The 143886-nt window shown below is 45.0% G+C and overlaps 1 protein-coding gene and 1 long non-coding RNA gene across 5 annotated transcripts; one reads left to right on the top strand and one right to left on the bottom strand.

The window, feature by feature from the left end:
• Positions 1-21978: 21978 nt before the first annotated feature.
• On the top strand, positions 21979-88864 carry PRKCQ (protein kinase C theta). Of its 3 annotated transcripts, none has more exons than XM_013301354.3 (20): positions 21979-22301; positions 40750-40904; positions 40998-41152; positions 42301-42426; positions 47798-47997; positions 49784-49844; positions 51541-51703; positions 52311-52342; positions 52432-52517; positions 53557-53686; positions 54359-54468; positions 56433-56556; positions 58561-58736; positions 61183-61356; positions 70653-70744; positions 73122-73184; positions 76760-76898; positions 82081-82269; positions 85427-85555; positions 86914-88864. In XM_013301354.3, the coding sequence occupies exons 4-20, from the start codon at positions 42309-42311 to the stop codon at positions 87067-87069; spliced, it is 2142 nt and encodes a 713-aa protein (XP_013156808.1). In that variant the 5' UTR covers positions 21979-22301; positions 40750-40904; positions 40998-41152; positions 42301-42308; the 3' UTR covers positions 87070-88864. The 3 variants fall into 3 exon arrangements, with proteins under 3 accessions (XP_013156808.1, XP_055664530.1, XP_055664531.1); XM_055808555.1 differs by lacking the exon at positions 21979-22301 and adding an exon at positions 24271-24422 and having other exon boundaries at positions 40754-40904; XM_055808556.1 differs by lacking the exon at positions 21979-22301 and adding an exon at positions 24851-24867.
• Positions 88865-117818: 28954 nt separating this feature from the next.
• Positions 117819-136845, bottom strand: LOC129784824 (uncharacterized). Of its 2 annotated transcripts, XR_008747949.1 has the most exons (4): positions 136782-136845; positions 128330-128404; positions 126658-126942; positions 117819-121377 (listed from the first exon to the last, which is right to left on the bottom strand). It is a non-coding gene; the product is annotated as an uncharacterized LOC129784824 (long non-coding RNA). The 2 variants fall into 2 exon arrangements; XR_008747948.1 differs by lacking the exon at positions 117819-121377 and having other exon boundaries at positions 123648-126942.
• Between the last annotated feature and the right edge of the window lie 7041 nt (positions 136846-143886).

Raw genomic sequence — 143886 nt, forward strand, 5'->3', positions numbered from 1 at the left:
AAGAGCCTTCTAGCACTCACATTATGCTGGCTTCACTGGTGTCATGATGTCTCTCTATCGTCTTCCACTCTATCCTCGGTTACCCATCACAGCTGACATATGGACCAGCTCAAACTATTTGCAAAACAAAAGTGGAAAGAAGAGCTAGAATGAGGCCTAAGCACATCCAGAACTGCAAGTCAGGCTTAACTGGTGGACAAAATTTGATTATCTTCTAACAACCTTGTGACACATACGTCTGGCAGTTGGTGGTCCTCAGGAATTCACTCTTGGGATGAGCGTCCGGGCTGGACCAAGGAGCTGGGGACCTGGGGCTGGCCAGCTGCAGCCCTTCCACCTATTTCAGTTCAGATACACTGCATGACACAGGAAATCACTACCCAAGAACACAAACCAAAACATACACAGAGTTTTAGTTTCAGTTCAGTACTCCCAAAAGATGGCTGGTTCTCATTAAAAGTATAATATCCAAAAGGCTGGAAAGAGGAGTCATCTTTACCAGAGATGGAGTTGGCAGGAACCTAATAGATTATCCTCTCCATCCCTCTACCCCAAGGCAAGATCAGCCCTACCCAAGACCCTCTCAATAAATGTTTGTCTAAGTTATTTTGAAAAGAGAAAGAAATACCAGAGTTCCCACCCCTTCCCCATGAAAGCTATTCCAATAATGCATCACTAGTCCTAGCATTAAAAAGCTTTTTTCACATCAAAACTAATAATATGAGATGAAAAGTTCAATATCATTTCTCATTCACAAACTCTACAGATGTTTCTCTGTAAATACTCTGACCAAAATATGATTCCTTTTATTATGACGATGATGATGATGATGATGATGATGATGATGATGTTACTAGGATTATTTTGGTTGCAGTGCAATCTGATCTCAGGGTGAGAACAAAACTGAAGCAAGCCATCAGTTCAAACCATCAGTCAAAGCTGTCATGCAAACCGCAGCCATCAGCCACACTGAACCAATCTGATCTTCTCAGGACACCCTGCACAGCCAAAGGCAAGGTCAGCCCAGGAAGCCACTGGGGATATCTTTCTTTAAAAAAGATGATTCAGAGAGATTAGGAAGTACACCCAAATGCCTAATGCAGCCAGCCCTTCCTGCAATTTCAGGCCAAAATGTCTTGTCCCCAGCAGACACAGAAAAGAGATACACCACTTTCTTTGTCACTGTTAGCTTATTTGAAAGTTGTTGGCATACCCTGCTTTGGTGCTCACTTCTCTTGATCTAAACATCCTCGATGGCTTCCATCCTTTGCCATGGCCATGTTCCCTACACCCTGATCCTTGTTACCATCCTCTGGCCTCCTCTTCAAATAACCTAGGAGCCCACTTGGCACCTATTGCAGTCAAAGAGAAGATGAACTCTAGATGGTCCAGCCTTCAAATACAGGTTTCTCAGGCTGCACTAAAACAGCAGCTTTTCCCTTCACATGGAGACTGTGCTCAGTGGGACTTCATTTCATCCAGTCTGGCTGTATTTTTATTGTCCAAACAACAAAATAAGATTTGGTTGAAAGCATTTCCGTAATAATTTGGTTTCCTCTTCAGTTCCTGTCCCCTTAGTTTGTTTTGCTTGATTTAATATCTCAGGATGATTCAGAAACTCACAGAAACCCAAGAGGATTGCAGCCACTGACATTTATTTGCTTCAGCAGCCCTGGAAGTGGCACAAAGCATCAAGCTGTGTGTTGTGCTGTGTTACAGATCTTGCCCTCTCTTCCTGCCTTTTTCTTTGTTTCCACCAGATATTCCCATCCCTGGAGCAGAGTTGGCATAATGAATGGCAAGACTGATCCTGATCCCGTGAAATCAGCCCTCTGTTCTACTTTAAACTATAGCAGCAATCTCTGTAGTGAAAGCCACTGGTCAGCTGGAGGGGGAGGGTCATAAAACCAGCCAGAATTGTTAACTCCTGAGATGTTCATAATTCAGATCCACAGCCCTAAAGTTTGTCAGCAGAGGACACCACTATGATACTGTTGAAGGTGCAATGCAGAATCAAGAGAGTCAAACCAGTATAAATTTTGAAATGGATGCTTCTATTTTGATGCAAATAATCTTTTCTTGTAGAGTAAGTCTGTGAAAGCACGTTAAAGGCAAACCAAAATGTATCAGCCTGTCAATGAAAGAAATGCATCTTCCCAATAATTTGTATTGACAAGACTGTATTAGGTTGATTAGCTCAGTAGTCAACAGCATTGCACATCTTTTAACCTTTGCATTGAGCTTCTAAGTCATGTTTTTTTATCTCTTCAAAAGAAAAAGCAATGTTGGGGAAAGATGTCAAATTTTGTATGACTCCAGACAGCAGCTGGAGCATAGATAAGTTTCTGCTTACAAAAACCTTTCTCCAAAAGACTTTTAAGCTGGGCTTTTATGTGGACAACATGTCCACAACTTGGTAATGCTTTTTCTTCCCTAAATCTATCCATTGCTCTAATAAAAACATCACTTCTCTCTACAGACCTTGTGTCACTTATATCCCCAGGACATCAGGGCTACAGAAACACTCCTATTAAAAAGTCAAATGAATAATACATTAAGGAAGATTTCTCTGTAAACATGTCTTTCATGTCTTGTGTTTATTTACTTGTAAAACAACATGAAAGAGAGAGTTTTTGCTTTACAGCTCAAGAAAGGTGCAGAGAAGGATGACAAAGATGATAATAAAGTGTGGAACATCAGCCCATAAGGAAAAATTAAATAACCTTGGACTCATTTCCAGGCTGAAGAGGTGGCTGAGGAAGTACGAGGAAGGTCTATCATATTTCTAGCCCTCTCCTAAATGGTTTTCTGTGGTTTGACATCAAACTGACAGACTGTAAGGACCATTCCCACAATGGCTCTCCTGGCTCTGCAGATGCTGTGAAATGAAAGAGGGACAGGGAATAAGCTCAAGGGGTGGACTGCTGCTTGCAGGCTTCACATCCATCAATATATCTTCATTCCACATCCCAAGGTATAAAAAGCATTTGCTGTAAGATTCCTGCTACAAAGCACAACTCTAGCAGGTTCCTCTGCAGCCTTATTGTTGTGACATTGACCCAAAAACAAGATAAAAAAGGTATGGAGATAATACAGACAATGCAGATAACAAACCTGTCTCAGGACCACGGGAACATAAGGCATGTCACAAAGAAGAGCCAAGTGTGATGTAGTGTGAATGTAGCCAAGGACCAGTCGCAGCACAATTGGTGCCTGTTTTGATTTAGAGTCTAGATATAGTCACTGGTGCAAGACCAGGTATTCATAAATATTTTCAGGTGTTTCTCCACACAGCAACAACCTCCATGCAACCCAAGGCCAGAAGGAACTAGGTTCTAGTTAAGAAACAACCTTCATGGAGGCCCAGGTAAGGGCAGTCTACTGCAGAAAACCATCTTTTATTCCTTTGTGTGGTTCAAAGACTCCCTTTAGATGTTGAAGTCGGCTCCAGTTCCTTCTTACAAGTCACCACTGGTTTTTCAAAAGTTATTCTCCTGTGTTTCCAGCCACCTCTGGCTGTGCTAAAACATTTTGGCCATGAAAACACCTTGATGCCTCAAGACAGGCCAATGGGCCTGTGTAGCCAGTTTTTCTCTCAGTCCCAAGCACACTGTGCCCAGTGCCAGAAGGGAACCCGTAATCCTGCAGCAATGGAAAGAATTCATTATTGTAATTAAATCAGTGTTTCATTTCTCAGTATGATCTTATTTTGCCTGGCTGCTGGCCTGCAAGGGCACCTCTGGGATTTCTTGCAGTCACACGTTGCTGAGGGGGGTACCTGTGCTGTCTCCCAGTCTTACAGGGCAACGCTGCCTCTGGGGCACATCCTTGGTGCCACGGCTCAGCCTCACTTCACGTAGCAATAAGGCTTGTGGAGCCATGTCCTTCTTCTGTCCCTTGCTCCATACCTTTGGGACAGCTTGAAGAAGATCAGACTGAGGGCTCTGAGTGTTTCACATTTCACAGAAAGATGCCAACAGTAGAAGATGGAGCCCCATCCCCATCTACAAAGGCTGCAGCTGTGAACACAACCCTTATTAGACCTTGGAGAATCCACATAGGAGAAACTTCTGTGCTGTGGCTTGGGCTTTTCATGTGGATGAAAGAAACTAGTACCCTGCAGTAAATCCACAGTTAATTATGGAATGACTTCTTTCTTCCTTAAACTGTCAGCTTGGAAATAACCCATCCCAGCACTGCATTCTCCTTCTGTGGGAAAGGGGGAAATTGAGGCAGGGAACTTGCTCTGTGCTGTCAAAGGGAAGAAGACCACAGATTCCCTAAGCACTGCTGTGCAATAATTTAAACCCTACAATGGCCAGCTCTGCTTTTGTGGGACAGTGGCTGCAGGGGTCGTTACAGAGAATAAGCCCCCAAAACCCCTTTTGGCAGCTCTCGTGCAGTCTGCCAGCATCTGGACAGCCCCGTTTCCTTGGTCTAAAACAATTCCCCCACCAACACCAGGTATTAATTTCCTTGGGGGGGTGGAAGCTAGTCGATGTTTTGGGGAGAGAAGGAAACCAGTGTACTTGACTAGAATGTGGGAGGTGCCTCATCATGGTAGAAATCATCAGTGACGATGCAAAAGAAGAGAGGATGTTACCTCCACCAGGCATGATGAAGAGCATTGCTTGGATGTCAGAGAACTGGTCAATTGATTTTTTGCCTTCCAGTAGAACTGCACTTCAGGATTTTCATTTATACCTGAGAACCCAATCTTATTTCTAACTGCAGGTATAAGATTGTAAAGTGAGAGTGACATATGAACCCAATCCAGATCCTGCATTTATCAATGAGAAACAGACAGCCTTCAAGTGAGGAGTTTGTATGACTCCCACAGATTTTCACCAACTGAGGATAACAAAGTACAGCAGGCTCGAACGAAAAAGTGTGGGGAAACACCGGGAGATGAACATTTCAATGAAGAACTTGGGTGGTGCTTCAATTGCCTTATTTCTGTATTTCAGTGGAATGCTCCTAAAGCAATCATGAATCATTGAATTCTCATGAGAAAGAGTCAGGGCTTGTTTCACTTATCTAAACATAGATGCCTGAAGCCATCTGAAGTGCCCAGGGTATCTGAGATGTTCAGATAAGCCTGGCTATGTAGGACCTGTGCCTTTCTGGATGCATGGCTAGAAGCTGAGTGTGACAGCATAATGCCCAGGCATTATGCACTAGGCACCTATGACATAGCAACAGTCTGGCACCCTCGAAGTCCAGGCACCCTGCTACAAAATCAGCTCCGTTTTCTGCCGAGAATGTGACATTTAAGTGCAATCCAGCAAGTGATAAGCCTGGAAGTGCTGAGAAAAGTTAAAAAGCAGTCTGGCACTTCACAGCCAACAAGCTAGTCCCTACAGTAAAGTTTTACTAACTTTTATTTTAAGCTTTTCTTTAGCAAACGTAGCACGTCTGAATACAAATTATCACAGAGATCAAGATGTTCAGATCTGAAAATACCTCAAAACAACTGTCTGCTTTAACCTTTGCATATTTTACATATTTTTCCTTATAATCATATTCCACCCACTAAAGGATTTCAGAAGCACTGGAAGGCAATGCTTCCATAGAGGTTATTTGTTAGAATATAATACCTGCTATAAAACGTAGCTGGGAATTATTAGGAAGTGTCCTGAAATAAATGTTCTTCATTAGACCTATGCTAATTCAAAGGATTGTACCATTTTGAAGCAAGAAAGTATATGCAAATAACATCTGTCTCATAACTAGAAAATGGCCCCAAGCCTAAAAGTTTTGAGTCTGGATCTAGATGTTACACCTCATGAGGTGTCAAGAGCTCCAGGCTTGGGATCTTACTGAATAAAACATCAGAAATAAATTAGAAAGAAGACTAACAGCATCACAGAGAGGTCCCAACACCCAGGGTCACTGATGAGCCCAATGGGAAAGTCAGGTGTGGGGGCACAGGTAAATTCAGTGATCAGGAGAAGGAGATCATACATTGAGTCTCTAGCGGCTAAAAGAATTAAATGTAGATGTTCTTTAACTGTCCACTGGTCTTTTAACCATGTAACTGACAGTTCTGTCCCAGCTGGTCAGTATACCAACCACATTTATGAGTGACAGGGTGGTTGCGCTGTATGGTGAGGACAACTAGAGGTGGATAGCTACATCTTCACAGGAATGAATTTACCTGGAAAGTTCACAGGACTTCAAATCCCTCCCTTTCCTTCCCCCATTAGCATGCTGGCAGAACAGATGTTCTTATATTGATTTGCATACCATAGATTTACACCAGCTTGCATCTGTTTGCAGGAGTTATTTTTACCCAAAGGAAACAGCACTTTGGGTTGTCGAAATGACAGCAGAGACCTAAAAAAATAAAATAAAAAAGATGCAGCAAACCTGTTGTATGTAGTGTCAGCTTGGTACCTATGGAGGATGAGGTCCATCCTGCTCTTCAAGAAAGGTGTGGAAAAGAAAAGGATGGCAAGAAAGACCTCAAAGGCTAAGAAAACATCATCTACAAGGAAAAGCAGACTGAATTGGAGCAATTTTCCATTAAGACAAAACAAATTCAGTGAAGGCAAGAGGGTGCCTAGTCTCTGAAAGCTACTAATGGCAAATGACCTAAGGAAAATTAGAACAGACCAGAACACAGTAATACTTTCTTTGATACTTTCAGCCTCCAGAGGGTCTACTGGAATTTAATAACATGGATTTTTATCCATGTATTTGTCTAAGTGCTTTTTGAACCCACTAAACTTTCAGTGGTCACAACACCCTCCAGTGAAGGTTTCATAACTTAAGTACAGGTCTTGCATGCTGTGTGAAGAATGACATCTGCATGTTTGCTTGAACCTACTTTTTTCATATAATTAGATGATAATTTGATGGGTTTGTGCTAGAAAAGATTGTGGGCAATCATGTCTTACATGTTGTCTCAATGGCACTCATGATTTTATAGGTCTGTGTCACATCACAGGATAAATCATCAGAGGCTTCAGTTTATTGTTATGGCTTTGGGTTGAATGCTAATGAAAAATCATCTTCCTAGTGGTGAAGAGAAGGAGATGCTGAAATAGATTGTATGGTAAGAGGATTAAGCTCGATTGCATGTGTCAAGAAAGCAAGACAGTCATTGATGTTCATAGTGCAGTTTATTCCACTCTGACGTAAATGTCCACGTTCAGTCGATTAAATTGCACTGATTATTGACTAGATCTCCAATGACAACCATGGACCCTCAGCATCCTCCTCATGGAAGCAGCTGAAGTTACAAGTGAAGGATACCACCCATCTGAGTGAACCCAGGCAAAGGAGGACTGTCAAACTTCCTGCTTTAGCAAAACTGTAGTAATCATTAGAAGCTACTGAAATGCCATGACAATCATTTCAGATATGGCCTTCAAATTTTCCTAGGTCTTCTTTGATGTCAAGCATACACAACACCAGTTCAACTCCCACATATTCTTCTGACTTTGCAAACTGTGCAGTGAAGCTGCAAACAGTGGATGTGCTCTGCCAGGTCATGGCGTAGAAGTGAAGCCAAGACACTGAACTGAAAGGATAGCGTCACTTGAGTTTCCTTGTGGTCAGCAGAGCCCTGTAACAGATATTTTTCCCATTTACAGTCTAATGCTGTGGCTCTGACCACCAGGATGCTTCATCCTGTCCCAGACCTCCAGGACTTGATGGATTCACAACTAGCCTTCTCCTCTCTCAGTTGTCTTTAGCACCTTTTCTGCCTGAGCTTTGCCCTTCAGGTCTTCCTTAGGCCCCAAGCCAGAAGCCCTCAAAGTCCATGAAGGGGCAGACATTGACTTTGGGAGGGCTTAACTCACCCAAAATTACTTCCATGGTGGAAATGACTAAAAGGGACCTTCACTTGGACAGGCATCACCATCGCAGCCAAGAAACAACCATCCTCAGCACCAAGGACCTACCTGGATTCAACAGCCTGGATCCGCATTCAGGGTCCTAAGTCATAGCTACATTAAAAGCAGCAGAAAGATGAAGCCTCAAGAGTTCCATGTCCAGGGCCCCTCATGGAGCTGATTCCTCCATCAGTGCAACTAATGCAGCTGATTCCTTGTCAGACAGCTAATTCACCACCTCTCCATTCCTTCCAGGTACCTTTCATTATCCCTACGTCTAATTAGCTAGATCTAAAGGAATGCTAAAATAATTTTTTTCATTAATAATGGCCCCTCTTAGATCTATGTACCATAATAACGGCTATTAATTTGAACAGGCCATTTAAAAGCTATTGTATTGAGCACCGCACAAGCCCAATGGACATGCAAAAGCCTGTTACAACCCGGTACTCTCAGTTGTGTCATCAATTATCTTCTAATTAAACAACAAAGTTTACTTGCAATGCTCCAGTTAGACATCATTACTAAACATTTTGCCACCACTTAGTGGATTAATGTGGCTAATTAAACAACTTGCAGCATAGAGTCAAGATCATGGCATGCATGATGCTTGAAATGATGTGTGCAAATCTTTATAAATTGTTTGAAGTCAAAACCTGCTTGGCCTATATTGACAGACAGGATTACTTTAAAAGTCAATAGCTTTGTTCTGTTATTTTATTCCCATCCCAGCGAAGTAAAAACAAACAAGAAAAACCCTGCCCACAAACTCCAGTAATGAATTGCCGTTGGCTAATCCGCTGCTGGGACCAACCAGATTACTAGATCGCATGAATATTTCCAGATCCAGCCTACTTCCAGGAAGCTTGTGGGTTTGCAGCTTCAGCCTCAGCAGCTGCCAGCTCTCCCATTTGTGGTGCAGCTACTGCTTCCCAGCTGTTGTTCAGCTAACATCTGCCTCGCAGGATCTCTGCGCTGAACTGCACGCTTCTGATCAACGGCTACGGAAAGATGCAGAGGTCTGTTTAACCTATAGAGAGAAGATTTTGAGTGGCAAACCCATGCTATATGTGAGGCCACTCGTAGCGCACCTGTCTGCCTCTGCTGACCCTAGGTGATTAGCCAGGGTTAGACATCCAACATGCAAATTTTGGAGTCAGAAATTTCTCCTGACTCACAGCACCAGGCACAATGGGTTCCTAGTTCACAATGAGGAGCACATCACTAATGAAATGCTTACGCTCTTTGAAGGAGAACCCTCACTCAGGACAAAACATTGCATTGCTATTTTCTGTTTACAGCAGCTGAGAGTGTGAAAAAGTGTAGAGGAATGAAGGCAGGTTAATTAACATTGATGATATACAGCTGTGGGCTGGCTTCAGGGGCGGTGGGTTGGCTGATGTAGATAAGGTGCAGCTGTGGGTGGTTCCTGCTAAGTAGTTAAATAGCTTTAAGGGGGTGAGGGTGGAAGGGGAGCTATTGATAAAAAGAGATCTGGAAGAAGCAAAGGGAGGAGAAAGAGTGCATTCTGGATGTGGGAGAGATGAGGAGAGGCTCTGGGAGATGCCAGAGGGCCTGGATGGGGAGAGGCTGGCTGGAAGAGGAGCCTGGAGAAGGAAGGATGGACGGACATACCTGGATGCAGCAGAGGACAGAAGCAGGGTGGGCTGGCCTGAAGAGGTTGGAGAAGCAGCATGGACAGTAGATGAACTTCTGAAACCTTGTAGAGGATTGGTGGCTGTGCCGGGGCAAGGTGTGGGAACTACTTATTCAAGTTAACCTGGGATGGGATGGTAAAAGCCTTGTTACAGCTGGTGAGTTTGGATACTGCTGCAACAAAAAAGCTCTTTTAGGATGTCTGAGATTCCTCCTTAGAGCTATACTGGGGACCGTTCACATGTCCCAGTGACCCTGATGACTATGTTTACACTCAAATCCATAACAGCAAAGGGCAAACCCAAATCACTGTTATTCTACCCTAGGAAGCAGTAAACCAACAATCTGCCAGTGAAAAAATATCTTAGGAAAACATGATTAGGTGATACAGCAATAAATAGCATGCTAGGTATTTTTGTGTCCTAAACTATGTCTGAGGATGGGCGGAGGGTTCAGATTTGTGTTCAGATAAGGTGATCACAGTGAAACTGAAACCTCCTGCATGATAACTAGCTCTTGCTATCGCCAAGGATGTTGCCTGAATTATAAAATCTAAGGCACCTACCAGAACCACGTCCCATATTATGTTGCTGGGTGGCACTCCAAAATTATGTATAAAACAGTTGTCTTGCATAGAATGCCAGAATGGTGGGGGTGGGAAGGGATCCCTGGAGATCGCCCAGCCCAGCCCCTGCTAAAGCAGCTCTCCCAGAGCAGGTTGCACAGAGTTGCGTCCGGGCGGGTTTTGAATGTCTCCAGAGCAGGAGCTATGCTCTCCACTAGGAGGCAGTCACTAAATCACTTTTAATTTGCAGATGAAGATCTTGACTTTTCACTTCATCTGCCCCCCCTGCGTTTAGCTGTAGCTGCTTTGTTCTTTTTGTGTCAAACTGAGCGCAGTAGGATTCAAAGCAAAAGTCACACGTGCACCGTATGAAAACAACCCCTTTGGTTTTTCTGTGGTCTACAGTTTGGTTGCTGAGCTGCCTTGGAAGGCTGACACCTGCCTGCATCTCTGGCAGGTTTGATGGAGATGTCCTAGTTATCCATCTCTATCCTGCTGTGGCCTTCAGTATGCTCACTGCTCTAGGATGCCAGTGCCTAACCCCAGAGTAACGTGGTCATATGTCACATGAATTAGAATAAAACTGACTCATGTACAAACAAGTGCTTCCTGCCTTCCTTTCAGCCTTACATGTATCATCATCCTCTGCTTATTATAGTGCCCGGTCACAAGTGATCGCTTCCCCTTTCTCCCTTTATGCTGCAGAGTATTGCACAAACAGAAAACCAGTCCCTACCCAAACCGAACAAACTGGTCCCAGGGAGGGAAAGAACGTTATTTGAGCAATGGATACAAGGGCTGATGGACTTAGCAGAGCAGCCTGATGAGGAACAGACAAACAGACCTGTGCAATAATAACAGTGATAGCTCAAAGCTTAGGTTGCCGGCTGTGGCTGCTGAGTGGCTTGGCAGTGTAAGTTAGCGGTACAACTTCTCCGGCACATGGGTGATACCCCTCTGCTTGGGCAGCTGCAGAGCTAGTGCCATCTCATCTGCAAGGAACCTGGAGAACAAGATGTGATGTCTGGGGACACTTGGGCAGGTTGGACAGGAGCAGCCACCTCCTCCACAGCCCCACAGTCCTTGGCAGGAATGATGAAAGCACAATTGCGTCAGCTCTGTTCCAGTGGCAAGCAAAAGGCTGTGCAACATCAGCCTGGGATGGTGCTGTAGTTCTGAGTCCTCTCCACCTCCTGCTCCACGTCTGCCAGGTTATCTCTCCACATACAGACACACACCTTCTGAAAGCTCTCCCACATTTGTCTCTAGCTGCACATGCCTGTGCCCATCTCTGCAATTTTCCTCATTTTCCCTTGTGTCCCTAAGTTTTCTCAGCTGAGGTGGTGACTCAGACACAGTACTGAGGCACTGAAGCAAGGATTAAAGGTTCAAGCACAGAAGAGTCTGTCTGTCCACTTTCACATTTATTTCACATTAGAGAGGGATAAAATGTCTGTACAAGTATAACAGCCTGAAACAGCTTCCCTGGCTCAGTTATGCCGTTGGTATTACAAAGTTATGTCCCCTCTCTTCCAATATCTGGACAAGTGCAATAAGAACATTTGCAAAACTGACAGTGAGACTGGTGGTGAATGCAAATATACACATGTATAAATACTCACATAGGCAGATGGGACACAAGACTGTGCTGTTACTGCAGCTTTCCTTTGTCATCTGGGCATCTCTTTTTATATCTCTAAGCTGCTGCCACCTCCTGTTTGTCCTGCTGCTGCAGATGATGAGGTCCTCTTCTTGGGCTCAGAGGCAGACACCTATGGCAATATCCTGGGGTGTCTGGGGCTGTCATACACCTACGCAGGCTCTTTTGATATCCTGTGTAGATGATATTCTTGCTACAGCTCTCCATCTAAACATTTCTGCTGGTTGCATGTGGATATGACTTGGCAGTCTCAGGTTTACAGTTGGACTCGATGATCTTAAAGGTCTTTTCCAACCTAAATAATTCTGTGATTCTATGTACAAATATGGATTTGTATGTCTTTAGATTAATGCAGAATGATTACACTACTCAAAGTTTTTTGGCTATTAAAAAGCATGTGTTCCCTCTTAATCTAAACTCTCAGGTTGCATCTCATGTAAACCCCAAACACAGAGCAGTCCGTGTAACTCTGGGTTCCAGCCATTGCACCACCTTGCTTTCCCCCACAAGCATGTTCCCCTGTCCCCAGAGACTCAGAAGAAATAACCCCTTTCACTGACACTGAACTAAAATCATGCAAGTATTTCTATTGATCCAGACTTCTTAAATGATTGGAGGTGTGCCTACTGTGGTTCAAATGAGCACAAGCCTGCTCAAGCTAATGAACATTTTGCAGATTTACGAGGAGCTGTCTCTTTGACTTTACCATCTTGACAAGTTGGATCTGAATTAGACTGACAGTTCTTCATGGAAGTGAAATTCTAGATGAATTTCAGAAGCCAAAGATATGATTCTTAAAGGGATTACATACTGCCTTCTATTATTTGGCAATCATTTTTCACTAGCATCTTGATATGGGCCATGGTGAAAAGCTATTATGCTAGAATGTGTCCAGACCTGTAGAAGTGACAACTGGTGTTCCAAAGAGCTTGCAGATTCAAATAAAAAAGAGGTGGGGGAAGAGATGAAGACTACTAGAATGAAATTACAAAACCAGATGCATAGTCTTCAGTGTGTACCAGCATTACAAAAAGTCGTGGTCCTGTGTACTGCATGACCTTCCAATATAGAGTGGATTCCCCATTACTGAACATGCAATGGCCTAAGAAATAACATGAATTGAAAGTATGTGCAGTGACATTTTTAAACATGCACTGACTTTTAGGGAAAGCCCACAATGAATATTAAACAAGCCCCTGCATTTCCTAGGGTTGGTGGGTAGGACCCGATTTTCCTTTCTGGGTTATATGCTGTGACCTTTTAAAATGATTCTTGTCACTGCACGATTCCTCTGGTTCTTCAGCATTATTCGGTCCGGGACTCCAAGTCAATTAAGTCTCTTCTGTTGCTAATAAATGGAGCCCTGGATTCCCTCACCTGAAAAAGGACTAGTGACTAATGCTACTGTGCACAGAGGAGTGCTCAGAAATTACAAGAGCATTTGAGTACACACCGGAGGCACAAATGAAAAGAATTGCTGATTTCAATTGTTACTTCTGAGGCATTTAGTGTTATAGTACCTTGATGCCTTACATAACACCCAGATTAAGTTCAAATCCGCAGGGCTGTACTGAAAGATAAAACACAAAGCCTGCTTATTACCGAAGTCCCACTTAAGCTCAAGTACAACTAGAGTGATGCTCTTGCCTCTTGCGTGGGGGGATCTTCTACAATACAGTCATTTAATTTCAGGGTATGTTTGAGCTTTTTTCTTACAAATCCTGAAGAAATCACAGGATAAACCACTTTGGATCAGACAACAGAAAAGCGATTGCAGTTTTGTTTTTCCTGTCCATCTTTTGGTTTTGCTCTCATTAGCAGGCACTACTGAGCAGGCTTCCACCCATGTAATCCTTTCTAAGAGCTCTCTCTAAAAACCAAATGAAGCTGGAGGTAAAAGGAATTATTCTTATACAGTTGCGTTTATCATTGTCTGGAAAGCAAAAGGTTCAAACCAAATGCACCGGAGACAAAATAGCTTGACCTGCTACTGTGATGACCTGCTTTTAATAAGCAAATACTCCAGGACTGGGCAGTTGGGGTTGGGGTAAATGTGTAAGGCCCCAGGAGCATGGCTAGAACATATCCTATGGGAAAGGATGCTCTGGGGTCTTTTCACCCTTCAGATCCTGACCTTCTCTAAACAGAGACGTGACTAGACCATGAAGCAGTACCATGGCTTTCATTTGTTTACCACCCCACAAGCGGAGCTTTTAAGCAGCCCAGGCTTTATTGCATGCCAGGGGTCCAGGAGGCTCACAGCCAGTTGTTAGGTTATCCTAAAGCTGCACTTTCATTGCTGTAATGACAAGGACAATATGCAAAGATGACTGTGATCTAATGCACAGATATTGACTTCTTGATATGATCAATCAGCCCTCCAGCCCCCACACCTGTACTGTCACAGAACAACTCCTTGAAATAGCTACAAGAGCTTGTTTCAAATGAGCTCAGGTATTTTCACACTGTACTGCAAGGCAGGCAGCAGCACTGGCATCCCCAAAACCAAGCCAAGTGAGGCAACATCCTCTGGGTTCACACCTACCCAAAGCAAGTGTCTTCGCTGTGTGCTGCCTCAAATCACCACCATGCTGCATGTGTGCTCTTCCTGTCCCTCTGTCACAGCCCGCTCATCTTCCCACACTTCGTGGCTCGGACAGGGTACTGAAGGTCACCTACAGCACTAATCTGTCCTTGATTTCTTTCTCTTTTTTCTCCTCCAGTCTCCTAACAGGACTGTGGAGTCCTTGGTGCCTCTGTCTACTCTGCCAGACCCCTTGACCACAGTGGACACGAGGATCACACAAAGCAAAGTTATGTTTCTAAGGCATTGGTGGAGTGGTCTTCAGTCATTAGTAGGAAAGTACCAATGAACAGCGAGTGCACAGCTAAGCCACAGCCATGAAATGCCTGGGGAACTCCCTTTTATTTCTTCCCTTGCTGAAATCTCATTTCTACTCCTGGTAGCAATGCTGCTGACATTTGGGTACCCAGGTGGGTTATAACTCATTGACCGTGGCCAGTGAGAGAAAGGGAGGATCATTGCTCACCTTATCTTCAGGTACCTTCCTAATGTTGCAGTTGCTCAGGGCATGGCTCCAAGTACCTCTTCCTGATCCTAGCTGAAAGCTCTGTAGCATCTATCTCTGAGGACCAGCTCCCCTGGCTGCCAGTGCCGGCCTGAGGGCACTTGGTTTTCAGAGGGAAGCTGACACGTTTAACACCATCTGATCTTGTTCTCTTCCATGTTGCTAAAAAGTGAGTCCATTATGACTCTTGCGGGCTGTCCCAAAGCTGAGGTCATTGATGGAAAAAGAATCCTGGACACACAGCATGCTCTGGTGAACAGAGGCTACTGTGGAAGATCATAATTTTGAGAATTTTGTGGCCATAATAGAAAGGGTGTGACAATGGTTCCCTTAACCACAGCCTGACACGTTTCCATCAGCCACCGCTGATGGTAAATGCACTCACATCAGATATTTTCATAGCACTGAGAAGAAAAAGTTTTGACATTTCGCTTTAACCACTAAAAGAAAGCAAGCCAGCAAACCCACTCCTCACCCAAAATATTCACCACAAAGTCCTGTCTGAAATGTTACCGTCAGCAGCCTCTGCTCACTCCAACTTCCATTAACTCTGCAGCAGGGAAGACAGATTTCTGGGAAATTTAGCAGAAGCATGCACACCACAGCACCCAACCAAATAACTCATTATTAGCAAAATTTCACTGGGAAGCAACGCTGTCTGCTGGCATCCTTGTTTCTTGTGAATAGGCCAATTCAAAATAATTAGCAGGCCAGCTCACGTGAGAAACACAGGGAGAATTCAGAGAAACAAAACAAAGACCTTCACAGGTCAACTTTTGTTCACGCCAGCTCATAGATCGGTTACAGAGGAGAGGCAGAAAGTACAGAAAGGGCTGGGGTTTGGCTGGCTGCACCCAGCTAGGAGGTGGCACTGGTGCACACCAAGCACAGGAGGTAGATTGGTGCTCATTTTGCAGCACCAAGAAGGTGACAGCATGGCCTCAGCACACATCAGAGTAGTGAGATGGCAGTGGAGCAAGGGGCTGCTCAGCATCCCTGTGCTGGGTTGGGACAGAGGCAGAGCGGGCTGAGTCAGGGTTTAGCAGGCTTAGCCCACCACACCTTTCCAGCTATGTCTGGGTTTCACAGCCCCGTTTGCTAAACCATGGATGACTTCTCTCAAAGCCTTTCCTGGAAAATGCATTACTGAGACTGTAAAGATCACTAATGAGCATCTGTGTATGCCTTTGGTGGAAGAGTCCACTTGGTGCTTACATGACCACTGGTGGCTGTGTGCACATCTACCAGATACCGCATCTCCTGGACTCTTTCCTGTGCTAAATCGGGTCTTCCTTTGGTGAAGTCTTCTCCACCTGGAGCTGCTTCTGGCATCGATTCATGCCATGCCTCAGGAAAGACTCTCTAATGGGACAAGTCTCTACCTTCTCCCCTGCCAGGCCTGACCTGTCAGTTCTCACCACATGCCTTCCAGACGGCTCCAAGAGCAAAGGACACCTTGAGACGAGATGTCTGGAGACTCACAGTGTGGGGAGGTGTGACTGGTTACCCAAGAGTTAGACATGGCCCTGCGGTGTTCCTGGGCTTCGGCCTCCTCTCTGTGAAAGAGGGAAAGCTGTTCCTTTTTAGGGCACAGTAAGGATAAATGTATGAAAAACTAGGAGGTACTCACATGCTGGATGTGAGAGAACTTGGTCCTGCCTTAGATAGCCTGTTCTGTTGGACTTGCCTCCTCCAAATGGGAGGCTACTTGCTGCTAGGACTTGGTGCCTTTTAGGATTTCATACTGCACCAGCACAAGCGGTTTCTGTGTCGGACGCTCAGCACTTCTGAATACTAGTGACAAACTACTTTGTGTTACTGCAGTGTATAACCCAGAATCAAAGTTACCAGGAAAAACTTCTCAGCACCTCACCATTACATGAGATAGTATTCATTGAAGTTCCAAATTTGTATTAACATCATGGTGTCCTATTGCTCATTCTGACAAACTATTTATTTGAAAAATAGGAATCTGTGTCTGTCTGCTGAAACCACACAGATTAATTAAAAAAAAAATCATAAAATTCTATATTCCTGGGAGGAGGGTTCAATCCCATTATGAATGCATGATCACTAGATCAAATGCAAGAGCCCTCACCATCTGGGGTGCTGGAGCCCATTAGTTTGAAGGAGGCAACTATGTCTCCAAGGAGAATATCTGTGCAACCTCGAAAAGCATCATAAGCATCTTCTAGCCATGACACAGATTTCAGCTATGCTGCAGCTTAAATCCCGGTACAGATATCAGTGATGGGAGCACACCATGATGTGAGTTGTCAGCAGCAAGGCTAAGAACTCAGACATCCAGATCTAAAACTAGAAAAAAGATCTCATGTTCAAAACAAAAAGCCCTGTATTGTCAGCACAGCAGCAGAAGATGACTGATCAGCCTTCCAGTCACCTTGTCTTCAGAGTACTCTCTAGAGGGGTACAAATTTCTGTGCTGAATACCAATGCAAGTTACAAAGACAAATATGAGCCTACCTGGAATCCCGCTGATCTCTTAACCTCTATGATGTCCCTGGCCAATGACTTCTGCTAATTCTAACTGAACTTGAACTAAAGTGCTTTTAACTGGGAAGGCAGTAGATACAGAGGATATATAAATACATTACAAGAAGAGCCTAACGTCATTTGGTTGCCCAAAGAGATTGTGGGGTCTCCATCCTTGGAGACATTCAAAAGCTGCCTGGACATGGTTGTGGGAAACCAGCTCTGTGTGGCCCTGCTTGAGCAAGGAGGCTGGACAAGGTGACCTCCAGAAGTCCCTTCCAACCTCAACCATTCTGTGATGCTGTGATTTCAAAGATGACTACTGTTGATTTTGCTTCAGATTTCCCCATGCAATTAATTAATCTTATCAAAGGAGCTAAGAAAGGCAAGAGTATGTGCATCAGCAGTCCTGCAACCCCCAGACTGGGCCATTTTTCTCCAAGGGTGGTCAACAGCTAATGTCCAGGCATAGGAACAGGCCAAGCTTGCAGCCAGCTTTCCATGATCCCCTTTTCATGGAGACTTACTAGGGATGGTGCAGAAGTCAGTGAAGGGGTATTGCTTGCCCATGAGCAATGAGGGGCTATTCTCCAGGACAGGAGAGGAGCTTCTAATCACAAATGACTTTGTATTTTCCTAGCAGTTTCAAAGCAGCACACCTCTCATGCAGTGCCAACTAGAGCAGTGGTCACACACCATAAGCCTTTTGGCTATGAAGCTGGCTGGGGAGGTTTTCACCTGCTCCTAGTCCTCCACCACCCACTTCACCTCTTCGTCACCACCGCTGTGTTCACTCAGCTCTTCACATGGCCATGCCCTGCAAAAATGATGCCTGTTACAGGCAAGGGCAAATCTTTTTTTTTTTTTTTTTTTTCCCTTTTCAATTTTGCTTTGCTTGTTTTTCTTCAATCCAGACTGTTTTGCTGCTCTGGCTGAGAGCACGGTGAGGCGATCGGTTGAGTCAGCAAAGTGAGGAAGCCGTAACCTGGGGTGGGGAGGCAGGACACAGACAGGGGAGAGGCAGAGTATGAGAACCAGCAGGGAAGGGCAAGCAGCGGCTTTGCCTCCCTCAGCCTTTGCCCTAAAATTTGTTTTATGCATCTGCTTAAGTTGATTATTTGGAATGCTACCAGTTCATGGCTGCTGAAGAACTGTAATATCGAACCCAAAATGACTGAATAGGGACTGAGAAAAAGAAATGTGAACCTTTATAAAATCACAGCTGAGCAGACTTGATTAACTAGGAACATATTTTGCATCGTATGTTCTCTTGGTCCTTGGTAAGAGACTAAAAACTCTTGCAGGGTACTGCAAAAAACACCAGTGGTAAGACCAGCATCACAGTTGACTTATTTCTCTTTATAGCTCGAAAGAGATGATACATTATCTCCAGTCAAGAAGTTCCAAGGAGGTAAAATCAGAGTGGTCCCTGTAGAAAGATTCTCCCATCGTTACTCAACCTTTTCTGGTGAAGTCTGGCAGATATGCACTGTCACACAGTGTTTTGCAAGCGGTTTGATTCTCTCGCTGCATTTCCTGTCCTCTTCTGAGGAGGCCGGGGAGCTCCTGAGCTGGACATGTGTGACAGCCGGGCAGGCAGGCTTCCCTCGGGAACGGGTGCTTTGGGAGCGCCAGACCCACCGTGTTGTAGGAGGGATGAAGTGAACCCTCTGGTCCTTTCCAAACCTTTTTTTTTATGACTGTTAGAAGAGACTGAAATGTGAACCTCGTGTTAACGTGCAGCGCACACTTTGAGCAGAAATGAAAACCTTTGGGGAGGTAAAAAAATAAAAAGCTCTGTTTTAGTGTTATTCTAACATTGAAAATTACCCAGCCTGCTATATTTACTTCTTTATTTTTCAAGTGCATTGACTCATAGAGTTTCAATTAATTCAAAGCAAGAGGAATATTTTACCTTCTTTCGCAGCAGTTATTAAATGTTTTCCCTTGTTATTTTTTCCCCACACCTCCTTTAAATTAACAACAAACTGCAAATAATCATCCTTGAAAACCAAACAACAAAGACCAAATATTTTGAGAATGAAACTCTTCAGAAAGGCCCATTGCCCAGGCAAAGCGCTCAATTAGTTTGATTTTTTTTTTTTCTTACTGAAAAAGTGGGTGGTTTTCAAATACAGGAAAGAAAACACGATGGCTTGTGGTGACATTTTCCACCAGAAAGATGCAGCTTTAAGGGCTTTTGGTTTCCAGATACCTACACCCACAGGAGTGGCCTTGTAGAAGGCAATGCCTGATGAGTTGTACAAGTCAAATGACAATAATAACATACGGCAGTCAATGGGTGTTTCGGTGGAAGCTTTGTGACAGCTGGGTAATTAATATGGCAGCTGCTGCCCAGGCTACAGCACTGTCGGTTTGAAATGTACAAAAAGCTGCTGCGAAAAAGAAGGGGAAAATCTGTTCCCCGTGTCTCTGGGGGGTAGGACCTGGTTGAAGATGCCCCTGTTCTTTGCAGGGGTGTTGGACTAAGTGACTTTGAAAGATCCTTTCCCACCCAAACCATTCTATGAGATTCCGTAGCAAGAAATGGGCTTAAATCGTAGCAAGGGAGGTTTAGGTTACACATGAAGGGAATGTAGCCGGCAGGCCCGAAGATGGCACCTGAGGTCTGGAGGGACAAAATGTGTGAATGCGCCCTTTAGTTTTTCCTTGGCTTGGGGCAAGGGCCGGAAGATGTCAAGATGTCCTACCAAAGCTTGCTCCTGCTCTGGGATCTTGTCATTGTACAGCCAGATGTTTTGCTGGGAGAAGACACAGGTTGAAAACTTTTTTCTGCCCCAGTGTTGGAGCTAAGCAGCCTGATGAGCTGTTCTCTGTGATACACAGAAACTAATCCTGAGCCTGAATATTTGCACGCCTGCAGAATTTCCTATAGGCAAAATGATCCTCATGTAACCGGCTGCTGTGTCGTGCTCTGTCCCCCAGGGTGGGAGCCCGTGGGGCAAGGGGCAATATCAGTGGGGGCAGGGAATGCGGGAGGGACCGTGGGGCTGCATCGCAGCTGGGCATATGCCACCAAGACGCCCAAAGCTTAGGCTCATCCTAAGTGCAGGTGGATACAATGGTCCTCCAACCACCACGTTCCTGTGCAAATTGTAGCAACAGCAAACAGCAGAGCTGAAAACTTAAGGCTGGGGTGGGGATACATGATTTTAATTATATACAGCTCACCTTCACATGGGGTGAAAGAAGCTGTTCTGCACGCTCGCAGTATCAACACTACATCTCCTGCCCCCACCCCACCTCTCACCCCCAGTGTAATGGACTGATGCAGACAGGAAGGATGGATGTGTAAGTTAATGGTGTGTGAGCAATTAAAATGCAAAATCATCTGCTTCGTGAAACTTCTCTCTCCTGCTGGTAACAGGAATAGGTGTTATACTCAGCTCAAATTGTTACAGAAAACAGGACAGAACCACTCTTTGAAAGTAATTAATTTCCCTTGATTTCCAAAATCCCAGCAGACTTTCCCTTTGCCTTGCTTTGCCTACCTTTTCTTTATTTTAACGCATACTTTACACTTTAGGGATCAGCAACAAGGGTGAAATTACTACAATGGCATTCAAAGACCCATCCCAGCCTGTTCAAAGCAGGCACTTACAGGTCCTAAAATTTCTAAACACCTCGTTTGGATGATTTCAAATAAAACACCTCTTTTATGAGCCTGGAGATGGCATGTTCTGCACCTCTAATGGTGTGTTGACCTCTTAGGGAAACACCATCCGAGATTCTTCGCCAGGGCCTTAGGACCCACAGAAGGTACCTGAACATGGCCTCGTGTCTCCTGTGGGAACGTCACGGGTGTGAGGGACATCTGTGGGTGTCCTAGGTACAGCTGTGACTACTTGGTTGACTGCTGAGCAGGGGTGAAGCCCACCAGCCTCACAAGGCTGGTGTGCTTTCGCAGGATGGGGGCATTTCACACTGTCCTCTCCTAAATCCGTTGGCACCCACATTTCTGGGGTCTCCTTTCCTTCTTGTTGCTCCTCTCCCAGGTTCCCAGGCCAGTTTCCCCCTCCAGATCCACCTGTCTCCAGCCGCCAGCATCACAACGAACCCTCCAGCACAGGAGGAAGCCACAGGACCCGCAGAGCTGACCTCCTGGGGGATGTCCCAGGCAAAACCCACCTCTGACACCTTCAAGCCCTGAAGGGGGGCACCGCACAAGTACCACCGGGCTTTTGTTCATACAATAACCTGGTCGGAACTGGGCTTGGCTGGAAGGGAAACATTTCAAACACCCATGGCCGAGAATGTAACGTGATGAATGGGGACAGGCTTCCTCTTTGGCTCCCCTCTGCAACCCCCGCACCCCCCAGCTCTAGCCTGAAAAAAATCGGGTTGTCCGAATTACTTAGTTTTTCGGTGAGCCTTGCCCCGCAGCCGCGGCTTCCCTGCCTGCAGAGGGCAGCGGGCGCGCCCGGCCCCGGAGCGGGGCAGCTCGCAGGGCCGGCACGATGCCCACCGCCCAGCCGGCCCCAGCCCCGGGGACTGCGGGGGTAACCACGGGGGGGGGGGGCCGGCGGGCCCGGGGAGGGGGGGACACGCGGCGCTGGGTGGCGCCGAGGAGGAGGAGGAGGAGGGCGAGGGGGAGGGGGAGGAAGAGGCGGCGAGGGCAGCCCCAGCGGGGGGCCCGGCGGGCGCGGGGCGGGGGCGGCGGGTAGCGCTGCGCTGCGCCCGGCCGGGCCGGGCTGAGCCGGGCGGGGCCTCGGCAGAGCCGGGCTGAGCGGGGCTCACGCCGTGCCAAGGCCGGGCTGCGCCGCGCCGAGCCGCGCCGGGTTTAACTGAACCGGGCTGCGCCGCGCCGCGCCGAACTCAACTGAACTGGGCTGGGCTGCGCCGCGCCGAACTCAACTGAACTGGGCTGCGCCGAGCCGAACGCCGGGCTGCGCCGAGCCGAGTTTAACTGCACCGGGCTGCGCCGAGCCGAGCCGGGTTTGAGTGCACCGGGCTGCGCCGAGCCGTGCGGGCAGCAGGTACCGCCTGCGGAGCGGGGGAGTGCGGGGGCAGCGCGGGGGCGTCCGGGGCGCTGCTGGTGCTGGGAGGTTTCCACGGTACCTGGGCGCTGCTCGGGGCGTTCGGCTTCAGCTATCGATGCTTGCGCTGTTGCCGGTATTAAGGCTGGCAACTTGACATTTAGCCAAAGAGCTCTTGGGTTTTTGCTTCCCACACACCACCACCCCCACCCCCCCCTTAATTAAGAGTTTAAATTTCTCGCAGGACCTACACCTGATGTCTTTTGCAAGTGTTTGTGCTTTCATAATCACATTTTCCTACCTTTAAAAAAGTGTTTTCTCCTATGTGCAATCTCCTTCATGCAATACAAAGGAGAGGGGAAAATAAGAAAAACAATTAAAAACAACTGCAGCCAAAGTGTTATTCAACACAGCAAACAAACTGGGGAAAATAGAAAGGGAAAATACTTTCCCCTGCTAGGTTCAGTGATGTTTTGTAGGTGTTCCTTTGTCACATCAGTATGTAATGCAACAGACAGCGAGGAGTCTAGCTGTAGAGGCAATGTGGTGTGAGTGGCTGGGTATATTGTTTTCAAATCGAGTTTGTAATATTCTACCCACTGGCGCTGTGCTGACTTTGAAAGCAGGTTTGAGCGGTAAGGAGAGAGGGACTGTCCCCATTACCCCTGTGCAGCGGCATGGCACTGCCAAGGAGAGGGCTCGAAACCCAGCCTGGCCGCTCGGCCTCAGACCTGGGGGATTTTATGGAATGCTAATGAAGTTAAACTCTTGGATGTCATGGGATCCTTTGCAATTGTAACTGCGATGCAACTTCACTAACTTCACCGCAGTACTTCTGTGTCATCTCCAGTGGTGTGATAACTTTGCAGGGGCGGAAAGCTTTTTATGGGCTCGCTTTTTCAATTTCCACCCATGAAACAACAGTAGCGAAGAAAATTACTTAAGCAGTTGAAAGCCACTCAACTGAGTGATGCTAATAGCAGATTATTTAGTAGGGTTACTAGGGCAGGAAGAAATAAAGTTTCACTGAACTTGCTATTTAAAAAAAAAAAAAAAGAAAAGGCAAGGTGAGGAGAAAACTATTTGCAGTGAATAGGGCAAGGTTCTGACTTTTCTATTTTTAAACAGCCAAATCCTTCAGGTCCTGGACTTGTGGTTTTTATATTTTTTTACCCTTTTTTTTGATTGAAGAAAGGACTCCACATCCCAGTTGAGGCTACCAGGCATTTTTGAGTTTCTGAGGAATGTGCTTTAGGAGCCAAGGTGAGGGACCAACAAGGAGCACTTGCTCCCAGGAGGCTCCTGTCCCACCTGGTTGTGGTGGAGCAGGGCTGGATTCAGCTGAAGGCATCAAGCAGCTTCCTGAGACAACTGATGTCCTGGACATTAGAGGTGATTTCCTGACATCAGACTTGAATGTGGATCCCAGTGTAGGCTCTGGGTTGTTGCCTCTGTCTCTTTTTTGGTGTCTAGGCTGGACATAAGACTTTGACATCCACCAGCCTTCACTTGCCAAAGCTCCCTAATCCATGCTGAACCCCTCATTTTCCTTGCGTGACTTTTGGGCCAACCTCTACAAGGACACATGATGAATGAAGCAAGTAATGCTCAGAAGTTTTTGACTTGAAAGACTTGCTGCTTTAAGGCGATGCCACAGTTGCAGCGACATAGGCAAAGCAGAGTTTAGTTAGACTTTCTCCCCACTTCTACGTGTCCTTTGGGATTTTTTTCAAAGCCCCATCAAGATTCAGATCCCCCCACCCTGCATCTCAGCAGCGCCCCTGTGCCCAGGCTGTTTTTTGTAATCACACTGCTACGCTGGGTAAAACTTTTCTTTTTTTTTCTTTTTTTTTTTTTTTTCACAGCTAGGAGAGCTATGAGCAGGGGGGGGTTATTACACTGCCAGGGTGGAGCTAACTAATTTTTTTTCCCCTTGCCTCAAGTCTGTTTCCTTTCAAAGAAAGTCACTCAGTTGACTCTCAGAGCTGCTCACGGATGCGGTGTGTGCCTCACCATCACGTCAGAGGTGGAGGGTTTCAAAGGAAAGGCCTAGAAGGAGGGATGAGGAAGGAGGGATGGAAGGAAGGAGAGCCCCAGCAGCTTAGCTTCCCAGCATGGCAAGTTTTTCCTTTTCCTCCTTGGCATCTTTTCCCGGTTAGTCTCTGTATATCCTCCCCCTTTGTTCTGAAGAGGGCGATACGGTGAATATAAATTCTGATAGCAACTTTTTGGTTTCTTTTCTTCCCCTCTGGGTTTAATTGCGGAGAGCTCTGTGGCAGCCTAGGAGGGAGGCAAAGTACTAACTGTTGGGAGAGCTGCCCTGCAGGAGCTGCTCTTGGCTGTTTACATATATGTTTGTCAATCGAAGTTAACACACTTGGCTGCAAATTCTGCTCTTGCTTCCCATTTTGCTGAAGCCAGAATCTGTGTAAGCAGTGTTGTCCTTTGCCTGAGCTTCGAACAAGTGATTCTCAAAACAGAAAAGGAAGAGAAATGCAGTAGTATGAACATCCAAAACCTGTATGTGCACCATCGTCTGTAGGATTAACCAGAGCCTTGATCACAGGTACCTACAGCTTCATCCGCGTCCGCAGTTCCCTCACAGGGTTACTCATATGCTCTCTGCCTGCTCTCACACAGACTTGTCCACCAGCTCACGTTCGTGCTCGATATCAGAAGGCAGTCTGTGTTAGCCCGCGAGCTCGCTGTGACAGTTTGTTTCCATTCCGTGGTGGTGTTCTCTGTTTGCCTGCACTTGCATCCTAACTGGAGCATCTGACTCCTGGTCGTAGGTCTGGCTGGAAGGAAAACATTGGCACAGGCAGCATGAACTATAGACCGTTCCCTGTAGCCAATTGCAAAGTGCTTTTTGTATCGTTACTTGTTTGTGTTAATTTAGTGATTTATCAGGCCTGTTGGAGATTTTTAATTTGTCACTACCAACCAGATCACATCTAGCAGTAGAAACGTTTATTGATGCTGATGATGTGTGTGAAATGAACCCAGACTGCTTTACAAATTACACACAGCTGTTATAGCAACAGATAATTCCTCTGGTTTGTATCATACCTTGTAGCAACACCGTTGCTTTGGAGCAGCTTGCTGGGGCAGAGTTGTGCCATCCTGTTGTGGGATATTTTTACTTCCACCAATGTGTAAGAATACTTGCCTGTGTCTGCTCCTTTGGGGCAGAAATGCTGAATGGAAGAAGCATATGGTTGTGTAGGATGTACCCGGAGCAGGATGAAAAGAAAATGGTGCAGCTTTCACGTAACTGTCTTTCTCACCACGATGCCATGTGTGCAGTGTGGATGTAGGGTTCAGTTATCTCTCAAGTGAATTTCTTGATATTTATCTGAACTGTAAAGAACCCTAAGATTTACAGATGATAGAGCTCTATGCTGTATTTTTCTGGGGTTTGTGAATGGTCATTTCCACATCACATTTGACCTGTTTGGGGCTGGATTGCTTCTCAGTAATCAACTGCCTCTATTATTACATCTTTTAATTTCCTTGGCATTCATTCAGAAGAAGTGTATTCCCTTTTCCTTACCGCTGTCAAGTGCAAGTGTCCCACTTATCTCCAGGAGACACAACAATACAGTCAGAGCAGATGCACAGGAAACACCAACCCTAAAAGACAAAAAAATTTCCAATTGATAAACAAGTGAAACGGGGACGTTACGAATCTTGTGGCCATCTGTGTGTCCTACTCAGCCTGATTCTGCTGCTCCTGTGATTTCTGTTACGTCTGCTGAACTCACCATTTCATGGGGGAAGTGAAGGGAGTCTTAGTGCTGAGACCATTTTAGGGCATCCTCACCCTGCCAGGTCAATGGGGAGAGCGGGGCCGCTGGGTTCAGCTCATCACAGGAGCCCGTTGTGCTGTGTCCTCTGTGATGCTTTTCCTCCGTGGCCAAAAGTTTTAACCTACAGATGTTTGATGCTCTGTCTCTAAGCTGTCAAGGACCTGATCTGCACGTCAGTCTGGGCTTGGCTCTAAAACAGGGGTAAAACCTCTGTGCTTTGCACAAAGATTATGGAGAAAGTAGCTGTGAACTGCCTGCGAGGGGCTTGCAGGCAACAAGAGGCGCCTGGCCAGCAGAACGGTGAACAGCCTCAGGGGATCCAGAAATCAGGCCGTGAACTTTACCCAACAGTGTTACCTTTCCATCAGGAGGTGACATCACTTCTCCAGGAGCAGAAGAGACTCTTCATGGAGAAATTATATCTTTCATGGCATAATTTTTTTATTTGCAACTCACCCTGCATCTTATCCTTGCTGACTACAAACAGGAAAAACAGAAAAAGCAGTTATAAGAAGTGTCTTTTTTCTGAGAAGTATGTATTATTTTATCAAAGTATTGCTGCATTGAAATCATCTCCTAGCATAGACAAGGCACCTACAATGATGAAAAATCCAGTTTTCATCCAGGGTTTCCAGACCATTAGCACTTAAAGGAAATAATTTGTTGTGAGATCAGAGAGAGGTGCCTATAGGAGATGGCTGGAACATCTTCCATGATATGTAAAGGAATTCAAAGCTGGCAATAAAAACCTTTCTGTACTAAGCACGCTATAATTATCAGCAAACATGACAGTAGGAGGATGGTCTCCATAATTCCAACTGCCCTGACCAGGAGCTGAGGATGAGATAGTGCATGAATACATAAAAATAGAAGTTGATCCTAAAGAGTTTGCAATGTACGTAAGAATGAGTTATAGCAAAGGTAGCAAAAGCATGGTACATATGGAAGTAGAAATGGTGAAAGAAGGAGATGGAAGGAAGGAGGAAGTCTTGCAACCTCGTGTGTTGCAAGACAGCAGCTCTTCATGGGCATAGTGACATGCTCCCGTAAGGTGTTAGAAGAGCAGCGTCTAAGCTGGAAGCTTCAGGGTTACAGATTCAGTTGGTTTTAGAGGACAAGAGATATAAAAGTGTTTTCCTTTCGAAAACACAGAAAATATTCAGGTCTTTCTGGTTCTTTAATGGAAATATTTTGGTCCATAACAAAAATGTTCTTATTCTGAATGCTGTTATTCTGTGTTGTAGGAATTTAGTTAGAGATGGTACATGCTTTTCCATTCAGTTGCTTTCCGGAAGCTTCCATGGTGCACCGTGACCTCTTTAGGTGTGACAGAAAGGTGTTGGCTCCGTTCTCAGTGTTACTGGGAGCAGTGTTCATGGAAGATGCGGTGGTCCTGTGGATAAACCTGGTTGACAGAAAGAATGACGATATGAGGGAACCTTATCTGTAGTTTCCATGAGGCATTATGATAGGTTGGCTGAATCAAAACATTTCAGATTTTGCACCTCGTGTTCCTAGAGCAAAAACCATCGCTTTTCTTCAGAAAATATTTAATTCTTTTAAGTTGAAAAAGTGGTTCTGTATCAAATGTGTTTGACAGAATTTTTTATGGCAACAAAACCCACCAGCTCACCACCTACTGCTCATGGAGGGTTTTATAATTTAGAAAGACAGGGAAATCGTGTTTGAAACTGGTTTGAAAAGGTCATTCCAGGCACTGGTGGTAACATAGGAGAAGATGCAGGCGTGCCTGCAGAAGTGGATCATTGAGTGGAGGAGGTAGGGTAAACCTCAGCCTCATCACGACAGCAATCTGGGGCAGGAAAATCCCTGTGTAGACCAACAGCCTAAGAAGGAGGTGCTGGGTACAATGAGGTGGGTAGAAGATGGATAGGTATATAGTGAAAGGTGGGTGTGGGGCTGGGGGCGGCTAGTACATTCCTCCCTACTGCAGAAGCTAGAGATTCACCTGCGCTGAGGTCTGGCACATTGTACAGAAGTGCTCTTCAGTTTAAGATTTGGCTCTTTCCTTGGCTTTGTTAGCGTCATTCCTGGGTATGAGGATTCACGCTTACACACCTTGCCAGAACAGCTAAGGCAAGAGCATCCTCGTTCCGTGTAAGAAAGCAAGATAACCCTGCAGAAGAAGTGCCTGGGACAGAATGAGCTAATTACCTCCTGTTGGGTGGTCTATGAGGCATAAAACCTTTCTGTCTATTGCTTCGTCAAGGAATGGAGGCCGTACAGAACCAGGGTGGACCCACTCAGACTCTGCAATAATGCAAGCTTGCCTGTTCCTCAAACTCTGACCTTGTGAGCAATGGGGAGCCACTGTGTGCTTTCAGGGTGAAAGGTGAAAGTCTCTAGAGATCCAAGTGAACTTGGTGAACCCAAATATTCATCTTATGTAGCACGAATCAAGTCCCAGTCCAAACTAGATAAATGATGTCTAGATCACATTCCCCCAGTGATATTTATTTTCCTTGCTGGACCATCTTTGGTGTTAAGCAAAGGATTGGGACCTGCTGCCCGCTCCTTCCTGTTGGGCAGGATGCACAGCTCTACCTGGTAGCTAGTGTGAGCCACTGAACATGGTCCTGAGAAGAAGCATATCCTGGTCATTACTGTGTGTCTGGAGTTACTGGTTGTGTTAATAAAATAACAGGGCTGAGCACTGTGCTGTAGTCAGCAAGATGGTGTAACTGTCAGCACAGACCCAGGGCTGGCTGTGGCGCATTTGAGCAGGGCCATGGCAGGTGGCTTTGGGTGATAGGATGTGGTAGGGACCATTCCCTGTAGGCAGAACAGACAAGGATCTTTCAAGGAAGAGAGATATACCTAAAAGATGGAGGTACTTTTGCTTTTGGGACCAGAGAAGGTATCTTCTATATCTATATCCACTCAATGTGGGACATGCATGGCCACACACTGATGATCCCAACAGTGCTGGCATCACTTCACAAGGTCAGGCTGCCTCGTTTGGCTTTAGCAGGACCTTCGTAACCATCAGAGGACAGAAAGGAGGTAAGCCCTTGCCCTTAGGAAGGGATGTAGCCAGAAAAGGATAATGAACCTAATGAATTGGCCTTGCACGCTGCATATAGCAAGTTTGGGACTTCAGCAGAGAAGGTGAGGAGAAATGGCTCTCCATGGTCACCCGCTCCTCACCACTATGGCTGGGCCAAGAGTTGTGAGCTAAATCACAGCCCTAAAAAGTCATCTTTGAGGCCATAGACTCCTCTGGACTCCGCTGTGTCATACCTTGATTAAATGTGAGGCATTTGAAAGACCCAGGAACAGTACAACAGACAAGTTAGAACCTGAACAACAGCTCTAATCAAAGGCAGATTCCTCTTCTGTCATCACACCTGGATGTTTCATTGCAGAGCAGCCACCTACCCAGGCCAGGAGGTGCAATTCCTCCCTCCTGTGTCATTGCACCGTGTGTTTTCTGGAAAAGCAAATAAATCCAGTCCATCCCGATAAGCAGAAGGGCTGTGGCACCACTGTAAATGCACACGTTTGCTGAGAGTGTGGATTTCATGTAGCTCATCTCCGGGCCGCAGGGATCAAGGGTGAAAGAGGATGTATTCCCAAAGCAGACTGGCTGTAAGGGCTTTGTCTGACTCATTGTTATGGGAAGTTATTCTAGGGTTTTGTGGGAGAAGAACCCCTCTAACAAATGAACTCCTAATTTTGGACTAACAGTAAGGGGTTTGGGGGGTTTGTTGTATACTTTGTCCCTGCCTGTCCTCATTGATGCAGTAACTCAACACTTCAGACCCAGCTCTGTCCTTGGGACCAAACACACAGCAGCAGTAGCCTCACTGTGAGCTAAATGTCTCTCTCTGAGATGCCAAATTTAACCTGTAACCTAAATAAATTACCCAGGTGTAAGCCCTTAATTTTATATTTTAATTTAAAAAGAAAGAAAGAAAAAAAAAAAAAAAAAGAGAGAAATGCTGGTGGCAGCAGGACTATCTGCAAACACACACATAAGGCTAGAGTAACTTTCCTGGAACGTGTAACCTTGTTGCAGCTTTGCCTTGGCAAAAGTGAAGTCCTAATTCAGCTTGGTCTTTTAATGACCCCGTGATGTTGCAAATAGCAGATAACAATCTACAGAGATGCTCAGGGCCACCACAGCTAGCAACAGAATGGCTGTCACATTAGCAAAGAGGCCTAGCTTTGGGGTCACCTAGCATCAAAAATCCCCATGAACCTTGCTCCAGACTTCTGCAAGTGCACTGGGAGCAGAAACTTACCTTCTATTTTGTTTCACAACTAAACATGCACGTGATTAATTTTTCAGCTGGATCCAAGCCTTTTCTTCTGAGGAGGTTTTTGATGTGGTCATTTGATTTTGCTGAGGAGTTTCTATGAGCTGATGAGCCTGCTCCTCTTCCGATGTAAATCAGCAGTGCAAGTCAGGGATAGCTGCAGTGGGGGAAGAATCTGCCCGATGAAAGAGGAGGCATTTTGGGTCTGATATGTTGAGAACAGAAAGAGCAGCTGAGGCTTATAGAGATTTGTTCTGGCTTGTGGATGGGATTTAGACAAGGTCGTACCCTACTTATCCACGGAAACCAGAGAGACAAATGCTGATGTGGGAGTCACCGTTATTTGTCTTCAAGGGCCGTGCACATGTTAAGAGCTGAATTTACCCAGGTTTTCCCCTCCCACCCCTGCAGTAACACTTGCTATTTATGTTTTGATTTATACCATTGGTGAAATAGTAAAGAATGTGCATCCTCCAGCTTTCATTTTCACCTCCCCTGTCCCCTCCTCCCCCATGTACAAGGGGAGGGTGTTTGTCAGAGCAACTATAGATATTATTATTAAAACATTTGAGCAAATAAGGTAGAGAAGGTCTCCTGAAAACAGTTCTGTTTCCCCCTGCCCCCAGCCATCAAAGCAAGGTGGTTCTCTGCAATGTGTTTTCTAGTGAAAGCGGGAAGAATGGTGCTTTTACCAAATCTCATCATTAGAGAATTCAGTTACACTGCTTATGTCAGTTTTTCTAGTTCCTAGTTATTAGCAGTGCCCTTCTGCCTTATTTATTGACCAGATTCAAACCCCATAGAAAGTAAAATAAAGGTTTCAGTGAGTTTTGGTTCAGAGTGCTTATGCAAAGCTGTAGACCATCCTTGCGTACTCAGCTTATTGGTCTCTCTCTGTAACACATGTGTTGGTTCATTTGGTTCTTGAGGCAGATGAAGACCTGTAAGCTGATCTCTGAATTTGCTTAACTGCTGCCAGGTGAGACAGCACAGCTAGGAGCCGTCCCCTCTTGTCTCAGAAGCCTGAATGCCAAACAACTCCAGCTGAACTAGCTGCTGGGGCTCTGTTGGCGGTGGGGGGAAAGAGGCGTCTGAGGGCACCATTTCTGTCAGCCACACGGAGGGAATGGACATCGAACGCCCAGCAAATCTCCTTCTTTCTGATGTTTATGAAGGGGGCTTGGGGTGAACAGTCCGTATGCAGTTGTATACGGTGTAGGTTGCAGAGTGGATTTCTGAAGTTAGGTGTCAGGAACCTTAGCTGTGTATTGGTTGGTTTGGGCAGAGAGGCGAGGGAAGGGGAACCCCCATGTGTCAGGATCAGTAGATGGGCCCATATCCCTGTGGGAGAAGTTGCCATAGGGCGGTCTCTGGGGACTGTGATCCCTTTTGGGCAGAGGACCCTGGCAGCGGAAGCATCAGGAGCTACAGCCGCATATGCTCATGGACCTCTCTTGTTAATTGTGCTGAGTGAAGCCGCGGTGGTGGGTGAGGGGTGAGCAGGGGGCAGCGGTGTGGTAGACAAGGGGGATGGGGTGTTAGTTGAGCGAGCTTTGGACCACAGTGCTGATGTCAGCCTCTGAACTCAGGCCTTTCAGGGACTGCCCTGTGTGCTTGCTGAAGTCCTGGTAGCCAACAATATGCCTCTTCACGGTACATTTCCACTTGCACAGCCCCTCTGGCTCTGCAGTTCTGCATTAGACAACAGCTATGTCATCACCTCAGGAAGAGATACTTTCTTCCTTTGGGGAGTGGTGAGGAAGGGGTGGTAACTGGATATAACCTTTGCCATCTCTAGAGCAAAGCACTGCCTTGATTTCTATGGTCACCCCTTCCTTTTCTGATCATAGCAAACGGGGCCTCATTTGTCTTAAATAAACAATGATCTGGTGCATCTTCACAGACGCTGCTATGGCTGTGACTCACACTACCATACAGCAGGGACACAGCTTTTGAGCTAGTCCCTGCTTGGGATTTAGTGAGTGCACTGAGACTACCAGCACCATTGCACCTGGATATTGGAGCATGTCACTGAGCTTTTCTCTGGCCGGTGGCGTGTGCAGGAGGGGCAGCACATCTTCCTCGTGCTTGGCATTGCGCAGCCCAGCTGGGAGGGTGATGCTGAGGAGAACCTTGCGTGGTTCCTAGGGACTGTGAGCTACAGTCCTATTGAGATAGCTAGTGTCCGATGGACTGAACATTCATTTGCCTTATGTGAGGCTCTGTGCTACCTCCTGGGCTCAGGGAACAGTGTAAGCCAAGGCTAAATAGTAGGGAAAACACTGAGTATTGAGGAGAAGAGAGCATTGCCTGTAGGATCATGACTTAGCTTTTCATGCAGTGTGAAGACGAACCCATAGAGGTTTTCTGTAGAGGAACGAAGCTGGGTTAATTATCATTGATAATTTACAGCTGTGGGCTGGCTTCAGGGGCGGTGGGCTGGCTGATGTAGATAAGGTGCAGGTGTGGCTGGTTCTGTTAAGTGGTTGGGAGCCAATGAAGAGAGAGCAGCCGAGGAAGAAGAGAGAGAGGAAGAAGCAAGAGAGGAGAGAGCACGTTTCCTGGATGAGGAGCGACTAGGAGAAGGCAGCAGAGGGACTGGCATGAAGAGTATGTTGGTATGAGATAGTAAAAGACCTTGTTGCAGCTGGCTAGTTTGGAGAGTGTTGTGACAGTTTTCTTCAGCAGCCAGAAGGTGATATGAAAGAAGAACACCAAATGAAACCAAAACAACAACAAAAAAAAAATCAAAAAATCTGATTCTCAGCACTTTGGGCTACAGTAAATTTTATTTGTGTTTTGTATTTTATTCTTCCACCCACTGTGTGTCCTATATCTGCCACCCACCGCCCAGTCAGGGAGATAACTAAGGGCAGAAGCACAGAAAGAACTGGTGGACAAATGACCTCTCATAGAGCTGATGGAGGCTACATGGTAAGTGAAGTGGTAAGATACAAAGGGATAGAACTGGAAGGTCTCTCAGGACCCCACCTGAGGCTCTGAGAACAGGACACCAAACTGGGAAGTAAGTGGGAAGGGGGCTTTTGGCCTAACTGGAGCCAGAGCTTCTTTATTTAAATAGAAGTGTAGTTTTAAATTGAGCTCTAGTATGACTGAGGAAGAGGGAATGATAGAGTTTGTTTAAGGAGGTGGCTGGAGTCCAGAGGCACTGGGAGTGGGAAAGACACAGAGGATGGTGTTGTGATGGTGTTGGTGAGAAGGGAGCCCTGAGATTGATGGAAACAAAAGCAAATGAACAAACAAAAATTTAGTGTTGGTGAAGCCACGGCAGCAAAGACTGATGGAGCAGAGAATGAAGGCGGAAGCTGCAGCTCTGCCAGCTTCTGCTGTGCACAAGAAGTATTTCTGCTTTTAAGGTATTTAGCAGAATAAACGTGAAGCTGCAAGGGTGTGGAGAAGGTTGAATTATCTGAAATATCTGTGGTGCTGTTCACTGCAAAGTGTGAGCTGAGCCAGGTGCTCATGGGGGTGGATTCCTGCAGACTTACTGGGAGGACTGCAAGGCAAGGAGAAGGCGGCTGGGGACCAGAGCCGGGCTCCTGCTGTTGGCATGCCTAAAATGCATTTATCCAGCAGTCGGGCATCTCTTTGCAGTTCCTGTCTGCTGAGCCTGATAGGAAACATCCAGTGCTGCAGAGTGGGGAGAAAACACTAATTCTCCTGAAATAGTAGCGTGGGCTCTGGAGAAACACAGGACAAGCCTAGATCAAAATCAGTTTGCTAAAATAGATTTCCAGAGTCTTTTGTGTCACACAGAAGTAAGGTGTGGATATCCAGTGTGGACTTTGGTGACAGTCTGAGGCTCCTCTGTGACAAATTTGGCCTCGTTTTTGAGGAATATGTGGCAACACCGAACACACAAGAAGCTTCATTCCTGACAGATGGCTAGGCAGATACATCAAGGATGATGTAGACATAGTCTGCCAGGAGCAGAGGAATAAGCAAAATGCTCTTTTCCAGCCCAACATTTCCAGGATTCAGGTCCAAATACCTTCAGCAGATTTTGGGATTAAAGCCATTAAATACCTTTACTGCTGAACACTGTTAACCATAAGCATGAAACTGTGCCTGCAGAAGGAAGGATGTTAACATGTCCCATTATGGCCCTGCCCCCCTCCTTGGGAATTTTCCTGGGTTTTTTTAAGGGAAAGAAAATAAAATATAGGTGTGGATGCTGGCACTGGCAGGAGGTTCCGTACATTAACGACCATCCTTATACAAGACAGTGAAGTATTTGAGGCATGCTCCACCTGTGTCATTAAAAAAATAAAATAAAAAGACGACCAAAACCAAACAAAAAGACTATAGCAAGAAGTCTGTGAACCAGTGCCAAAATCTTACAGAAATACAGGAACTGCTGCGCTAACGAACAAGAGGCCAAAGGAAAGGAGATATTGTAGTTACGTCTCACTTCAAGATATTTTTGTTTCCTTCGTTACGTTGAAAAGCTCTTTGAAATAATTTTGTGTGTAGTGCTTGAAAAAACAGGTGCTGTCGCTTTAAGTTTGGCCTTTGTTAGTCAGAAGACAACTAAAACCTGAAAAGAGAAGTTAGTATTAAAAATTGTAAGTGCGTGCAGTGGGGATAATTATTTTGAAAACATTTCTTCTGAGTTTGTGTGGCCCAAGTGTTGCGGAAATGGAGTGATACAGGAAATTAAATTAACCAGAATCTTTCCAGAAAAATAAAAGAAAACTGACAAGTTGCTTTTAATAATCTGGATCCCCAAAAGTGCACAAAAAAAGAATATGTTTACAAGGGAGAGTAAGCTGAATAGTTGTGCATCTTTCCAATGGGACAGGTGAGGGTGCAAGCTTGCTTTGTTTCAAGACCATGCATGACAAAAGTTCATTAAACATGAGCAAACCCCATGTTGTGACCTAGCTTCAGGGACAGGACCTGGAGGGGTTTATTCCAAATAGAGATCTGGTGGGTCTGCTCTGCTTCTCTTTGCAGAAATAACAAGGGTTGTAGCTTTTAAAGTCTTGCTTTTCCAGAGGAACGTAAATTCATGTTGTCTACTGGAAAACAAAGGGCATATCTGAAACAGATTCTCCTTTTGATATAAGACTTTGGCTCCTTCTATATGAGCAAATTAAGAAGGGCTGAGGAGTGTTCCTGGCTGCTTTTTCGATTTCTAGAGTGACTTTTAGAGCAAATGGTTTTGGCTCTGGCCAGGCAGGACCTCTGGGGTCCCCACCCAGCTGTATTTCGCTATCTTTTTGAGCTATCGTAACTGTTAGGCATGAATGCATCTGCTCGTGGATCCCACTCTACAGTCTGGGTCCTTCTCACTGGGCGTCAGAACATCAGTGGTGGGACTGATCTTGGCCATCTTTGGGGTAGATGTAATCCGGGTGGGAAAATAGCAATTCCAGGGTAGGATTGTCTCAACCTGGTTTAAATGTCTTCTTTAGGATGGGAGGATGCACTCCCACAAGTACTTCACTGGATATGATGGGAGCTGGAGTGATAGTCCATATGTGCGCTGCAGTTGTCTGCATATATTCATGTGAATCCACCCTTAATCTCTTTGCCGTCAGCAAGGCTATGATTTCCCAGTCTCGTTATCCCAAGCAAAATGCAGTTGCTGCATACCATCCCCCACACCATCATTCCTGCTTAGTGCAGGACCCTGTATCTGTGCTGGGTCAGTCAGATCAGGGAACGGATGCAACTGTAAACTCACTTGTGAAGTTAAGAAAAGGAGTTCTTTCAAAGAAATCTGCTCCCCAATCCCAGACCCTACACAGTTGCCAGGCTGTGCTGGAAGAGGTTGGGAACCTGCAGTGTGGGATGGGTTGGAAAGCTGAACCGTGTCTTTGGAAGTAGCCTGCATTTAGGTCAGGTTAAAGCAATTGTTATGCGGAGACCTAAGGACAGCAAAGTACAAATCCCCTGTTTTTAAGACCCAGATACACATGTATATGCTTGAATGGTTGTAGATTCCATCCAAGAGTCTGTGAGTGTATGCAATGAGCACTGGCATGCCCAGCAGCAATTTTCTGCAATTCCCCCAGTGGGATGAATACCAGCCCTTTCACAGCTGTAAATCTGTTTGCCTGAGTTAACTCCACTGTAGCTAAATCACATATAAGATCTGAAAATAGAGCTGAGGCTCTGGTCTTGGCTTGTGCACAATAAATGAAACAGGAGGAAACCACATGAACTCAGCAGAGTCCAAACAGCTATGTTTGTGGGCTATATATAGGAGACCAGGTCCTGTTACCGATACATGCAGCTTGCTCTAAACAGCATCACAAGATGCCCCAGAGAAATGCCCATTCCCATGCTTGCCATTGGCCCCAGCAAAGCCTGCAAGCATCATTTCTACGTGGCAGAAGAAATGCTTTGCTTGGGTCCTCTGTGCCTGCAAGCGATGGGGAAGGGTTTGCATGGAAAGCATCACCCTATGTTCTGGAATCAAGCTGTTCCATGAAATTTTGGGAGGCTCTTGAGTTGCACGGGTCTGGTATCGTACCAATCCCATCAGAGGCTGCTAGTCGTGCCTTTCCGCACCCTCTCCCTCCACCACCTTTGTGAGATGCTGCAGATGGGTGGCTGGCTATGAGGGAGGGAAACATAAATGGCTATGCAAATTCATCCCCTTTTCCTCCTCCTCCTCCAATCCGTCTCCTTGTAAAAGCAAAGTGTGAGAAATGTTGGGTGGCACCCCGAGGGGTTCTGAACATTATGGACAGGCTGGTTTGACCTCTATTGAAATAATATGTGATCCTGGGCATCCAAAATGAAAGTCACTCAAGGGAGTTACTTAGATCCCTGTTCCCTACTGCATGGTCTGTGAGATACGAGGAGTCAGGGGGCAGGCACAGGGACTGCAGCCATCACTGCTGGTGTTCAGCGTTGCTCTTGAAATCTGCAGGGAGACCCTGAGGTGTGTTGAGTTATGCTTATGTACAGGTCTCCACCAGCTATATAAACAGATCTTTGCAAGGTCAGGACCTGCCTTTTTGGCTGGGAGATGCCTTTCAGGGAGTGAAGGAAAGTTCATACCCTTCAGCTATAACTCCTGTTTCCTTTCCTTCTTAGTGATGCTGATCCTCAGATTATGAACTCATTTTGCATGCACGGTTTTGCGTCAAAAAGGGGAAAGAGCTGGAAATACTCCCTCTGACCTCCAGAAAATGAGTTTGATGACATTAGGAAAGCAGCATCTCAACTCTAGAAATACTTCCTCTCCCCTCCCAGCTGGCCCTCATTCAGTAAATTGCCATCTTTACTGCATCATACATGCATCCATTTTCAGTCAGCAAAGCACAAAAGCATAACTCCCACTAAAGGCAGCTATCCTCAGCACGGTTCTTCTGCTGACTAAGAGCAGGAGCTCATTTCTTCCCCTCTCCTTAACGACAATTGATTAAGGATATTGAGGAGTTTATTGCTTCCTAATAACATCTGGGAATGATTTCCATATGTTGCATTATTCTCCGGAGTGGGCAAAGCTCCCCTGTGTCAGCGAAGCAGAGTGCAGTATTGGTGAACCCAAATGACACTGTATTTCATGTTTTATTGGAGGAGAAGTTGCAGGTGGTCCTTTAGAGAAAGATGCATTTCATCCTTAGTTTTCAGATACCTTATAGTATCCTTTCCGCTGGGAAATTAAGCAGACATTGTCCATATCCATTGCAGCTGCTCTTAGTGTTAAACTGCTGCAATTACAGTGAGCCAATGCTGGAGCTGAGTTGTGTTGTTCCTTAATTGTTTACGGCTGTGGATGAGAGCCAAGTAGCAGTCCTGTAGTAGCAAATGCTGGAGATATGACCTGGAAAACAGATGTTTGGGCCAAAGCCAAAGTGGTTTCAGGAAAGACAGTGAGAGAGAAGCAGGAAACCAGTTATTTTCCTTGATTTATTGGACAGGGTGAAGAAATTCACTCCAGGGCAGAGTGCTCACATGAGGCTGGTACAGCAGTAAACTCTGATTTTAGCTAGCTTTTACCTAGCCCTTGCAAGGCTTGTACAGGCAGCTGTTGATTTGCTAGTGCTAGCACCAGGTGTGCTAAACCTACATTGCTTTGCAGCTGAGTAGAAAATTCTTGCCTGTTTGCTGGTGGCTGCAGAACATCTCACACAGTAGACTGGTTTACATGAAGTCCCAGTGTAAGTCTTTTAGATCTGCTACAATGCAGGAAATTCTTTTAAATTTAATGGCTTGAGGTATCTGATCAAAACCAGATCACTACAGTGGAGGTGCTGCGGTTGAACAGATCATCTCCAGGCACTCCCCTTGGATCTCCAAGGAGAGAAGCAGGTTCATCACATGCTAACAGAGGGGTCTAAAATGGGTCCAGCTCATGATCTGAGAGGGCCAGTTTCTCTCTGTTCCTCTCTCAGGAGCCCAGGTAACTGCCTCACATGGAGATGCAGATGCTATAGACATCTAGGGTTAGGTGAGACCTGTCCCATCCATGTTTTCACAGAATCACCAGCTGGTTGAGGTTGGAAGTGACTTCTGGAAGTCATCTTGTCAAACTCTCCTGCTCAAGCAGAGCCACCTGGAGCTGGTTGCCCAGGACCATGTCTGGACGGCTTTTGAATATCTCCAAGGATGGCAATTCCACAACCCCTCTGGGAAACAAGTCCGTGAAGTGCTTGATTGCACAGAGCTAAAATGAAGTATTGCACTGGCGGGGAGGGAGGGGTTGTCCAGCATTTAAGGCTAGGAATAAAGTTTTAAATGTCGCTGTTTAGGGTACAGATCCACAGACCTGAAGAGCTGTCTTGTAGCACACCCAGCCACTGATTTTTGGAGCAGTGATGTGAGTATTTAGCAGGACAAGATGCTTTCACAGTTTTGACTGTGTTGTAACAACATTGGTTTCACTGAAATGATAAATGCCAGGCTCAAAGTTTTAACCCTAATTTTGTTTCTTTCATACTTGAGCCAATAGTATTACTACATTTTAGTGCTGAGGAGCCATTAAAAAACCTTTGGTTTCCTTTAGCAACACTCATGTTCTTAGATGTTCAACATGTTGACTAGTAATTCTGGCTAGCACTCTGAGTTTTTAAAGGTAAGTTTTGAAAGTCCTGGTAAGGGAGTGCTTACAGCCCTCCCTGAATTTCCTCCTGCTCCTACCCATGGAAAAATAGCTTCTTAAAGCCAAAGGTGTGGGAATTGGGGATTTGGAAGAGGATACTTAATTTTCTCTTGCCCAGCAGTCACCAGAACTATTAGTGTAGCATGGTAGAGGCGAAGAGAATACATCTCCGTTGACACAGAAGCACGATGCAGGTGTTTTGACTGTTGGTCATAGTCTTTGGCTCTTGTTAGCTTTCCACACTGATGCTCCATTATGCAGACAGAACATGCAACTACTTGGATTTCCCTTCTGCTGCCGGAGACCCTTAGTCTTTCGATAAGGCAAGCTTCTTATTTTTTGAAATAGTTGATCAAACAGTGGGGGAAATACATATACATATATTTCTTCATCTTAAAGAGATTTTTTGCCTACTTAATTTGATCAGCTTTCTCTGCTTCTGTCAGTCCAGCCAGAAATTTTAACCTTTTTTTTCCATGGACCACACATAAACCATTCACTGTACTGTTGTGCAGTGCCACAAATGCCCCTCCTTACAGAGGTACCTATGCTTCAATATCTAAATGCAAGTGGCTTTCCACAGCAAGTTCATCAGGCTTGTGGCTAATGTATTTCTGAAAAATCCTTCAGAGAGATGCTGGTCTCATTCAGAAGAGAACAGGATCATCCTAATCTGCATCCAGCCCCAGGTGGTGCTTTGTTTTCCCCACTAGCTTCTGTAAAACTGCAGACGCCCTGAAGTTTTCCCAGCTGAGGGCAGTGCCACTTGCAGATGTCCTTGGACAGTCTTCAGAGGAGGTCTGATGCTGCTGGTGGCCCAATGATCTGTGCATTCCTAGGGATACACGGTAGACATGTCACAGGATTTTTTTCTCTCTTCCTATCCTATTCTGTCTTCCCCAGAAACTCAATGGTTTTCTTCTAAGTGCAGTATCCAAGAGGGTTTATGATTCTTTGTTGTTTTCCTGACAGCTCATCCCAGCTGTTAGCTAGGCTACCCAGGAGCTCAAATGGGAAGGAGAGTCTTCTTATGCTGTCCATTGTATAGACTGTCCTTATGTAGGGTCACAAATTTAGGAAAACCTCCTGGGAAGCCTCCCCTACTGAAATCTCTCTCAGGGAATAGCTGCAGTTGGCTGCATGGGCCATCTGTTTGCCAAAGTGTCAAGAAAGTGTTGCAGTGTGAGTGCTCAGTACTTGTGAATATTTGGGCCAGAACATTTGCTGTTTCAGTCCCAGTGCTAACTGTAGCTGTTTCTCTTAATTTCATAAAACAGAAAGAAGGAGAAGATCTCACCATATCCAGGACAGAAGCAAAACAACAACTTGCTGTGACCTGGCCACGCGCTAACAGAAAGTTGTCCTGAGTTTTACAGCCGCCCTAGACTTTTGCACAGGGGGCTGATGGAAACTCACCACTCCACACTGCTGGGTAAGAAAGAAGATGCTCAAGCAAAGGGCTGTGTCTTTGTTTCTCAAGTTTTCCTCTCTCCCTGATGGTCTTGCCTCCTGTCTTCTTGAACAGAGAGTCCAAGTTTTAAAATCAGCCCGGCCAGAGGTGCAGTTATCCTCATTCTTTCAGCTGAGAGAACCCTTTCCATGTTGTCCACAACTGTGATGAGAAGAGAAGCCCCTCTTGCCAGAGACTGAACTTGTCTGTCAGGAAAATACCATTTACAGGTAAGAAAACCCCATTCCCAGCAAAGAATCTGGATCTTCTTCTGTGTGAGGCTAGAGAAGCTGCTCTTGGGATAGAGCATTTTATGTGTAAAAAGGAGAAGGGGCTTGGGCTGCATCCCACACCACAAATCATTCAACTTTTTGCTTTTGTAGTTAAACAATATATTGCTGTCAATATATTAGGCAGGTAACAGCTGGTGATAGAGCTCATGCCTTTTAACTGGGGTGGTCCAAGACATAGACATCAGCAGCCAAGTTCAGAGCACCTCTTGCTCCCCTTTGACTAGAAGGGGAGCCAGGAATGACAAGCTTAGAAGTTGACACAAAAGTTGGGGGGTAAATCCCAGTCCTTGGGCCCAGATGGCACAATGATGGGCACCAGTTAATAATTTCTGGTTTCATTAAGCCTTTTCTCTGGAACTCTGAAAGCCTACAGAGAAGACGAACCTAAAGGCTTTGTTCTATTTTCTGGCATCTTGATTTTATATGTTTCTGTTTTCAGCTGCTTAAAATTATCCTGAGATCCCTTTTGTTTTCTCCTTGCTTTACTGTCTACACAGGGTGGTTCATACGAGCTGAATTTTCTCTTTATAGCTTCACTGGTGAATATGGGTCAGCATCCAGGCAGTGGAACACCCAAGATCATTTCCATGCTGTATATAAATAGTACACAGTTATTTCACAGTTTCATGTTCAGCTTGCAGGCTTCCAACAACCTTGTGTTCCCAAAACCCTTTCTATTCTCATCGCATTTGGGATCTTGAACGCGTGACTCAATATAAGTTATGGCAGAGGTTATCCTATCTGAGAAGGTCCCGATTTGACTGCTGTGTATTCTCATTCTTGTTCCTGACAGCTGGTGTCACGTCACCAGTACCCAAAACTGCTGTTGTGGGTCTTTCCAGCCCCACGGTGAGCTCAGCTACATGACGAGTTAAGTGGACAGCTGGGTTACGCTACCTTACGCACGTTAAGTGGCACTGGGTCAGTCTGTCATCTCACTAGGCAGTGGAGGAAGCCGGAGAGTCTCCAGTCGGATGGACAGCTAACGGCCGGCGTGCCCCTGGCCCACGGAGATAAGAGGCTGGTTAAAACCGAGGGAATTTTTAGACTCTTCCCAAGTATCGCCTGTCTTTTGTTTGACGCAGGACTTGTCATGTCTCCCTTTCTGCGTATTGGTTTATCCAACTATGACAGTGGCCCTTACCTGCCATCCCAGGGGGAGGTGATTAACCCGTACTGTGCTGTGATGGTTAAAGAAGCCGTGGAGTCAGGTAAGTGGGGAGCTGTTAAATACATGTGTAAACTTTTATAAGATGTGTGTATGCCTTTACTGTGTCGTTCCTGGTGTGTATCGAGCACACCAATAAACCTTTACAAGGGTTTGCAAAGTGCTTTTTTGTGTCTCAGTGCGGTGCAAGTTTGGGTTTGGCATGACCTGCAAGAAAATTTGCTTTGAAGATGGTGTCAAACAAATCTGTGCCTTCAATTTGAGGTTATTATCAGCTGAATTCCAGGTCCCAGCATGTGGCAGAGCAGATGAGCTGAGCTGTATTCGGTTTCACTTTCCTAAAAGCAGTTGCTGGTTTGTCAGCAGGACTCCAGGCAGATGAAATCTGGGTGTCCTAGAAATATCCTGGGAGGGCTGTCTTTCTTTATCACATTTTTCTGAAGAACTGACAGGTCCAGCAACTTCCATCGTTTAAAAAACATAGCTCTCTAACAGCCCCAGTGTTTGCAGAGAGTTAATTACTCTGCGTAATTGCTGTGCTATGTGAAATGTCTGAAAGTGAAACCTTCTGCTAAGCTGCTTTCTGTGTCTGGGTATATGGATTGTTGCACACTTTTCCTGATAGAACAACGCTGATGATTGCTCATTGGGAAGTAGTTTCTTATATGTCCTGTGCATGAAAATAGTCCCAGTGAGAGGATGACAAGTTCTCCAGTTCTGCTTTTCAACGGTCACGAAGATCAAGAACTTCGGTGTTAGGGAATTCCTCATATTGGCTGTTAGTTATCTTAAATTTTTGATAAATTCCTAACTTGACTGCTGTGATTCTTAAAAAATTAACTCAAAAATCACTTTTTATAGCTTGAGAATCCTCATGACTCTAAATGGAAGATGTTAAAGTAGTTTGAAAAAAGAAATTTTAGAATTTTAAAAGAAGTCTGTATTTCACGGGGGTTTTTTGTTTGTTTGCTTGGTTTTTAAGAGTCAACATTTATCACGTTGAACTTTACCTTGGCTTAAATGATACTTTATTATGGAAGATGCAGTGACTGGTAAATTCAAAAGGAAAGAAAATGCTACATGACAAGATATCCCTAAGATCTCACTTTTTGCTGAAAATATGTCCCATTTCAGCTCTGCACAGGGCTTGGCTTTAATGTGGCCTCTGAAAGCCATAACTCAAATTGAAGTCTCTGTCAGTTCAAAAGTGAATAAAATCAATTTGGTCAGAACAGACCTATATTTATTTATCTTACACAGGGCTGAAAGCATTTTCTGGCTTCTGACTAACACAGAAGTACAAAGGGATATAATTTTTGTGCTCCTGGGAGTCAGTAATAATTATAATACCTTTACAACAAGAAATAAAAAAGTGTGTTTGGGAGAATTTTTCTCCATTACTGAGGACTGAGTATAGGAGAAATGACATACTACTGTTAGAAGGTTTTTGTTTGCGGGGGTGTAATTGCACTTGACTAGCTATTGCTGCGGGCATGGTGGAGCGGCCAGGGGAGCTCCTCGTCCTGTCGATGGAAACAGCAGGAACCTCCTGAGACTGGTTCACCTCAGACACCCCTCTTAGGGTGGGTTGAAACCACCCTTGGGAGATGTTAATCCACTGCCAGTGGAGGGTGTTTAAATGTGTTGATGGCTAACTTTACCTTAAGGTGACTCAGTCAAGGTGAGGCCACGGTGGGATCCATCTCCCCTACAAATCCAGTCTTCTGCAAGGATATTGATATCTGAGCAAGTCAGCTACCCTTGCATTATATCCCAGGAGAACAAACAGGGATTTCCATGGTGGGATTCACCTCGAGGAAGACATCCATAATGGTTCTGATGGATGTATGTGGTGGGATTCATCTCATCTTGAGGAAGACATCCATAATGGGTCTGATGAATTACACCCGAGAAAAGCCCGGTGGTCTCCGTTGACTCCAAGGGCAGTTTAGACAGTCCAGTCAGAGCTACACATCTGATGCTCAGTGAGATGAGCCTGACTCTAAATGCCAGAAATGCTCTCAGCATGACCATCGCAAGGAGCTATCATGCTCAAACAGGCATAGGGAAGACAAAAAGGTCTTAGGACAAATATTAGCTGAATGTATTTGAAATAGCTGCATCCCTGCTTTGTGATTATTTTGATCATAGTTTGCTCCCCAGCTCCCTGGTTTCACAAAGCACTAGCTACTCAATGATAATGGGATTACAAAAATATATATATTGGTACCCTGATATGCAAATTTTGGCTAAAGTGGCATGTCCAAGGAGTAGGAGTGGATCAGCTGCACTGCTGGTAAGAGATGACTCCCTGCCTCATGTGCTGACACATGACCATTCAGATTTCTTCAGGACAAATAGTTGCTGTATAGTGGTGAGCGCAGAATGCAGGGCAGGACATGCCTAAACCCAGAGCTGAATCCAGGATATATCCAGTCCCAAATCCCCACAAGCCCTGTGCTGGAACTGGTTTGGTAGATGACTCTGCTCCGAGTTTTGCAATGTCCTATTATGGACCAGATCTATACCATATTTAGTATTAGCAAAGAGTGAGGGGGTTTTTGTTCTGTTTGGATTTTGGTTGGTTGTTGTGGGGTTTTTTTTGCAAACAGAGCAGTGGTAGATGACAAATGTGTTTGGTGCCCAAAAAAACAAGAGTTTGACTCTGACTTTGGGTTCATGCCAGAGTCTGTCCCTTGTCAACCAGCTGTGATGAATAAGTCATTGGGACAGAGGTCCTCAGGGGTCTGGGAGTAATGCACATCGTCTGGGGACGCAAGGAAGTCGCAAGACCACCCTTGAATTTCAGAATTCTCAGGAAATTTCAGAATTTTAGAAGCTCAGGAAAGATTCTGGGAAGCCTTTTTGCTTTTTCCACTTGGTTATTTTGTAAAAGGGACCCTGGTATTTTATGATACAACCTTTTAAAAAACTAAACAACCCCACAGAACTGTACAGTTCGAAGTGTTGTAGCAATTTATTACTGATGACAAAACATTTCAGAAACCATAGGTGCCTCTGAGGTATAAAAAAATCTGCCCTTTAAAAGTAGCTTCTGCCTTCACAAGCCACCTGGCCCAGTGCCATTTTACCACCTGTCTTGGTGACATTTGCTTCGTGAAATATCCTGCTCCATGTTTGAACTCAGCAAGCCTCCAGGAAAAGTGCTCCCAGCTACAGTGGAAGCTGCTGCCGGAGAAAGACAGATGCTATTTTATTTTTCAGGAACCCAGGGTTAGATTAATCCCTGGCAGAATTCCACGGATGTCAGCGGGGATGCGCCAGGGGTAACTGTCTGATCCCATATATTGGCCAGTTCATTCACATTCCAGGGTTTGTTTATTTAAGCCTCATGTTTTGGAATGCAGTGCAAACAAAAGCACTTGTTTTGCAAGTGCTGTGTTTCACATAAGTAGAGTTTCACTGGTGTAGCAAAGGAATAATGGTCCTTACTGGGGTTTCTGTTTTCAGTGATGCTGGGAGGTTTATGTTTCATTTTTATGTCTGATGTTGACTGCTTTTGTTGAAAGAATACATTGAATATGTATTTGCAGGCTTGATGGGAATGAATGAAGCCTGCAGACAATGGGTTCGGTATATGATTGCCTAAATCTGCATATGTGAAATGTCAGCCGCGCCTAACTGATAGAGATGGGTGCGTCTTAGGTTGAGATGCTCTATCTAAACTTTGAGGAAACTGAATTTGAACCTAAAATCTACCTGCAGAACCACTTGTCATGCCAGGCAGGACAAGGTTGAGAAGTGGTTTTATGCTGCAGGGGTGATGTCCGCTCAGTTTTGCCATGCAGAACAGTGCTGACAGCAAGAGCATCCCACGGCTTAAATCAAGTTTATGTGATTGAACCAAATGCAAAACTTCTTTGCGAGAGCCAGCGGTTGGGTCACGGAGTGAAATTTCAGCAGGTCAGTACTGATTGCAGGATCCTGCATGCCGCTCCTTAGGAAACTACTTTCTCAACCTAAATCTATTCAGTGAGTATAGTTTATATAGTGGCTCTGGCAGTCATTTCTTCAGCGTACAGGCTGGTGGAGGAAGATTTTTCTTATAATCTCACAGCCCTGATATTTGTTCTTTCCCCAGTAAACATCCTCTCATTTCCTGAAGTGGATATTACACAATCAGGAATCACTTTTTTTTTTCTCCTTCTCTCCTGCCTCCAAAATCTTTGGAGCTGCTTTACCAGTTTTAATCCATCCTGAAAGTGTGGTACAAGCCTCAGAAATCCTGGAGTTCCTGCCTATGTAAATCAAAACTCACCTGAGGGAAAAAACCTGAATTAGTCCTTCCATCCCAAGATTTTCTCCAACAAGTGTCATGTTCCAGGCTATCAAGTGCATGTGCTTTTCCAGCTGGGTGGGATGAGGGAAAGGCTGGGATCATTAGAAGTAGGAGCAGAGTCTTTGGGAGACAGGAGCTGCAGGTCTGCTGCTCACATTACTGCTTTTCATTCTCTTATTCCTCCAGCTTTGGTGTTTGATGGGTTGAAAATTTGCAGAGGGTAACTGTGAAATAGAATTTACCTTGAGTGAGAGTCTAAGCCTTTTACAGGGCTCTATGAAATAACGTGGGCTGTATGAAATAAATAAAACTGGCTGAGACTTTTTTTCAGAGAGAACTAACTACAGAAAACTCTCTGCAAGCTAACACTAAGCCTCAGACATGCCCTTTTTTTACCCATCACCATTTTGAGATGTGTCTGCTGTGAAAGAAGAGGAATTAATGCATGAGGAAGAAGAGCAGGAAAGGTTTGCTCTGTTGTTGCTCTGTCACTGTGGATGTGGTTGCAGGTCTGCAAGATAGTTCATGTATTAACATCCCTGAGCTAGCTGAGATGTAGCAACTGACTGGACATGCACTCCAGCGGAACCCTAACCACAAAGTGCACCCAGCTTTTGGGGCACTAAAGCAAACCTGTCCTCATTTGGCATGGGAAAGATGATGACACGTAGCTGGGTATCTGTGATGAAATTCACCTGATTAGAAGTGCGTATCTGTGGTGTCAGAGTCCACATTCAAGGTCTACCTCATAGAGTTAATGGAGTCAAAGACGGAAATTATCTTTTCTAAGGTAGATGTCTGTATTTGGTCAAATGAACGCACCCTAACTCCATTGATTTATACTGATGATACTCTTTTCACTGACTCTGAATGGAGCCAATGTTCAGACAGCTCAGATATGGACATACACATCGCAGACCCCTAAAGTGAAGTGAGGCAAATCCTATCCTAGGTTTCACTTCACATAGCAACCTCCTATGACACTCTAACATGGTCCAAGAGAGAGACATTAAAGTGAGTAAATAACACAGATCTGTCTCGGGGACTGTAGAGTGGTGACCTTAGTGCAGATGAGAAGCAAGTCCCCTTAATCCAGACGCCTTCTTGTTGACAGAAAATGGCCAAGTGTACGTGCAGAAGAAGCCCACCATGTACCCACCCTGGAACAGCACTTTTGATGCCCATATCAACAACGGCAGGGTCATGCACATCATTGTCAAGGACAAGAGTGCTGAAATGGTTTCAGAGACCACAGTGGAACTCAAGGTGCTGGCGGAGAGGTGCAAAAAGAGCAACGGGAAGACGGAGATGTGGGTGAGCATCATTATCTCCTCTTGTCGGGTACGGTGGGGAGCTGCTGTGGGGTGGGAGAATGGCTTGTGTCCATGTCAGGCTGTGATGGTAACTAGCAGGGCAGTAGGAGCTGGCTGCCATCCAAGGAATAATGTTTTGAGTCTACTTGGGTATGACTTAAAGACTTCCACACATGTCAGGAAAAAAAAAAAAAAGTGGCACATTTACATTATCTGCTGCTGTTAAATTGAAACATGCCCTCTGTTAGCAAGGGTTCTGGTTGAGGTGAGCCATGCCCACACACTCATCTTTGATTAGGAAACGCACTGGGGACAAATGAGTGGATAAATGTGAATTATTTTATGTGCTCTAGGGAAACAGCTTTAAAAATTTAATCTAATGTCAAGTAACTGATTTACAGCTGCCTGACATCGGAGTTAAGTTGGAGGAACTCCTTTAAAATCTCTGGAGTTGTAGTGGAGTAAATTTGAAGTAACAGTCTTCATAAGGATGCTAAGTGTAAGGTTGTGTTCCCTGGTAGTCCAAGTAAGAAAGTTCTTGATAATAGTCTTTAACATGTAGTATTCAGCAGCCATGCCATGGATAACCATCAGGTGGAAAAACATTTGGAGAGAAACTGATTTCCTGGATATTTTTTCTGGTTTATATCTCTTGCCAGTTCTCAGGCTAAGCTGCTTGGGTTAAACAGAGAGTAGAGAAGTCAAAAATGCCTTGGTCACAAGACCTAAGAGTGAGATTTAGTAGAGGTTTGCACATTTAACATGTAACTTGGAGGAACGGAGGTGCTTAGAGCTAGAATTGAGAACCAGAAGTCTCTGCTCAGCATGGCTCCATCCTCAGGCTTCAGAGCCATGAGAGGCAGAAGCCTGGTGAGGAGGAAGGGGGGTCGTAGGTGACGAGCAGCAAAGGTAACAGCCCTGAGGTCAAGTGGAGTTGGGAGACCCTGGTCCTGCTGTGTCCCAGCCTGGCAGCAGCTCCTGAGGTCTCTGCACTCACTCCCCCAACACAAGTTACAGCCTGGGGAGGGTGGTCCTGGATAGCACCTCCTGCAAGGGGCGTGAGGAGAGAGAATAGTGTTTTTTTCTCACAGGACACTTTCACCAGGAAGGCAGCGAGGTAACCTTGCTCGGGCTGTGCTGGGGGTGGATGGGAAGGCACTGTTGTAGCTCTCAGGCTGAAGAAATCCTTAAATGTAGGTCCTCTTGTGCCTAAGTATGTGGATCCAGATCTACAAAGGCACCTATGGACAGAGGTTCAGTGAGTTGTGAATTGCCATGTCCAGTGGGAAGGCCCAAAAAATGTCTGAGTAAGCTGGTAGCATCACTCACATTGACTGTAATGGCAGTTAGACTTCCAGGACCAAGTGTCTAAAAGATTTCAGCATCTTTTAAGTACTTGGCTAAAGTTAGCTTTTTTTTTTTTTTTTAAAGTGCTCCTGCTTCCCCCTTTGCAGGATCCACTGGGAACATGTTTTCTGTATAGGTAGTGCTGGTGTCTAAAATCCTACCTACAGCTGCTGTGGTTTAGTCACATTTATTCCTGCTACCATGCCACTCCAAATGTTTGCTAAGAGGTGATCTAACCTCTTCTTTCAGTAGCTGCTCCTGCCCTGCCTTGTTGCCCACACAGGTAGGAGCAACCCAAAAGTTAACATTCATTGGCGTTCATCAGTTCCCACTGGGAAAAGGGGATAGCTTGAGTCATCTGAAACGAACTTTGTTTCTTTGAATGGCTGTTTAATGATGGCATTGGTCTTTTTTTCTTGTTTTTCACTTATCTCAACCAGCTAGAACTGAAACCTCAAGGGCGAATGCTGATGAATGCAAGATACTTCCTGGAAATCAGTGGCAAGTGATTTTGTTTGTTAATTGATAGATGTGATTTCTGGGTATGTGGGGCAGATACGGTGGCTTCACTTCAAGCAGTTACCTGTGCTGTTACTGATTTATTCATAGGAACTATCATAAGGGTTTGGAAGGAACACTCCAGAGAAGCAATTTTTATTATATGGTGGGGGTGAAGATTTACTGTTCCTTTGTGATTTTCAAGGCAGAGTTTTGTCCATTTTACCACTAAAGTGGTAGATTTTCTCATTACATGAGTCAAGACAACAGATATAAGGAGCCAGCTCGCCCTGAAATCATCCTACTTGTATGTACATATGTAAGTGCTGTGGTGTGCATTGTAGTGCTGATGTAAAGGCTGGGGTACAATTTGTGGTTGACAGCACCTAAGTATACTTGTTAGTTAGGCTTTTAAGACCAAGAGAAATCTAAGCAAAACAGGAAAATAGCCTACAGAGTGATCCAGCTGATCAAATGCAGGTTTCTGCTGCAAGGTCAGCTGAGTCATTCCCTGGGCTCCATTGTCTGCCCCAGCTAGACCTCCAGGGAGGTGGCAGCAACTTAGTCACCCTGGTCAGGGGACACACTGTCACTTATGTGTCTCCACTGGAAATTAAATCCCACCTGCAGAGTTTGATGGCTATGTGAAATGCATTTTGCTTTGTTGAAGAAACTGGGTTGCATTCCAAATGCTCAGTCTTATTTTTCAGTCTGATGCTGAAATTCTCGCACCCTCAGGTGCGGGATGAAGCTATAAGGTGCAGTTATCTAGAAGGACCTTCCATTTACAGAAGCATAAAAGTACTGAAAGCAGCTAATAACATGTCCATACTTATATTTTCTCCATCCATTCCTATGTTTACTATAGAATAGTCTATTGTTGCCTCCTTGTATGTTATAAGACATCAGAGAGGCCAAAGCATAGAAAATGCAAGTTGTGTTTTTATTACAAATACCAAGATCAACATCATATCACACAGGGGGCCAGTTTCCACACAATACCCATGTAACTTGTGTAATGCATGAGGAAAGGAAAACAGAGTGAGATATTACGTGCATATCTAGATTTGTAGACACAGGCCCATACGTAAGTGCACATGTGTAGTCAAAATTGGTTTATTTGCTGTTCCAAAAAGTTTGAATGTGAACTGTGAATAATGGCATGGACACAGCAAACAGCAAAGCAATTGTTGGCTTGGAAAAATAAGACCATCCTAGGAACATACATATGTGCTTACTCACATATACATGCACACATAAAGGACTCTGTTAAATACCTACATATATATACACACACACATGTGTGTTTGTGTGCATATATAGATAATTAGTAACTTTTATGTAATTTCATCTTTTTTAGGGCATGGATCTTCAGTGCTATAAAAAGTCAGAATTTTATGTTTAACTGCAGAGTATCTCTCCTTGGGAAATTTCTGGTCTACATTTCAAAGGGAGCATTATGAATATTCAAGGGAGCTCAGAGTCCCAAGTTTAAAGTTTATTGTCCTTGTAGGAATGGTAGATAAAAAAATGTCGAAACAAGTCTTGTGTGGGTTTCAGAAATGGTATTTCTTAAAAATATTAATACAAATGAGTGAATCATTAGCTTCAGTCACTTAGTATTTTGGAAGCTGCATTTTCTCAAGGTGCCTGATCCGGACAGAGTACCCTAATACATCTTCTGTTCCCTTTCCCCCAGATGCAAAGGACCTGGCTGACTGTGAGAATGAAGGCTTCTTCTCCTTGCATCAGCGCAGGGGGGCCATCAAACAGGCCAAAATCCATAATGTCAAGTGTCATGAGTTCACGGCCACGTTCTTTCCACAACCCACCTTCTGCTCTGTCTGTCATGAGTTTGTATGGTAAATGAAAACAGATCTGCTTTTTCCTCCTTTTAACTCTAGGGAGCAGTTCTTCTGTAAACATGGTGCTTAGGGACACAGCTGAGTGGTGGGCTTGGCAGTGTTAGGTTTACAGTGGGACTTGATGGTCTTGAAGGTCTTTCCCCACCTAAAAGTTTCTATGGTTCTATAGATAGATAGGTGAATATCTATGCTACTGCTGTCAGTAAGGCAGCAGGATGAGACCCTTGACGTCTTACATGCCGAGTTATTGCATCACTTCAAGGATGTGAGCCACAGTTTTGATTCCAGCTGTGAAAATTCCCTTAATTTTTTACTTTCTTATAAATATTTTTTGTTTTGGCCAAATGCACAGGCGTTTCTCATCAGCCCAGTTTGCTATTTGGCTATTGTGAAATTCACAATATGAATATGTGCTGGAAAGGCTGTGAAAACCACAGAGGACCACTCTGCAATTAGATTGAATGAAGATATTTAATTTAGAGACGCTCGATAAACACTGATAAAAAAGCAAAGCTGTTTTATTCTGTTTCTTTCATAAATGTTGCTGTCCTTTCTTCTGTCAAGGCTTTCAGACAATGCAGAATTAACCATTTCTGTATTTCAGGGGCCTGAATAAACAAGGCTATCAATGCAGACGTAAGAAACTTTTTTGATTTTGTTACTATCATTATTTACTTTCCCAAGTGGATTTTTTTGTTAACACCATGACACACTTGCTCTTTCAGAATGTAACGCTGCCATTCATAAGAAGTGCATTGATAAAGTAATAGCCAAGTGTACAGGATCGGCAATCAATAGCAGAGAAACAATGGTATGTATTATTATTCAGCTGCTTTTAAAAAAACTTGAGTGTCATCCAGATCTCTTCTGCATCGCTGTAGAACAACTTCTGATGAAGCAGAAGGTGCTACTGAACTAAAGGCTGTGTGATCTGATCTGTGCACTTTGTTTTTTGTGTTCCAAGCGGTTTCATTACCTCCTACTTGTGATTTACTCAAATGCAGCTGCTGAATAAGCGGTTGCTGAATCAGGACTGACATTTTTCTAATGTATGAAGCATGTGTGGACATTAGGTAGAGATTTACTGGAGGAAATTCTTCACTATCTGATGCTAGGCAGGACATCACACAGTTTCCAGAGCGGTGCTTTAACATCCTACTCTGTATTATCTGAGATTTCCAAGCAGTGGAAGATCTAGCATCTCCACTGTTATTTGTTTTCTTTTTCTCACAGCAGTTTATTATAAACCTTCTTTTTTGGTAGGCAAAAGTGGAACTTAAACTCTTGATAGGACTATTCCTTTTTCCTTAATGGTGTCCACAGCTCCTGTTTGCTTCCAGTCCCACCCTGGCTCCTGTTCTTCTTCAGAGATGAGATTCATCTCTTTTGTCTTCTGATATCTCCAGGGTAGATGTATCCAATTTTGTCATCACCTTTGACTCCCCATGTACTAAAAGAAAAATAGGCTTTTCCAAGGAATGATTCATGGCAACAAATGTAGGCATCCCTTTCAGGATGGGATGAATAATTTTTAGAACTACCACTGTTTTTCCATTGAGCATTAAGGGACTCTGGGTGCACAGATGAGATGCAAACAGCTCTCTGGTCAGAAAAATACAGCCCAGGGATGTAGTTTACCTGTTATCCCAGTTCCCGCTGAATTGCGGTTATTATGTCTCAAAATTTGGCTTTGTACATCGGAATGATAGTTATGCATAATTTCTTCTTGATGGTCATAGCCAAGGATCAAAAGGCAGCAAACATCCCATCTTCTGTGATAAGAGTTTTGTTTTCCATGCGGAGCTGAGGTGGGGAGGAGTGAATGACCAACACAGCTTTTTTTTTTGCAGTTCCATAAAGAACGGTTCAAGATCGACATGCCTCACCGCTTCAAAGTCTACAACTACAAGAGCCCGACTTTCTGCGAGCACTGTGGCACCCTCCTCTGGGGCCTTGCACGGCAAGGACTGAAGTGTGATGGTGAGTCCCTGATGTATGTGACACAAGCTGAGCATGGGAGTGGGCCGTTGTCTTTAAAGGGTTGCAATCCCAAAAGCCAAATCTCATTTATCGCACTTCTCTACAAGACCTGTGTGAGATGGCATCTGGGGTGGTGAAGGAGTGGTCAAGAGGACCATCCTCATTCTTAAGGAGGATGACAAGTGTCAGTATACAGAAAGGTGTGTGGTCTACGAGGCTGAAGAGTCACTTCCCAAAGAGGCAAAGAACATCTCAGTGATGCTGTTCATCTTCCAAAATCACTCACATGCTCCGTTTCCACTATCAGACAGACCCATGACACATCACTGTCTTCATAGTCCTATACCAACAGGGAGATCCTGTTCTGTGATTACAGTTTATATCTGAGCTAACAGACTGTAAAGTTTTGGTAGCTTGTAGCTGCAAAGGCTGATGGATGTAGAAATACAACCTTTTGCCCAGAAGAAGATATAAAAAAACTTCATCTCTGTAGAGAACCATAAAATGACCCAAGTGCCATCTCATGAGAAATAAACAGTGCCCAGGCTTTGAGCTGGTGACTGATCTCTGCCCTTGGCCAACAGCAGCACATGTTCCTGCCCAACCTGATGTCAAACCCTTTACAGCCTAGCTATCCTTTGTTGTCCTGACAGCCCTTGTTCTCTCTTTCAGCGTGTGGCATGAACGTCCATCACAAGTGCCAGACAAAAGTAGCAAACCTTTGTGGAGTTAACCAGAAACTAATGGCTGAAGCTCTGGCAATGATAGAGAGCACCCAGCAGGTAAATACTTTAAGCCTTGAGTGACCTAGAGAGAGTAGGATCAATTGTTCAATGTTTGTTTCAGTGCAAGAAATAAGGGCATTGAGTGGAGCACTGTGGGTAGCAATTGAAAGTAAAAAATAGGAATATAAATATAGGTAGTTAAACTCATCTCAGCACTTTGAGGAGGCCAAAAGTTTTCATGGGTTCAAGAGAGTGACACTCTCCAGTGTTCATAGAAGAGAAATCTATTCAGGAATAATAGAATGATTAAGTCTTAATAGAAAAGCACTGCCTTTGAATCAGGAAATCTCTGAGCTGCACATTTCCAGAGATAGGGAGAATATTTTGAGGAGGTGACTTTCCATGCCTGCACTCTTCTTATATCTTTATCTGGTGTCTGCTTGACCACCGTTGTAGACGTGACGTGACCTGGATGGACTCGTGCTGTGATGTGGTGCGGCTGTAGCTACATCAGTTTTGTAACTGAGGTTGTGTAACAGGGTCCAAGGCAGCGTAAGAGAAACTTGATTTAGATCCTTCTGCTGTCACTACCTTGCTCTGCACTTGTGACTTAGCACTTTGTCCTGTGACTCTCTGATCTATTTGGAATGAAACTCCCCAGAGCAGGGACTCTCATGAAGAGACCCGAGTCTTGCTGGGAGGACCTAGATACTACTGTCATATGAACAACACTGTACGAACACAGAAAATTGAATTAAAAGAAGGAAAAATAGCTTGTCCCAAGCCCAAAACCATAAAACAATTTAGAGATCCTTGTTCAAAATCAGGATTGTTAGGATGCCTCTCAGTTCTTGAGTAACTGGAGGCACAAAATCCATAGGTACCTAGTCCACCATGTTTAGGTTACTCAGTATCCCAAGGCAACATCTTCATCCATACAGCAGGTGTTTTTCCATGTATACCTTCCTGAAGTGCTATCTACCAGGTTTAGCTCTGCATGCTCCTCACTTATGTGATAGGTAGTGCTGCCAAACCTCCAAATAAGAGTTTTTTCTGCTCTTGCTTCTCAATTTCCTACCTGCTGTGTCTCTAAAGCTCCTTGCACTGCCACCTTTTAGAGGTGAAGAGGGCAAACAACAGATACTTTCCCCAATATACTCTTCTAGTCTCCAGAAATCTAGGCTTTGGGAACTTCTTGAGCCATAGGTGGAGACTTAATGTTTAGTAGACCTCACAGGATTTATCTTTCATGCTTTTGTCTCATCACCCTTGAATCCAGACAAACTCTTACCTTCTGCAACATCCTGGTGCAAGGAGTTCTTCAGAGTAACATCCAGACACTGAACAGGGATGAGGCTACAGCGACTTCCAAGTTTCTCTTCAAAGAAGACTGTTAGGAAGGAAGTTGTTAATTTAAATTCCCTTTGTGCAGATAGCCAAGGACTCAGACCCCTGTGCAAAACAGTGTGTAGAAGAACAAAGCTGGGTTAATTAACATTGATAATATACAGCTGTGGGCTGGCTTCAGGGGCAGTGGGTTGGCCAGTGTAGATAAGGTGCAGCTGTGGCTGGTTCTGGTAAGGGGTTGGGCAGCCAGTGAAGAGGGGGCAGCTGAGGAAGAAGGAGGGAGAGGAAGAAGCAAAGAGAAGAGAGACAACGCATGCCCTGGAAAAGGAGAGACTATGAGAAGGCAGCAGAGGGACTGGTATGAAGAGTATGTTGGTATGCGATGGTAAAAGACCTTGTTGCAGCCGGCTAGTTTGGAGAGTGCTGCAACAACAAGGGATCTCTATATTGACAGCACAAAGACCTGTTAACACCCACGTGCATTTAACAGAAGGCTGTAAGTTCCTCCAAGTTACCAAACCCCTAAATGCTGGGTACAAAGATGCTCTTCTCATAAGTAAAAACCTCTTCTAGGTCTTGATTTCTGTGACATTCACAGTCAAGAAGCTACAATGTCTATAATCTCAGAACATGACATTTGGCTTAGAAGTCCTTTGCTGTTTTCTGTAATCCAGGCTCGCTGTCAGCGTGACACTGAACAGATCTCCAGGGATGGACCTCTTGAAATTGGTTTCCCAGTTCCTGTGAAGGATGTAACACCACTTCAGGCATTGCCAGCATCTACAGCAGGAAAAAAAGGTAGTTTCCCCTAGTGATATGGGGCAGCAGGCTTTGTTAATTTTTTGTTTCGTGCATGGTTAGGTGGAGGTGACAAGGGTGGGGAATTCATTAGCCAGTAAATTTTTCACGCATCTATCCGGCCTAGAGCAACACATGCCCTTTCTCTTCACCCCTGAGTTGTATCAACAGCTCTTCCCAGCCACATCACTTGGGCATGGCAGATACCCTGGATCCCATCCTGCTTCCTTCTCTATAAACCTGCACTTCCCCCATGCCATCCCAACTTCTGGTGACATGAGACACCAACTACCACTCTTCCAGTTAACCTCTAAATTCTCTTTCTGAGCCAGCAGTTGAACACACCTCATACCTCCACTGGCAATAATGTGTTTTTGCCCTTCTTGGGACTCATAGACTGTAAGATCTGAGAACTTTAAAGAGAAACCAAACTCTAAACAGGAGATTGGGAGTCCTGCTCGCCATTACCAATTCTCTTTCTGATTTCACATTTTTGGGTGGGGTTGACATCCAGTACCTTTGAAAACCATTGACAGATCCCCACTTCATTCACCCAGAAGCTGATCTAGGTGTAAGATGTTGAGGAGGGTGAATAAGAGATCAACTCATGTTTAGGAGGGTGAATGAAAAGCGTTGATTAACAGAGCTTGGACAAAGCTACTGGGGGCTGAGTGGTCTAAACCAAAAACGACAGTCTCCTGGGGAGATCCCTTGTTTGTCTGCTTTGTTCTTGAGTCACAGAACTCTGGATATTAGGAGCAAAAATGTCATCATCTTTCATTAGACTCATGTGGCCCACGTAAAAGGTCATTTCAGGACCCTTCCAGCTTCACAGTTCATGGTGCCCCTCCAAATGCTGTACTGTGACTACACTAGACCTGCAATGGCACTGACACAATGTTTTTCTGCCTGCCACAAGCTTTAAAATACATCTACCAGAAAGGGGAGGGAAAAAGAAGAGTACAAGTGAATCAATATTTTAACCTAGCGAGGACTGGGACAGTGGGTCCTCAGCTCTGACCCTAACCAAAGGTCAAGCTGAGAACTCAAACCCCACCATCATCCACAGCAATTAATACTGCCCTGTGTGGAGATAACATCCTGGAAACTGGACCTAGAGCAAAATGTCAGAAGGCACTGGTTAAAGGACTGCAGAGCATTATACGTGTACTCTGGGTTTGATACTGTGCAGCACCAGGCTACTGAGCCTCAGAGGCTGGTATTGGTACCATCTGAACTAAAGGGGACAGTGCCCTTTGGCCCCCAAGGGGAAATAAATGATGTCCCCATCTGGGCTTATTTTCTTTCTACAAGTAGAACTGGCTGTGCTGATGTGAATCAGTAAAGCCCCAGCTGGTTTCACATCTGGTTTACATGCGGGTCTGTTTGTGTGCTGAGTAGCGTTCTTGCCGTTCAGCAATTTAGAACGGTACAGCAACGTGCACTTGGGTGCAAGGGATAAATCCAGTAAGGGACAGGATCTCTTAGAAGTTCACATACATCCAAGTGAATGGAGTATTGAAGAAACTCTGAGTAATTCTACTCCAAGACAGCTGGAAAAATTGATCAGAGCTTCACATCCAGAGCAAGGACTCAATATGAAGATGCTGTCCCATCTTTTCATCTAGCTTTGCCAAGGGTGTTGAAAAGACCTTGAATAAAATGGGACCACATCATAGCGGCAACCAGCAAGAAGGACTGAAGGACACAGGCAGCTGGAAATGAAGAGTTTGGTCATGTTTTGCTGCCATAAACCAGAAAGACAGATGAAGGACTTTGTAAAGTGGGAGCAATGCCACTGAAGAAGGGGGAGTTACACTGGAGTAAAATTTCCTCCAGAGAGAAAGCAATGTGGAAACAGAGCCGATCTACTTAGTAGATGTGATCACCAGATTTCCATTTATTTGAAATACCTTTTTAAAACTCTAAGCACAATACATGTAAGTGTTCTGGGGGTCTTCTAATTTCCAGGGGTTTATTTGAATGCTTTGATTTGTATTGCAGAGCCACAGGGCATCTCCTGGGAGACTCCAGTGGAGGGCACAGTGAAGGGGGAGTCTCTGATAGAGTCAGACTTGGGAGAACAGCCCCAGGAGCAGCAAGAGCACCAAGTGCAGCTAAAACTAACCATTGAAGATTTTGTCCTGCACAAGATGCTGGGGAAGGGCAGTTTTGGCAAGGTAAGCATTGGGGATGGAGACACACTGCAGACATCTGCATATTGCTTTTTATGGCACTAAATAGCATGGGGTTTGAAGGCCACTTAGAAAAAACATCTCCAAGTCTTCAAAGAACCCTTGCTCTGGCATGGCTGAGTCTTGAACCCAGTCTTCTCCTTGACTAAGACAAAGGTCTTCCTTGCCCTTCCCTCTGTCCCGTTAGTTGCTGTCTCATGAGTGCCCATGACAGGCTGATGGGGCATCCACAGGGAGCTGGTGGGAGAGATTTCTGTGCTGTCCTCCCTCCTGCAGCTACTCCTGCCGGCTTAGCTGAGCAAGTTTGGAGGAAGGCAGAAAAATTAGCTGAAAAGTCAAATGTGGATCACCTCTCCTCTCCAGAGCAGCAGGTCCCCAGCTGGGAATGCTAACTGCTCTTTCCCAGATCCGATCTTTACTGGAGCGTAAAGCAAATTTTGCAACAGCCAAGAATTTGTGCTTTTGAAACAAGAACCACCTGTTTTCACAGGATTCATTAATCTTGATGAATTGTAGATTGTTCCTCCTTCTTGCAGATGTCCCCTGGAAGGGGACTCATGTTGTTCAGTGCCAGCGTAAAGCTGCATGAAGCAATATCAAAGGAATGCACCACTGTATTTTCACAGCCAATAAGGAGAATGAGCATTATTATGTATCACATTGCTTTGATCCCATGTCTTCTGAGGTGAAAATTGTGCTTTAAAGAAGGGCTGCTTTTTGCCTGCTAAGTGAGCTGGAGCAATTGCTGCAGCCAGTTCTTAAAACTGTTGAAATATGTGCTGTGTTGCCTTTCCATAATTGAAAATACTTGGCATGTCTACAGTTTGCATGGGAAACAGAACTGAGGCATCTCAGAGCTAAGCCAGAATACCCCAAAATTCACAGCCCAAACTAATCTGGACTCCAGAGCACAGATGTCATAGAAACATTTATGTTGGAAGAAAGGGACTTCTGGACATCATCTAATCCAACCTGCTGCTCAAAACAGGTCTCATCAGATGAGGTTGCTGAGGTCTTTGTCTAGTCAAGTCTTTAATACCTCCACTGAAGCAAATTACGTACCTTGCTTTAGCCCCCGCTGTTAACATGGGCTCGCCAAGCCTGTAAGTGTCTGCATCTCTCTGCAGTGCACCATGTGGGTGTGGAGAGGATGGGCTATTTCATGCCCTTCTGCAACAAACCTCACCCACAAGTTTCCTGTGTAGGTGTTGCTCCTGGTGCCCTTATTTGCTTGGAGCAAGATTCACTTCCCCATAGAGGGGACAGGGTGTGCAGATCTCAATGCCTGAGGGGTCTCTCCAGCTCTACATGGACCAGGGAGGTTGAGGGCAAGACCTGTGAGGAAGACCCCTCTGCACAAGGTCTAGCTTTGCCTACCTGCACCTTGGAAGCCACAGCACAAGTCACAAATGTACTGTGTTCCCTAGTTTCCCCAGGAGAGCAGTGCCCCGCACAAAAACGGGGGCAAAAAGGGTGCCTGCAGCATCAGCACTGTTAGCATTTCTGGTCATTCACTGCAAAGACAGAGGGAGGCTCTAGGCTCTACTGTCTGTCTAGTGCTACAAAGTGAAATGCAGCAGTAGCCAAAAGGGTAAATAAACTTTTTGTCAGGGCTAAAACATGCCAGAGCTTACTCAGTAAATAGTGTCTGGTGGAGAACTTCAAAGACCTCTTTGATGAATCTTATGTACTCATTCAGTCTGTGGAAAACAGTGTCAACAGGTTGTTAACATAAAGATCAGGACTGGCATTGCCTTCCAGTGGAGACTTCTTTGCTCTGTGGTCTGTAGAAAACCCTTCTCTGCTGCCCTGTGTCTCATTTTCCCTGCCTATAAAAATAGATAGAGGTCCTGACTCCTCTGGGGTGTGTTTTGCTATTCTCAGAGAAGCCCTGCAGAAGTACAGGGGACCCAGGCTGTTTGCTCAGGCCTCCTACTAACTGGGAGGAAGAGGAGAAACTCACATCTGATATAGAACAATCTCGCTACTGGTGGACATCAGTCTGCACCTGCTGAAGTTCTGGTGCAGGGCATTTGCATGTCACACGTTGACAAAGCAATATTCTATGTTTTGTTATTTGAAGTCAGAAAACAGGAAACATAACTCATGAGCATTTGCATGAGGATGGTTTCTGTTACCAGAATCATTTGGCGCTCTGACATGCCCTGCCCACACAGGCGTGTAACCCCTACTCTTGGAATCACCAAGACCTTCTCATCCTTCCCTAGGGTTCAGCTTTATAAAGCTATTGTGGGTGTGGGGAACAAACTCAAAGTCTACAAAGTCTTAATGGAAGAACTGGGCCATAACCGTCGACTGTTTTAAGGCCTGCCCTGGTGAATTCGTCCAAGCTCAGCTTCTGTCCTCACAGGGCTATGGTGCCCGCTCTGAGAAAAGCATTGCTCTTTCTGAGCAGCTGTTTCCACCCTAGGTGTTCCTTGCTGAGCTGAAGAGCACAGACCAGTATTTTGCTGTGAAAGCCCTGAAGAAGGATGTGGTGCTGATGGATGATGACGTGGAATGTACGATGGTAGAGAAGAGGGTCCTCTCCTTAGCTTGGGAGCACCCTTTCCTGACTCATGTCTTCTGTACGTTCCAGACCAAGGTAAGACAAGGACCACTCACCTTCCTTCATGATCTGAGGATGCTTTGCTGAAATATAGGTACTTGGTGAAGTGCTTAAGTCTGCTAGATGTTAGGGAATAGCTTGGACATGAAGTGGTGCTAAGGGAAGGGATCTTCATGTTAACCACTTGGGAAGTGGCTTCAGAAATTTCACCTGCCTTCCCCACATTAACCTGTGGGGTATTTGAGGATTATGGCGTCCAAGACTGATTGAGGTGGCTATGCAGAAACTCCCTGTTAAAATCTGCATCCTGGTACCCTAGGCCGAGGATGTGCGAAGGCCATGTCAGCAGCCAGGGTGCAGATGTGCCCACAATGGTGTTGCCTGAACCTCTTGTACCACACAGCAGCATGCTGCAGCAACCAGCCTGGATCTGAGTTAACTCAAGAAACTCTGGTTATGGAGAATAAACATGTTGTCGTTCACTTTGGAAATCTCCTTTTCCCCCAGTTACTGCTAAATTGCATCAGACTCTTCCTAATTTGTGCAGGACCACTGGTGGTGAAGGCTGCAGTTCAGAGGGGTAGCACAAGCTGAAATCCTGCTTAGGACTCCAAACCAAAATTGAAGTGATGTTTAAGTAATGTATGAACCTTCATGGCCCTATGTGGCAACAAACCACCAATTCAGCTTTCCATAGCCTTTTCTGCAGCCACAACCAACCATCTTAACACTAAAGCACATAAAAGGCATAGAAAAAAATTAATGGAAATAAATGTGAGAGATTGACTCATCTGTCCAACCTACTCAAACCACTCCTGAGAGATGCTTGCTGTCCCTGAGCTCAAATTCAGAGCAACACCACTCTCAAGGCTGCTTGTCCAGGGCTTTGTTAGGATGCTCCCAGCCCCTGCTCAGCCGCAGGATGCAGTGACACAGAGCACTGCACAGTGTGAGGTTGGGACCTGCTCAGCGAGAGGCTCGCTGCTCCTGCAGGGTCAGGAGGAACAAATATAACCTCTGCAGTATATCCCAGTCGCCCATGGGATGCGGCACCTGTTCAAAGGCAGATTATAACAGGGAATGGCTGGGAACTGCCATAGGTGATGTGACGTGATGTGAATGCTCAGGCATTCATGTTTAATAACCCCTTTGGGACCATCAGTGAAGACAACATGTCCTGGGAATGGATCCTATGGATCCTTGCCTGGTGAGGAAAGGAATTAATTCCCTGGAGGGGGGAGCTAGATTTTGGAGGAAAAAACAAATGACCCAACTCCAAAAGCAAAGAAAATCCAGACTTAATTAAAAAGACAAAATGTTCACAACAGTCACAGCTCTACAAGGGAGATTGTACCGCAGGGAGAGCTGCTTGTGCTGCCTGAAGCTCCAGGTGCCCAAGGGGGTGCTGACTGATGCCAGCGGCTGACTAGCATGCAGGAGCAGAACTGTGTTGTCTGTGGTCCAGCCTGGTCCAAGCCTAGTCTGGGAGCTGGAGGTCAGGTTCAGGATGGACACAGCAGCAGCAGTCTGCTGCTCTGGTTTCAGGCAGCACGTGTGTGCAAGTGCCTGCTTCCCTCATGAGGCCACAGCAAAAAGATGAGAGACCAAATGGAGTCATGCCAGGAGCCAGACAGGATTTACTGATCGTTTGTGGGGGGAGATGGGGGACGGGGACGACTGTGCTTCCAGCTGTGGCTGAGGCAAGGAAAACCTGCAGGATGGAAAAGCAATGAGTGCCTGACAAATCCTTGGGGGCCAGGCTCAAACACCCAAGTTATCTTTTCCTACACTGTCTTATGGGCAGTATCACACTACTGTCCTCTTGGCGTACAGAAAGAATCTCCCTCCATCTCATCCCAAGTCATCATTGCCACTTTAAAGTTATTTCATCTCTCCATTTTGCCCTCAAGTCCACAGACAGAGAAGCTGGAATGTGGCTGCCCGAGCCAAAGGCGCTCTGGGCTGTGATTGATTTCTAGCTTATGGTTTTCTGCTCTGACCTTTGCAAGCCAAGTGGTGATTGCTCAATGCATGAAAGTCATTCAGAGTAGGAGAGCTGTGACAAGCCACGGACAGTCTTTCACGGCTCAAAGGACAGCATGGTTCCATTGTAATACCTTTCAGAGCAATCTTTTTAGAAGCCAGGACACTGCTGTGTAGAGTCCCTCTCTGGACTTTAATATTGAAAACTTGAATTTTCAACTGAAAAATTGATTTACTTTTTTTTTTTAAGGTTCCTCTGGATAGATAAGCAGTGTCAAACAGGAATGCATGTGTCAATGCCTGTCTGAATCCCTAACGCTTTGGCTTGCAATATTTCTGAGCCGCTTCAGGTACTGAGTCCTTCTGCAAAGGACACTAAAACCAGGAATTATTCCTACACTGAAACAAGAACCTCAGTAGTCCCCATGTCTCAGAAGGGAAAAAAAAGTCGTATAATCTGTTGACAGTTCTTTGAGCTCTGGGGTGAGTTTCTTCCCGGCCTCAACCCAGGTAATCGGTGAGTGCTCAACTATATAAAGCCTGACAGCCCTTCAGACAGGTTTTTGTAGGCACCAGGCACCTAATGCTCCTTTTTATTCCTGTGGAGGCTGAATGATCAGTTCTTTTGAAACTCAAAATACTTGTCATGTTTTGCTACATAGGAATAAATTCAAATGCATGGGTGGGTGGTTTGTGGTTTTTTTCCCAATCTGTTTTTGAACTTGACTGTTTTATTTTACTGCAGTAATCTTTGTATCCAGATATTCAGCTGACATAATTATATGGTGTGAATTTTAGCAACAAGCTCAGAGAGCTATTCTGTTGTATTAGATTTAAAGGGACACTGTTATGTTAAAGAGGAGGAAAAACATGTTTATAATTCTGTGAAATCCCAAAATTAGTTATTGCCAAAACAGTGACTAGCATCACAGTGCTTATATTTTGTTCTTCTTTTTGCATTTCACTGATCTTCTGCGATAAAAGTAGGCTTTCTCTTTTTAAAAGTCACTTCTGTTTCTGTTTCTTTACTGCATTGACCAAGTTTTTATTCACACCCTTTTCCTAAATGCAAATTAAGTCTTGAGGCATTTTGGCTTGTAGCACAAAATAGCAACACAAAAGGCTATTCAACCCAAAAGAGAAGTTATCTTTATTGCAATTTAGAAGTAAGTTTACAGAAACATTTCTTTACTGCTTTACTAATGTATTACATCTTTTCCAAGTCCTGGTGGTGAACCATTTTCACTTGCTCTGTTGTTTTAATATGCTTAGTACTGACTTTAACATCTCTTACATTGACAGGAAGGAGGAAAGGATTGTAAATAAGGAGTGTGATCCTAATTTGAAAATTCTTAGGCTCTGAAGTGTTTTCCATTAATAGTTTCAGGAAATTTCTCATTAAAATCTCTCCTCAGAGGAAACCACAATTTCTGCTAAATTTTCCGAGGGCAATTTCAGTTTTCTTTTATCTTTGTCTTGGTGTTAGAGGAACAGGGCTGAATTATTTGACCTGAATCAAAGTGCATGGGTTGGCACATGTGCTTTTCATACCTGTTTAATGTTCAATTCCACTGCCTGGTTGTGCCACGGACCTTCTGAGCTGCCCTGGATCAGGCTCACATACCCTTCCCAGGCAATGCAGGATCCTCTCTGACCACAGCACGGCTGCAGGATGCTGATGCATTGCAGAAGTCATCCGGCAGGGTGGTGAGGTTGCGAGCCTTGACTTCCAGCATTGCTGAACCACTGGATGCACTAAACAAAATACCATGTGCTGCTCCCAATATGATGTGTCCTGTGAGGCCAGACCAGATGCCTTTCTAGCCAGCATCCTGGTTTTGGCATTGACCAGGAAGGAAGGCTAAAGAAGAGGGTACAGGGCAATGCAGTGATTTTCCCCTTGGACAAACCATCCTTTTCCCTTGTACAAACCATCCATGCCTTGGTGTTCAGCCATTTGGGAGACATATCTTCAAGCTACAAGGTTTCTAGGTCTCCATCCTCCTAGTATTTTGGTGGAGCTACCTCAGCTTGGAAACATCTGATATGTTGAACCAGCTGATGGGAAAGTTGGGGAAGAATTGGGAAGTTTAAGGAGTCTTTGAGGATTTTGTCTTTTGCAACCAGCAGGCAGGAAAACTGGCAAGGTCTCATTCAATCCTGGTCAAAATTCCAATGTGGTTCTGTAGATATAGCAGTGTCTCAGCAGAGCTTTGGGGTTTCAACAAGGTTCTGCCAGAGAAGGTGTGAGCAGCTGTAATTATAACATAAAAAATAGAGTCTTTACAAGACACTTCTACATGGTGTCAATCCATGCGGTGTGAACAGGTGGAGTGTATAGGCAAGGAAAAGAGGGGAGCAGCTCACAAGCATGTTTTTTTTAAGTAATAGATGATCAGCATATTTAACGCACACATCCTCATTGCCCTCCTGTTGTCCAGCTCTGAGGAAAATCATCCTAAAATGCATTCAGCTTTGCCTGACATTTCTAAAAGCCTGCAGTGTAGCTGCTCTTCATCCTGAAAGAAAGTTGACTTCTTAAAACAAAAACATTACTTTTTTTCCCCCTATTTTTCATCTGATAAATATTTATATTTCATACATTTGACTACTTTTTATTTAGTTTTTGGTGTGGTGATTTTTTTTACCCCTCAATCATCAAAGAAACTTTTTTCTAGCCCTAAGAAAATTAGTCTCTTTCTGAGATCCCACCCAATACCAATAGGAAAGTCACTTTCTCTTGCAAGACAGGGCTGAGAGTGACTCAGTTTACCTCTGTGAGTGATGTATTCTGCCTGTTCTGAGCTGTGAGGAAGGGTCCTGGATCTCAGAATTCAAGTGAAAGGAGCTATTGCCAGCTGTGCCTGCACCTTTAGGTATACATATTTATTTTTATATGTGTATATAAATATATTCATATGCCTTGTACCAAGAAGATGGGCATACAAAGCTAAGCATCCCAAATGAACAGTTTAACATGCAGTCATAAATGCTGACAGTGCAAAGATTAAAACAAAAAATAAATTGTCAGATCAGGGACTGGACTGAATTATTCGACAGCTGTAAGAAATGCTGCCATCTCCAGAAGACAGGCTGATATTACACAAGAGGGAAAAAAAAAACCCTTTAAACCAGAGAACAAAATTAAACCTTACGTTGCTTTAATCTGTAACAAATTGATTTTACTCATCCCCAGATCATGCAAATAGCAATAATATTGGTGCAAATATTACTTCCTATGGTCACCTACTAACAAGGAGTGGTTCAGCATTAGTTCCTCATGGGAATAGGCATGGTGAGGAGTGCGTGCATTGCTTGCTTTCCCAGTGGATGGGATGCTGTGATGCTGAGAGCCCTTTGGCTTCCATCAATCCTGTGAAATAAAATAGATCCGAAACGTGGATGAGCACCCAGACTGGGCTGAGCTGTGTTGCCTGAAAATGTGAGACAAGAATCAGCTGCAGGAGTTGCATGGTGTCAAATCTTTCTCTTGGCAAGGGCCAACTTAATTCAGTGGGCATGCAGTAGGGTTAGGGCACTTAATCTGCACCAAGGAGCCTTGTGGAGTCATTTGCTAAGAGTAACTGCTCTAAACAAGGGTAAAGCCACATTGTCCTGCAGCATTAATTATTCCAATATTCATCCTCCTGGAAGCCCTGGGAAGAAGAATTTTTGCTCTTCAGTAAATGTTGTTAAATCATGTATTTGTATGTATGCAAGTGCTTTCAAATGCAAAGAAAACAAAATCTGAAAATCTTTGCAGAAAAGTGCTCTGGAGGGCTTCCAGCTGGTTTGAGGATTTTAAGAGCCTGTTATAGGATGTACCTTCAAAAGATCAATTTAAATGCTGCCTGCTTTATACTCATTGTTTCTGAAGTTGAAAGCATCTCTGATAGTGACTATTCATTCTCACAGCAGTTGCATGCAGATCAGAAGCAGGTTGGTTTAACTCCATCCCTGCCATGTCCTGGAGAGGCAGAGGGAGCAGGTGGCTCTGCAGAGAGGAGCTCAGCTCAGCACAGGCACTGAGGGCCTGATGGGGCAAAAAATTGAGTTCCTGCAGTAATCAAGTCTTTTCAGCACCTGGCAGGATTGACTCAGCTAGGGTGCTGGGTTATTTTGTGTGCAGGATGCACACCTGTGTGTATCTAACCATATATTATGCAACGTCATGTTGTATGGTTCTGTCTGCTGTAGGAGCAGTGCTTCATCCTCCCACAGAGGGGTTTGCCATGCTCCCTCTGCTGCAGTGGAGAAGGCCACTGGAAGATGATCTGGAAGTAGGGAATGGCTGATATATGGATGTCCTCACGACAACTAGTGCCAGCTGTCCTGGGGCAGTGTCCATTGCTGTGTGTGGGAAATGCTTTTACAGTTCTCCTTGGGCTCTGTGGTTGTAAATGATGGCCCCAGGCTCTGCCATGAGACCTGTTCTGCTCTGTCGTGTGACTCTGGAACTGTGACCAGAAGTTTGGCTTGATCATTTGCTACTCCAGGATGCTCTCACAGGCAGTCAGCAAGTCATCTGTCATCTGTCTGCAAGGCAGACAGGTAGGGTGAGGGTGAGGGGCTCTTCCCAAGCCTTCTTCAGAGCTTTATAGGGCTCACCATTGAGGAACAGCATTGCTGTTTGTTTGCTTAACATCCCTGAGCTAGGACCGTTGCAGGGGAAAAAAGAGCGTGACAAAAGCATGCCATCCCAGCCTCCACATCTTGAGAAATCATTAACCAACTCTCCCCTGCTCCAGGTGCTGAGAGACTTCAGAGCCTGGCAGCAGCAGACAGGAGCCATCAGATGAGAAGGACGTGTAGGTTGGAGCCTGTCTGCAAACAAGTCCTCTGTGCCATTCTAACCTTTGAACCTCTAGGACACTGTTGAATTTTTGGTGGTTTCAAGTATGGGTTTTGTCACTTCCCATTTTTAATGTGTTCTACAGCTCTGTAGATCTCAGGTTTAGGAAGCCATCCCCAGTCATTTCTTGCAGCTTGCACTGTTTGATTATATCTTGCTACTCATAACGAACTACTTAGGGCTGATCTCAAGCAATTTTTCTGCATGGGCCATTCCAGACAACTGACCTTTGTAAGAAGCAAGGGGAACTTCCAAGTCCTGGAGCAGAAAAGTCGGAGTGATGCCATCATTTTTTTCAATAGTGTTTACGTACCACTCTGTAGCATCTGGTAGACCATGAAATTCAGTATTAATCGTGCCTTAGCCAAGTTTGTAGTGTTCAGCTTCATAGCTTTACACAGTTGAGAAAGGGAGTTCCTGTAATGGTCTTTGGATTGCAATTCATCTGAGGTTGTCCACCTCTTCTTTCCTCAAATGGCAGAAGGATGCTGCCAAAGTCCGCAGTTTCAAGTTAAAGTCCTCAGTTCAATTAAATAGCTGCATTGGATGGTTGCTTAAATCCATGAACAAGGACAGTACAACTGCTTATTCTGCTGAAAAAACACAGACTTCAAGTTACACTTAAAGATGTGTGATGAAGTGTAGCTTCAGTCAGTGGACTTCCCAGGGAAACCCAAGGGTTTTCTCTCTCTCAGTCCACTGAAGCTGAATATGGCCCATTTGAAGACCTATGAGGTTTCTTCTGTCCCAGTGTGAAACATGTGGCTGCTGGTCTGTTGTTGTCTAAACCTCGTCACCTCCCTGTGTACCTTCACAAAGAGCAACTGTTCAAGTGTTTTCCTGAATGGGCTCCTGAGCTCACATCGCTTCCAAGATTTATGCATCTCAATAGTAAATTGCCGATCTCCATTTGGCCTTCTTACTTGCTTAAACTGATTGATGTGCACAGACCTCTACAGATGCAAGACCTTCAAGCTGAAAACCTGCACCCATTTGGTTTATTGGCAAAATTTGTATTCTTTCCCTGGGAGGCCATATCTGGCCCTGTGCTTGTTGGATGACAGGTGGGGTTTCCAGCCAGGCGTCCATTTAAAGAAGAGTACTGTAATTAAAAGGATCTAGCTAAAGAAATTGCACAAATTAGAGCAGACAGCTGTTATCTGAAAGGAACAAACACTGTTGTTTTTTTAAATAGCCAGCTCTTGGCTTGCTGCCAGAGATGCTTACATTAGATCTTATGGATAAAAATCTTCCCTTGACTGTTAAAAATGTAAGTGAAAAGAACTCTTATTACCCCCCCCCCTCCCCCCCCCCCCAAAAAAAATGTTATGGGCAATAGGCAACAAACGGAAGACAGTTGTAAACTTTAGCATAGCCTGGAGATGACTAACTTCAGATGCATACAGAACAGAGAGGCTTTTGAGCAAAAAAAAAATACTGCATCCATTTTATTTTTTTCATGCATTTATGCACAAAATCTGAGATTCCAGAAACAGAAGTTTAAACTGGGAGCGTAACTCATTGCACAGATATGCAGAAAAAGATGCCCCTCCTGCTTTGTGGGTGCAATTCAGTGTGGAAGGGATTGGTCTGAGTCAGCGTCCAGCTTTGCAGGGGCCTGCTAGTGAAGTTATGGCTGATGAGGCAGCAAGGGGATCAGCATGGCGTACATCAAAGACTGGAAAGGAAACCTCGGTGATGGGTTCTGCTCTTTATTCTTACAAAGATTCTCTGTCATTTCTGTGGACCGGGAGGAGAGTTTTCCACTGCCCTGGTCAAATGGCTGATGGTTACATGAAGCTGGGGACAAGGACTGGATCTTTTTCCAGGCTTCTCTGACATGCAGGCACTCAATGGGCATCCGGAAATACAACTGATTCATGAATCTTCCCACTAGCAAGTTGCACCATGCCTTGTTTAATAGAGCAGCTTTCAGACTTAAAATTGAGCATGTGCTTAAAACAGATTGCTGCATCTGGCCAGTATCTCTGATAACTTGAAAAAGTCAGGCCCACATGCCTCCACAAAAGATGTGCTGATATGCAGGTAAAACCAGATTGAGACCTGTCCGCTGGATGGATAATGCACTGGGCTGGAGACCAGAGGAGACCTGGGATTTACTTCTGCCTGTTCCACTCATCGCCCAGGAAGCTTGTCCTTCTGTTGTAGAGTTACTCAGCCCCTTCTAGTGAGCCTTGAGCTCTGCTGCTAAAAATCAATGGCACCAGCTGATAATCAAGTGGATTCGCAGTGTTTGTTAATGCTGTTCATACAACTCAGAGCAGGGAGGGCGAGTATGAGCTTAGGGAACAAAGAGGAGAAAGGAGGAATCTGAAAAAGAAACTGCTTTCTTTCCAAAACCCTTGCAGAAATCTTTTCCTTCCTCTTTTCAAGTGCCTTGGGGGGGGGGTGGGGGGGTGGTGGCGTGTGTGTGTGTCATTTTTAATTTTATTTCACGCTTCCCCACCCCTTATTGTCATCTTGTCTCATTCTCTAGGAAAACCTCTTTTTTGTGATGGAATACCTCAATGGAGGAGACCTCATGTTCCATATCCAGAGCTGCCATAAGTTTGACCTTCCCAGAGCAACGTAAGATGTTATCATTACCTTTTGGCTTGCAGGTTGCACACATGGGAGAAGCAAAGGCAGCAGCTGCAGTCACCAGGGATCTTGATTTTATTCCCAGCTCTGCTACTGTCCTGTAGAGGAAACCCTGGGCAAATTATTTGACCTCTCTGCACCTTACCCAACTGCAAAGTGGGGATAGTGCTTGTGCTTGAAGAAGAATCACCCTCTGTCCCAGCTTTCTCCAAACTGAACACAACAGGCATGCAGGTCATCACCTCGACTCAGTGATGCACTTAGATCCAGTCACTTCCTCTCCCTGTCCTCTTTCCCCTCCCACAGAAGGCTTTTTAGAGCCCATCCACACAGCTAATTTCAGTCAGACGTGACCTTGCTTTACATTCTTGGTCAACCAAGGAAGCTATTTCTGTCTGGAAGTGTTACAGACGCTGCTTGTTACACCCTCGTCAGCATTGCATCTGCCTGCAGGCTTATCCTTTAGCCCGAAACCAGGGACCGCCTTCTAGCCTGTGACCTGACTCCCATATTTTGCGCTGACCTCAGCACAGTCTCACAAACATTTGTTCAGAGGCGAGAACTGAGCTGGATAGAAGCTGTCCCTTAGCCTGCCCTGCTGGTAGGATTAGTCCCCTTCCCAGGACTGTGGTCCTTCTGGCAGAAAGGGGCTACAGAGGGACCGTGCAATCCAGCGGAGACCTTGCCTCTGGAAGTGCCTCCACTGTCTATAAACAGCCTCAAGCATCCTAAGATCTTTTTTTCTTTTTAAAAATGCCAGTGGATGAGGGTCATTTTAAAGCAAGCTACAGGTGTCTGCTGTGAATTACGGCAGCCCTGGGGTTGCTTTGTTGCCCTCGTTGAGTTCTTGCTCATCCCATAATTGGAGGCCCCAGTCATGACATGGTGGGGATCTAAACTCCAGCCCAGATTTACCACTGTCAAAGAAATCCCCCAGATGCATTTTCAGCCGTCTGTGGAACCAAATTTCTTGTTCTTTACAACACTGGGTGGCCTGTAGCCAAGCTGCAGGACCTGCTTAAGCTGAGGTTGCCAGTTCAGTGGTAAAAGGTGAAGCTGTTGTTTGTTAAAAGTAATAGAATTTTCCCTTTTCCCCTTTAAGGTTTGGGGAGGGGAGAGATAAAAACCTATTGAAAGTGCAAAAGGTAAATTTAAACAAAAAATTAATACGCCAACTGAGAATTAAAAATTTATTTAGCTTTGATTAAAGTAAATAGAAGAATTAGAATAAATGAAAGGTGCTTTTAATCCTTCTACAAGCAAAAAGTGTTTTGAAAGCCAATATTGAAACCACTATAGGAATTAATTTTTATTTAATAATTAAAAAAGGAAAACAGACCTTTGTTTAAATCAGTGTTTAGTTTGATGATTTTTTCCGAAGCATTTGAATGTTCAAAATTAAGGGCCAATGCATTGAAGACTGAGGGAGCAGAGCTGTACAGCCCTGGAGGGGCATACGATCCCACGGTTATGTTCCCTTCTGGGAGAGCACTTGCGCTGTGCACTGGTGCTGCAGCCTTGCACTGCCCCTTCGCAGCAGCACGTGGTGCTGTCCTTTAGGCAGATATGTGTTGAGAACAAAGATCTCAAACTCAAACAGACCAAGCTGCTAGCTAGCTCCTGTCTTGGATAAAATTTCCAAAGCAAGTCCTAAATGTGAGCAGTGAAGAAAGAGGTCTGTTTGACAAGCCAAAGGGACCGGTGGTGGTCCCCAAACCCAGACACCCACCTGCCTGTCCCATTGCTGGGACCGCTCTGCTGTTTGTGCAGCAGCTGCTGAACGTGGCAAATTATAGCTGCTCTTCTGAGGCCTGAGGCATTAACTGTGATTTGCAGTTTGCAGTCTGGTGCATCGCTGTAACTCATTATTTTAAACACGTAAATAAGGGAGAGGCACAGGCCCTACCTGGTCTGCCTTCCTTGTGACAAGGATCATACCTTGAGGCGAGGCAGGGTGGGCAGTAGGAGCTGGGTGGTGGTTTTTTGGTCCACAGCTGATCTGGAGACATGCTTGGGCACTGAAGGACATGTCCTCATAGTCAGTTACATATCAAAAAAATGCAGCTAGCCATGCCGTGGGGCTTCCAAATTCCTGGAAGTGAGTAGGCTCCAGATCTCTATCATTTTGCAAAGTGGTTTCAGTGGGAGTTGGGCTGCTAGCTGTGTGGCGTGCTTTTGGGGATCTCACATCATCCAGCAATTACCTGTAAAACCCCGTTACCCCAAGCCTTCAGGAGACACTTCAAGCCTTCTGGGAACTTCATGACATTTTGGCTTTGTGGAGACAAAATTTCCATCTTTTGGGATCTAGTTGGAAACGCCTGTGGAGAAGCATCAGTTCTAACATGTGCTTTCTGTCACTTAGGTTTTATGCTGCTGAAATCATATGCGGGCTTCAATTCCTCCATTCCAAGGGCATAATATACAGGTAATTTTATTCTTTAGTGTCTAGTATGCTAAACCATTTCAGCTTTCCCTGCAAGCACTCTAATGGTAACTGAGAGACTGTTGCCAGTGGTATTGCATTTCTATGCAGATTGCCTTTTTACAGAGACTGGCTGTTTTATTTTGAAGAGATAGTGCAGAAAAGGCCGGTTTGAGCCCTTTTTGAGAATCCAGTCCTATTTCAGTTAACATTAAAACTTCTTGTCCTTCAATGCATTTACACCGAGTCATTCATATAGCACCCAGCATAAGCACCCAGTTTAAGCTTTCCGTGTATAAAGGTAAAGTCAAGCTAGCCATGAGAAATTTGGTGTATCTGCTGTGCTGGTTACCCTGGGACAGTGGTAACGAGCTCAGTTCAAGTAACAACAGCAGGGCAACAGTGATATACCTTCATTTTGGGGTTATTAACAGGTCTGCTGTACACAGTTCCATGAGGAGATGGGATTCATCTCACCTACCACCATGAATCTGAACTAGCTGCTCAAGCTCTGCTTGTAGTAAGCAGAGAGGAGGGGGCTTTTTCAGGTTCATCAAACCTGTGTTAGAGTGTGTATGAGAAGTGCCCATTTCTACCAGCAGGCTCTGCAGGGACCCAATGGGAATGAGATGGGACATTGCAGGCAGCTGCCCTCAGGCAGGAGCCCTGTCCCAAAGTTACTGGTATGAACTCACAATGCATCAATCTATCAAATCCCAAGGAGAAGTCCTCCACTGCAAAATTGCCTGTTCCAGCTTCTGCTTGATTTCCGCAGGACCCTCAAAGTTATGCACAGATGCTTTGATCTAATGCACAAGGGGTGTGCTTCAGGCCCATATAAAAGGACAGAGGCAAGAAGGGCTGCAGAAACCAACCCACAGCCTGCTTTCCCATGGCTGAAAAGAGGAACCGAATTTCTGGGGACTTCTAGTCCAGCTCATCTTCATGGCAAAAGTTAGTTACTACATTGCAGCTTTCTGTAAAAACAGGAAGCAAATAGCTTGTTACAAACAAATGAGAGAGCTCGCCAAAGCAGTGTTGTTTGCTGAAACAACGATGAGCTTATTTCAATGTTTGTCATGCAGTGTGAACATTAGAACAAATGCTAAAAGTGAATGGCTTGCTTATAATACTCTCCCATTAAAACACAAGCTTTGATTCATCTGAACTTGCGTTATTACTCATTATTAGTACTCATGTGGGAGCCATTTATAGTCTTTATTGACTGATGATGGTGATTGCGTGAACATGAGATCAATGTCAATGGCATTAAGCTAAGATGATCTCTGGAGTCTCAGTGAGTTTCTGGCTCTAATTATTGTTCTGGATGACTGAAGGGAAACATTTTCTTAAGTGCCCAAATCACTTAGCCATGTCTGTCATTTTTACTCAGACTTCTCAGAAAAGTTGATTAAAAATATCTGCAGGACATTGTGAGTTCATGGCAGGACTGTTAATGCTGACATTTTGTTTATAATTCACATTTTTATTTTAAATTGCTACATCAGTGGTGCGTCACGGTTTGGGACCCATTTCATTGTGAAAGGAGAGACGTTTAGAGTCTGGAGCCTTGGGAAATGTGGGCAAATTGGGATAGCTAGTTATTGGGTAACACGGTGATAGGAGGAAATAGCTCATTCCCAGGAGTCCCTACCGCATTGCTTTGGGTATCAAGCTTTGAGAGAAAAGGTTTAACCAATTCTACTCTTTTTTCCTTTTTTCATGGAAGACTGACAACAAGGTCAGTTGAGAACACACAGCCATCAGTATCTCAGTCAGAGCCAACTTAAGCACTTTAGGAAAGTGAAAAAAATCATTTTTGAAACTACATGATTTGTGATGTAATAAGAATAATGAATCCAGCTGTTCCGTCTCATGCACCCACGTTTGGAAATGTTGGCTTAAATTTTAATGAATGAGCTGAGGCATTTTTGGCAGAAACTCCAACCCCTGGAGCTAATGAGTTTGAGACTCATCAAAATAATGAAAGCGAACTGTAGGTGATGGGTTTTTTGTTTTACTTCGATCTACCAGATGAATAAAAGCAGTGCTGACAGCCAGAGATTGATCTCAATGGTGTAACTAAAATAAGTCATTCCAGCTGGAAATTGTGACAACATAAATGTCTGCCACTTGGAAGGCACATGTCCTGGCTGTCTCTATATTTCTTTTTGATTGATGACTCCCACTTTTTCTTGGGTCATATTCTAGCAGCAGTGAACAATTCCCCCTGACAACAATTTAGTGTGTAGGCACTACGAGGTCCCCCACCCTGACCAGCACCCGGCCGAAGCAAGATGAGGAGCTTTGCACAGCGAGAGGCTGGGCAGACATCTCTCCTGCAATTGTAGGCAATCATCTCAGGAGTATCATGCATTAGAAATTACCTTCTTTGAGGGATTCAAAGTCATTGCTGAAAAAAGCACATTGTAAAACAGTTGTCACAGGGAGGGTAGCTATATAGTAGCCTCATGGTTAGGACTCTTGCCTGAGATGAGAATATGTGTGTAGGCAGAGGCTGGAAAAGACGAGCTATATCCTCAGCTGTGAGCACAGGTAAATGTTGTGTCTGGGTGCTTTGGGAGCCCTGAGAAGGAGCAGTGATTTATAGTACAGGATAGGCAGTGCAGGAACCTGGGTGCTCTGAGACCAGGTAACCCAGATTGTACTTACATCCCAGGTGAAGTGCAGCATCACTGATCCAAATATCTCCCTGAGTCATTATTTCAAAGAAAAACAAAACTTTTAGGTAAGATATAAAAAATATAACACAGAAGTCACGACAGCCTTCCTTTCTTTCTGCCTTTTTCTTTCTTTCTTTACATGTTTTTCTCACCTTTCAGAGGTTATTCCCACATGAGGACCTCTTTGTTCATTCTGAATGGCCATGATTCATCAGCTCACTCGCTTTTATTTCATCCTCTGTGCATTTTTTTTTCTCTCACTGGGTTCTTTGCTTCCTACAGTAGCTCAGAGCCTGAAACCTCTGACAACAGCTTGGCAGCTATGTGTGAAGGGCTTTGTAAATCCCCAGGGCTCAGATAGTGCAGTCCAGCAGTGAAAAGGTGGTGGGTGTTCTGCTGAGGTCTGGGATTATTCTGACCCTTTGCAAGCCATTCAGAGGTTGCAGGCCCTTACTTCTTCCAACATTTGTAGAGCTTGCACTGGGAGAGAGATCTGGCAGCAGCTTCAGAGAGAGTACTGAGACTCCCAGGGAAGGAGAAAGTAAACATTAGCTGATCGCTTCTTGCTCACCATCTCCAGGTTGTTAGGGCAGAAGCACCAACTGGTGCACAGCCCTTTTTAGCTTCACTATTCTGCATTCTCCAATGAGGCAGCTTTTAGAAGATGACTTGGTTAAAGTCTTCTCTAGCAAATGAATCAGTGCTGGGACAGGAGGAATGAGGAAGAGTGATATTAAAGCCCAGGAGAGCAGCTCCTCATTTGGCCCACAGCCTTCATTTCTAATTGCAACGTATAGGTGCTACTTAGAGGCAGATAGCAAGTAAGCGTAACTGCTGAATTAACTTGTGTGGTTCTGTAACAGTTTAAAAGAGTTTCCTTCTCTTCCTCCACAGAGACTTGAAGCTAGACAACGTCCTTTTGGACAATGAGGGGCACATCAAAATTGCTGACTTTGGGATGTGCAAGGAGAACATGTTTGGAGATGCGAAGACAAGTACTTTCTGTGGGACTCCTGACTACATCGCTCCTGAGGTAGGTGTGGGGTCCAGGGAGGTCAGCAAGCTGCTGTGGGACAAATAAAGTGTCTTAAGACATGACTGTCAGTCACTGGTGGAGGGTGCAAGGAATAATAACCTGCTTTAGAGCAAGTTGCAGGCTATAAACTGGATTTCAGTTTGAATCAGAGTGTGCATTGCTGTCTGGCATTGTATATTTTTGTGTCTAGTTCATTTTTTGTGCAAATGGGCCTGGGAAGCAAGTGGTGCTTGTCTTAACTAAGAAACAGAATGCTTAATGGAAATCCAGTTTGTGCCATGGAAGAAGAAGCTCCAAGAGGTAGGTTCTGCAATTCAGGGATAGAAACAGTATGAGGAATGGGAAACATGTTCCCTGGCTAGTTAACAGTAGGCTTCCGTGGATGTACAAGCTCCTTGTTAGCTGGTAGGGACCTATGGGCACTTCTAAAGGATGATATTCATCAAAAACTAAGAGAAAAAATAGAGAAAGGTGGGTCAAAATGCCCACCTGAAGCTGATTTTCCCTCCTCATTGATTAACCACCTTTTAGATAAAGATGCTGGGTCCATGATAAAGCAGAGATTGGGGTTCACATTCCCTCTGAGAATGTGCTTTAATGGAGATGGCACCCACAAGCTTGTACTTCTCTCTTACTCAGACAGGTTCTTAGCTGGCTGCAAACACAGTCTGCATCCCAACCATCCCCCCCACCCCGAGATGAGTAAGGCACTCTGTGCTCTGAAAGGGCTCTGCCGTCAAAGGCATAACCTTAAAACTGAGCACAGGTTTGAATGTCTGTCTAGTTAAAAAAACAACCGAAAGCTGCTTGTAAAAGGGATGGAGATGCCTGGACACATAAACATGAGAGTGGTCGTGCATCCTGACTTTTCCTTTCTAAATGCCAGCAGTCAGAGGAAAGGTGTTGCTGTCTGGAAGACAGCTGGGACCCAACCTCCTGACTCCAGGCTCTGGACTACCTGCTTCTCTTCTTTGGCTGGGCACAGTGCCAGAGCACCTCATGTCACTGCATCAATCCATCCCTGGAAGACATGCCTCCACAAATTGCCCTCTGGTGAAGGAGGCTCTAAAACTAGAGATGATGGACTTGTATCAGAGCCAGGCTGTGCCTGAGCTACCAAGGGCAAGGCAGGGGCTTGTAGCTTGTGTTAAGGTTCTGCTCTGTCCCCTTGACTCAGGAAGGCTGGGGCTTGCATGGAGACAAGCTCCGGGCTCCATGCGAAAACATACCAGCAGCTCCTCTTCTCCTTCTGCAGCTGGAATCTACTGATACTTGGTGGCAAAAAGCTGAAGGAACCTGGCCTCCATGTGTCCATGCAATAAATCTGTGTGGTCAGAGGCACCAGCCTCCAGTTTGCCCATAGCGAGATCCTTTGCCCTTCCCCTTACTTCTTTCCAGTTTTCCCCAGACAGAAACTTGTTCTTTTTTTTCCTTTTTTTTTTTTTTTTCCCCCTAGTAAATTTAGATATTTTGGACTAGATCTCTCCAGAAAAGAGAAAGCTCCCCTAACCAGGTGACTTCACAAAATGATCAATGCTGCTATGGAGAGGCTTTGACTAATTAGGTGACAAATTGGGGCCAAATAAAACATTTTTCAGCTCAGAGAAGAACCTACGAGTCATCCATGCATCATGTCCAACATCACACTGAAATCCATTTATTTGCCCTTCAAGATCCCATTTCCTGATTTTAGTGTTTTCATGATGGATATTGGTACTTTCCAAACAGCTTTTAAAGCTTTTGGGTTTTTCCCCTCCACTATAATTCATTGATCTTTTACTGTGTACCAAGGGCTCAATTCTGGTCTAGATTACACCACAGCTGACACAAGGGCTGGTCTCTTCAAATCAATTGGATTTGTATTGCCTAAAATCAGGTGTAAGTGTGCTCTGCCATCAAGCTGCAATTGTCTTTTATTCCACTTCAATATGCTTTTATTAAAAATAAAAAAGCTGTTTTCTGATCAAAAAAAAAAGAGCACCAAGTGATAATCCATTATCTATGATTTTACTTCATATAAAAGAGAAAGACTAAAATAGTTCAGAGTTTTATTTCTGCACCATCATTTATTTTAGAGATTCAACGAGTGCATATAAACCATTTTACCTCTAAATTGAAACCACTGCTAGAGTTTATGGATCATGTCTCTCGCCAGAGGCAGGAGCACTGGACTTTTTGTCAGTGTTTCAATGCACCTGCTAGGACTGTAATTTGTTACAGACCCAGCACCTTGGCTACAGCCATGCAAATAAGGGGGCTTTGGGTCAATAGACAAGCAGGTTTTTTATTTCAAAAAATATTTGGCAAGATAAAAAAAAAAAGATTTTACCTGAAATGAAATTGCTGAGTTTATTTTTTCCAGAGAATTGCAAAGCTAATAAATCTTTTCTTTGACTGTCATAAAACATTTAATTTCAATTTCCAGGCATTTTATACTTAAAAAGGTAAAGCCTTATAAAAATAATGTGTCTTTTCAGATGGAAAGGTTGGGATTATTGTCTTTATAAGTGATCCAGAAGAAATATATTAGGGAGTCTTGCTGATTCCTTTTTTTGGCTCTGAGTGAAACATCTTGCATGTATTGCATCTTACATTCAAACAGCTTTTTTGTCCTTTTTGCATCTCCTTTTCTGGCATTTTCAGAGACAGATGTCTTAGTCGTGAGAACTCTACAGAAGCTTGGGTTTAGAATTCTGACATTAAAGTGCTGCTTTGCTAGATGCCACAGGTACATCAGAGGGGGATACTTCTCACCTAATGTGAGAAAATTAATCTAAAAATGAAGGATTAGGTGGCACTTTATACTGTTGTAGAAGGACAAGCATCCCAGAAGACAAGTCATCCCTTCCCATCTTAGGCGTGTAAGTCAGTTAAATCACCGTTTTCTCACCATTGACTACAGAGAGATTCTGGATAACTAAATTAATAAAACACATAACTTTTAGGGAATAAAATTAATCTGAGTCCAAGTGGCAATTTACAAGCAATACATCATAGAACCGTAGAATCATTTAGGTTGGAAAAGACCTTTAAGATCATTGAGGCTGCCAAGTCCATGACTAAACCACATCCCTAAGTGCCACGTCTACACGTTTTTTAAACCCCTCCAGGGATGGTGACTCAACCACTTCCCTGGGCAGCCTGTTCCAATGTTTGATAACCCTTTCAGTGAAGAAATTTCTCCTAATCATAGAATCACAGAATGGTTTGGGTTGGGAAGGACCTTAAAAATCATCTAGTCCCACCCCCCTGCCACGGGCAGGGACACCTTCCACCAGCCCAGGTTGCTCCCAGCCCCGTCCAGTCGGGTCTTGAGCCCTGCCAGGGATGGGGCAGCCACAGCTGCTCTGGGCAGCCTGTGCCAGTGCCTCACCGCCCTCACAGGGAAGAATTTCTTCCTAATATCTAGTCTAAATCTACCCTCTTTCAGTTTAAAGCCATTCCCCCTTGTCCTAACACTAGATGCAATATCCCATCTAAACCTCCCCTGGTCCAACTTGAGGCTGGTTCCCTGTGTCCTGGCGCTTGTTCCCTGGGAGCAGAGACCGACCCCCCCTGCCTACAGCCCCTGCCGGGCAGCTGTAGGGAGCCACCAGGTGCCCCTGAGCCCCCCCTCTGCAGGCTGACCCCCCCAGCTCCCCCCGCCGCCCCCCCCCAGCCCCTGCCCCAGCCCCTGCCCCAGCCCCTGCCCGGCTCTGGACACGCTCCAGCCCCTCTGCGTCCCCCCTGCCCTGAGGGGCCCAACCCTGAGCCCAGGCCCCGAGGGGCGGCCGCACCGGTGCCCAGCACAGGGGGACGGGCTTCTGACAGCGGCCAGGGCGCTGCTGGCCCCCTTGGCCACCTGCATCAAGGTGAAGATGAAGTATGAAAACAGTCAAGAAATTACTCACCCATTTCTACTATACCTCAGAGCTAGCACTAAAGATCGCCTCTCTAAGTCATACTTTTTCAGCTATCAGCAGTTTCATATGTACTGATCTGGATAGCTGTTTTCACTGGCATTAAGCCAGGACTTGTCACTGATGCCTACACCGTAGCTCTAGCATAGGCGATCACATTGTAACCAAGCTGTGGCCTCAAGACTAAGGACTGTGCCTTAATATGAACTATTGCCCTCTCCAGCTCTAAAATAATAAGGATCCTACACATCATAGTCATTGCAAGTACCTTTAGGCATCCACAATATAAATATCTGTACATCAGCAAGTTGTCTAGGCTTCTTGATAACCAAAGGAGACAAATGGGGGGCTGTATTTTGCAGCAGGTGAATATTTAGCTGGATGTCTAAAATTGGACTAATTCTCTTTCTTAACTACAAAATGAGCTAATGATAACTGGTTCAGCCCTAGGTAGCTCCATAACAGATAGTTAAAGGCAGGTGAGATTAATTTTTCTTCCCCAGAGGGGAAGTTTGAGAACTTGGTGGTGTCTGGCCAAGTTTGTTGGGGAAGGAAATGCCACCTCCCTTCTTAGGGGAGGTTATCACTCTAGCTCACGCCCCCTGGCCCCCACACACTTGATGTCTGGATGTAGTCTTCACTTTATAGCTGACACAGAAAGGCACAAGCCAGTGGACTGACCGAGGACAAATTCCCATCGCTCCACCTGTAACTCAGTTGGTCTCAAAAGGACAGATCAGTAATTGCTTTCTCATCTTTTTCCTGGAGCAGGTTTTGCTGGGATAGATCCACACCATTTCTACTGACTGATAGTCCTAAAGTACCCTTACACTGCCACTTTTGTAATTTTAAAATATAGCTTGTGTGAGTTAAATCAGTCCCAAAATGCTAATGTCTAGCCATTTGTCTTCTTGGACTTCACAGACCTGATTTGAACCCTTGGGATAACTTGGAGACCAGGCAAGAGATGACTTGTGTCACTTTTTATGTTTGAGATCTCTCTGGTAGCCAAGGAATTGTTCAAGTAACTTAAGAGTTATATGCAACCTGTTATGTGCAGTGCGAAGGACTGTTTTGGCACCCAGGTGGGGCTGTGACTTGGACCTCGTCGACCCACTGGCAGATGCTCTGGCTCATGCTGCAGGCAGAGGGAAGCACCTCTGCCACCCCACTCAGTGCAAAGGGGAGCTACTGAAAATTCAGGGGCTGCCCACCCTTCTGAGGTTGAAATACTCATGATAGACATTTTGCATCTGTCTTTGTCACTCCTCTTTGGGCAGATATTGCTGGGGCAGAAGTACAACACCTCTGTTGACTGGTGGTCCTTTGGTGTCCTCCTGTACGAGATGCTTATTGGCCAATCTCCTTTCCATGGCCAAGATGAGGAGGAGCTTTTCCAGTCTATCCGTATGGATAACCCATTCTACCCTCGCTGGCTTGACAAGGATGCAAAGGACATTTTGGTGAAGGTAAGAATTACTACACATCGAATGAAAGTCTTTTTGCCAGAACTGTGATTTTTGATTTATGCATCTTCAGCTGTTGTTCAGAGAAACAAATTTAGTGTGATAGGACCAGAGAGTCCCTTCCTTGTCTGTGGACCTCAAAGCACATCTGACCTGTCATAAGGCCATCTTTGTGTCTTCCTTCTCCTGAGTTGTGATGATGGCTCCTCACATCCAGTAAGTAGGATCACAGGGTATCAGATACCAGCAGAGATCAGTTGAGCGCAGAGCATTCCTTAAGGTGCAGGGCATGTTAACTCCTGGAAGAGATGTTCTGCCAGGCTTCGAACTAAGGGTTACAGCGACTTCTTTGATAATTATAGCTTTGAAGCACTTCTTGTGCCTCAGAGATACGAGGACATCTAGGGTAGATGGCTTTGGTGTTCAGCTTGATTTTCAGTAGAGAATATTTTGCATCTTTGCACTGTGCTAAAGAGCATGAAAACAAAGCCTAAGCTGTGGCCTGAAGTGGTGGAGCTACTCAAGGTAGTAGCACCATGTCATCTGGATTTTTGGCCCTTTGAACCTCCTGCACAGCAATGCATAGTATCCTTTCTGAGTGGAGAACTTTTCTGTTTCCCTCTAACAGGCATACTCCTTGTCTTTTAGAGTCCCTTCTGCTGACTTTTTTCATTGCCTGCTCTCAGCCCTATGCTGTTTAGCGTGGTAGCCTTTTTGGCTTGGGATGAGAATTATTCTAGAGTTGTAAGATAAAGATGCAGTGTAGTCACAACTTGTAGAGGAATGAGGCTGGGTTAATTAACATTGACAATATACAGCTGTGGGCTGGCTTCATGGGCAGTGGGCTGGCTGATGTAGGTAAGGTGCAGCTGTGGCTGGTTCCTGCTAAGTAGTTAAATAGCTCTAAGGGGTATGAGAGGGGAGCAGTCAATGAAGAGAGACCTGGAAGAAGCAGAGGGAGGAGAGAGAGTGTCTTGGGTGGAGGAGAGACAAGGAGAAGGATGCAGCAGAGGGACTGGCCTGAAGAGGCTGAAGAAACAGCACGGGCAGTAGATGAACCTTCGAAACCTGGTGGGGGATTGGTGGCTGTGCCCTGGCAAGGCACAGGAACTACTTACTGAAGCTAACCTGGTATAGGGTGGTAAAAGCCTTGTTGCAGCATAATAGTTTTGAGACTGTTGTGAAAACAGCTAGTCTAACAAGTTACCTCCCTTCATCTCGGCTTTGGTCTGACATTGAACATGACCTAAGCTGAGGCATTTTAACTTGAGATGGAGCATGGTGAGAAAGCATATACAGAGGCTTATAGTGCCTTAGCTGATGTGAGGTAACTTGTTCATCACAAGATTTTAGTCGTATTTGACCTACAGTCCCTACCTTGACTTTTGCATTTACAAAGTGACAGCACAACATAACAACATTCCACTACAAAAACATGGAGAACAGAAGATTATTTTTAGCATCTGTGCAGTGGAGCTCAGATGTTTAGGTATCACTATAAAATGGTAATGATGAAAACTATCAAAAGCAGTTGTTCAGGAGGATGTACCATAGCTGACTGAGATCTTGAACATCTATTTCTGGGACATACACTGCCATCTTTCTGCACAAACTACCTGTGCTTGTGTCAGAATTAGAGGTAGCAATCATCTTTATACCAACAAAAACACCTTCCTTGCTTAGGGGAAAAAAAAAAAAGAATTTCTACTTTACGGGCTATTGTCATTGCCACTGACTCTGGGTAATTACATACTGCAGCCTGCCTAATGCCTGTATTATCAGCACAGAATGTAACCTTTGGATGCTGCTTTGCTGTGTAATCAGTAATCTGTAGGACACCAGATTTTCCTGCAGTGTTCACTAAAACCCAATGCCTGGATTTTTTTCAACCAGGCCCTCAGTGTTCTATACATCAGATTCTTTTGCTGTCACTTTTGGCATTAGATATTTTTATTTGTTCTTTGCTGAGTGGTATCTATCTTATGCTACTGTTGGCTGAACAGAGTAGCAAGAAACTTCTACTATATGTAACCCAAGTCCGTTTTGAGATGACCTCCAACAGTAAAGTGATTTTGAAAATTTGCCCTTACCTCTGCAGTAGGACATATCAGCTGTATTCAGGTTGCCTGCTATCACATGTTGCCACTCTATCTCCCCATTGACTTTAGAGGGACCTAGGATCTGGTGCTCTATGGGCCAGCTGGCCTGGAGGTTCCAGACACTTTACTGCAGATGTAAAGATGAATTTTAAACTATCCACACCCATCATTACAGCAATACTTCAGCAATGCATCCTGCTCGTGAATGCTGAGAGGAGCTCTGAAGCGTTCAGTGTTCCTGAAACTCTCCCCCAGAAACATTTCAGCTGCTTCCAGAGCCAAATGGCTCCTGCATCGCCACAAAAAACATGTATGACAAAACGGGCTGTGTTTACACTACATAAGATGTACATACATGAAGAGTGGGCTTAGACCTGCATGTAGCCAATGGGGAAAATAAATGCCCCCACTTCTAGCTTTTCCCCCATCTTCAGCACAATTAGTCATCCACAGGACTTGTAGCCTGCCATGTGCAGCAAACACAAGCTATATGAATGGGGAGTCTTTTGGCAAAGTAGATTGTTGTCAGTATCTGAGCTCAACAGTGGAAAGAAGCAAGCACTCCTTTATCTCATCTTTAAGTGTGTAAAGGAGGTCAGATGATTTGCATCTGAGGTGACTGTTTTTTCTCTATTAATTATAAAGGGTCAAATACTGACACTCCAAGTGTCCAGAGGTATAGCAGGCTAGCCTAGTGTTTTCACAAATCTTGCTTATATTTTCTGATTACAAAAAAATTGTCCAGAAAAAAGCTCACAAGTGCAATCCAGATGTTTCACCTGTATTTGCATGCTCAGACACGTTATGTTGTTGCCCCTGTAGCAAATTGTCCTCTCTCTCCTGCAAAGGCAAAATATGACCAAGGTCTCTCAGTTTTGGCATGTTAAGCTAAGAATCCAAACTGGTTCCCCAATCAGAAATTTATTATGGTAGAAGAGTCTTCACACCCTCACCAACCATGTTTGAGTTAAATGTTTAAGACCCTATCTGGTAGGACTGTCCTCATGAATACACTGTTACTGACAAAAGGCTAAGGTGTTTCTCTTTCTCCAATATTCAAGCTTTTTGTGAGAGAACCTGAGAGGAGACTAGGAGCAAGAGGGAACATCCGCCAGCATGCCTTTTTCCGGGAAATAAACTGGGAAGCTTTAGAGGAAAGAAGGATGGAGCCTCCTTTCAAACCAAGAGTGGTAAGGATGCACTTTCTTTCAATTCCACCCATCTCATGTCTTTCTTCCCTGAATCATTCATTTCTAAAATATCTAAACCCTCCAGCACGCATTCGCAATAAACCAAAGCCAAGATCCACAGTAATGTTATAAACCCATCGATTTAGGGGCAGTGTCTAAAATCTTTAGACATGTGTCTTCAATGTCAGAGACCTCAAATCCTGTTTAGATTCACAGAGTCAGCATGTTAAAGGTGGATAAATGTCTGCTTCATACTGGAACTGACAGTTTTAGGCAGTAAGAGAAGACTTTCAAAATGCCCTTAAACGTTCAGGGTTATCTTCTGGAGTTGCTCTGCACGTGCAGTATCTCTCTTTAAAAGTAGATGGAGGAACTTGGTCTTGGGCAGTCAGAATGCAAAGTGTTGACTCTCACTTACAAGTCCAAATGCGGATTAAATTGTTAACAAGATGTCTGGTATGTTGTGTACATCAGATACAGGCAGCTAAAACCACCTACAATTTGGATCTATCACAGCCTCACTCACTTTACAGTTGTTGGAAAGATAATTGTGAATTAATATATATTAAGTCTATTGGCTATATCAGTCTATTGGCTGGACTGCCTGAGCTGATCATCACGACTACTTTGTGATGGCTATAAGCCAAGGTATGGCATGCCCACACCTGAGAAACCATAGATTACTCATCACCTTCTCAGTTACCATAGCAGAGGTCTGGATGCCACCTAAAACACCTTTCCTTAACCACGTAAGTACAGCCCATTCTGTAGGGTTTATCTTTCATTGCACTGCAGAAGGTCAAGAAGGAAAAGTTCAGGTAAGCAGATGGTTGGCTAAGTCAGTTGGCTAATAACAGACCTATTAAATTATTAAATTCCTATTAATAACAATAATATAATTTGATTTAGTTGGTAAGTTCATCATACTTTCATTTTACTGTCCTTCACGAGTGTTATTAAATTGCGGGGTCCAGTCTGCCATGTTACAAAGCTGTAATATCCTTGCCTGGGAGAATTCATGGATCACAGGATCAGTGCCTCCTATATAATATTAATTCCCATTATTACTTCAATAGGGTGGTAATAAGCAATTGATTAGCACTGGCTGCTGGATATTAAGAGCTCAGATGGAAGTTTACTGCGGTTTGACATGTTACTGTACATCATTTGGGCTAGAGTAACTAATCATTCTGCAAAAGGCCAAGAGCAAATGCATTGAAATTTCCCTGGCTGAGCTGAGCTTGCTCCCAATTAGTTGAGCTGAGCCCATAGGAAGCAGCCTGATAAGACCAGTACCGTTGTAATGAAGATCTGAATATTAATGGTTTGACACCAATATTTTTTTTCTTTTTTTGAAGAAATCTCCAAGTGACTGTAGCAACTTTGACAAGGAATTTCTAAATGAAAAACCCAGACTGTCCTGTGCTGACAGAGCACTGATTAACAGCATGGACCAAAATATGTTCAGCAACTTTTCTTTTGTGAACCCTAAAATGGAGAAAATATTTTCCTGAGATCTGCCTTACTGAAGAAATTCTCTGTAATGGTTTAAGTAACACTTTGTCAGCTGAAGACTGTGCATTGTTATTTTTATCATGAACCATCGAGAAAACACCTCAGTGAAAGTTTGTACTGTGCCTGGAAGCTTCCAGCTTATTCCAGTCTGTAGCAGATGCCAGCCATTCTTCATTAATGATGAAGTTTCTTTATGGTATCGTTTGGTCTCTCTTCTCTCTTTTCCCAATGTTCTTGAAGTTGAGAGCATCTGAAAATGAGGAGGTGCCAAAACCCGTTCCCCACTACTTGTACGCACAGCCAGTGGGTTTCTCTGTAAGAAAAAACAGGTGTATTTGAGTTTCTGGTGATGTCAGTGCCCATTTCTGCAATTCTCAACTAGGCCCACCTTCTTCCAAAGAAAAGTGGTTTGCTCAGGGCCTGAGAGTATCTAGGAAGACTTCAGGCTGGATGCTTTGGTAAGCTCCACTTGTACATGTGCAGAATCGTGCATGTGTGCAGATTTGAAGAAGCAATTTTACTCCCTACACACTTTAAAAATAATGTTCACAGGTGTTAGAATTCAATTTTGCTCTGCTGGGACAAAGAGGCTTTGCAGGTGTCCATTCCAACATACATGCATCTCAATCAGAGGGAATGGAGATGAGGACTCCACCCCAAAGGAGGATTGTTGCCGTGACAGGTGTCAAGATCAAGACAGAAAACCAGTGGTTTACACTTAGTACTCGAGCAGGAAGGATGGGGAGTTGCAGCCCAACAGAAAGCCTCAAGAACCCCTGTTCTAAAGCGTTAACTGTCCTCACACGTGCCATATTCAAAGCAAAATCTGGACTGGGCTTTCTAGAGTTTTATCCTAAAAACACATGAGAAAGGTGGAAGAGGTTTCCTCAAGCCATCGTTTAAGTGTCGTGACGCAGGCCTTCCAGTCACAGCAGTGGCATACTTTACTTGCAGGGTAGTAATCAGTCCTTGCAAAGGCTTATAGACTTCCTATCGCTCTAAATTATGACCCAGCTCTTTGGCACGCATGGTGGACATCGGTCAACAAGCTACACCCAACAGTCACAGGGCAGCACAGCACATCAGATGAGGGTGGTCCTCTCCTTCACCATCTGTGACATTTTGCTGTGTGTTCTATCCCTTTGCAGTCTGTGGAAATGTAGATGGGTTTGAAAAAAGTATTTTCTGTGATCCTTTCATCACAGTTTAAACAAAGACGCACTGTTTTCTGAGGGTGGGGAGATGTAGAACTGCCCAGTTACTGCTTGTCACCGAGATACCAGTTAAATACTGGGTCAAAATTAAGTCAAAACCCAAACAGGATTCTGTAACACCTTAGATTTAGGCAGTCACCCAAGTTGGTGTTAGGCTGTAACTGAAGTGTATACATTTGGAGCTTTGTTGCATCAACCCCTCCAGTCCACAGAGAAGAGAAGCTCTAGAAGGTGAGTCACCCCAAAATCAGATTCCTTTCAGAGGTGCCCTTCTGTCTCTGCTGGAGGAGTGCAGCCTTGCAGGCACAGCTGGGATATCGTTGGCAGTGACTGCAGGCACCGAATCCTGCAGGACCAAGAGCAGAAGTGCCTAACATCGACAAGAAAAGCAAAGTGTCCTGAGAAAGGTTGCAGCCCAGTGACTCATGAAATCCTTGTTTGTGCTGTATGAAATGCAGGGGGCATCTGTGCTCACAGTTTGTGCAGCTGGTCATCATGTTTAATTAGAACGGTTAACATTATTTTTTTTAATGCCAGTGCTGTTTGTACAGTTTAATAAAATATTGTGTACAATTGGAAACTCTGAAGTGATTAAATAGGGAGAAAAAACAGAGGTGCTTAGAAAAGCCATTAAAATTGCTCTGTGCTTTCTAAGGAATGTTCCCCAGGGGAATTTCAAGCCATAAATACCCAGGATCAGCAAGTGTTTGAACAACTGTAACTACTCTGCAGATCAGTGTCTAAACCAAGGATTTGGCATTGTGCAAAGGTATCCAAGACAGTAACACGTTCCTTTTCACTGCCAGAGGTGACGTGGCTGTAAATGGGGTCTGGTATCTCAAAGGGGTTGCAAAGCCAGATGTGCGGAGGTGGGTACTATCAGAGGGTGATTCAGACCATCTTCCTTTGACACCTGGAAGAGGCTGGATCAGCCAAGTCCTGGGAGGGCCTGACTGTCCACATGCTATAGATAGGGTCTGGATGGCCTGATCCAGCCTACAGATTGCATTTCTAAGCATTTGAAGATCGGCAGTAAACCACTCTAAATGACTGTTAGAGATGTTTTCTTTGCAATGGCACAGTGGTTTGTGCTTGACACCAATGTAGGGACACCCAAGAGCGTAGACTAAGGAAGGAGGGTGCTGAATCACCTCTTGTGGTTACCTAACTGAAGAACAACAGGGTTTAACGCCTCTCTGACCAGAGGGAGGACTCTCTGCACTCCAGCTGTGGTCCCATACAGCTAAAGCAGGCAAGTCACTTGTAAAGGAGCGTGTTTGAGTAACTGCTAGAGCAGACATGGTGTTAGGCTTACTATAGGGCTTTTGATGCAAACCACAAGAAGTGCTTGCTTCTCTCTGCAGGTGTCTTCAGCTTAAAAAACAAATTAACTCATAGAGGATGGGGGGGAGGGAGAGGTGTGTATGAGCCCTCATGAATGTGCGTGCTGTGTCTCGCTGGTGCCACAGCCTGAAAACCCTCCCAGCTGTGCCTGTGGTGTGCAAAGAGTGACGTGGCAAGCAGCAAGCATTTTCCTGTGGTGGCAGCGACTGAGAGATAGGAGCCAGTGAGGGCTGGATGCCAAACGCCCGCACAGAAATGAGCAGGAGCCCAGGTACTCGCAGAGATGCTCCTTTGCTTTGGCTAAGGTACCTCCATACCCATCTTGTCTTTTCTTCTTTTTTTTTTTTTTTTCTTTTTTTCTTTCCCATCCTGCATAAAAATGTTAATTTTATGGTATAGTAGATGGGCTTGCCAGGTTTAGTTATTCATTTGCTGAAGGCCCAGTTCTGTTCTGGAGCCCCACAGGATCACAGCAGTGCTATAGGAGCATGGCACCTGCAAACATCATGGTCTGACCTCTAGCACCACCCATTTCAACTCAGGGTTTGGGACTTTCACCACCCAACTTCTCCTTCCCCAGTCTTGCTGCTTCATTTGGCAGATGCAGAATTTCCTACTTGTTGGCATTGAGCAAACCAAGCCTCAGGCTGATGAACAGATCAGGACAAGTGGGAGTCACCAGTGAGTGACAGCTCTGATTTCAGCCTTCCTGCAAAGACCTCCAGGTTGGTTGGTCTCATGTCTCCTCAGTGTGCAGCCCAGGGGTGCGATTGCCTTGCACAGGTAAGACCAAGCTCCATCCTGCACCCCACCATGCTCTTTGCTGCACATGCAGAAAGGAAAGGCAACTTTGCCCAGTGGTTACCAGAGACATCTTGCAGTGGAGAGGTATCACCAAAAGTCCCTGTCTGCCATAGTACAGCTCCAAATAGTAGGTACTGCAAGTAGGTATGCTCCTCTGCTTACTATTGTATTTGTACTTCAGGCACTTAAAACCCAGGTGAGAGATCACAGGTGAGACGTAAACACTCTCGCTCCAAGAGATGCCAGCTTAGCTAGCATATTACCTACAGCAGCTAAAATCATAATCAATACATGGCCCAAAGCATGTCTTGTGATGTTGTGAAGCCAGTGGAGATCTCAGGGCAGACCACAGGAAGATTTTTTACCTTGCTTACAAAAAAGTTTAGTCTTTGCTGTATCACAGCATCCAAGACAGCGCATGCAGAGCTAGTGAAATAGGGGAATTAATGTATTTCTGGCTCTTCCATAACTGGCACTGGTTGCAAACCAGTGCTCCTGTACAGCTCAGTAACTGTGCCTGACATGATGGGGTCCATTCCACTGGTAACAGGCGTGACAGAGCCCTTTATCCTTTGTATTACCTTACTATTTACATACATAAGGATATGAAGATTGAAAAACAAAAGGGAAGTGAAGCGAAGAAAAAACATCATCGAGTTGTGGAAGATGAAACAAGAACAGAAAAGGAAAGCAGGGAAGAAAGGAAGGATACAGGTTGGTATAATCTTATGCAACACTTCCCTTCATTCAGTGGTTTCAGTTATACTCTGCTGTTTTTCTTCAAAGCTACCAGCACCATCCTAGGGTTGTTTGTGTAGCTGAAGCAGGGAAAATTTTCGGAGATTTCAGAGGATGGTACAGCCTGAAACTAGAACACATAAGTGGCTCTAATCTGGCCTACCAGGTAACACAGAGAGCCACTGCTACCCTGACACCTCCCCCAGAAATCCAAGTATTTCTGTCCTGAATCTGGATTCAGGTCCCAATTCAAATTACTGAATTCAGCTCTCTATGGCATAGGAATGCAGCGTAACCACTCACCTTTAGTCTTCTAGCATCACTGAGACACCTTGGGGTATCCTGGAGGAATTGCACTGAACTTGGGTCTCTCCTACAACCTGTGGCATGTCCCACAGCCCTATTACCCCAGAGCACTCCCAACAGCAGTGGACACCTCTGTGTAAGCAGCTGAATCAAGCCTGGTGATTGAGTTCACCCTACAGCAGACACCTGCACTCAACCCAGCACTCCTTGTGGTGGGGACAACACGTCACAGCTCAACACATATGATCGTTTTGGGTTGGTTTGGGGTTTTTTTGCTTTTGCCACAGGGTTGCAAAAACACCGTTTCCTTGACTCCTGTCCTGAAAAGCACCAGAAACAAATAGCCTTTGCCATGATGCTCACCAGCCTCCCAGCTGGAGGAAATCTCTGGGTGCCACCAGTGAACAGCATGAGCCCTATGGTAGGCAGGCTGGATCTACGTGCATGCGATAGCTGCTTGTAGGACGTTTGCTGACACTGAGCTACTGGAACAGCCTGAACTAGAGCCTGGCAATGTCATCATAATTTGACTCTGTCAAGGAAGAGCCTTGAAAGAAGAGACATTAAAAATTAGTCATCAGCATGTTTTCTGTAGTTGCTAAAGAAACTTCCTGAAGGAAATTCTCAGTTCTCCCGGTACATCCTCATTAGGGTGGACCAGAAGACACTGCATTCCCATTCCCATTGATAAGCATCTTCCCTTCTCCATACTAAGGCATTGATAACCAGAGAGGCACTGAACTCAGTATTTATGGTCCTTTGAGAACTGTCTTTGCTTTCAGTCCTCGCAAGGACTTTCAGTTTCATTTTGAATCTGAGGATCTGGTGAGTCAAAAATTCAAAGCAAAGCTCTGCCAGAAATCTTTGCCCATCTCCATGAAAATGGTGTAGAAGCTCACAGCAAACCCTTAACACCTTTTGAGATTTCCACAAAAGGTCAACAAGGCCTAGCTGGTGTCTCAGTGGAGTTAACCTGGAACAAAATTGCACTAACAATATTCAACACAACTTTGCAGAGAAACAGGTCTTAGGGGAAAGACAATCCTGTGATTAAGGTGCTACTGAGTCTTTGTAAACCTAGACTGATTTCCGAGTTTTGCTATATATATCTCCTGTGGCCTGGTGCAAGCTATTCTTGTTAGGCTTTGACTTTTCTTCCCCTGAATGGACATAGTTCATACTCTTGCTGGAGGTTGTTCAGAACAGGGGCTTATGGAATGGAAATCAAGCTCAACTAACCAGAGCTGCCTAAAAGTATGTAATCTTTAAAGTTCATTACAATTTAATCATCTACATTTCTTCTGTTATCAGTGGGAAGTTTCTGAAAATATGATTCATCCCGTTCTAAGACAGGTAACCAGAGCTGTCCACTGAACTTTCTCTCCCTCCACTTTCTAGAAAAGTTGGCAAGCGCTGCCCTGTGTGTATTTGTGCATCACCTTGGGCTTCAGTGGGGCCTTACTCTCAGGTAAATATAGTAGTGCCATTGTATAGATAAGGAGAACATACAAATGCCTCAGCTGGCTGTGAATGAGGCTTGGTTCTCCCAATACTGGTGCCGAATGACTGTGCTATGAGTGTCATGGTACTTAGGTCTCTGTTGTGTCACCCTGGTTTGGTAACTAGAGCTAGGAACAGTCAAGGGGTTGATCCATTTCACCATTCACCTGGCTAATCCAGGCTTTATCTGTTGTCTATAAAACTGTTATGAACTGTATTGAAAGCTTTGCTAAACTCAAGATAAGCAGCAGCAACTGCTCTCCCCTCTTTCACCAAGCTAATAGTTTCATGGTAGAAGGCTTTCATGCAGGTTGGTCAGACATGATTACCCTTTTATAAATCCATGCTGACTACTCCTCATCACCTTCTTGTCCATAACGAGTTTGGAAATTGTTACCCAGAGGATTTTCTCCATCAGCTTCTCAGAGACAGAGTTGAGGCTTACCAGCCTGTAGACCCTCAGCCTCCTTCTTGCCCTCCTTGAAGATGGGAGTGACATTTGCTTTCTTCTGTTCTGCACTTCAGTTGAAATCTGGGCTTGTGATATAGGTCATAATCACTTCAAAACAAGAAGCTCCTGCACATCTCTGTGTGGCTGGATATAGCCCGGCTGTAGTCTGCCTGCAGCTCAGCTTAGAAAGCTCCAGCTTCTAAGCCACTAACATTTCCCACAGTCCATTGCCATAAAGAAGCTGAAGCCCTTTTAGGAGTATTTGGCAAGCTCCTGGGACAGCCAGTGGTGGCTTGGGATCGAGCAAGACTCTGCCTGTGGGTGCCTTGCCTGAAAAGAGCCTGGGTCTGTGCTAACATGGTGGGTGTTCTTGGGCTCTCCAGCTTCACTGCAGCTCAACCTGGAACTGCACCCAAGTGTGACTGTGGGTAGAGCAATGCACCGGTCTGTAAAGCCATCCAGAACCCCGGTGTAACTGATATGTAGCACCCCAGAGTACGGTCAGTCACTTAGCCTGAGATTTCTCATCAAAGCAATGATGTTGCCTCCAAAGTTCAAGCGGATTGAAAGCTTGACTAAATAACTTGAGTATCATAGGAACTACTCAGTTAAGATGAACCTATGGGAATGCCTAAGGGCACAGGCTCTTTGTCATTCTACATTTTTACGTGTTTAATTAAAAACCTCTTAGTCTCTGTTCCCAGAAGCAACTGGATTCTGTCTGTCTGGGACCCAGCTATCACCAGTCCATGCTGCTCCACTGCCTAAATAGAAACCTGCCAGTATACAGGAGCTGGAGAGGAGAATCATTATTTTAATAATCACCTAGAGAAAAACATGCTGTTTGAATAGAGACAAAAATTAAACCTCAGACTTAATTTATGTTGTGGCCCTTTATTTTAAAAGAACATAAACAGAAAATAATAAGACATCAAAGGAAGAATCTCAGCTTTCACTTCTAAACTCTTTTTTATTGTTGTTGTTAGACTCCCAGTAGCAAAGGAAATGAGTTCTCTGGTAATCAGCTCCATTTAATTTTCAGCTTCTTTCTGGTGATAGCATTGTGTATAACCTTTTTCATAACAGTTACTTTAAATTGTGTACTTTGATATTCCACTCAGCTGGTAGAGAAGGAAAAATCCGTTCTAAAAAAGCCATTTTATCTCTGCTGTACATGAGCTCGGCAGGGTAATGTGATATCTCAGAGAGTATATTTATTTTAAATCATTGGTATTTTCCACCAGGGTGAAATTCTTCAAGATATAACCTCTCATTGCTTCCCTCCTTCCCCCCCAAAAAAAATGTCATGGGGCCAAAGTAGTGAAGAAAAAGGGACAAAATAGCAACCCTCATTCAAAAGAAACAATAATCCACACAGCAAATCAACTCACTTCTGGACATACCAGACATAATGAAAAGAGTAAAAAAACTTACAAAACAGGGAAAATGGAGCATGCTGTTATCATAAGGACAATAAATCCCAGACCACAGTGGTGTTTCTGAGATAGTGAAGTAGGAGTCAGCAGTGACACAAAACGACCTTTTTTGGAAAAGATGATGTTAAAACTTAATAATGCTTTTTAATTCTTCAGGAGGTCTGGTAACACTGAAATTCAGATGGGAAGAGGAACGTTAGCTGTTTGTTTGGGCTGGGCTGTCTCCACACCAAATCATACACTTGCTTCTCTTTCTTTGGGTGGACTGAAAAGAAAGGAATAAGTAGAAAGTCTCCACAAAAGACCACAGCACGTTTGGGGGAAAAACAGCCATCTTTGCACCAAAAGCAGGGCTTGAACCTGCTAAAATGAGCCATTGCCTTAAGATTCCAATTAAATGCCTTGTCTGAAAAGCAGCAACACTTTCACACAGTTACGTGGGCTAACCACTAAAGGGAGACAGCTGTCTCGGCTCAAGCCACTATTTTCAGCAGCAGCAACCACCTTGAAGAGCTTCCCATATTCCAAATGGAGAGTCGTCAATGGACCTCTTGGGAACTGTGATGTGGTTCTTTATCAGCACAAGAGCATATGGGAGAAGATCTCCTGCACCCAAAGTCTGCCAAAATTTTGGGTCTAGACACAGCTGAGAAAGTGACTGGGAAAGTTCAAGGTACAGGCTGGGGTTGCAAAGGACCACTATGAGAGAAAAGATGCATTTGTTCTTGGTATAAAGAAATAATAAAGTCTGATTGCTATGGTACAGCTCTCTGAAATATACATTTCTTCCTTGCTGTCAGTGCTTAAGCAAACACTGACACCGAATAGTGGTGAAACTTCAGTTTTGGAAGAAATAACTAAGCATCAGATGGACGCAGCTTTCTGCCATGTCTTACCACAGGTATAACTCCTAGCGTCCCTGGTATGATGCCTGATTTACACCAGGAAATCAGACCCAAACATCTGCCTGTTCCTTTGAGTAGAGATTTTGGATTAATCTCGTGCTTCTTCAATTGAGACTGCTGCTACACAGTGACCTTGACCAGACACTCAAACAGAATGGTGAAAGAGCAGTCTGGAAAGTGGTCTCGAGTTTGGCTCTGCAGGTAATGCAAACCTTGCTTAATATGGTGAGAATCTCTTTTATTCAGGGTCTGTAGACCTGAGTTGAATGTTAGGTCCTTGGAATCCATTTTCCATGACAGCACAAGCTGCATTTCTCTCATCTGACTTATCTATTGGGATGTTAGGGTCTAGTCTAGCAAGGTAGGTAGGTTCCCCCCATGGTCAGCAGAGGCACACATAGAGGGAGGTTTATCCCATCCCAAATGGGGGATCAATAAACAAATTGAATGAAACACTCTCCAAATGCCTGTAATAGGTGCTAAAAGCCTTTCAAACACCAAGGCTTAGGAAATAATGTCTGTGTCCATAACACATTTGCAGTACAGGTAAAATGAAGAAATCAGGCCTGTGATTTATATGTGTACTGAAGTATATAATATAGATGTTTGTACCTGAACACGTACAACCTCAGCTCCATCTGCAGTCACTAAAGGCTAAATATTAGTGTCAGAGAAACTTATAGCACAAGTCAATTCACCTTTAAGTAGATACCTGCATAATTCATACTCTAAATGTCATCAGCTGTTTTGATGACGTCTCCCTGGGCTGTCACAGGACCAGGAAAACTGTGTCCCATGTAGGGGCCTAATGTCAAGTCACTTCAAGATAGGAGAGATGAGTCCCCTTCCAGATGAGATCAGAACAAGATCACAACTTGCACTAATTAAACTGTAAGCTGTGGAGACAGCAGAGTTGCTGCATGGACTATGGTCTGTGAAGATGACTAAGCCTCCCCGTAGAGTGCTAAGTATTTATTAGCTAGATAGCAAGCACCAAAAATGCTGTGAAGTAAACCCAGCTGCTGTGGTCTCTGTGGTGTCTCTGGCTATGTTTCTGGTGATAATACCAACAGGCAGAAGGTATTACCCCAATCCCTCACTTACTAGGCCTGCAATCTCTGAATAAGGAGAAATCAGCCCACCCTGAAAGGGATCTCATCCAAAAACTTCAGTGTTAGTATTGTAGATTTACACCACCGTAAATTAAGCCAGAATCCTTTGGTGCCCATCGTTTCAGGTATCTCCTGGGGCCTTGACAATGGCAGGGCAGCAATGGACTGAGACTTCTTCCCTTTGTATCATCTATCTGTGCTTCTGCATCCCTCTGCACAAGCAGATGTTCATCCTCCTCTCACAGAAGGGTGAATAAATCTAGCCAAAATGATTTCAGAAGTCACTTTGTGCCAGCCATGCAGTGGAGGGGCTGGAAATGCCCAGGTGAAGCCTCGGTCTGCTCCAGGGCAAAGTCAAAAAACCTCCAGAAGTCTCAATAAATTAATTCGAAAGAAAATGCATTCAAGCAGCTTTAATAGCTATCAAAATACTCTTCTTGTCAGGAATAGAAATCACTTTAATCTATTCCCAGACATAGCATCGCACTTCAATGCTCTCAGCAAAATCCTCAGCAAGTTTAGGGCTTGGATCCACAATTCCTGAATGCCTGGCTATCTTTGGACATGGAGATTTAGTTCATATCAGTCTCTCTCAGGCTCCTTTACTATCATTCATTCACTGTGTTAAAATTATTCCTTCCTTTTGACTCAGTCAGCAGAGAATTGAAATTTGCTGATGTCAGGATCTCTGAACAGATGGGAGAGCAGTATTGATTATGCAGTTGAGAGTAGGACTTAAATAGCTTGTTAAAAGTAAATAATAATAGTTTAAATGCTGTGTACAAACCTTTATGAAACCTGGTGAAGCAAATCAAATAATCCTTCCAGAAATCTACCTGAGTTTTTAACAAGGTGATGAAATTCAAGAGCCTTTTTCACTTACTTATGTTCATGCTGATCTAAGAGCTGATTGAATTAACAGTCTGGAACTACTAGAGATGAGCCTGCCTTCAACACCCCAGCCAAATGAGATGTTTGCAGCTGATGTGTGAAAGAGAAAAGAGAATTGATGAGGGAGAGAGAGCAGCAGGACAGAAGCTGCAGAGTGCAAGCCAGTTTTGTTCAGAGTACAGCGGGAAATTTATTTTTCATCATAAATTCAGAGTTTGGGCCCAAATTCACTCTGTTGTATGTGACATTCAGATTGGGGTCTAAGGCAGGGCATGGTATAAAGCCATGGATGAAATGTATCCTTGTTATTTTGGTTCAGGTTTGATATGTGTAAAGTCCTTCTGAACTGAGAGCATTGTGAAGTCCATGCTCATAATCCATCTGTCCCTCCATCCACTGACCACACAGTACCTGGCTGCTCTGGATACTCATAACTCTGAATGGTCACATTAAGTAGAAAGATAGATCAAAATTTGAAAGTTGGACAACAAAGAGATGTGAAGAAAGAAAAATAATTTTGAGCTTGGGCTGCTGTTAACACTGGTGTAAATGCAGTGCTTTCCTGATTTATGTCTATGCTGATCAATCAGAATCAGGACAAAGTCTGCAGCAGAGACTGAGTCAGTACATGAGGTGTTCAGAGTGATAATGAGAGCTCAAGCTAGGGAACAGGGTATTTTTACCAAAAAAAAGGATCTTACAAACTAGTTTGGGAGAAGACAGAATTTCCCGGGGACCAATTTCCTGTTGCTTTCACATTAACCTGGTTTGGCTCCCGCTCAACCAGCAACCAAGAGGCGGTTCAGCAGCTGCTTTTGCAGACACTTAAGCAGGCACAGAAGGACGTGCACCCATGCAGATGCACCCTCACGGATGGCAAGGGTGGCCCTTCCCCGCTCCCCCCCCCCCCCCCGATATGCTGGAGATACCCCCTCCAGAAGGACATTGCTTCCCTCAAGTGTTCATCACTGCTGCTGCAGAAAAAAATACTCTGGGATCCTACTGCCTTCGTGTCCCCAGAGATAATTGCATCAACAGAGCAGGGATTCCAAGTGTACAGGGCTCCCCTAATTGCTGAACGATCTGAGCCATTTGTCCTGAGCCCTGATTTTCATCCACAACGTGAGCCTGGGCATCACAAAGTAGCTCCCTGCTTTCTTCCTACCCTGATGCAATGAACTAGGAGGAAACTCTCTCCTTTGTTCCTATGACATTTTGGAAGTTTTCAATGACTGGTTTCAGAGAAGATGAAATACCATAAACAGATTCTGTCAAGATGTTTTCAGCTGAAATTTCTTACGAATTTGATGTGCTTCTGAAAATCCCCATTTAAAGAGAAAGTAAGAGATCCCAAACACCGTCTTTTCAAGCAGATTTATCTTTCCAATGCAGAGGTAAATATCTGGCCCCAGGACTTTCAGCAGAAGCCACAACCTAGGAATCTGAGATATGGACAGGCTGGAATACAGATCAGTGCAGTTGTTGCCTAAACTCCTGAATGTGAAGCAAAAATTCCTATACAATCCTATCAGAATAATCAATTAAAAAATTTGAAATAACTTTGCACACAAGGAACAACTAACTGGCGGAACTCTCTGCTGAAGGATAGCATGGAGTTCAACAGCCCTCCAAATGTTTTAGTCATTTTTAGTGAAACACTTGTGGAATAGGAAAAAAAAAATTGAGAAAACTCATAGCTAGGTCAAATCCATAGCCCTCATGGTGCACAAACACCTCTCCAACCATGGTGAGAAGTGCTTGCACAAGGGAAAAGTCTAAGAACAGAGGGATCCTCTCAATTTTTCCTCCCTTTCAGCACTAAACATAAAGGCAGATTAGAATGATAACAGAAAAGATGGGGTTTTGGCAATGGCAATATAGGAGGGATTTGGGTAAAATTCTATTTCCCAGATTTGCTAGAGTTTTCCAGGGTGATCTTAGTAAAGGGCAAATATTAGCTCTGCACATTTCCTTTCCTATAAAAAAGAGGTGACAAGTTGTCTTTAAAAAGGAAGTGTGGTAAGTATAAAGCCATAACACTTTAGAGATGCTCTGCTAAAATGGTGATGAAAACCACAAATATTAGATGAAAAAAACAACAAATGAAAAATTATTTAAGTTGTGTTACTCCTGATTCACATCAAAAAAAGAAGGAAATTCCCACAATGAGGAATTTGCCTTTTGAGCAGAAGGATCCTGTGTAACAACAGCACGGCATCATACCAACGTTAAAGGCAATTGCTGCTATAAACAAGTTATTTGATAAACTGAGAATCTTTTGTTTGTTTTCCTTAATTACTCACAAACCGGTGGTAGTTTTACTAATTTGTTCTTTATTCAAAATAGTACACAATTTTGTCTTTCTGATATCAGGACAGTAGTGTTCTCATTACTCCTTCCTGGCTATTTGTGCCACATGGGTATTAAATAACACCCCAGCGATGATGACTGTGCCACTAGAGCGTCAGCTGTCTCTTAAAAAAAATAAAATAAAAAAAAAGGGGGGGAAGCCTTTCCTTTTTTTCTTTTTGTTGGCAAATTATCTGTAAAAAGCTCAGCATTGTTTGAATAATAAAAAAGCTTTTACAGATGGCCACAAAAGCATTTGCAACGAGAGTATTCTCATGAATATTTATTCTTACCAATTCTCCTGACAACTTAACTTTCTGCAGACATTCTTACAAGTAAACAATCAAACAGTCTCAAAAAAGCAACTAAAAAGGTTTTGCACATAAACACAAGAACGCTCACAGATTATTTATTTTGCAGCTCTATCTAGAAATCTCACCCACAAGAAAAGCCCTCTTGTGTTCAATTCCTTAGATGCACGGATGACAAATTACTTCCTTCCTGAAGAGCTTGCTCAAAAAATGTGACACTGTCCTCATTTTACAGACAAGGAACTGATGGTGACCACAGTGGAAAGGCTTGCCCTAAATTACTTAGGAAATGGCCAAATTAACCTCTACTCTTTCTGAATTTTCGTAATTGCACAACATTCGTATCTAGATAGTTTTTACCAGGTAGTAGTTTAAGCACTTTTTTGTGTATGGATTTTTGGCCTCACACTCTTTTATAACTCCAAGCAATGTGCTACCCTATACAGGGTATCCTATAGAACTACTTAATAGTGTCAATAAACTTCATATTCTAGTAGAGGCAAGATCTGGAATTATTCACTTTAATGAACACAGACTATTTTTCCTCAGCCAAATTCCACATTCATGGCGTAATTTTTGAAACAAAGGTGAAGTGCTTTTGCAGATTGCAATAGTAAATAGTATTTGGATGGCACATCACATAGAGTGCAAGGCACAGAGGCTGGAGGTATGGAGGGTGACGTATTTAGTTGGGATACTTCAACCCACATGGTTCTTTTACATGAGCTGAATCATTGCAGATTATGCCTGGCTGAAAGGAAACAGTATATTCTGTGGTGTTTAAAGATGTCACACTCGTTGCAGAGCTTTTGGAAACCAGTGAGTCAGCAGGAGGAACACAATGCTGGTTCCAGCTATTAGGCAGTTATTTAAAACAAAACAAACAGAAACAAAAAAAGCCACTTGTGAATTCAACAGATGCAGTGAATTCCCTGCTTTGCTAAAGTGTTTGCACAGAGGAAAGGGGCACTTTTATTAACATAAAGGTCACTGCAGTTCAATTCTTCATTTCAATGAGTTATTCAGTATTTTCTTTTAATCTCATTAAATGTGGATGTCTGTAAACAAATTCTGAAGATGCAGAGAAAATCAAAGACTAGCAAAAAGCATGTGCAGTGGTGGAAAAGCAGCATGATGGACAGTTCATGGATGCACAAGAGAGCAAAGCCAGATTTCAACCCAACCAAGGAAACATACATGAGACCTCAAAATGCCCTCTCACTTCTTGTGAACCGCACCCCTTCTCATGTGTCTCTCGCCTTCCCCATGCATGGCTGGCTTGTTGCAGATGTGTTTCCAGCAATGTTTAGACAATGGAAGAGCCTGTGACCCACAAAACCCATCACTGAATCCTCTAGATATCCAGGCCCCAAAGTAAAAGCAGGATCAAAGTCACTCGAGACAGGATTAGAAAGCCTCAGTCCTCTTCAACCCATGTGTGTAGTGTTTCCCAGCGATGCTTCAAAGCCTTCAGAGATGCCATCCAGTCAGAAACACTAGTTTCATGTAATTAGGTAGAATTTAGGCATCAGACTGTAACTCACTGCCTTGTGTTTCCAGAATATTGAGATGCTTATTTTCTTTTATGTGGAAGCTGGAAACCTGAAGATACCTTAGATGATATTTAATTACCCTAAGCTCTCTGGCACAGATCTAATCTGTCCATGTCTTTACACCTATACAAACTCAGAACAGTCTTGGATGGGCTCTCCAGACATAACTGGAACTTAAGAAATAATGTTTTTCTCTTGTCCATACATGGTAACTAATGTATGCAAGGACAGAAGTTCCAGAGCTGTATGTCCATCATGTAATTGCTGGGGCTCTGAGGCCAGCTAAAACATTGAAATATTGGGGAGAAAAAAAGCATCTTCTCACAGCATCCTCTGTTCAAGAATTGTCTGTGCACAGACTTTTCATTTTCACCAACTTGTCAGTCACAGTTAAGGAGTGCTTTGTGCAGCTATCTCATAGTTGATCTTTGTAGCCTGTTCTTTTCCACAGCTGTCTTCATTTGCACTTTTTTACCCTGTTTGGGTGATAGTCTCACTGCAAATCTTCCTTTCATTCACTGATTCTGGGTCCATAACACACTTCACTTCTAGGCAGTCCTATTTACAGCAAATAAAAACATAGAGCTAACATCTCTTCTGGTTAAAGGGAACACTCTATTTACAGGAATAACTATCTGCTACATCTTTATATAATTAACTCCCCCAGTTCAGCTATTAAAAACTCTTCGGTTTATTTGCAGCCCTGCCTGAGCACAGAGGTAAACCGAAACCCAAGACTCAAGTCCACTGTAAACTTCCCCGTAGTGTTCTGGTGGATAGTGATTTGGGGCTTGGTAGAGGTGTACTTTCACCTATGGATTTTGCCCTCCTGAAGTTGTTCTCCTCAGATGGAGAACAGATGAAATCAGAAGAAGTATGAAACAAGCTAAAATTTGCAGAGATTTGCTCATTGTCAGTCTGAGTTTGCAGACAGGGGAAGGTTCCTGCAGTTCTGAAGTCTTGTCTTGCAGGTAACTTCTTACGAACTTCATAGTTCTTGTGTGCCACAGAAATGTATGTCCTCCCTTCTCAGAACTCCTCTTCCTTGTAACTACAACTGCTTATTCACATGGCAATGGCATCAGCATTTTTTTTTTCATAGTTCATAGGTATTTTTTCTCTGAAACAGAAAAACACAAAAACCATTGCAAGTAGAACACCCTTGTGTACAGTTGAGTCAGATTCAAAAAGAACCGACAAGTTCAAAACCAAATGATGGCATGAAAGAAGGCTCTCCAAGGCAGAGCTAGCTCAAAATTTATCCATTTCCAGTACAATTTCAGAGAAAGCCTTCAAGGAGACTGATCTCAACCATATTCAGTGCTATTGTACTGGCTCTAAGTAGCTCCCTCCTTAACCCCTTTGCATAGGAAAGGACAGCTCCAGCAATACCCATCCACTGTCATCATATTCTCCTCAAAACACTGCTGTGTCTGTCTTCCTGAGAAAGGAAAGAAGTGGCCAGCAGAGAGTGGCCAGGACAGGTGTGGTAGGTGATCTTTGCCCATGATGTCAAATTAGACTAATTCCAGTATAACACCACTGTGATCACACCTCTCCAAACCCAGAGGGTTTGACATAACCATCTATTTGGGGAAGAAGGAGCTCCTTGGTCATTTGTGTGGTTACAACTAGTGCATAAAGTTGGGATGTCCAGTTAGAGTCCTTTGATGAGAAGGCAATACATGTCTTAAAATTATGTGAGGAGACAAGCCAAGTCCAGCAGATCCTGGTGGTTCAATGGGTGCGCCTATAGAAGAGCATTTGTCACCTCAATTTGTCACCTTTTACTTTGCACTGCTGTGACACCTCCCCAAGGAAACAAATCACGTCCTCTCCCTCAAGGCTGCTGCTCTCTGAGTCACAAAGGGGTTGGAGTGTTGGCTGGTTGTTGTTTATTTTTTCTATTTTCAGTTTATTTCAAGAACAGCTTTTCTTCTTTATCAGAACAAATCTGTGAGACAAAAATCTAACAAATTATTGCTTTCACTCCTCCTAGCACAACCCATAGCAGCTTCCATGCAAGACAGAGAGGAATAGGAAAATCCCAGCTAGGCATGTGACTTACAGCTGTGATAATTTGGAGGGACTATGACTCCAATTCAGGACAGCACTCTGATCCCAAGACTAACTTCAATCACTTGGATAATCACCTATCTCCTAAAGTCAGACACTGTGATCTAAGTCTATCAACATGACCACTATACTTCCAGTGTGAAATCACTGGTAAGTGATTACAGCCATCTAAAACACAAGTCTAATGGACTCTGCCATCCTGTACGGTCAAAAGAAAAAGGTAATTATATTTCAGGCACCTGAGCTGAAGTTAGGACATAGGCCAGACTTAAGGACTCCTCAGATTCAACAGGATGGTTTTGCAAAGAAGTTCAGCAGACTTCATAGAATGCAATGTGCCGATGAAGTTAGCACTCCAGGTGCCCTATTGAAACCCATTTGAGTAAAGGGAAAATTTCAGTCTTCATTTTCCTCCTCCTTTTCTAGCTAAATAAGACATAGAAACCTATTCTCTTATTTCTTCACTCTTCATCGCTTTCTCTGTGCTCCATTCAACTTCTAGACCTATTTAAAACAAAATTAGTAGACAGGAAAAAAGGGTGCCTACAAGGAAAGCCATCATGGTCAGGGTCCTTCCTGTGGTCCTGAGGTCCCATGCCACAATCCGTTCATCTCCATCAAACTCAATTCTTTCACCCTCAAGAAAGGTCCCATCAAAACTGACTTTTGAATTGCCTTTTGACCTGTGCTATGTTTTAGATGATGGAAGTTGTCTGGAAGAAGGCCAGGCAGTAAAGGTTTAAATAAATTTGAAAAAAAAAAAAATCATTCTAGTAACTGAGCCATTGCAGTCCCATGCCCAGGAAGGTTAATTTCTGCTTAATTTCATAGCATGGACATAGCCACACAGATGTGACGAAATGTGCCCACTCATGACAACAGCAGCAAGAGCTCAGCTATTGCAAGTTTTGCTTTGCAGCAGCCAACTGAACAGTTAGCAAATATGGGCTGGCAAGTCAATAAGCATATTTGTATTGCCAGATTTTGCCAGATTACTCCATATCTCTGCTTTTGTCCAATGAGAGCCTCAAGGGCTCACAGAATACTGAAAGGCGAAGAGGAGAGCTCTTCTGAAAGAAGCTGGTCCTTACCAAAGTGCTCTAAAGCGGAGGAGAGCACTAACTACACAGAGAACATGTGACAGAGAACAAGACTCAAATGGCTTCTTTCCCTGTTTTCCTGTGTTCTTAGAATCAGCAGATGGGGATTTTTCTTCAAGCTGGGATCCCAGCCGACAGTCAGTTATTGCCTAATTCCCTTGAGTCGTTTGTAGTTCTTCCACAAGCAACATTTTCTGACTGTCACAAACTCGGGCTGACTGTAGGTGTAGCTCCTGTGAATTACAGTCTAATATCATTTGGTTGGAAATAGCTCTAACTTCACGACCTTCTGCTAAAGCTTTTTTAGCAATTTTTTTTTTTTTTCTGAGAAAATGAGGAAGTTAAGAGGGTATTTTGTTGTGCTGGGTGACCAAGCCTACTGATTTGCATTTGCTGGCTGGCCATACTTGTAAGACTGTAAGCCCAACTGAGGTACGTCACAGCATTTTTCATTGTGCCTGCCTGGGTGACTGTTACACTTAGAGCATATTTCCAGCACACCCTATCTGGTGTTTGCAAATTCCAAATCTGCTTTCCTAACAAGTTGCTTTAATTTGTTATTTAAGTGAAGTTTTCTGCCAGCAAACTCATTTGCTAAAATACGCATGGAAGGTAAATACAAAATAATATTAATTGTGAGTTTGTCTTGAAATTAGAGTGAATATCCATGGTAGTTATTTGACAGTAATTGCTATGATGTAGTAAATCTGGAGTATTTTTACAACTGGAACCATGATTCCTGAGTACAGGAGGTGCCTGTGTCTGTTACATACATCCACTTCACTTGTACAGATGCTGAATCCAGTTGAAGTTGGGCATGAAAGAAAGTCATTTTCATCTGACACCTGTTTGTTGGTTTAAATAAAATGAGCTGGCAGTCACAACTAATTTCCTGCTGCTGGGAGGCCACACCAATAATTGCCAGCCTTAACATTATTCCCTGCAGAGAAGCCTGAAGCTGGGTGAGCAAAGGTGATTGCATCTCAGACCCGTAGTGTGGGTATCATGCATCCTCCCAGGTCCCTTCTGAGCTCGGAGAGGGGGAAGGCTGCCACCCTTCCTGCTCAGAGCAGGATAACAGGGTGCTCTCACCCCTTTGAGCTATTACATGATGATGCATTCTGATAAAGGAGGGCCACAATTGACCTTCCCCCTCCCTCCAGGCCTCCTCTGTGCTGCATGGCTGGAGAATACTACAATTTATTTATATTACAACGCTATCTAATAACACCACACACTCCCGGACCATAAAACACTGCCTCTTCCTCCTTTTCCCTAGCTGCTAATGTCACAGGTGAGCATGACACCAGGAGTCACAGCACGGGAAAAGGCTGTCATCTCTGCCCTGCATACTCAAAATGACTAGGAAAGCCTGGCTGCAGCAAAGCCAGTGGTAAGACTCATGATAAATTCAGGACATGAGGCAGGTTGAAAGAAAAACCTTCAGATTTTGCTATACTTCCCTAAGAGGGGTCCCAGCCCCTGTCAGCATTAGGTGGTCACATGTACTCTTGTCTCCCAGCATCCTGTCCCCTTTCTACTCGTCCTCCCCAGTTCATGTAGCCTTACCCTCAATGTCTTTCCAAACCCCTTTATCCCTCTTCTTGAGGCCCCTGTGATATCAAACACTTTCATCAATGGAAATTATCTCCTTGCTGCAGATTGATAGATTGTCCTCATGGATGTATCTGTTCAACCCCAGCATCCACCCCAGAAGTCCTTCATTAAGCCCAAACCCGTCCAGTAACAGTTGCTAACTCTGTCCCAGGAATTCGGTGGCAGGTCTCCAGAAAAGCTGGTTAGAAAAATCTCAGCTGGAGCAAAACTATCAAAGAGATTATTTCTTTTTTTAAGAGGTGTAAGTGCAACCTGCCCTGTCCCTAGGTTAGAAATAATTGAGCATCATTCCAACCCAGTGCCCAGACCACATGGCTGGGAATGAAAGAGCTTTTAGAAACGCTTTCCGGCTGCATTATCATCTCCCATGCTGGCATGGCCTTGTGGGCAACACAGCTGGTAACATCAGTGCAAGATCTCCTTCTGGCTCATCAGAGGGGGGAGTTTTTGCCTCGCCACTTGCTGGGAGAGCTCTGCAGGGGGGAGCTCTGCAGAGGCGCACAGTTTTCCAGCACCGTCCTGTTGCAGTGTGCCTGCAGGCAGGGCGAGACTCTGCCTGGCTGTAGTGAACAAAACTGCCTGCAGATGTGGTGGTGAAACCAGATCACACCAGAAAAGGCTGATTAGGAGAATGGATCAATTTATCAGAGGTTTTTCATAAGATAAGATTTCTGGACAAAAAATGAGACAGGTTAGAAAGCCTGAAATTTTGCAAAGAAATGAGGATGGAGCTGTTACTTTTTGTATTTTCCATGTTCCTTTATCAACCTCTCCTCTCCTGTTTTCCATCAGGATTATAAAACTTCCCATCTTTCCAGTGCATTGGGATTAAAAACATCACACTAACAATCCAAGTATGCCAGGGGCTGCTCCCTGTGTACTCCTGGTGTACTGGGACCACCCTGCATGTCATAGCTTCGCTCTGTACTACTGACCTGCCAGCCACCAAAGCAAAGCTGTGAGCAAACTGTCAACTGGGAATGGTCCCTGGACTGGACTGGACTGGACTAATTGCCAAATGTGGGAATGGTTTCAGGGCAAATTTTAGTAAAAATAGGCCAAATTTGTGCCAAGGAGTGTTCTAACATTTCACAAACATGGACAGTGGCTGACAAGGTTCCCAGCACACTTGACTAGTTTCTATCTACATAGCTATACATGAAATGTATATCTATACTGGTGTAGGTATGTCCAGGGGAACCTGGTCCACAGTGGGAATTTCTAGTTATGCCTCAAAACACAATCACATAGCAAATGAAGTAACAGTACATCTTATCACTGTTTCAAAACTGTGGTGTCCAATCTCACCGTTTTCACAAATAACAATTACAACATACTTATTTTGTAACCAGAAGCAAATCTGTCATTGCATCAAATCTGGCCAAATGTCCCCCAGTTTCTCTTGCAAAAGTCTAGTGCAGTTCTACATCAAAAACCAGTCACCTGGGTGACAGCATGGTAGAAATTATGATGTATGTATTATAATTATAATATGTACAAAAATTGCTAGGAGCACTTTTTTGAAAAATCTAGGTTCCCTGGTCAAGATTGAATCTGGCAGTACCCCACTTTTCTGGCCAGATACTTGGATACAAGGTACATACTTGGCTTTCTCATGGAGGTACTTTTCCAAAGCAGAAGATACTGGTCTGCGAGGCCAGGGGATGGGAAAACAGAGCCCCAGCACCAGGTTGAGACTGGGAAGGTGCAGAGAAAGAGCAGAGGCCTCTAAAGGCTCAGGAACTTCTAGTGAGCCCTGCCCAGCTGGTGCAGAGCTGTTCCATGGTCCTATCGCTTAACACCATCAGACAGTACGTTAGGTGGACATACCCAAAAGAGCTTTTGCTGCAGACTTTTTCCAGGCACCCCAAAAATTATGCACTTCCTTTGTGATTAAGGTGGATCCATCTTTCCTACCACCATTTCCCCTAAGTCCTTTTCTCTGACAGCCTAGTGATCAAAACACTTAGGTAATATTAAGAACCTCTTTGACCAGATAGGTGAAATCTCACACCTGGGGGAGGTACCTGCTCTCTGCTGCTTCCTTGTGTACTCCTGTTTTCCTGCACACATCTCAGTCCCTCCCTTCCCTGTCACCCTTCCATCATCATCTAGAGATACCTACAATGTGATATGGTACATCAAAGCTGATGTGTCTTGGTGCTGTTCTGCAAAGAAGTGAGACTTGATCCTACCTATGGGGAACCTGGAAGGAGGAGATACACAGAGGTTACAAACTTGAGGGAAGAGACTTGGGATATCTATTAAAATATGCAAATGTGAAATAATAGGAGTCATTAAATAACCTCATTGGCACCATATCAATGGCCTGGGGTAAAAGCTTTTTTGTACAAAGTCTCTTTTCAAGGATGCTGAAACTGTCTTTAATTGTTCCAAGAGCTGTTCCTGGGAGGGAATTTCTGGTTGGATTTGATAACATAATAATCTAGTGCAGATACAGTCCATCAGACTAGACAATCCAAAGTTACTATGCATTGAAACTTTACCAGATGGGAAAAAATTTCAGAAGCCTGAATTTAAAGGGTGGTGCTAGTCACTTGCTGGAGCATATGTGATAGGAATGAGCATGAAACTAAAGCACCTCCCGGGATATGAGTGGTACAATTCTGATGTGCAAACGAAAGTGCTAGCTGAAGACCCTGGGTGTGATGGAGGCTTGGAGACCGACCTAGACTTTATGCCTCTGCCTTGTGTCAATACAGAGTTTGTAAATAATTATGATTTTCTCAGGAGAGCTGTCAAAGAGATTAAGTATCTCTAGCCTGTTCAGCAATTAAAACAGTCTCTGTCCCTTCTCCAGAAGTGAACACAAGATGGTGCTGCTATCCACAGACAGCTAGCCTTGCATGTAGCTTTACACGGTTTCTACTTATTAGGTGTTTAAAACAAGCCCACTTTGGATCGCTGTTGATGAAGCTTGCCAAGATGTCTCTGGGATACTGAGAAGGACAAGCTAAAACATCTCTCTGGCAGGCTGGCTCAAACAAGCAGTGTTAAACTTGTGTTGAATAAGACCTGCAAGCAAAGATGCCACGATGTATTTCTCAAGGACTCACCTTCACTCTCATCCAGGGAAGAAAATTCACCAGGGGACAATGACCACTGCAATTATCTCCTGAGATGAGTCTCCATAGGAGATGATGCCTACCATCCCTTGCCTAGATGAGCTGGGTCAGTGCCACAATGTCCAGCAAAACTGAAAGAGCTTTAAACTAGATTTGAAGGGGAAAGGCGTAAACCCAGGGTCACCAGAGAGAAGCCTGGAGGCAGCACACCAATGTTTGAGGGATGGTGTGCTCGCAAGGTCCTTCAGTCTGCCATCTCAGTGGAGGTAAGGGATGGAGATCCATGCAGGAGCAAACACACAAGGGTTATTGCTGTGTTGGAAACTAGGGAAGCACCTGAGAACGTAGGAATTAGGGCTTCTCCCCCCAAAAATAGGTGGCAGGATCAATAGCCCAACTGAAGTGTATCACACCAGTGCACACAGCATGGGCAACAAGTAGCAGGAGCTGGAAGCCCTTGTGCAGCAGGAAAGCTGTGACATAGTTGCTATCACAGAAATGTGGTGGGATGACTGGGACAGCTGGAGTGTTGCAATGGATGGTTGTAAACTCTTCAGAAGGGGTGGACAAGGAAGGCGAGGCGGTGGGGTAGCCCTGTGTGTTACGGAGGGTTTTGCTGGTCTAGAGCCTAACGATGGTGACAACGGGGTTGAGTGTCTGTGGGTAAGAATCAGGGGGAAGGCCAAGAAGGCAGAGATCATGCTTGGAGTCTGTTATAGGCCACCCAACCAGGATGAAGAGGCAGGCAAAAGGTTCTATAAACAGCTGGGAGAAGCGTCACAATCACTGGCCCTTGTTCTCATGGGGGATTTCAACTTACCCATTGTCCACTGGAAGTACAACACAGCGGAGAGGAAAGAGCTCAGGAGGTTCCTGGAGTGCATGGAAGAGACCTTCCTGACACAGCTGGTGAGGGAACCGGTGAGGGGAGGCACCTGCTGGACCTGTTGTTTGTGAACAGAGAAGGGCTGGTGGGTGATGTGAAGGCTGGAGGCTGTTTTGGGTGTAGCAATCATGAAATAATAGTTTTTGATTCTCAGAGAAGTAAGGAGGGGGGCCAGCAGAACTGCTCCCCTGGGCTTCCCGAGGGCAGACTTTGGCCTGTTGAGGAGCCTGGCTGGCAGAGTCCCTTGGGAGGCCGCCCTGAAGGGCCAAGGGGACCAGGAAGGCTGGACGTTCTTCAAGAAGGCAATCTTAAAGGCACAGAGCAGGCTGTCCCCATGTGCTGAAAGATGAACTGGTGGGGAGGACCGGCCTGGCTGAACAGAGAGCTTTGGCTGGAACTCATGAGAAAAAGGAGAGTTTATGACCTTTGGAAGAAGGGGCGGGTAACTCAGGACTACAAGGATGTCGTGAGGTTATGTAGGGAGAAAATTAGAAGGGCCGAAGCCCAGCAAGAACTTAATCTGGCTACTGCCATAAAAGACAATAAAAAACGTATCTATGAATACATTAGCAACAAAAGGAAGGCTAAGGAGGATCGCCATCCTTTGTTGGATGCGGGGGGGCAAACATACTGACAAAGGATGAGGAAAAGGATGAGGTACTTAATGCTTTCTTTGCCTCAGTCTTTAACAGTAAGACCAGTTGTTCTCTGGGTACCCAGCCCCGAGTTGGAGGACAGGGGCAGGGAGCAGAATGAAGGTCCCATAACCCACGGGGAAATGGCCAGTGACCTGCTACACCAGTCAGACACGCACAAGTCTATGGGGCTGGATGTGATCCACCCAAGGGTGCTGAGGGAGATGGCGGCAGCGCTCACCGAGCCACTGCCCATCACTTACCAGCAGCCCCGGCTGAGCGGGGCGGGCCCCGCTGACTGGAGGTCACCCAGTGTGACACCCGTCTGCAGGAAGGGCCGCAGGGAGGATCCGGGGAACCAGGGGCCCGGCAGCCCGACCCCGGTGCCGGGGAAGGTGATGGAGCCGGTCGGCCTGAGCGCCGGCACGTGGCACGGGCAGGACAGCCGGGGGATGGGGCCCAGCCAGCGCGGGGCTGTGCAAGGTGGGTCCTGCTGGGCGAACCGGGTCTCCTTCCGTGCCCGGGTGACCCACGCACGGGATGGGGGAAAGGCTGTGGGTGCTGCTCCCCCGACCTTAGCGGAGCCTGTGAGACCGTTCCCCCCAGCGCTCTCCTGGAGAAGCCGGCTGCTCCTGGCGTGGACGTGCTGTTCCCTGGGTAAAAGCTGCTGGACGGCCGGGCCCAGCGCGTGGTGGGGACCGGAGTGACATCCCGCTGGCGGCCGGGCACAGGGGCCGTTCCCCAGGGACCAGGGCTGGGGCCAGCCCTGCCGGGTACCCGCACGGCGCTCGGGGCGAGGGGATGGAGCGCGCCCTCAGCCCGCCTGCGGGTGACACCCGGCCGGGGGGCGCCGATGTGCCGGGGGCAGGGGGCTCTGAGGGGGCTGGGCAGGCCGGGCCGAGGGGCCGAGGCCAAGTGTGTGAGGGGCAGCGGGGCTGGGGGCAGGGGGCTGGGAACTGCCCGGGGGAAAGGGCCGGGGGGGCTGGGCACAGCCGCTGGGCAGGAGCCCCCGGCGTGCCCAGGTGGCCAAGGGGGCCAGCAGCGCCCTGGCCGCTGTCAGAAGCGCTGTGGCCGGCAGGGCCGGGGCAGTGCCCGTCCCCCTGTGCTGGGCACCGGTGCGGCCGCCCCTCGGGGCCTGGGCTCAGGGTCGGGCCCCTCAGGGCAGGGGGGACGCAGAGGGGCTGGAGCGTGTCCAGAGCCGGGCAGGGGCTGGGGCAGGGGCTGGGGCAGGGGCTGGGGGGGTCGGCAGGGGGAGCTGGGGGGGTCAGCCTGCAGAGGGGGGGCTCAGGGGCACCTGGTGGCTCCCTACAGCTGCCCGGCAGGGGCTGTAGGCAGGGGGGGTCGCTCTCTGCTCCCAGGGAACAAGCACCAGGACACGGGAACCGGCCTCACGTTGTGCCGGGGGAAGTCTAGATTGGATATTAGGAAAAATGTCTTCACGGAAAGGGTGGCCGAGCGTTGGAACAGGCTGCCCAGGGAGGTGGTGGAGTCACCATCCCTGGAGGTATAGATGTGGGACTTAGGGATGTAGTTTAGTGGTGGACTTGGGAGTGCTAGGTTAACGGTTGGACTCAAATCACCTTTCCAACCTAAGCAATTCTATGATTCTGTAAAAATCCTCATTAGTCCAGACAGAAAGTGCCAGATGGCAAATGCAGTACGAGCTGAGCAAAAACTAGCAACAAAAAATGCACTGTCCAGGATTATACTGTAACCAAATTCAGATCTGCTGCGTCTGCAGTGTTCCCACCGCAGTCAGCGTTTGGGAAAGACTTCTCAACCCACTGTGGATGCAATGCAAATTCCCAGGCAAGCTCTTTGCTCCTCTCTAAGGAAAAGCTAATGACTGATGTGTATGAGACTTGAGCCACCGGACAAAGCTGAGCCAACATCAAAAAGAACACAGGAAAAGAGATGTTACCTACCAAGGAGATGGAGCAGATAGCAACTCATTGCTCCCAGAGTCGTGTGATTATGTGAGACTCACTAGGAAAAAGATGTACCAGACCAACAAATTTTAACGAAAATAAGGAATCCAGTTCCTTATAGACTCAAAAACCTTCCTTGCCCAACTTCTGTGGCTAAACCCTGTGGGCACGTGACTGAGACATTAATGAACCACACAAACGTGTCCGTTACTTTTGCATGGGGCTTCTCTGTGCCCAGGGACTTTGCCTTCCCCTCATCGGGGCCTTGTCCAAGACTTTAGAGACTTTTCTTTCCACCCAGCCACCTGCTTGCAAAATCCATGGGCATGTAAGTTCCTGGAAGACATCCCCCTCTCTGCTGACTGTGATTAAAACCAGCCAGCTGGTTCAGTTCTTGGTGGGATACGCAGCATTGCATAAGCCTCTTTCCAAAGGAAATGAGGCTAAAGGGAGATTTCTCCTTGTGGAGGAGACACACTTGAAAAAACCATAATGCAGATGCCCTTTTCATGGGGTGGAGAGGAGAGCTAGTCTGTGTTTCTGGATTCTGAGGCTCTCAGTCACTAGCACTGCATTAATCCTTTCCCACTCCTAATTTCTTGGCTTCCAAGTGCAGAATAGATTATCCACACGTGTCTTTCCTATATTCATGGGGGCAGGACTGGGGGCTGTGGCTTAACAGAGATGTGGCCTTAACATTTTCTCAAGTGGTTGGGGTTTTTTCCCCATCAAAACCTGAATGGTTTCCCTCTCACATGACCATGCCATTGGATCAGCTGAGGTACCTTGAATTGCCATCCTGGTAGCATGTGAATTGCAGTCCATGTAGGAGTCAGTGACACAAGGCAGACCAGCAAGCTGTTGTTGACATTGCACAGCAACCTGAACCAAACCAACCTTCTCTCAGCCACCACAAACTGGTTTGATGCCATTCCTAGAAGTCTCCACTCCAGATTCCCTCCTACAAGGCACAGGCACACATTACTAGAAGTCAGTCCTCCCCTGGAAGTGCCTGTAATTTTAAGCTAGGCTCTGAGAATTGCTTGCAATTTGACAGTGATCAAGTTAATAGCTGAGTGGTTGGAGCTAAATAAACCAAGCAGTAGAAAATTGCAGCATGGCTCAGATGTGCACCAACTCAGTGGGTAAACATTGAATACTATGGTCAAATCTGCATCTTTCTTTATATAACTACTTAACTACCCTTTCCCTGCAATTATTTTGACTTTTGGTAACAGCCAATATATTTTGTGCTGGTTTGTCTACATGATTCCTTTGTTTGGAGAGACCTGCCCCTCCTGAAAAGGCTGCTTGCAATTACCTGATACTTTTCCACTGTCACACAAGCATCCTCCTTTCTGTCCCTCTTTCTGTGACATCCTATTCTTTTGAAATTAATATAGCTTGAGTGGGTATGCGGTGAGAAAAGCCCTTCACAAGCAGACCCACACAGCTCACTCATCCTAAGCTCTGGATTTTTATTAAAAATTGTTAATCAGGTGACCAGCTTTTAGAAAGGAAAGAGTAGACCAAGGAAAGCTGCTGGGGTACAAATCACACCAAGTCTGAGAACTTCTGGTGAATGAGGGAGCATCTGCTTTTCTGGGTTACCTACTGGTACCACTTTGCTTGCCAGGGACAGATAGGCAGGACCTTAATATGTTTGGAAGTCTCCCAGATCATGGCATTTTGGGTCAGGTCCTGTCATTGCTGGCAAGCTGATGCTGAAGGGTAAGACCCTCAAGCAATATAGTGTTGCATATAAAAAAACCGGTGTGTTTGAGTCCCAAGCTGTGATAGTCATGCCTCTTTCTGTGCATGCCCAGTCTCATGCACCTTAGTGCCACAGATCAGATGATACTAGCAAGGGCAAATCCTGAATGGGCTTGAAACCAGTGCAAAAGAGGTCGCAAAAGTACACATTTGAACTTCCAGTTGCCAAAAAGCAATTCCCTAGCAGACAAAGAGCCTGGAAGTGATTCCTTTCAATACCACAATTGCGCTTCATGTCCTACCACCATGTCCAACCCTTTCCAGTGAAGAGGAGAGCAGACTATGAGCACAAATAATCCAATTATAGGGCTACAAACCCAAAGGAATTATCCAATGATCCTTTGAAATAGGGCTAAAGTACGGAAGCTTACAACATGCCTGAGCAGGGAAAAATGGATACCAACTCAAAGACCATCAGCTATAGAGCTGGCCTGCTCCCTAGCATCCTAGGGAGCCAGGACTCACCTGGCCCTGCAAGGACGTACCTAGAGCTCAGACTGAACAAGACCTGTTGGTTTACAGACAGCCAGCAACAGCGATTGCCCAAGAGGACGCTCAGCTGCCAGCATGGATCGGTCAGAAATTCAGATCCTTACAGCTGCTCATTTAGTCTGCTTTATCATGAGCTGAAACCTTTGGTACAGGTGCTAAGCAGGAATACTTTGTCCTGGCCACATCAACGGCCAGCCAAATGAGTTGAGGAATCTTTCCTCAAAGGTGAAGCACTGCTGTGCTCCTTGCCAGCAGGTACCATACATCTGGGAATACTGTCATCAGCAATATGATCTCACAAGGCCCCATGAGTCTTAAAGGAAGGCATGGAAGACTCAGCAATGATATGGACATTTTCTGTCCTGGACCACGCCAAGAACTGTCAAACTCATTCATCAGCTGTCTCTGTACAAATGGCAATAGCATTCACTCACCAGAAGCTTGGCAGGGGTTCGGAGCAGTGACCTAGAAGTTAAAGGCTCTTTGTTTATTACTAATCCCTGGAGCTATGCAGTCCCAAAGCCCTTCCCGTTCTGTGCAACACAAGACCAGCTTTCACAGCCGTACCCTGAGCCCAGTGAAGTCAATAGAAAGGCTGTCATTGTCTCTGGTGACCAATGCACTGTCCCTGGATTCTGCAAAATTAGACTGGCTTCTGCTTTTGTTGTAAGCCATACAAGTATTACCAGTGACCACCGCTGAATTCAAACGGGACCAAAGCATGTGTCCCTCAGGAGTCTCAGTGATGCTGAAATCTGTGGTCACCTTTTTCTGAATATTTCAGAGGCTGCAGGATAAAGGCTTAGATTTTCAGCAAGTCTTTAACATTTTCTAGGTGCCTTTTACTCTCAGAAGGACTTCTCACAACCATACCTGGATCATATACTCCTTGTCCTACCTCTGTATAACTCTTTTTGAAAGCTTGCCTTGCATCTCCTGGTAGTTGCTCATAGTGGGATGTGAAACCACTATTGGGGTATAGCAACACCTTTGCTAGAGCAGAAAAGAGCTTAGAAACGAGGGGTCAGGCAAACAAACATCAGCTAGTTGTTTTAAACCAGCCAAGAACCTGTTTTAGTGTTAGAAGCAAAATCTCCTGAGTTATACCCTTGGGCAAGATTTTTCTCCTGGACCGTTGGAAACTCCTCTGTTCTCACTGGCTTTGCATCCTTAATAATATTACTGATATTAATTAGTCCTTGATAAAGATTAGAATGATTCTCCGATCTGAAGGAAAAAAGCTCAAAACAAAACAAACAACAAAAAAAAAACCACCAATGAAAACAATGCTAAAGATCTTCACCCTGCAAGTCCTGCAAATGGTCCGTGTCTGCTGGTCCTTTTCTGGAGGACTTCAAGTGATGGAGAACTCATGCAGGTCAGCATGGTGCTGCCAGGGACAGATCACAGGGGATTTGGGCCCTTTAGAGATTCAACTGGCTTTCAAGCAAGGTTAGTGCTGTGACAATGTCTATCCAGCATACTCTACCCACCAGCCGTGCCCCATTGCTCATGACCTATGGCTTTTGCCCTTCTCCAGACCCATATAGCTCTACTTGGCTCAGCCAGGAGCTTTTTCCTCATACACAGGTCCAAAAGACTGTACGTTTAAGGGGAAGAGACCCAATCTGCATTTTCTTTCCAATGGCACTGTCTTGTACGAGTTGTTTCCACTATTACAGTTAAAAAGGAAAGGTTTTCTTTCCATCTCTGGATATATCTTGCTCCTGCTTCCACCCACTGTGTCTCTAGAGAGAGAGGGACAGTCATGAAACCCTGAGCCAGGCATCTAAGCGGAGGAAAAAATGCCTTCTGGAGTTCTTGCCCTCTCCATATTGGCTACAAGGAAAACCAAAACAATATTTTATATTAGTAACAGAACCCGGGTGAGAACTAACACACTGAAGGCTAACCCATCCCATGGACTGTGACCAAACCATGTACCTTAAATTTTTACTGTAAGAATAAGCTACAATGTTTTGGGCCAGATTTTCCAGAACTTTCTTCAATCCTGGATAATTATGGCAGGTAAAATAGTTTTTCTAGGATGGATTTGAGATCTGAGCACGAAACATTTTGTGTATTGTTATTTTTTATTTTTCTAGATTTTTTTTTCCACTGGAATTTTGAATGTCCAGAAATTATAATTGTCTCCTTATCGGTTTAATTTCTGGGTCTTTTTGGTTTTGTTTTTGCTTTTTTTTTTTTTTAAAGAAAAAAAGGGTGAGTGAGTCATTTTTATGCTGAGTTCCATTTGTTTAATGCATCAGCAAAAGGGTCCAAGACAGATGTTGGTGGAGAACCGACATTTCGCTTTATGGCAGTAGATGGAGCTACATCCTCAGTAATGTCCCTTTCCAGACAGGGGGAAGGAAACCAGAGAAGAGGTTTGATGGGTGTGCTGGTCACTTCTCCTGGCAACAACATCCCGAACAGGACTAGGTGGACAAAGGAGATGAAAAAGCAGCTGTGGAAAGAATGAAATAAACGCGAGGACTTGGAGCATTACCCAGTTCTCCAAGGACTTTATTTACCAGACATTTACTAAGGGAGCTGTGACCCCCTTTCCCACCACCTGCCGTAACACGGAGACTAGCAGCTGCACACAAATGCGTACAGCTCTCCATAGCCTGGCGGCATCCAGCCCTGAGACCACTAGTCTTCTCCAAGATTTGTTTTACTCTCTCCTGTTCAATGGGAGAGCTGAAGCTCTTCATTAAGTTCCAGGGGTTCCTTGTATAATTTGCCTGTTAAAAGACTTTACTAGCCTGCAGCTTCAGTGTTCAGATCTGGAAGACCCTCTTCCTCCTGCCACGGACCCTGAGCTGTTTCACTTCTACTTTTCTGTGCAACTGGTGAAGTCCTGCAGATCTTTTTAGTTTATATGAGTTAAAAGCTCCTCTGGAATATGATCATGTTTCATCTTCAGGACTCCATAAATTCTTTCAGCATTCTCCAAGGACCTTCCAGTCCTGCTCCTACCAAGTTTTCATGCATTATCTCCAAAACAAGAACAGAGAGAGACTTCTTCATGTCCCCACAATGGCAGAACCCATAATTTTGAATATTACTTCCTTGAAGTGGTCTAAAAATGAATCACCGTGTAAGCACAGCACCTTATTATTATTTATGGGTAGGCAAATATCAGAAAACCATTTTAATAATACCGTGTTTATCATCACAAATGCACCAGCAATGTTTCCACAAGACTGAGCAGCTGCAGCCCAAAGCCTTTAGGTTATTGTGAAAAGCATCTGTGAACAGGTAAGACCATCTCAGCCTCTAGCAGATCCTAAGCTGGGTGGGGTAGGAAGGAAAGTTTATTTATTATTTCTAAATCCATTTTATTCTAATCAGGGCTAAACAAGCTGTTCCTGGATGGCAGAACTTGCCTGGATTTGTTGTTCTGAAGCTCATGGTTGGACTTTCAGTGTCTGTGAGCTCCAGCAGGGCTTTTCCTTTACCTCAGGTTTTAATTGAAATTCTTTAGTGCCTTGTAAGGACTGAGCTCGCTCCACTGTACTTCCCTCAACAGGGACATTATTATGTTCTCTGTCTTCATTCTGGCTACCTATTTTCATTAAACTCCTTGGAATGAGTACTTTTGCAGCCTTCGCCTCCCTGACAAGTTCATTTTAAACAGTCTGCAGCATCCTGAAGCTATTGGGGTGGAAGGACTCACCTCAGCTGTCTAGCATCCTGACAGCCAGAAACTGGGGGTGGAGCTGGCAAAATCCGGGATTTTGGCCTGCTTCAAAAATAAGGCTGTGCCTATGAATGTGTCAGTGTCACTGGCCTCACAAAGTCCAGGAAAAAAGTTAAATTTCCGGTGACATTAATCGCAACTGTTGCCTTAGTCTCTGATTCACCTTGCATATCTAAGATGCTCCTAATTTTTATGGATAGAGATGCTTGCAGAGCAGATTGCCCTCTCCAGTGTATTCCTCCCTCTCTTTCCTTATGCCCTGCCAAGAAAGCAGAGGCAAAGTGATGGCTTCCTGGTAATCAACACACAATAAACAATACATTAAAAAGGCAGCATCAGACTCATGTAGTTTTTAATTTGACCTGAAACAAGTTGGGGCCAGGCAGAGGGAAGTGAGCTTCACTGCGCTGGTGGGAAGAGCTGGCAGACATGTGTTCTGCCCTGTTGACAGATGTGTAGGGCCAGGGCCCAAGCACAGAGACAATTCTGAAGGAGCCATGAGTCTGCAAGACACTCAGGCATTTCCAGCTCGGAGGCTTTTCAATCCCCTCCAGCAAGGTTTACCCTTGTGAAGAAAGGGGCCAGGTAAGAGAAGGAAGCCACTTGTGTTTTTAAATCATTCCAGCCACCGCAGATGAAGGAAGTGCCAGGAATAGATTTCATAACATCTCTGATGTTTTCCCTTCCGCAAGAAAAAATTTTCCATCGTTCTCCCAGTCAGATAAGATCAAGCGGTGCAGGGCAGAAGGGAGGCACTGACTAAAGTTATTGTAACTCACTCCAAAGCTCTCCGGTCTCAGGTAGGAGCCGCGTGAGAGCAACACGTGCCATGAGAATTCAGGCAGGAGGGGCACCGGCACTTGGTCTTGTTTATTGTTCTTGCCTGAGTCTGAACTAGAAGCCGAGGGGTAACTCCAGAGGATGAAATGTACCCTGCTCCCTTCCTGTGTCCACCCAAAGGCAATTTATTCTTAAGCTGAGCCATGGCCCCAAAGCAAAATAAATTTCTGTGTTTGGCTTCAAACCCAGAGTGCACTGCAATTAAGAAAACCTTCAGTGTAAAATGCTTCCAGTGAAGAAAATGCTGATGGAAAATGACTGACAAGGGCTTGTCCCACATTACCTCTTATTGGCATTCCTGGCTGTAGCAGGGGCTTCCCCCTGCCCTTAGATGGTCTTCACCAATAGTCTCCCTGTTAGGAGAGATTTCTGTAGGATTCACACTGTTGGCTTGACTTCAGTTTTGGGACAGATTGTAAATACAGGAGCTAAAAATGTGGCTGGTGGCCCAGCAAGGTGTTCCCTTCCAAGCAGTCATTCTCCCTTTTGTTTTTCCCCAACTATCCAGCTTGTGCCCACAAAGCTCCCCCTGGCTGGGAAGGACTGCAAGTAGTTCAAGATGGTTATGGGAAGGTCTGGGAAAGATCCCTGGCTGTGTTGATGCTGTAGGGATGGGCTGCATTCTCCACAGTCTTGGTCTTCCAGTTGCCCAGGCCGTGTTCTCGTGTTCTCAGTGACACACTGAAGCTGCCTGGACACATAGGAGCCCCATGGCCCAGCCGGCAGCAAAGGTGTGTTGGTGGTGACCAGGGCTTCAGGGCAAATCGTGAAGGGTACTGAACACTGTCTCCTGTGTCTACAGGTCCTGGGTCTTACTCATGTTGGAACAGGTCAGTGCCTTAACATCTTCCTCTGAAAATAAACACGAAATGCAAGAATTCACAAAACTATCTGAAAATAACGCTAGCAGTGAAGAGTTCTCTGCTCAGTCTCACTTTGTCTGTTGAAAATATTCCCTGGAGATGTCCCAAACACATGTTGTTCTTGTATTTGAAGGAAGAGGGAACAGGCAAGAAAATTGCAGTTGTTTATTCCTAATTATCTAAAGTAGCACACAGAAACATCGGACCAGCAGTGAATGACTCAGAATGAAGATGAACCTCTTGCTGTCATAATGTGAAGAGCAGGACAAGCACCTGTCCTTCTGTATGTTTGTCAAAGTAATGCAGTAGAGACTGTTTGCTCTGTAGAGATCGAGCTGTTGCCCTTCTCACTGTGATGAAGACCATCAAATCAGCCACTCACAGATGTCTTCTCCATAAAAAACACCAGGGTTAGGTCCCCTCCCCAGCCAGTGAAGCCACACTTCCAGTACACAACTTATTCGCTACACATCTGAATTTGGAAAACTGAATCAAACTTCTAGTCAATGCGCTCAGTAGTGTGGAGAGTGACATAACTCCCTCTGTACCAGACACTTATACCTGACTAGCTGGATCCCTGCCTAGATTCTGTTAGCTGTTTTAACTAAATCTCCATTGGGCTCCCAAATCACGTGGAGAAACCTCTGGCCAGATGCCTACACTGGGTGTCTGTGTCAGTAAGATGCATCTGATCCCTGTGTTGGCTTTCCAAGGTGGAAAGAACAGCGTGATCAAGACCCCTGCATTCTCTCACCTTCATAGAAAGGAAGCAAAAAAAAGGTAAATGAAAATTTCTTCTACCTTGAAAATAGCCCTGGGACCTGCAGGTCACTCAGGTCCTGTGAACACAACAGGTGGGTTCATCACCACTGCAAAAATAGAAGTTGTTTTTAAACCAGATTAGATTATCTTTTATGGTAGGCTGTGTTACAGGATTCCAATGTGACTGTGCAAGAGCCCAGCAGCTTGAAATGGCAGCACCTGAGAAAATATCTTAATATTCTCCTACTTGAAAATTAGTGGAGGCAAAGTCCGGAGAGGTGAAACTACAGTTTTCTCCAGGGACTCTCAGTTATTTGGAAATGGTGACTTGTTTTCTAAATAGGCAATGAGGATGAGGATGAGGTCCTCCAGGTATCCCAGATTGTGGATAACTGCAGCAACTGCTGTCAAATCTATTGTCACATCACACCATACCTTGGATCTGAAGGAGAAGGACTTGCAATGCATTTTATCCTCACTGCACATGCTGCCCAGAGGTCCTGGCCTGCCCGACTGCAAAAACTTCAGGCAAGGACCTCTGATCTCCACCATTAGAAAAATCTTTGCAGGCAGCTGGGTTTTAGTATATGCAAGTGGTAGCGTAACAGTGCACCAGTCCATGGGTGCCAGCTATTGAAAAGCAGTCGTTCTGCTTGTTGGGATCTGGCTCTTACCAAGACTGCTATACCCCTCCTTCTCAACACAATGGAATTTGCTGGCACTACTGCAAGTCTATTCTGTCTTTTCAATAATTGCCACTGCACTGCAGTGTCCTGGGGTGTTGGCAGATACGCTTTGGAGTAGGAGGGTGTTGCTTGCAAACCTTTGCTTTGAGAAAGAAAATTCCCCAGAATTATCATATTAGGCCTTATTCCCAAAACGTGTCTAGACAGAGTTATTTAGGATGGGCTGTATTATACTGTCCTGCCCTAAAGAACCAACTACCCCTGAATTGGTTAATATTTGTTTATTGAGGGTATTGCGGTTGCACCAAGAGAATTGGAGATCCCTGTCTCCCTAGATGGTATTCAGAAAAAAACAAAAGCTTGAAGCACAGACACCCATACTCCAAAGCATGTGCAGCCTAAAAAAGATGTGATAAATAAAGAGAGGAAAGAAACAAGTGTAGAAAAAGAGCAAAATTATTTACTTACTCAAGACTTTGGAGCAAGCACAGATATATGCAAGGACAAAACTCAGCTGTTTTTATCTGTATTTTCTCTACCCAAAAACTTTCAGAACTCACTTTCAGGGCAGGTCTTTGGCAAGAGGGAGTGGGGCAAAGTATGAGAACTGTTTAGGTTTTGTGAATCTTTTGAACTTTCAAACTTAGAACAAAGTGAAGCCGGATGTTTTGTGAAATTTGGGGTATCATGAAACATTCCTCCCTGCAATTTAAGACGTTGTTTGTACAAGCGAGATGCCCTGATTGGTTTCTTTGACTTTGTAACTGAATGCGTGACTGTGTTATGCAAGCTATAATTATTCTTATTTGGAAACAATTTTCTCTTTTACTTTCAGGATTCTTTGGGGACTGGGAGGCAGCTCAAAACAGAATGGTTTGCCAAAGCTAAATATAACAAAATCTTCCATAAAGTTTCATTCAGTTCTAAATCCGTATTGTAGCAGTTCTGATGAACTTCAAATCTGGCAGAAGCACGTATCTCCTCTTGGGTACCAAACGTTATCCCAGCACTATGGCTTCAAAGTAAAACTAACTCGGGGTTTAGTACAAATGTATCTTCATTGAATGTATATTCATAGCATGACAGGCAATATATAAATAGGAACAGCACTTACAGATCAGGACACTGCTGGTGACCAAGGTTAAAAGATCTTCAGGATCTGACTGTTTCAAGAGAGTAACACCAAGTTCTCTGAGACTGGGGAAGCAAGCTTATTAACTTCATGGTTTACACATTTGACAAGAAAAATAAAGGAGTGAAAAATCTCAGGCTGGCTGGAAATTCAACCGGGATTGAATTCTAGTTTCAGCCTCCACACCAGGGGCTTGCCTACATTAGACTTCTGGTTGACATATCACTGTCCTGCAGCCATGCTTTGCACTCTGGTTTTGGTAAAAGAAGCACTTCTGCAGCTAGTCAGCAACATTTATTTTAACTACCACAAAGACACAGCCCTGAGAACATAGGATCATAACTATTTAGTCTTTCTGGTTTGAACTGTGCCATACAGAATATGAGCATCCTACAGCTGTGAGACAGGTTAGCCTTCTAGGAAAAGGATGGAGGGATAATATTTTTAATTGTGAAAGTCTCATTCCAGATCCTACTTCAGAACCAAATGAGAACTGTGAAAGGCAATGGTTTTCTTTTTTATTCAGGGTGAAATTAGATGCAGCTGAGCTTTCAGGTTGTTTCCATGCGTTTTTTCCCCTATAGTGTACTTCCATATTCTGAAGCACATACATGGCCTTGCAATCAGTCCCTGCCATCTGCTCCTCCACTCCTCGGCCTCTCTGCCCCTTGTGGCATGAGGACAGTTTTCTGGGGAAAGCTATGGTAAATGGGAGCACCACAAATGTCGTAAAGGTTCATCAGGTTGTCTTACATCAGTCTCTATCTTGCCCATCAAGCCACTGTTGCACATCTGGGCACTGTGCCGGCAGGATCTGGCTACACCAGAGGACACTGCCATTGCTGGGAGAGCGATGCCTCCCAGTACAGACTGGGATAGATGCAACCTGCTGTGGAGGCGGGCATGATGTGTGATGGTCTGTACCACAGCAAGGGGCTGCAGAAAGGGACCCAGATGGCCACTGTGCAGTGAAGGACCAAGAGCAAGGGCTGCTGCCCACCCATTACTTCACCCTCACCTCCCACCTGCCCAGGAAACAAAGACCTGTAGAGGCAGTGTATGCTGACAAAGGCTTTATAGGTGCTGAGGTAATTCTGTCACCTCTTTACAATAATACAAACTAGGCCAACACAAGCACTGCTAGCCTAATTGTCTCTGCGCCAGGAATTTTGCCAGGAGAGCTGTGGTGGCTCCCAATTGTCTTCAGGCTCAGAGATGTTCAGCATCAGGATCAAGGTGGAGCCTGCCTGCAGGCAGGTGCCTGGATGTCCTGCCAAGGTGCTGCAGTTCAGTTCTTCCTTTCTTTCCCACTTTCACAGCAAGCAGTGAAAATATTAACCCCTCCCTATCCAAACTTTGGACATTTCCCACCATTACATGCTGCAGATGACAGCGCACACCCAGCCAAGAGAAGACAGGGAGATCAGCATCAGCTGCTCTGAAGCACATTTCATCCAGGCTGCTTGTTGTAGCCCTGTCCTGCATGTCCATGCTGTGCTTTGGAAAGGACAGTATGTTCAACCCCCTCATGCCCTTATCTACCCCCAGCTGCAGGACCAGGAACTTTTCACTCACACCATAAAGGGACAGCCACGTCTATGTTGCTCCATGCCGGGCAGCTTTTCCCAACCTCTGTCTGAGATTGTTTTCCAGTCCAGGCAGTGGGGTCTCATAGCTTAAGTACAGCCCCCCACAGAGCTGGTAGCATAGGTACAACCCCAACCCTCCAACCTTACCCCTCTGCCTCCCCTGAAAATGACACCACTCCAGACAATTTACTGTTAATCAATAGGATTTAACAGAGCCAAATACAATGCCGAAAGAAACAGCTGATGCAGCTGTATCTTGTCAGCAGCAAACGCCTCAATGTGAACGGAAGCATGATCTGCCTTTGTTGGCATTTTCTGCTTTGTCTCTGACTAGCATTTGCATCTCCTAATTAAAGAAGTATGGGCAATTGTATAAATATATATATAGCATTGCATTAAAGCCCTGGGATCTATCTGACAGCCCAGCATGATGCAGCAGCATTAGTAATGTTTGTTGTACCATTTCAAATGACCTCATTTGGGGTGGAATTACAGCCAGCCTGTGTGTGTTCTAACCCAGACAGTTGCAGGCACATGAGTTTTAATAGAAATACATCCACTGAATTGCATTCGGCTATCTTTTTCTTTATAAAGGCCTAGAGTGCTCTAAGTAAAGTTAATCTGTGCCTGCATAGCTAGGTATGGATTGCATTCTTACGTTTTCCATCTGATAAGTGAACTTTCAGGTTGTAATGGTCAAGTATTGGAAGTTAACAGATGATTGATGTTTGGGGAACTGTACTGTGGCCTTCTCACACACCAGGACTAGGTCTTCATCTTTGTCTGCCCTAAACTGCCTTCCTTCCCCAAGCACAGGATGAGCTGTTCTTCAAGGATGGGTCAATGTTTTGCGGGGGAAGGAAGGAAGAACTGTGAATGAAACAAAAGTGACAGGAGCAACTGCTTGTTGTGGAAGGTGACTTTGCCCTGCTGACCTCACCTCTGAAGAGGATGATTTCAATCAGTTCCACAAGGTTTTCCGTGTTATTTCCCTATCACCTTTTCCTAAGTGTCCAGTGCAATTCCAGGCTCATTTACACATGGGTCACTTCAGTGCAGGGCACTGTCACATGCAGTCCAGGCTGGAAATGCTTTTCCACTGACATCGAGTTGAATTTGGTCCAGAGTTGACTTTACAATCTCAGGAGTCATCTTTCTTCTCCACTAAGTGTGGCCTCCTTTGTTCACGAAGCAGCGTGACCTGTGTCAGCTATTTCTCAGCAGAAAACAAACAGGGAAGGAAGGATTTGGATTTCTTGGGTTACCTACAAACTAGATTTGGATTTCCTGGGTTACCTACAAACTGATTCTTAAAGCATCAGTAAGTATGACAGCTAACTCTGCCCTTCCAGCTGGCAGTGTTTAAATATGTTTCTGAGTCTTAAAAGCAGGAAGCAAGATAAGTTAGATTATCTAATGATTATCTCCAGTAAGGAGGGCAGCTGGGTCAGTACAACACCGCTTAGCATGACAGGCAATATATAAATAGGAACAGCACTTACAGATCAGGACACTGCTGGTGACCAAGGTTAAAAGAATAACTAATGTATAAATATACTACGATCATGCTCAGAGTCCACTTGTATTTCCTGGAGCGTCTGTGCAGAAGGCTGAGCATAACGAGCATTCATAAATGACCTTGTTATGAGCATCAAGGGATCTCTGAAGGCACCACAGACAGACGGGAGAGGGCTGGATGCCTGCCAGCTGAGGAGGGTGGATCTGTCTCCCCCTTTGCCATTGACTTTCCAGGTGATGATGGAAATCAGCTTTTCTCTCCCCCTGACCTGGAACAGATGCAGCACAGGACTGTCATGAGGACTGATTAGTTAGTTAGATACCCAGGCAGGCAGAAACATGAAATGATGCAGGGATGTGCTTGGGATGTGCTATGAAGGCCAGGATGCTGGCATGGATCTGGAGGGCTTTCTCTGGGTTCACACTTCAACAAAAGCTGAGCCAGTGTGTCTTTTAGAGCCCACAGCACCATTTACACAGCAGAGGGACCTCATTTAATCATCAGGATTTCTGCAGCAACCAAGAGAGATGGAAAAGGGAGCAGCAGACCTTGGTCCTCTACACTCAGTTGACAAAGGCAGGAAACAAGCGTCAAAACAATCCCAGTGACTTCAAGAGCCTTTTAGGCAGGTGAATGAGAAGCCAAAGCAAGATCTCGGCCTGGCCCACACTGCACAAGGCGCTGTGCCTTGGGAAGCTGAGGGTCATATTTTCTCTTCTAAAAGCCATTGGCACTAGGTACATGTTATCACAGAGGGCTCAAGTCTGTGTATTCCCTGAGAAACCTCTCTGCCTTTGCTGCGAGCAGTGGCTGATGAGCACAGCCTTAGCTTTTGACGGTGTTTTTCCTCCTTTTACTACCCACACCACCACCCCTCAAAAAATTATATAATCCTATCCATTTTTAGAAATGCAGACCCAGGGCTGCTCAGCAGATCAGGCTGATATTGATCGTTTCAGCCTTCATGACTTCAGAAAGCCAAACTCTCCACGGGGCAGGACACAGCTTGAGTCAGAGGAGGAGGGAGGATGAGAACAGAGCCCTTAAGGGGCATGGGCAGCTCTTTTGTTTGTGTTGCAATATGTGCCCTGGTGAAACAGAGGACATGTTATCCTGCTTGTACAGCATTTTCTGACCTGCTTTTGACCCAAGAACCATTTGCATTCATAAATACTTGAGTTGCACCCCTGGGAGGTGAGAGAAAGAGAGGAAAGGAAAAGAGTGGGTTTATCAAATCTGGGATCACTACACGGCTTGGAAAGCAATCCTTCTTCTTTCTTCCAGCCTGACTGTAAACCAGCCTGCATCCAAGAGGTCTTATTACTCTTTGAAATGGACAGGTTTTAGCAAGACAGCTCCCTAGTCAGTGGCCTTTGGTTGAGAAGACAGTGAAACAAATTCACAGGGTCATGCTGCTCCCCACCATGGCCCCAGAAAGGTGTTGACTGGATGGCTTAACTCTGGGAGACTTTACCCAGTGCTGCTGTTCTTTCGGGGAGGAAAAAGCCTGAGGAGTGTACCGACCTCTCCTTTCCCCCACGTGAGACCCCAGAGAGGTGGGGGAGCAGGCTGTGGAGAACTCAAGGTGGGTAGTGAAGAAGGACGTTGGAAGAACAGGAATGAAAGTCAGCATGTAACCAGAAAGGCTAGAGTACCATAGACATCCAGGTCCTTCTCCACATCTTGAATATGGAGTGCAAACTCTTGTTCTCAAAAAAAGACAATCAAAACTGGAAGAGATAGAGAGGAGAACAATAAGGAGGGCTGAATTATGGATCTGACCATGCATGTCAAGAAATTAAGCATATAATCTAGAAATGGGGTGTTGCAAGTGGAATTAAGATATCTAGATCATCAGTGGCCTGAAAGACATGAATAGGGAGTGATTGATCATTGGTACTTGAGAGAGAGAGGACGGGGTACTCAGACAGCCCTTTAGCCCTCCGTACCATGCCCATTCCTGTACTATGTCGTGATGTGTGCTAGGCACTGCATGGAGCCATCTTGATACAGAAAGTCCACCAACCTCTACACAGACAAAGCAGAGGACCTATTGGAGAAATTTCTGGAGGGCCTAGCCCATTTCTTCAAACCAGCCTAAAAGAATGCATCAGGGAGCTAAAAGCAATGCTTTGGGAAACCACAGATGACCACTGATCATTGATGTTTTGCTTTACTGCCAGCTGTTAGACCAAAATTCAAGGGGAACATCAACCCCATCTTCAGCTCCTGAGCCTTGGCCCTACCACCATGTTTGACTACAGGGCTGTCGGTCTCCTGTCAGTGTGTCCTGACAAGTGGTCTTCACAAGGGATTATGCTTGGTAACACAAGCAGGCCTATATCAGAAAGATAATGGATTTTCTGTTGAAAATCATTTGATGCCTGCAAGAGTAGCCAAGGCATGCTAGGCAAAAGCAAGTAGAAAGCCCTAGGGATACACCGAATGGTTATCTACCCACTAAGCAAAATTTAGATCTTTAGGAACCTGCTCTTGCTATAGCATGGGAAGTCCAGCTTGGCCACATTGGGGTGGTGAGGGAATGAGAATAGGGGAGATGGCAAAGTAACATTTTTCCTTCCATATATGTCTTTCTCCAGTGGGTTTGAGTCACTATAAGAAGCCATTTCTGTAACTGCTTGAGGAAATCTGCCTGGAACAGCTCAGTTCAGGTAATGCTCAGAGGGGACTTCTTGCTTCCTAGTGGCTACCACCAGCTTTTGGGGAAGTGATTTCCAACCACTGCAACAGGCATCTTCAGAGTGCTGGGTGGTGCTTCTTAACCCACTGAACACCAGTCACAGTGCTTTGCTCCCACAGTTACCCTCAGCTTCCAGGAAGCATTTGAGCAGTGCTGGGGATGCTTCCTGGAGTCCTGTGGTGACATTTGTGTCTTCTTGAATTCAAGAGGTATTGTGGCTTTTGTTTAAGATTTATCTCAGATAGGGCAGCTCAGTGGCAAGCAGAGGGCTAAGTTTAACTCCCTACTTTCTTTGCTGGTTATTTCCTCTGGGACCTTCAGTATGTCTCTCTGTACACTTCAATTTTCCCAGCAGTCGAACAGAAATAACTGACGTCTTTCCTGAAGAATTGTGGAGGAGATACAATAAAGGTTGTGCAGAGCTGAGATAATGCTGTAACAGGAGCTGTAAAAATACCTAGAGCCCTTTATATTACCATCAGAGCTGATAAGTAGTGCAGGTTCATTGGGGTATTCCAGTTACATGCAGCATTGAAATCACATTGTCTTGTTTCCCAGCCTTTAATAGAACAGCCAAATGTTTACACGCAGCTTCCACTTTCACTTCAGACAATGTCATCTCTGCCTGAAAGCTCATCTCATGCCTGGGGAAGCAACTTACACCTGAAACCATCATCCTTTTTCAGTTGCTGGTGGTGGTTTTGGGGGAATTTTTTTTTTTTTTTTTTTTGTAATCACATTGCAAAAGGAAGCCATAAGCATGAGAGTGAGGGAAAACCTGATTTATCATCACCAACATGTTCTTCCCCCTCTTTGCAGCTTTAGCAGAGGTGATGGACTTCATGCAAGGACACATACCTCAGTGTCAGATCATGTGTTGGGAACCTGGACAGGAGTAAGAAACACAGTCCTATCACACTGGCGTGACTGTTACCAGATTTTGATTCTCTGGCCCCTGGCAATGTTGTCCACGAGTGATTTACCATGACGGATTGTGCCACAAACCCTAGTTGCAAAAGGGCACAGTCCCAAGCCAGGTAGCACCCCACAAACATCAACAGCAGAGTCAAAGTCCTCCCCACTGAGCTGAATGGCACCAGAGGAAGAGGGGACATGTTGCAGGCTTGGGGACAGCCACTAGATGGGGGCACGAGCAAACACGTCCGTAGGGCCCCAGCTGAACCCCAGGAGCACAAACACCAGGAGATGACCTCTCTGTCCCTTGACACGGACCAGGCCTCTCCAAAGAAATGGATCTGCCAGCCACCCACAAAGTTCACTGTAGCACAGCGACACACACATCCATGACCAGGATATCAGGGCACCCAGTTTCTCCACTGGGCTAAGACTTGACTGTGTTATGGCTTTTGAGGGCTTAGGCTGGACCATGAACAGTAGAAGACCCCATGAGGCTACCACTGGAGGTCATTACTGAGCCATAGAGCTTTGCTCTTAAGATCTGCTCCAAAAGATTGACTTGCTCATTACTTCCAGCCAGGAGATTATCTCTCAACTATAAAAAGGTGTCTGCCCACTTCTCTTGAGCCCTCAGCTATTCAAAACCATCGCTGGAAACAGCCTGTGGGTGGCTGTCTGCTGTCTGCCTCTTGATGAGGTGTCCCACAAATTGGCTGTGACAGAATGCAGTGCTGCTTTCGTGGAGCCTGGAGGGCCTGGAGCATGTGAAAGCTCCCCCCAGCCCCGACACATCCTCTGTGCCCTCTTGGTGAAGGAGCAAGTTCAAGAGGCTGCCAAACACATCAGCCCTGGAGCCTGAGCAATGGGCTGAATCAACTGCAGATTGGTCATGAACTGCAGTTGATACACACACGGATATATCCCCTACTCCAAAAGAATCCAGGGAGGGAGGAGGAATTGGCCTCTTACTGGGAACGTTAAGCCCTGTTTAGTGTTACCAGTTTTGCAGAAACATAAAGAGGCCTAAACAGGTTCAGCTAACAGTGTGTCATCAATTAAACAGGGGGAAGTTTTACAAGGGGAGAAGCTTTGGCTAATGTAGAGTCCTGATGACACATCCATGGAAAGGCTACTTAGGCAGGCACCAGTTCTTGCCCACCGTGTAGGTTACAAAGGAGCCAGGAAAACTATGTTGGGGGCCACATGGCTCCCTGACTCCATGGGGAAGTGGGGGGTTGGGGGCGAGCTGGGAGTAAGACAGCAGAGAGCAGCTTCCCTTCTTGTGTGCCCACGGCTGCTCACATTTTTTGCAAAGTCAGCTTTTCCAGGGGCTTTTATAGGGCAGCTCACACAGCTTCCTGTCTCCTGAAATTACTTTTCTCACCCCCAAAATAGAAAGAACTCCATCATTTCTTGTGTTCCTGCTTAGCAACATCAGTCTGCTGAGTTTTCCCTCTGCTCTGAGGCATGAGAATCAATGCCACGCACTTCGAAAACCTCTGGGAATTTAGTGGCATATGGCAAGACCGTATGTCACACAGAGGTTATAATAAATCCACGTCCCTTTTCATCCTCCAGCACCTCAAGGTCACCATGGTCTAGAAACATTTGATCTAAGATTTTGGAGTTACAAGTAATTCTGTCCAGGCATTTCCCATCCAGCCTGACCCTTGACAGCCTCTGCCGACAGAGGAAACAGTTTTTCAGGTGATATTGTTTTCTCTCTGACTGAAGTTCCTTGTTCAGTGCAAGAAGCAAGTAGCTCATTGTGAAGCCTGTCTTTACCACCGGCATGTGACAAAAGTATCTGTTTTTCCTTTTTGCTCAGGCCCAGCTGCTCCTTCGCTGATCGAAGGGAAATCCCTGCAAACCAAGAGCAAAGTCAACAACACGCACCTTGCACCCTGTGAGTCAGCATGGCAAAGTTCTCCTCATTTCCCCGCTTAGAGCTCAAAGCTGCTTAAAAAAACATTGTTGTTGTTGTTGTTATTGGGTGGGTTCTGTTTATTCAGCTCAGCATTTTCTGGAGTCTAATGTCTGATCCTGACTTTCTCAGTTATGCTTGTGAAGTCTTCATGTGCAAGCATTGAGCAGGTCCAGGTCTACTTAACATCTGAACTCAGAGAAAACAAGCTGTTTCCAGCCCTCGGTGGCAGGGAACCAAGAAGTCTCAGTTCTGCAAGTTGGTGCATTTTACTTCAGGGTGAAGTTAGAAGGAACTTTTCCTCCAAGACCTCTCTTGCCTAGAAACACCCTTTTCTCTTACGCCTCTGCTTTTCTCTTTTGTATTGAGATGCAACCTTTACTGCCATGAGGCTATGGCAGCTTCTGTTAAATTCTGGCTTGACGCCCCTTCTTGAGGGACTTAGAGGGCTTAGCCCTGCATGCTTGGAAAGCATTTTGCCAATAGCTAGGCACCCCAGGAGGACTGCCTGGGCTTTGTGCCCTGAGATTGACAAAGGCTTTCTACTTGATCCAAGGAGTTCCAGAACAGTGGAATAGGCTGATTTGGCCAATGTTACCAGCCTCTTTAGTCTCTTCTTTATATGCTGGCAGGAGAAAAATGCTGATTCAGCAGGTGTAGGAGCAAATGTCAACAGAGAAAACTGCACAATGCATATGCTGGCTGCTCTTCTGTCCCTTATTCCTCTTGTTATTACTGATCCCCTTGTTTCCTGCATCCAACAGGTGCATTTGGGAAAGTCTGGTTTCCGAAGCCAGCGGACGTTCCACAGAGATTTGACCTTGCCCATTTTAAACACTTCCTATCCCAAACCACAAAGGGGATTGGTAACTCTGGCTGGAGAAAAACTCAAACAAAGCTGGTGTGTCTCAGGAAATTCAGACCATGTCATAATACAACTAAACACAGACAAAAATAGGTGGCAATGGCTTCTGTGAAGGTTTGTGTGCTCAGAGGATTGGTTTTTTTTTTATTGTTTTGGTGTTCCCTGGTAGGACATGGACAGCAGTGGATAAAAAAAAGAGTCTGTATCCACACACTCCTGCAAGTCCTGAGAAGTCATTCATCGATTGATTTTGTGCTCCAGCTCTAGCACCCGGTGTCCCAGTGACCCACTCCTGGCCTTCCCTCTTGCAGACTGTCTGTCTTGGCTTGTTGCTTGTATGTGTTTCCAAAACCAACTCTGTGTGAGCTGTCACAAACTCACGGCAATCGTCTATCTGAAAATTTTCATTAGACATTTCTGGTAAAATGTGTGTGCCACTAACAACATTTAAGATGAAAGTATCAAATGAGTCTATGTTTTCCATTGGGTCTGCGCTCCTTCAGGCACACTTGCCTAGAGTAGGCACAAAATTTCTACTTCTCTAAACAAACTCATTTAGGCTGGAAGTGAGATTAAAAACACCAGTTCAGTCAGGTCAGAGGGGTCTGGATAACTCACACTCTTCTGGTGCTTTGAAAAAACATGTCTTTGCTAGAAGCAGCATGGCCAGAGCAGGTACTACAGGAACAAGGCTGATGTTTCCTCAGCTGCAGGGGACCTTCAGGATGAACTTGAGAAGACATTTTACTTCTCTGTGCCTCTGTTTCCCCATCTGCAAAATGCAGACCTGGTTCCTCACCTTGGCCTTCCCTTGCTTTGTAAAGATCTTTGAGATCAAGGGATGAAAACACTAGATAAAACCATGGCAACATTATTATTTACCTACACAAACAAGAGAACTGGGTCTTTCAAAGACGTTTGGCTTTAAGACATTCCCCCAGCTCTATAGAAAAACAATCTATGCGCAGACACTGTTAGTCATGCAAGGAAAACAAGCCATCAAGCAAGAATTCTGCTTTTCTTTTATCTCCACCTGCTACCCAAGTTTCCTGTGTTTTTCTTAGGGAAACAGTTTCAGCCACTGTTATTACTGTTAGAGAAACGTACGAGTGCATGAGAGACTGTGAGCACTGCCTTGCTCCATATTTGTTTCAAAACATAATGAAATAGTGAAACGCTCATTGTCTCAGGCAAAAAACGGAAAACAAAACCCAAACCAAACCAAACAAAAAACACTCCAGAAAATACTCAGAAATAATTGACATCCTTTTGGATATTACTTGCGGTAGCAAAGATGCCTTGTGTGTGCATGAAATGTCTTTGCATTACTTTCTTCCATATTGCTATATAACCATACATTTCCTTTGCCTTTGCCTCTTCCCCTGTCTTCGGGTGCCTGTGCTCTGCACCCAGCCTTTTGCATGGCTTCTGCATGCTTATTAGGCAATTAAAACTAAGATTGTGTTCTGTTGCCCCTGGCATTTGGAGTCACAGACATACAGAAGGTTTTAAAGGAAGCAAAGGGCAAAGATCTCATATTATACCAAGGCAGAATTTTATGGGCTTATTAGAAAATTGCCCGTTATTAATCCTGCTGAGAGTAAAACTGGTCTGGTGTAAAACAGCCCAGCAAAAATCCTCTCAATCAATAATGCTGATTTATTCCAGTGTACAGTTAGGTCCAAACTCAATCATGGTCAGTGTTGCTGGACCCTTCGATAACAGGTGCCAGCCTCCCATGGGTGAAACATCTTCAGCTTGAAACCTGAGTTTTAACTGAGGCAAGAAAAATCAGCCTGAAGCTGAAACCACTTGAAATACCAAATCTAATTTGAGACGGAGCAAGCAGTGAGGAAGATGACAAGGGATTCAATGCTCTGTGGCACATCTTCAGAAGCTTTTTCACACCCATATGAATACTTGTCAAGTCAGACCATAAATCAGATGCTGCTAAAAATTTTTAGCTGCTTTTGGCTTCAGGCATCTGCTAGAAAGGACCCTTTGAGTCTGATTATGTTATGTACATCTTGTGAAATTTGCAGTGGTTTTATTCATATTTAGGCAACAATACATGATCCATCCCTTTTTTCATGTTATCAGGCAGCAAGAAGGGGAATAAAATTAGCAAAACATTGCAAGATCATTCAAAGCACCCACATTCATTAAAAAAATCTACCATTGCAGCCTGACCCTGTCAAAGGACTTTAGCACAGCTATGTGACTTCAGGTTACTTGTCAGAGTCTGGAGCTGGGGTGCAAAGGCAGGAGAGGATTTCACCCCGCATTGCCCAGGGCAGGTACCACAGCGCCTGTCACTCCCCTCAGCAGGGACACTTTGGCCAGAGCCCACTCGGGGTGTTGACTTTGCTGCAGACAGTCGGGCTGGGGCAGACTCAGACAGCAACAAACCCTTTATGAAAGCAGCTGGGAAACAGAAGCAAAGACATCCAGTAACCGCTAATTCCTGCTGGACAGATTTAACCCGTTCAGGCCGCAGTATGGCCCCAGCATGCCCAAATAACCAGTTTTCCTGATTTACACCCACTCAGCTCCTGCCTTCACTCAGTTAACCCCCTAAATTCAATGTCTCCAGAAACATGTCTCTAGAAAGGACTTCCAGGGTCCATTCCACAGTCACCCCATAATCTGATTCCCACATTAAGTTTATACAGCATCCTTTTAAAAAGTGGCATGTTCATGTGGCAATTTCCCCACTCCCCAAGTTGCTGAGAAGCTGTCCCAGAACCCCCTGCCCTGGTGATTAGGACATGTCCTTGGCCCTGAAGTCTTATGCCTTACCCAAGACACACAGCATCTTGGAGAACATGGAGACAACTCATGTTGCTTCTTTCCTCCAAGCCATGATAGCTCCAAAAACTGTGAGCCAGGGTGGCTCCAGCTGTAGGTGATGGCATCAATGAGTTAGAAGGATTGGAGAAAACAGTAGGAAATCAAATCAGAAGAGAACTGAGGGAAGAGGCAGAGCTACCTTTAGCCTTGAAGACCATCTGCTTGGAGCTTTAACTTCTCCCACAGTTCTATGGGTGCCAATGTTGGCTCTCAAGAGGACAAAGCACAACGCAGTTTATTCTGAACTGGGGTAACTCAGTCAGTGCTAGATCAGCAGATGAATGGACAGAAGGTAACATCCCAAACAGCCTGACACTCCCACAGAGCATCCTTGGGAGGGAGCTGGACCTACACTAGGAGCAATAACGTGTTTGTGCCCATCTGTTGCAGATGACACAGTGCTGTTGCACAGCTTTGTTTCACTAAGGGGTGTTGGATTGGTGCAGAAACTTGCCCAACCCTGCCAGAGTTTCTGTCCCAGGGGCAGGCAGTGACATCCGAGCAGACAGCACACCAAGCAAAGCCAAGGGAGAAGTGCGCTGGAGTTGGCCATTACAATCACAGCTTGAGGTGAGGTGTTGGAGGAGCTGGGCCACCAATGACAATATATCCATTCTCCTTGGTGACAACAGTGCCTATTTTCCTCAGCCATTGTGGTAATGTAGTCCTTGTGAAGATCCCAAACCCAGGCTGTATGTGGCCTTTCCCCAGAGCAGTGCCAAAGGCCTGAGAAAGTTCTCCCACCTTATTTGTGTCAGTTATACCTTACCTCTCCCACTTTAATATGTCTAAAATAGCTCTTTCTGCCCCAGGACCACAAAAAGCACACACATGCCATTCTGTACTCACTGTCCACCTCCTGCTGAGGAAGCTGTCGATTTTGCAGTATCTGCTGAAAAATGTAGAACCAGTGTTTCTCCACAGCTGGTCCTCATTTTAAGTCGCGGTGCAGTGCCTCCTCTTCCTTAAAAAGGCTCGATGAGATGTGTGTGCTGAATGCTGCCTGGGGTCACACCAGACATCAGTCTGCAGGAGGTGCTTACACAAAATGCAAGTTTCTTTAGGAATCCAGTGCACTGAAGCTAAGTTCACTGCACCAGGGCTGAAAAGATGAATCTGACCTTATAGATAGGTTAAAAGTTTAATATATTACCATATTTACCCATACCCTATCATATTTATACACACACACATATATATTGGGGGGCTGTATATGTGTGTGTGTGTATATGGATGTGTCTGTGTACCTCTATGCGTTTTTCAGGAGATTTTCTTTATTTATATCAAGCAGATGAGGGCTAACTGGAATTTGCCCTAGCACTTGCCTATAAGCCCTTTGGGGATTCCTGCATTCATCTTCCCACTCTGTGCGCAACATGTAGATACAACACAAATGTTTTTTAACACTTGTATCTACCAAAGAGATGTCACACATTGACACAATTTTCTGAAAGCCTCATGTCGTGATCGCACATGTATTAACATTGATAACTGCAATTAAGATTAAGAAGCCTTAGGTCAGCTTACACACAGCCCTGTTAGTCAGCAGGTCGCAAAGTGCTTCCAAGGAAAGTTATCCTCTTATCCCTTTTTTAGGTTGAAGGGATATGAAGAAGCCTGTCTGCAAACAGTGTACTTGAAATCAGGGAGCGAATCTGCTTCTGCCTGATGTTGGGATCGCAGTGTGGGGCTAGGCTGCCAGGCTGCCTGCCTTTCATACCGTACCTTCAGCGGCATTGAACCACCAGACACCGAGTCTCCCACAGTAAGACAGACCCTCTTGCCTTGTCCCATCAGCCGCCACCAAGCAGCTGGGCTATTTGCTTTCATGAGGCCCTGTGCCCCAAGGGATAGTTAGGAATTCTGTTAAAATGCCATAGATGAGCCCAGCCTGCTCTTCTTCAGAAGGAGCCACCTTACATCAGATATAAATCTGTAGCTCCTTCCCTCCCCATCCTTGATACGATGGGAGAAAAGGCCTTCTTCTCTGTGTTAATTCACCAATGATTGGCTACAGCACTTCAGGAGAGAGTTCCTGGGTACAGCATGGAAATCCAGGTGTGTCTTGGGACATCTTGGCACAGGCAGGGTCAGCGTGGTGGGAACATACTGCTGCAATGTTCCTCCAAGGCAACAAGGTCCCCCCTGTCCCCCTGCTTGTAGGACCTCCACCTCCACACTGCAGGGGGCTACCAGGACAGCTGCACTCACATGGTTGGAAAGGACTTTTGATTTGACTTATTTACCTTTTCCACTTTCTTTCCAGTAGACTGGAAGACTTAACTAGCTGTCTGACAGCCACAAGAGGGTTCCATTTAAATTTACTGGAACTAATTTGCTTGATCGGTGTTGGCCAAGTTAATGGCCAGGGCATGAAGCAGCCAGTTATTTGGATATTTTTTGGCTCTGGGAGAGGTTAAGTGAGGACAGTGCTGAGAGTTGCGTTGAGATTTGGCAGCCCCAAAGGGGAAGTCTGTCTCAGAGAGCAACCGCCTGTTTTTCAACTGAGAATGGATTTCCTCAGCTGTCTCTGAAAGTAAAGGTTAAATTTAATTTGAAGTGGAGCTGTAGCAGCCTCCAAAATAAAATTAGCAGGAAAAAGCTTCATTTCCCTTTTCTGCCTCTTCAGATATCATTTTTACTATCATTGTCTTCTCTCCTGTCGTTGTAACAGCTGTCCATCTTGCTCTAACAGAGATTTTTTTTTTGAGTGTCAGCAAACCAGTCATCCAGCACTCGCAGCTACCAGGAGTAGCTTCCAGATTTCCTTGCTAAAATCCAGAGAAGCAATTCACCTGAATATCTCTGAGCTTTCAGATATTGCTCTTCCTGACAGTGGCTTCTTTTGCAGAGGAATAACCATTCCCACCTCATAAGGTTGTGTGTGTGTGTTGGGGGAGGGGGGCGGGGGCGGAGAAAAGAAAAAAAAAAGAAAAAAATTGTACAACAAAACATGTGGGAATCGTAGCCTGTGGAAACTGGAAACATGCCTGCAGAAGTGATAAACAAGTTTAGAGCTGGGATAATTTCAAGTGTTGTATTTTACTGGGACAATGAAAAGCAACACAGTTGATCTGCTTATATGGGACCTGAACCTTTAATAGAGTGGCCAGGGAAAGGGGGCAGAAAGGGCTAAGTGGGCAAAAGAGATGAAAGGTTTTTGTTTGATCTTACACAGAAGTATATAACATCAGGTGCTGTCAGATCCAGGATATTACCGAAGGGGCAGCTAAATCCAGCAGCATTTGCTGGAGCCTGCACTGTTCATGATTATGGACACAGCATCACCAAACACCCCACAGCACATATAAGACAAGAAGAGGTTTTCTGAAGAAATTTCCCAGTGTAGAAAAGCTGACAGCAGGAATAAAATAACCACATACACAAAACAAAAACAAAACAAAAAAAACCCCAAGAGGTAAAAATCTTAGAATGGGAGGGTTTCCCCCCCTCCCTGTATGTAATATGTACAGTTACTGTCTGACATAGCAGGTACAAATGAGGAGGAGATCTTGCCACTGTTGGTGTGTATCACCCAGCCCTGCAACTCCCCAGTCCAGCTTCAACTCAGGGTGGATGTAATGCACAATGGCAGCTGGCCTTTAGGATCCGAGACAAGCAAACCACTCTGAATCTCATTAAGACAGTGGTTTTGCCACTCGGCAGTGATTATTCTCAGATGCAAAGGTTGGAGCCCGTCGGGTGTCATTGCGACCATCTCATCAGGCTGGCGGTGACTCAGCCCTGCTGTCTTGATTGAGCTGGACCACTTTGTAGGAAAACATCCAGCTTGATTTAAGGATGAGACTCAGCAACTCACAGACGGATCTATCAGCATCTGAGGTAGTTGTTTCCTTTGTCAATGCAGAAAACCAGCCATGTCCTGTTTGTGGGTTATTTAACCTAAACAGGGCAAATGAATCACACTTTCAAGTGCTTGAGATTCTCCAGGGACTGAGGGGAACTGTCAGTGGGTAGCTTGGATGTGACATTTGAACAATTAACTTCAAGAGCGTGATTTAGCTGCCTAAACACTGGCATCTGAGGAAGACAAGTCATTTAAAGGTTGTCCCTCCAGTTTCACATGTCATGTTCCAGAAGTGTGTGGGTTTGTGGGGATTGCAGGAAGGTCAAGTGTTTGCTGGGAACACTGGACAGTTGGAAGGAAACAGGCTGGGAGCTGGAGAGCTGGGTTTCAGACGCTGCCCTGCTGGATTCCCCCAGCTCCACAGATTTCAGAAGGCAGGTCCGGTGCGGCCCTGCCTGCAGCCAGCTGCTCACCATCCCTTGGCCTCCCTCACCAAGGACAGCACATAAGGACATAGCCTTCCCACGAGTGCAACCAACAGGGCAGGTGCGGTCAGCATTGGCTTTTCAGTGGAGATCCCTTGTATTGGGTAGGGACATGAACCACTTGGATGCAGTAGGATTACAAGAGAAGGAAAAGCAGACCTCTGTCCCTTTGCTTCCTATTTCAAAACAGTTTTTGTAGTCCAGAATACCTTCTCACCTCCTGGGAAGGGGAACATACCAGGTTAGGGACCAGGTACTGCTTTCAAATCTCTTCCCTGATCCCTCCGCGCCTGGGAAGAGAGGGGCTTTCCTCTTCTACGGTATAGGTTCAACTGCAACCCAAAGGAGAGCTGACCCAAAGACCTTGCTGTGGTACTGAAAATACAGGGTGAAATCATTTGGCTTCTGATAGGCGTGAAGGCCAGATTAGGTTATCACGGTGCTCCTCTCTGGCTTGCAAAGCTGTCTGTGATTATTTAAAAAAACAGCACTCCAAAGGGGGGGGGCATGCAGCCCACACCTTCCACAGTCACCTGTTAATCGATAGGTCTGTCTTTCAGTGCTGATGTGCAAACACGTGTCCGCACCTGACCCATTCCACTGTCATCCAGGATATCAATTACAATGATAAAAAAGAAACCATTGTCTTTCCTTGATCTAAGTAGGAGACAGGGCGATTGTAATCACAGCATTGTACCCAGAACCTGACCATTGGTTTTAGGCACTGGGAAATGCTCAGATTGATAAGTGAGGCTATGAATCCTGGCAGTCATAACTGCATTGGATGTGGCAAAAGTGTTATTTCTTGCCTTTAAAGGATAAAGTATTATCTTGCCTTCTGCCTTGCAGCAAAGTCAAGGCATTCCAGTGGTGTAACACCAAAAGGGATTCATGGCTGTGAGCCCTGGAAGGACATGAGTTGCCTCCACCCAGCCCACAGCGGGTGACTCCAGGCTGCAGGAGGGCTTTTCCAGGCACAACTTCTTCTGGGTATTTCTCCAAGTCTGGCTGAGGCAGCTCCTGTCTTGGGTACGGGGTGTATAGATCTAGCCTGAGATGTGGGCTTATCTCAACAGCAGTGAACCCAGGCCTAGAACCCGATGGGATGCTTCCCAGCAAACAGCTGCTGAGCACACCTGGGCAGGGCTGGGTGATGCTGGTTACCACAGGGCTGAAGAGGGTTGCTGTTGTACTCTTTAGGAAGGCCTTCTAGATTTGTGAGAGGGCTGTGCGAGTGTGTCTCCAGGGTAGACAGTTACAGCACGGTGAGGAAGAAGACATGAAAGCATCCTTAGCATTGCCCACCCCTTTCCACCTCTCTGGTAAATCCTATCTGAACCAATTCAGTGATAAAATTGTTGCCTCTGGGTTCATGCCCTCCAATTTCTTCCTTCAGCCTCCTGGAGAGTCCTCTCCCTCTTCATGCTGTCCTCAGTGCCCCACATTCCTGTTCATCTAGGAGGTTTATTGATGTTGTCTCATTTCCTCTTACTGCTTTCTAGGTTGAGTGAAGCTGAGAATCTGCTCTTCTTGCTGAACAAAGAGGTTTACCTGAAATTTCTTTGTAATTTTCATTCATTTCTCTTGAATGCTCATGAAATCAAGCATGTCTGAGCAATCCCATCACTCCATCAGCCTGAGGATTGTCTACCCAGTTCTGTGCACTCTCTTCATGGAAAATGCAGTTTCTGTATAACTGACAGTTCCTGTAGTTTGCCTATGAATTTGAAAGCCCACGCACATGTGGAGTTTTACGCTTTTCCCTTGGGGAAAATGAAAACAAACAACTTCATTTCTGCTGAAGTTCACCAGCATACATTTGTTTTGTTTTCTTCAGCAGAAAGGAAGCATTTTGCCTGGGTCATGCTGACCTTATGCTCTGCCTGTTTTCATTACACAGGGACTTCATAAAAGTGCCTTCCACTGTCTTGGATCTTTTTATTCAGCTGTGAGGCAACACAGTATGGACAACATTTTCCATGGTACACCCCTAGACCTTGACTCCCACCATGCCCATGTTCATGCAGTGAAAGATGTGAATGAAGTGCCTGGCCAGGGGTAGATGAGAGCCTGATACAATTAAACCTAAACACAGATGGTCTCTGACAGCTCAGAAAGATTCAAGTTAATTGTTATGGAAAAAAAAATATCCCCCCCTAAAAAAAAAAAAAAAAAAAATCCAACCAAAACAACCCAACTCTAACCGAAGAGAAAATTTATTAAATTCAGGAATTTTAAAATATTTCCTTTGGACTAGAAATACCAAAATGAGGTCTTTCCAGAGATATGTTTTAGGGGATGGATAGCTATTCTGGAAATGTTAATAGTTCAATCTGGTTTTGAATTATTTGGGAAGAAAACAATGACATTTGTCCGGGTCCACAGTTCTTGTTTCAACTAGCTGTAACGCAGCCCTACATCCAGCAGTCTCAGCACCTTCCGGGAACTGAGCAAGCCACATCTTTCACAAGAAACACACTTCTCCCAGGTTTTGTAGAGGCTGGCTCCTGTCCTGGTGGGTGCAAGAGATGAAGCAAGTCTGAGGGAAGGACTGCAAGAAAAATGGGGAAAAAAGATCTCGGAAGAACTTCTATAGCCAAAAGAGGAAATAATGGGAGTGCATTTCTTTTTGTACAAAGGGGGAAAGTGTAAGTTGAATTTAGTGTGCACAGCTGAAGCCTGCACCAGTGATGCATTCTCTTTTCAGGATCATATGAGAGGCATGAGTCACACGCTGTCCCCATCTCTACCTTGGAGGGATGAAGTGCAACATCGCATTTTGCAGTGCAGTCTACTGGAAATAATATCTTCTGGACAAAAGGCCTTGTTGGAAGCGGCTGCCATTTCCAAATGCCAGCATTTGGAAGTGTGCAAAGAATGACAGTCGTAGGAACTGATGTTTGAACAGGAAAAACAGTGCCAAGTGCTATATTTGGGCATGGTTATTGCCATGTTTATTATTGTTATCACCGCTGGAATTATAGTTCTGGTTGGAGACCATGCCTGAGATCAGATCTCCTTTTAGCAAGGGCTGTCTGCAAATACTGTAAGAGGCAGACCCTTCTCCCAGGACAAAAATAAACAAAGCTGTTAAAAAATATTCTTTTTTAGTAACAGCAAGGTTGCCTTGTGTGTACAAGCAGAGTTGACTTCAGAGTATACAAGAATGCTATGCTAAGTGCAGCCTGAACCGTCCGTATGAGAGATTAGCTCCTCTTATTGAGGAGTTTTCTCTCCTAGTAGACAAGAGGTGGAAAGAGTGAAATATTGTCATCACCTTCTGAGGTTCAGTGAGATGATGCAATTTACCCCAAAACCTACAGGAAGATCTCCCTAAGCTCAGCCTTTCTAGTTCAGAAGGGCAGAAACCCAGTTTCTCCTGAACTGGAGCTTGGTGACAGGAGGTTTGATTACAGAAGCCAGTGGCTTGGCTACCTGACCCAGGAGAACCCATGTCTTAAAGTCAAGCTTTCAAGGCAAGATGCACTAAGGTCATCCAGTTGGCCTGGTCTCCTAAGGGATGCTCACAGCACAGTAGGGTCTTGACTCCATGCCCGTCATAGCCCCTAAACTGCAGACAAGTTTGTGCTTTTAGAGATGATTTTAAAATAGGTGTCTGTTTTCTAGGGCACCAGAGCAGCAGGGTGTAAGTATGACTGCC

Source organism: Falco peregrinus, chromosome 6 (genome assembly GCF_023634155.1).
Source record: "Falco peregrinus isolate bFalPer1 chromosome 6, bFalPer1.pri, whole genome shotgun sequence".
Classification (NCBI taxonomy): Eukaryota; Metazoa; Chordata; class Aves; order Falconiformes; family Falconidae; genus Falco; species Falco peregrinus.

What these genes read in the sequence shown, in the direction of transcription:
- PRKCQ (XM_013301354.3), top strand. Translation starts at nt 42,309, where the DNA reads ATGTCTCCCTTTCTGCGTATTGGTTTATCCAACTATGACAGTGGCCCT. An exon ending in ATACTTCCTGGAAATCAGTG is followed by an intron (nt 49,845 to 51,540) that starts GCAAGTGATTTT and finishes CCTTTCCCCCAG; the next exon opens with ATGCAAAGGACCTGGCTGAC. An exon ending in TGATAGAGAGCACCCAGCAG is followed by an intron (nt 54,469 to 56,432) that starts GTAAATACTTTA and finishes TCTGTAATCCAG; the next exon opens with GCTCGCTGTCAGCGTGACAC.